The following is a 144,179-nucleotide window of genomic DNA, read 5'->3' on the forward strand; positions in this document are numbered from 1 at the left end:
GTGAACAGGGAGTCTGGCTAAGAAAGATTCAAAAGTCCCGAAGAGGGCTTAGCTCTGTAGTCCTTTTTTTTATTATTTGGTAATAGCAACAACATGAAAAAAATCCTGTGAGAAAATGTTTTTTACGAGGATTCCCCCCCCCCCATGCAAGTAATGTGGTTGTACATCTGACCATGTTGTAACCTTAATAGATATGTAATGTTGTTTTAATCATTTTAATTGCAAGGAATACAGACAGGTTGCCCCATTTTTTTATTTTCTACAATCTTAATCTGGTTGGCTGGATAGTGAAAGAGGTGGGGCTGGGTGTGACCATGATGGTAATTTAAGATTGTTTAAAAAAAAAAAAAAAAAAAAGTAGTCCACTACCAGCTACACACCTCAACATATCAGCCTGTAGATACATTTTTTTTAATCCCAAAATTTACTTGTTCTCTATAATTATTAGGGTTAGGGTTATTTATTTGGAGTAAAGTTACTATACAATATATGTTTTTGCATGCCTAGGTCGATTTACCTGTATTTACTCACTTGTCTTTAGACATCTGAATTAAAGCAATGGACCTGCAGTACTTTAAATCTCATGTAAGTACATGTTTACTGTTCTTCTTACTGTTACTGCAATATGCTTCGAGTTGTTGTTTTGATTTTTCAGGTGTCATTTACAAATGCAGTATCAACCTCCTTGTAGTATGCTATTACTAAATTTTACTAAGTTGTCTTGTCCATAATACCCTCGCTTACAGAATGATGACAACTGAAGGTTTTTTTTTTTTTTTAAAGGGCTTTTTAATGAATGGAAACTTATTTTATATGCATTGCTTTATGCTGTTCCTTCCTTGTTTGGGAGCACTAGATTGTGATGAATAGATAAGGTGGACCATCCTATTGTAACTTTTGGGGAACTAACAAACAGAATTCATGGCCAGATATTTTTTTCTCTCACATAGAAAATGTGTTGGGGTACACTTGGAACAGTGCGGCCTTACTCCAATTTTCACCCAAAAAGAGATGTAATAAAGATCCACGAGGCACTGGAGAAGAAAGGTGATCCTGCAGTAAACTTTAGTATTTTATAAAATCCTTCACGAGGTATACAAGTATATAGTTTTATTTAACTCCTAAATTTCCAACCCTATTGCGTTATCTCCATAGATGCAACTACACTCGTGAGAATTCTAACAAATCGGAGCAATGCTCAGAGACAGGACATTGCCAATATATTTAAAGAGACAACACAACGGGTAAGGAAAAACACACAAGGAGCGATATCCATAGCTGTGTCGTTCTTAAGTACTTCCACGTTACAGTAATACTATAGTATATTCCTAAAGACAAAGCAGAGATGGCACTTGCTCGTTTGTTACTTTGAACTGTTTGCTGATCAAACATTCGGATGTCTCTTGAACACACCTTTGTTTGGAAAGGGAGTTTAATACTTAATTACAAACTAAAATAATTTAACAGTGAACCCTAACATTCTTTTGTTGTAGCTTTTCAGACACCACCAATTTGAATTGTACTGTATTAATGTTAACGTGGGTAGGGGTGCTGAACCCATTTTGAAAACATGCTTTCATACATTGCATTGTGTGTATACTATGTGTTGCGCATGGACAAATCCACACCCCACACCCATAATTTGGCCTCCAGGTTGACAACTTCATTGAGCAATCAAATATATGCCCCCATATGACAAGCTATATGGCTCCTAGCTAATGCTAAAACTGACTGCAGTCTGTTTCTATTTTGACTTTCACATAATCGTAGGGGTGTCGCACCTTTGGGGGATGTGTGTGTGATACCAGGTCAGAGATTTTCAAATTTTCAGATTTTACACCCAACCTCGCGGACCGTGGCCGACAAACACTGTGTGGGTTATTAAGTAAATCGTTTCCCCTGTTATCTAACGAAGGGGAGGAAGTTCAGAACGGCCTGCTCAGGCAGATAAACGATTTACTTGGTTGTTTTATCTACACTTGATGCTTGGGCAGCCATTCCAAAGGCCCACTCGTGTATAACCGTTAAAAAGTGCATATTCTTTAACGTGTCCCATTTAAAGCCTTTTGTATTATCTCTTAGCACGTAATGTGGTTGAAATGTATTTATCTAGTTGTCCAATCAGACAATTTTTTTCTGGTGTTTATGACTTATGCTTAATATTACCTGTGGTGTGCTGCAAGGTTCAAGTTAAGTCCCATTTCCATTTTTTTAATATCTTTCCAGCACAGTCAAAGATTTAAGGTAACAGTCTGACAAACTGACAAGATTATCTGACCATCAATTGAAACCCCATGGGTTTTTATTCAGAATCAGTATCACTTTTAATGTTTGCTTTTTTTATTTTGTTTTTTTTATCAGGACCTGAAAGCTGGGATGAAAAAAGTCCTGTCTGCAGATCTGGAGGCACTCATGCTGGAACTAATGATGCCTCCTCTGCAGCATGAGGCTCATCGCCTTCAACAGGCCATGGCGGTTTGTGTTTTTGTTATGCCTCTCCTGCAAAAATACAGTAAATACCATTGCAGTTCACATCCTGAGAACTAGAGATTGTCCACGTGTTTGTGCAGGGTTTTGGTACAGATGAGGAAACACTACTGGAAATTCTGTGTACAAGATCAAGCAAGGAGCTCCGGAACATTAATTCTACATACAAAGAAAGTAACTACAAAAGCCTTGCATTTTTTTGTGCATTGTAGCAATTAAGTCAGAACCTCCATATTTTAAGATAAAAATTGTATTCCTGCTTTTTTTTTTTTTTCAGTGTATGAAAAGGACCTGGAGAAGGAAGCGAAAGGAGAAACCAGTGGAGACTTCGCTAGGCTTATAGTGGCTCTTATTAATGTAATTTGGTTCTTTCTGTCCTTTGTTTGTATTTAGTGAACAGAAACTCACGAAAGATGCCACCATGCAAGAAATAGAGCGCCAAAAAAATTAATGACTTTTTTTTTTTTTTAATCCTGTTCTATGTCTACAATTAAGTTTTGAGTCAGAATCTGTAGTATTAATCAAAGGAAGACAGTTTGAATATTTTACTCAAATTTTATGGGAGTTCTTACACTGACAAGTAGAAGACCCAAAAGTCTGAAGACCTTTGGGTGAAATTCAGAAGTAAAAACTGCTTCGGAGAGATTCCAGATTGTATCCCAACAGTCATAGCTAAACTCGCGACACTTCTGTAAAACATGGTACATCATTCAATTCATGTTTTTTAATCATGTTTTAAAATGTTTTTCCCCTCCTCTCCAATAGAAAGAAGATGTTGCAGGTGTTGTTGAAAGGGATGTTGAGGTATTTTTTTCAAATGTTACTTTAACATTTGTCAGTTTGTCAGTGCATCTTGCTAAACATGGTAATCATACAAGACTATTTGACTACACTGAAATCAAATTGAACACTTTATATACTTTGGGTGGCAGTTCTTTCATTTTGAAGCAAACAAACTATCCACATTAATCTGTCAATCAGTAATGATTTTGTGATGACACTTTCCCGCAGTGTCTCGCTGCATCACTAAATGGGAAAAAAGCTGACGTGGATCCTTGGATTAATATTCTCACCTCGAGAGATTCCAACCATTTTAACAAAGGTGAAATACAAAATGCGAACAGATAGGTTTTTTTAGTGATGAGTTGCTTCTGTGTTTCCACTCTGATGACTTTGTGAATTACTGACAGTGTTGATGGGATTGGAGCTGGAGTTTGGACAGATGGTGACTCCAATTCTGGAGAAAAGATTCTCTGGGGAGATCCGTTTGGGTTTGGGTGTTTTAGGTAATTGTCATTATCGATGTGTGTTGTCGGTTTATCATGTATGTCTGCATAAATACCACAATTTCTGTTATTTGTCATAACAGTGGAATGCATTCAAAATCCTGCCATGTATCTTGCCAAAAGATTAACTACCATGAAGGTAAGATGTTTTTTTTAACCCTTTAAAATCTTTCAGTCCTTTAACTTTGTATGAGTTTCAGATAAGATTCACCACATCTAACATATCGCTGCATCCCACTTAGTTTTCCAGTGTTTTATTTTGCTCGTTATTGTCAGGTTAATGTGTGACAGACAGTTCTATTGGACTTAAATATGGAAATAAAATGTGGAACAGACACAGGACAGGACATTTCCAAATAAAGGACGGTTCTGTATTTTATGAGACGGGTGGCACGCCTACTCTCAATATATCCCCACTCTTTTATTCTCACCCACATCCTCTCTCTGTCCCAACCTGCTTCTTCCTTGACTCTTTTTTTATCCTCTAATTATCTATTGTATTATTGAGTGTCCCTCACAAATCCTTTCCTTTATTTTTGAAAAGGCATTTTACAAACCCAATCTTTAAAAGGTACTATAAAATACACATACAATTATTGTGAGTTGTTAAGGGATATAAGTGGCAGCTGTTGTCAGCTGCATAATCAGAAATATCAAATATTTCCTTTTTACAGGCCCAGATAGTGCAAGGGATCATGGTGTCCCACAGTGAGGAAGATCTACTTTGTATCAGAGTCGCCTTCCTTAAACTGACGGGCACTTCTCTCTACTCGACCCTGCAGGTATACACAAACACACTTTGGTAAAAATGAACACATTATTGTCGAACTGAAACTATTGTATAAGCTCAGAGCGTAAAGGAGCGTGAAAGGTGATTGGCTGAAACAGATGGAGAAGGGCGGGTCTAATGAGACCAGATAAAATATGTGCAGTGAAGAAAATAAGTATTTGAACACCCTGCTATATTGCAAGTTTCCCCACTTAGAAATTATGGAGGGGTCTGAAATTTTCATCATAGGTGCATGTTTACTGTAAGAGAGGTAATCTAAAAAGAAAAATCCAGAAATCACAATGTATGATTTTTTTTAATGATTTATTTGTGTGATACAGCTACAAATAAGTATTTGAACACCTGCCTATCAGCTAGAATTCTGACCCTCAAAGACCCGTTAGTCCGCCTTTAAAAATCCATCTCCACTCTCCATGTATTATCCTGAAGCAGATGCAACTGTGTGAGGTCGTTAGCTGCATAAAGACACCTGTCCACCCCATATAATCAGTAAGACTCAAACTTATAACATGGCCAAGACCAAAGAGCTGTCCAAAGACACCAGAGACAAAATTGTACAACTCCACAAGGCTGGAAAGTGCTACGGAGAAATTGCCAAGCAGCTTGGTGAAAAAAGGTCCACTGTTGGGCAATCATTAGAAAATGGAAGAAGCTAAACATGACGGTCAATCTCAATTGGAGTGGAGCCCCATGCAAGATATCACCTCGTGGGGTCTCAATGATCCTTAGAAAGATGAGGAATCAGCCCAGGATTACACGACAGGACTTAGTCAATGAACTGAAAAGAGCTGGGACCACTGTTTCTACCGTTTGTTGGCAATACACTAAGACGTCATGGTTTGAAATCATGCATGGCACGGAAGGTTCCCCTACTTAAACCAGCACATTTTCTGCACATGGGACAGGACGATTGCACTGTATTAAGGACAGGATGTCCACGGCCATGTATTGTGAGACTTTGGGGGACAACCTCTTACCTGAGTAAGAGCATTGAAGATGGGTCGTGGCTGGGTCTTTCAACATGACAAAGACCCAAAGCACATAGCTAGAAAAACCAAGGACTGGCTCCGTAAGAAGCATATAAAGGTTCTGGCATGGGCTAGCCAGTCTCCAGACCTAACCCCAATAGAAAATCTGTGGAGGGAGCTGGAACTCCGTGTTTGTCAGCGACAGCCTAGACACCTGTCTGATCTAGAGAAGACCTGTGTGGAGGAGTGGGCCAAAATCCCTCCTGCAGTGTGTACAAACCTGGGGAACAACTACAGGAAACGTTTGACCTCTGTAATTGCAAACAAAGGCTACTGTACCAAATATTAACAGTGGTTATCTAAGGTGTTCAAATACTTATTTGCAGCTGTATCACACAAATAAATTGTTAAAAAAATCATACATTGTGATTTCTGGATTTTCTTTTTAGATTATCTCTCTCAAAATGAGCATGCACCTACGATGAAAATTTCAGAACTGTCATGATTCTGCCGCTCCAGCCTGGGCTGTGCGGGTGCCCGCGCGATTGCGCTGATTGGGAGGCGCACACCTGCGCCTCATGCGGGCTGATTATCCTGTGTATTTATATGACCCCGATGACGACTGGTCCGCGCCAGATCGCTGAGCTTCATGCCCCGTTCGAGTACTTCCGTATCCCTGATCGTCAACCCGTGTGTACCGACCTCCGCCTGTTCTCCGACCGACCCCGTAAGCCTGACTCCTTTGACACTTCTGCCTGGTTTGATCGTTCTCCCGTGTACCGACTCCTGCCTGCCCGCTCACCTGCTCTCTTCGCCTGACGTCCCAACTACCGCCGCTGCACCTGACTACCTGCACGATCCCCGACCACGGAATAATAAACGTTTCTCCCCGAACTACCTTGCATCTTCCGAGCCTTGCATTTGGGTCCTACTCCCTTTCCGACGGGTCGTGACAAGAACCCTCCATGATTTCTAAGAGGGAGAACTTGCAATATAGCAGGGTTTTTAAATACTTATTTTATTCACTGTAAAATGTAAACGGGAAACCATCCTAGTACAAAAGTGAATATGAAAGTGAAGTCCTAACTACTTGTAGAAAATATTAAATGGTTTGTCATAACATGTATTATCATTTGATAGCAGCTGTTTTTATAAGTTAAGATTTCATTTTGGCCTAACAGAAATATTTCAAGCGAGATCATCTCGAAGCTCTGTTGGCCATTTGCCGATCTGAAGATTAAACTGGAGCAATGCAGTACATGTTTTTAATGCTCATATATACAGTATTTGGCACAGGTAACATGACTAACTGGCTTTGAGTTAGATTGTGATTATTTTTCTCGGTTCTAGAAATGTATATCATTTAATTGAGTGTGGATAAATATATCATTGCATCTTAATTGTGTTATTAAGAAAACAATTTCAATATATGTACATGTTGTTTCACCAAATTATTTTTAATAAGTTCACAACGTGGAACTGCATCTGATCTGAATTTCCTTAATGATAGGCGCTGTGCATGTGATCCGTGGAAGTACAAAAAAAATCAATTTGACCTCTCAGAAATAGTTATTTATTCATCAAATTAGTGATGCAGGCTTGACCCTTTGACTAGCTCCATTTTCTATTTCATTGCTCAGCTGTTAATGTTTCATTTATTTGCCAATCAGTGCTTTATTGAAAGTAGACATGTTTCACAGTTTGCAAAATGTGTAATTTAAGTGGTAGTTATACATATGGAGTGTTGAAATTTTGAGATCATATGCAAGCTTGTCACGACAAGAAAACCACAACCATGGAGTAACCAAAAAGATAAAGATACAGTAAATATAGACAAAACCACATCAGTAAATCCATATATTACATTAAAGTTAATCCAAAAGTGAAACTCAGATCCAGTAAGCACATACAATATGAAAATACCTTTCATCAGGTAAATTACTACATAAGTTATATCCACCCATCCATTTTCTTTGCCGCTTATCCTCACGAATACGAAATACTTTGATCTATAGTGCATCAAATATATTGAATTATAAAAGCCATACAGCCATCTTTTTCTTTTTGTTCATTAGCAGACAACATTGAAAATTAACGAGACCCCAAGCAATAGCAACGACTCTGCTACTCCGCTTCCTCTGTTGTATGTGGTTGTCGTTTTGATGGACATTGTGGTTGAAGGCATCGTTGTTGCCGTGGTGATCTTGACTGTTGTAGGTTTGCTCGGCGCCATGGTGGTCTTGACTGCAGTAGGTGTGCTTGATGCCATGGTAGTTGTAGCTGGAGTAGGTGTGCTTGTTGCCATGGTAGTTGTAGCTGGATTCGGTGTGCTTGTTGCTACGGTAGTTGTAACTGTAGTAGGTGTGCTTGTTCCCATTGTAGTTGTAACTGTAGTATGTCTGCTTGTCGCCATGGTGGTTGTAGTTGTGCTAGTAGGAGAAACATTTGGACGGGAGGTAGTGGAGGGTTGGAGTGGTTTTGCGGTGGTTGTTGTTGATGTTACAGCAATGGTGGAGGTGACCATTTTGGTGGTGGTTGCAGACACAGTACTTAAGGTTGTAGGACTTGTGTTTGGCATTGGCGTTGTACTTCCTTGAGCCTGTTCAACAATTGCGATGTGTTAGTTCTACAAACATATAATTTTTTTTTTTAATGCTGTGACGAACCCTTCAAGTGATATTTGTAATTAGTTTTTGAGGCCTTTTGATGAAAATTAGCTCTTGAGACATCATCTTTTTTTCCTTCTGAAATCACATTTTATCCATTAAACATACAGGACAATCGGGCACGAGGATCAGAAAAAAGGAGAAAAAAAAGTCATAATACAGATGAACATGAAGCCACAGCAAGAATGCTCTTTTGTGAAAAGATAAATTATTAACAGGTTATATAGCCCACAAAGAGGGGGAAGAAATTAAGTCCCACGCTTTGTACACTAAATTCTCTGAGTTCGAATTAAGAAATAAAGGCTAACTCTCGTCATAGTAGCTCACTTTCTGTTTCAAGTGTCAACTGTCTTTCAGTCCCCCTGTAGTGCCTGTTTCTGCACAATTTTAAAATTTTAAAATTTCATGTCTAAAGTCAATATCACTGTCGTGAGTTCTAAAACAGCCAAATAGTTTAGATATGGCAAGCAGAGAAAAATTAGTCACTTAACAATAGTTATAGTATCTCTACTTTAATCCTTGATTAATACACCAAATACTGTATATGTAATATGACGCATAAATCATACCTGTGCTGATGCCATGAATGCCACAATGCAAACTCCCACAAGCAAATTCATCTTGATGCAGAGATGATGGCTTCAACGGAGATGCTTCCAAAATGATCACTTCAAAGGAAGGCTGAAGGTTCAACTCTTGTATTCTGTGTTACTGACTGAACGATATCTGCTTGTGCTTTTATACAAGAATGTCGTCCAACTTTTTGGGGTGGGTACGAGTTTTATCTCACGTTCATGCTGTGACCTTGGTTCCAGGAAGTTAGCGTTTATTTGACATTTACTGCATACTGTATGATTAACAGTTCCTGGTTTTTAGAAAATGTTTTTTGTGACAATTATAATTTCTTGCCACAATAACCAATGGGTTCTCTTTTACAAACGCTCATTGTTCTTTGTGGATTTCTTTCAAATAACATTTTGCTTCCCTTTTTTTGTAGTGCTTGCACTTAAGTTAATTTTCAATGTTCAGAACTATTTCCTCTAACTGTATTTCATGTCCCAAGGCAACTGTGTTGTCATCACATCCAACAAATGAAGTTGGGAGATCAATCAAAATTATAGGGAAAAAAAAAACCTCTCCTTCCTTTGTTTATGGTGGATGATTGACAGATTGGTTTTAATATTATTTCCTTGTGCAACCCAAGGTTTTGTAAACTGTTAGTCTTAAAATCAGTTTTCACTTTAGTTGACCACTCAGTTTAATGTTTTTTTTAATAGTCAAAAATTGTAAAGGATACCTAAATAACTTATTCATTTTGGCAACCTGGTGCTTACAGTACCTAAAGTTTAAGCCGAGACAAACTAGTCAGTTATTTTGTTGACAGAATATCACTGTTGTCATCACAAATTAAATCTCAAATGATCTGGGCCACACTGACAAAACAAAATAAAATAAAAATGTAGTTATTTAACATATGTAAAGGTACCTCATCACCATCATTGTGATGATGTGTTTAGTGTGACTATGCAAATATTTGTCTGATTGTCAGAAAGTGCTATGAATTCGGATATCAGACTTTTGTTGGGTGTTTGAAAAATATTTACTCATATTGCCAAATCAATGTATGGCAGATCCTGAGTGAACGAAACGAAGTGCAGTTTTCAGGCTGCTGCTGTTAAGTTTTGACAACCCCTCAATAATAATCTTTTTGACTTCCTTGATGAATGTATTACATCGTCGTGTTTTATGACTTTGGGAATTGTATTTGAAATGGTCATATCAGCTGTCAGGTGACAGATGACGAGAGCTGGAACAAATTGTACAACTGAAACATATTTGCTTTTAGACATCCTTATTATCTGACCCATTTGTAACTGTTGTATATTTATGAAAAATTACAAACACCAGTTGTTAATGTAAAATTTCTTTTTTTTTTTAACTCAAGAGGGGAGGAAAACTGTTACTCCCGAAGTGGGGAACACCATATGGGGCACCACCCCGCGACTCTCGTGAGGTTAAGTGGCTAAGAAAATGGATGGGTGGATGTCTGTATCTCGATAATTCAAAATAAATCATTTGATATACTGAACTGTATTTTGGCTTAATTTTGTATTGTTTGTGTTTATTTCAGACTCATGAAGCAATCAAATCACAAACAAACTATCATTGACCCTTGAACATTCTCAGATTGATTCAGCATAAAACGGTGACACAATTTGTGTGTTGCTTGTGCTTATCAAAAACTCAGAGGGGCAAAATGCCTGTAATGCGCACAATCCACCAATTATTTGGGGTTCATCAGAGCCCAACTTTAAATGGTGGCAGGTGCGTGCTCATTCTTTTTTAATTATTTTTACTCACCCTCTTAAGAGAATTCCATTTTTCTTTCAATTAAATTTGAATTAATTTATGGTGGGAAAATCTTTGAAAATGAGTCACCTCGGTTATGGGATTGCAACAGCTTAATCGCAACTGTACGTGTGTGTAGTATAAAAGTACTTTGCTGATTGTGTATTTTAACACATTAAAGTGTATGACAATAATAACATGATAATGCTCATGGTAATAATGCACTGGTAGGATAAATGAACTATTTCAACTATTTTTAAACGCAAAGCTATTTGTACATTAATACATTGAAATCATTTTGTACTCTTGTTGCTATGAACAAAGACATCAATGCAGACATAGAACACTTCGCAGCATTAATTTTTCATTACGAACATTTTCGGTTGGAATTTGGAGCTGCACATAGTGTACATTTCAAAATTGCGATAATTATTTCACTAAAAGGAATTGAATGAAAACAGAAATTGAACGATAGCTTTAATAAACATAATTAGTAACAATTTTGGGAATCTAAGTTCTTTCTGTTTCGCACATATTCAAATCCTATTCTTAAATAATTCTTATTTGAAGCGGAAAAATACATCAACATTTTTCACAACATGAGCCTGTGCAAGAGTCCGGCAGTTGAGGATTCTATCCACTGCAGATTAGAAGTGAAATCACAGACGCCAGCATTGGACCAGATAATCTGAACAAAGTATTAGTCCCTGCTTTTAATGTTGTGACTGCTGAGGCTGTGGGAGAGTCGGTCCCGCTTGAGGATGGCGCCGGAGTCGAAGGTGTCACTCCAGGGCTCGAGGTGCTTCCGAAGGACGCTGAGGGCTGCCTTGATGCGGTGGTGGGAGCCGATCCTGCTGAGGTGGACGGTGGGAGGTGCGATGCCGTGGTTGGTGGATCAATCATGGGCTTGTGAGTGGAAGAACGACTGGGCGGGTGTGTGGTCACTGGGGATTGGGAAGAAATATCTTGTTGGATGTTATCAGTCAGGCTTGTTCCACTTGTAGTCGCTGACTGTCCCTGCAATAAAATATTGGCATGTTTACAGAGTAAAGCCTTGATTTTTAGCAGCATAAAGATAAATGGACGAATGAACCAAGCCAACCACCATTTAAAATGCTGCAGTTGCAAACTAATTTTTGTTTAAAAAAAAAAAAAAAAAAAAAGACATTATAAAGGTAGGGGATACAGAATTTTCCTCTCATGTTTGAAATATCGTGTCTGTTTGAAGCGGTCAGATAAAGCATGGCTGCGTCATATTGAGGCAAATCATTCACGGGCACATCATGCAAAAGTCAACCACCTGCTGTTCCAACTGACTACATGACGCATGAACACATTAACCACACTTTGCATATTGCATGGTGGGTAAAGGCCCACACACCAACACATGCACAGATGAACACACACACACGTGCACTTCTACATGTTTTGTTATCATTCTGACTTGATGTTTTTATTCAATACACACTTGTCCAGAGAATTATTGTGTGATTATGACTTGCAATATGAAAAAAAAGAGGACTGACTGACAGTTGGTTAGGAGGTAAACTAAACTTCTGCTCGCGTGTACATGGCTTTAGTCAAATCAAATGCAAAACTTCATTGAATCCAAATTTGCATTAGAACTAATCTATACACTGCCCTTCTCATATTGTTGGTGCCCATTTAAACATGAACCTGAGAGGTTTTTATTTTTTTTGGGAGGGAAGGGGGCGGTAAAAAAAAATCTCTCAAATTTAGAGGTACAAGCTGTCATTTGACAAGGAGAACATGAATTAGCTGTTGTTGAATGAAGGCTTCTCACCCACTGTCAAACTGAGACAGGCTCCAGCACATTCACGTGAGGATAAGTGGTGCAAAAATGGATAGAAATGAAGGCTTCAACAAAATCCTCGCATTTATCCCAATCCTCAATAAAGGAATTTTTTTTTCCAGATCCTGCGCATCAGATTTAGCTTGTTAAATTATCCATCCATCCATTTTCTGTGCCACTTATCCTCACGAGGGTCACGGGAGTGCTTGAGCGAATCTCAGCTGTCAATGGGCAGGAGGCAGTGTACACCCTGAACTGGTTGCCAGCCAATCGCAGATTGCACATTTTGGTTACAGAGACTCTCCACGCTTTGCTTTCTTGTCACAGGTCCATATGAAATTATAAATATATTCAGATGTGTGATACAGTATTGCCTTTTCTAACATTCCTTAACGTGTCTTAATACAGTGACTTTATTACTAATAGCTTGTTAAATATTATTGTAAAACAAGAAAAACAATAAAGCTGAGAAAAATTTCTTGTGCGTTTTTACACACTTGGCCAATACAGCTGATTCTGATTCTAAAAAGAGCATCAAATAATTGTAGTTAATTTGTACTGTTTTATGTAGTTACTGTGAGGTTTCTCTCCTCACTACACTATTTTTGATTCTACAGTCATATGTAGATTGTGCCCCTAAAATTCATACAATTTGGTCTCAAAATAATCATCAATATTAACATTAAAAAAATGATGTTGTCCACATGACAAGCAAAACAATGAAACCCTTCCGTTAAACGACAGAATGTACATAATTGAACTGCTTCTAAAATTTTTGTGACGTTTTGATGTTTTTGTACCATGACATTTTACCAATGTAAATCTTGCAAATTCATTACAACTTAAGAAAAAAAAAAAAGGTCAAGGGCAAATTGCACTTCTTTAATTATATGTTAGTATGTATTTTTACTCAAGGTCAGCAAAGTTCTCTTACCTGAGTGGAGCTTGTTGCCATGAAGATCAACCACAAACAGAGGACAAATGTTGCTGTTTTCTCCATCGTAAGCTCAAAATGTTTCTTTCAGTGTAACATCTGCCCCCAGAGTCGTGCTGCTCTTTTTATACCACTCAACTTCTGTGTTGCACTGATGCTGATAAGAGATAGTCACCAGGTGCAGACATGTGATACAGTATTGCCTTTTCTAATATTCCTTAACATGTCTTAATACAGTGACTTTATTGCTAATATATTAATAATTTTTATTCAGTTTTTTCATGATTCTAGAACTTTGTGAATAGTTAAATATCAAAGTGACTCTGGAACATTATTGGTGCAAAGTGTTTTCAACCTTTATAGCTTACACTGACTCATCACTTTTTTTGATGCCCTATGATCGGCAAGTGATCAATCCAGGATTTAGCCAAAGTCAGCTCACCCCCAATCCCCCCACCATGACCCTGAACAAGATAAATTGTAAAACAGTACAGGCTCATGACAAACCATATGTATCAGCTGAGTACGTGTTGTTCTTTCTTTGGAACAGACACAAACATGTGCACTTTGCAGTACAATCACTTCAAACTCCAGATACACTACAGAAAATAATTTGATGTTAATAAGCGAAAAGATGTAACTTCCATTTGTTTTTTTTTTAAACGTAATTCTTCCCCTTGAGAAATTAGTTATTCTGGGATTTGAACCTATGTCCTCAGAACTGTGATGACAATGCGCTAACTTTTAACAACCACCAAATATATGCTGGCAATTGTTCCATACATATAGAGAAAATAATAATGGAATTCCTTTGTATGTATTTATCTTTCACCAAGATAATTCAACAAAGCAGGGTAAGAGGGAAGAGATATGATATAATATGATTAACCAGATCCACTGAAGAAGGAATTCAACAAAAGAAAATCTATTTGCAAATACTTGGATTGAACTTGTGAGTAGATAAGAAGTCCTTTCAATGCTCACACTTTTCAACTGAAACAGGGAGATAATAAATTGTTGGCATAACTGCGGTAATGAAAGAAAAGGTATTTTACTATTTGAGTTTTGGTATGAACTTGGACGAATATTTGAAAACAAGTTTACGAAATCCCAGATTAATCTGAGTGTCACGTACTTTATGTAATAAACAATGGACTACAACTACAATAAAAACATTCATGCAGGCATTTTGTATTCATCCACATTTGTATATATTCTTACCCTTATTGAGGTCACAAATTACTGAAGCCAATCACAAACGATTTAAGGTGAGTGGCAGTTAGTTGTGTAGAAAAAAGTTTTACTACCCACTGGCCAGCATAAATATCAATCTGTAATGACAAGGACAATGCAGGACACAACAAGACACAAGAACAATCACGTATACCAGGGGTGACCAGACTTTTTTACCCCAAGATCTACTTTTTAAGAAGCCAACCTCTTGAGAGCTTTCGACAACAAGGGCTCCCAAACCGTTTTAAGGTTAATGTTATGTTGCATCCTATATTTAAAATACAGAATGAGTTTTTCGTGCACTGTATTGTCAGTGCTTTCATCCTGGATCAGGCTGTGCCAAGTTGGAATTTTAAAATTACACACCATCTCATCCTGCACTTTCTACTTTGGGTTCAGACCAGACCTTTCCCACTCGGAAAAGAGAAAATCTCGTCTAGTTTAACCATTTTTTGTTTGATTATTCACATACTCCGACGGTCATTGCATCTTAAAACAACAGCATTTCTTTTTTAACTTTCTCCATTAATATCGAAAATAAACATAAACACCACTTCTAGCTCCTCTTTGCTTTAGTAAGTAGCAGTGGTGTACGCTGTCATTATAAAACACATGATGATGGGCTGCATAAGTACTGTAAGATTAAGGTAAACTATAAAAAAAGAGTGTGGCAGAGCAGCGGTCATTGTTAGAGAAATTTCGTGTGCTGCCTTAAGGAAACCAGTGGCTTCTTCTTTTCATTTTTTACAGTACGTATGTGAATTGTGCCATTGGATGTAACAACCAGTCCTCCCTCATTCATTAAATCACATTGCAAAATGCCACAAACTGAATAGCTGTATGTTATACTTTCAATTTGCTTTGGATTTTTTTTTTTTTGGGGCGCGCAATGCAGAATATATGCAAAGAGACTGCAACAGCGGTGCACAATTGCACACGCATGCAGTTTAAAGGGAACATTGGCTGACTTTTTTTTTTTTTGTTACGCCATCCGCCAATCGACCAGGACTGCCTGCGATCGACGCCTTGAGCACCCCTGACGTAAACTGTAGACTTTTTTCTCTCTTTCCACTTGTCCCACCAGGGGACGCCACAGTGTGTCACTCTTTTGTATGTGCACCTATTTCCTGTGTCCTCCCCCAAAGCCCTTATGCCTTCATGCCTCATGGTTTCCCTCACTGAATATGAACGTTGTTTGGCAACGTTTTTAGACGGATGCCTTTTCTGACACAACCCTCTGCATTTATCCGAGCTTGGGCCCCACCAACAGTTTGCATTGGCTTATGTCCCCCACTCCACTTCCCCGTAGGGCTGCTTAATCACATGCACATTGATTTGCTATAAAAGAAAAAGTTTCTTCTTACTTTTTGACCGACATAGCGGGAATAAAGGTGATAAGAATTAAGGTAACGTATTTCATTTAAATTCAAAAAGGGCAGGATGGTAAAAGCTCTGCCAATAAAGTTTACTCCTTTGATATGGCTGAAGCATCAAAGTGACTTTAGTCTTTAATATGATGCAAAGTGCAAACTCTGGACAGAGTCATGTAATTTATGAACATAAGCAGTAAAATTACATTCTACCTGCAAGGCATCACAATCAAAATGCTACCAATTTACCACTTTAATTTTTTTTTGTTTGCTTGTACATAGAACTGAAATTAAATTTTATTAAAAACTTAATCGCAACGTTTTACCATTAGTGTTTTTCTTAGGTATCTCTATGTACTTCTACTGAACTACAGATTGTGAGTGATATCAATTTATATATTTCACTTACACACCCACTTGCAGGACATATCTTAAAGAACGTAAAATATGTGACCTAAAAGAAGTGCATGCAGAGCACACCGTTATTACTCCGAAAGAAGAGAAAAATATCACTGAATTCGGGTTTTGGAGCTGTAATTCATATGTCCGTGATGTTCTAAAAGTGACCTGTGGGCGGCGGTAGTCTATGTGAGCGCCATATATACTGTGCTGTAAAAATCGCAGAAGTAGAGTATGAATGGATCCCGTCAAAAGAGACAAACGTTTCTTGTTTGGAAGAATTCATGAGAAGAAAACAGTAGTTGGCCTTTCGCTCAAGAAAATTTGAACGTACTACAGCTAAACGGTGTTTAAAATTACGGTATGTGATGTCTTGTTTTTTCTTCCGTAAGATAGTTTTACATCACGACTGGCTTGTTGACACATGTCGCTTTGTTTGGACAATTTTAGCGTGAACTGGCGTCCATGATGTTCAGTCGTTGCAGTTGTAGTAGTCGGGAGTACTCGTAGTTTTGTGGCGTTGTCATTTAGTTGTTTTAGTCCAGCGTTACTAATGACGAGATATGTTGGCGCTCAAATATCACTACTTCACAATGGACCTTCAGACCACACTGAAATAACAAGGTTTATTTTCTTTATTTATTTAAAAAAAACGATTAAAATGTTCTATTTACGTCATTCTCATCTTGGTGTAGTGATGGCAGCATCATTACCACAGAAGACAGGCATGGCAGGGATGCCCACTCAGCAGCAGCCCCCCCAAATGCCCCCTGGTGGCGCCATGGCAACAGGTCAGCAGCCAATGCCACCCCAGGGTGCGCTCAGAGAGATTTCCCCTGTGTTTCTGTGTCGGATTGGACAGGAAACCGTCCAGGACATTGTCACTCGTACCATGGAAATCTTCCAGATCACACGAGCCACGCAAGTAAGGAAAAAAACCGAATTCCTTTGTTGACATAACCTAAAGCCATCTACACTCATCTCAAAATTCAGCTTTTGGGTGAAATTTCCTCTTCTGATCCTCACTCTTCCAGTCTCTCCGCATCTCTCTATGCAACTTTCCGATAATTACATGGCGTAATTTCAAAATGAATACAAACACTACTCAGGTTCACCTTTTAATGACATTGTTGCTGTCACATAATTACAACGTATCAGATAATTAACTGGCTAACCTTCCGTAATAATCCATCCATCCATTTTCTTCACCGCTTATCCTCACGAGGGTCACGGGTAGTGCTGGAGCCTATCCCAGCTGTCAACGGGCAGGAGACAGGGTACTCCGCGAACTGGTTGCCAGCCAATCTCTATCCACATTGAGACAAAGAGTCACATCGGCCTCAAAGTTCTGAGGTCCCGGGTTCAATCCCGTACCTGCCTGTGTGGAGTTTGCACGTTCTCCCCGTTCCTGAGTGGGTTTCCTCCGGGCACTCCAGTTTCCTCCCACATCCCAAAAAGATGCAACATTAATTCGACACCCTAGATTGCCCCTAGGTGTGATTGTGAGTGCGGCTGTCCGTCTCTATGTGCCCTGGGATTGGCTGGCAATCAGTTCAGGGTGTACCCTGTCTCCAGCCAGTTGACAGCTGAGTTTGGCTACAGCACTCCTTGCGACCCTTGTGAGGATAAGCGGTTAAGAAAATGAATGGATGAATAATACGAGCAGTGCATGTAACGGCTTGGGAGTGATACCGAGCCCCAGTCCGACAACACTCACTGTTTCTAGTGTGATATCAGCAGTGTTTGTATGAAAGATCTCTCACAGTGTCTTTGTGAATATGACTGAGTGAAACTCAAGCCAGACTTCATATCTGTCCATCGTTGTCTTTGTTTCAGCTTCCCAATGGTGTGACTCAGAGTCAGGCAATGTACCAGGATCGCTTTGGGAAACTGCAGGAACACTTGAGGCAGCTCGCCCTGCTCTTCCGCAAGCTTCGTCTGCTGTATGAGCGCTGCGTGGAGATGACCGCTGACCTGCAGGAGGGGCCGGCAGAGGTCAGAAAAAGAAACAAACCTTTTTTTGTTTTATGCATCAAACGTGTTAAATTTTTTGGTCGGAGAGCTTTTAATTGTATAACCCGATCTTCTCACCCTCATCATTTATCTAATGTACCCCATGTTCTCAGCTTGTGCCCTATGTTGGAGAAGAGCTGGTCAATGTCAGGGTGGAGTCTTGCAGTCCTTCAGTCCACCAGGAGAGAAAAGAAGTCCTAGAGGTAAATTCTACTTCATTTCTGTAATAATTACAGGACAGATTGTAACATAAACACATTGTAAATTAAAGTCATTAAGATAATTCTGGGTGAAACACAGTGGAGGCTGGAGGAAATTGAGCTACAATTGGCTTGCATATTTATACTGTTAGACTTCACTAGAATAGCGTCGAATGGTAAACAGCCCTTATACAGAGCTGTTTAATAAGAACTGTATGAAATAATAGATTGTCAAGTATTATCCTTCCATTTTTTGAGCCGCCTATCCTCACAAGGTTTGCGGAAATGCTGGAGCCTATCCCAACTATCTTCGGGTAGGAGATCGGTTCATCCCTGAACAGGTTGCAAGCCAATCGCAGGGCACATGTAAACAACTATTCACACTTACAATCACAATTTAGAGTCTCTAATTATCATACCGGTTAAAAATTCGATGTTGTTAATTTGAATGGAAATGGGAAACGAACACGGGTTTGTGCAATAATATTTCAAACTTCCAAACCTAATTGTGACAATTATATTTCTGTATACATTGTAGTGATTTATAGTGATGAAGTTGTTTTTTTTTTTGAGCAGACGCTTTCAGCAGCTGAAGTAATCGTAATTACTGTGCATTGTTAACTTGACTCTCGTTAACTTTCTGAATAGAGATTTCCTAGTAGAAAATGCATATTAATTTTCTCTCACTGGAAATAATTGTGCAAACTTTTTAAAAGCTCATTACGAACTTTTTAATCTATTATGGAGATGCTTAATTTCCAGCTGTTTTAGCTCCATCCAACACGTCCCAAAATGCCCATCCATGAATATCCACATTTTGGGATTAAAATGAGATCATCTAAAAAAGCCCCATTTCATTCTTAGCACTCATTTTATGGTTTTCATAGCTCAAGTTGGACCCTTTATGTACATTTTCAGTTTCATCTAAATGTGTTCCTACCGTGTAACATTAAATTTGTGTACTTGGATGGCAGTGTATACTTGGATGAGCTTAACTGCTTGGCCTCTTTGTTTTCAGAAAGTACGTCAGAAGAACCAGGAGATGAAGGTTCTCATGGATCAGATGAGGAACTTGCTATGGGACGTCAATGCCATGTTGACACTAAGGAAATGATCAATGTTGAGGGACTGAGTGGACAAGTACAGGGCCACCACAAGACAACATTGAAGAGAGACACTTTTGGATAAATAATCTTTGCTATTCCCCTTCTGCAATAGAAATTTTCTGAAAGTAATTGAGGTGTCCCCCCCCCTGCCCTTCCAAAAAAAAAAAGGTTCATCATCACCTTTACTGTTGATGCCACAAGAGGGCGGCACAGCACTGTTTTTGTTCTAAATGAAGGTCAATTGACACCAAAATGCCACAAGATGCACAATTTTCTCTAAATGAAGCTTCTTAATGTACGTCAACATAGTCCTGTGACACCAAGATAGCAGCAAGATACCTTTTTTCAGGAATGACAACCACAAATATGCAGGGTTTACTGTATAGCTGTCTATAGTTGAACCCATGATTAGAAGCGGGTTGTTGTTCGGTAACAGTTGATGAGATATGACTTACAAGGCAGCTCAACGTTTTCTATTTTTACTGAAATAAGTTATGAACTCATTTTTGGAAAACTTGTATTCCATCGGGTCACAACAAGTTTTTTTTTTTTTTCTTTGCTACCATCTGTTGTCTCGACACCTAATGCATCAAATCATAACAGGCACTTCTTCCAGAAAGCTGTGTAAGTAATATTGTGCTCATTATGGCCCTTCTGAAAAGTTTGAGGTGCACGGTTCCAACTGGCTCCTTGGCAGCTATGTACAGTACATCTCAGGTGTTTTGTACTTTGTGTGTTTGTGTGTTATGTGCATGCGTGTGCTTAATGAGTCTTCCTCAGTGCTCAACGATGTTTGCCCTTGTTGTTCAGGCTTGGTTGCCTATGAATAATTTTGTCAACTGGGTCCTATCTGTTTTGTACAGTATTGTTTTTGTAATTAAATTTAAAAAGGCATCAATTCCTTCAAATGACTGCAGTTTTATTTAATTTTGCGCTGAACTGCAAAGGGGTGGGAAATGGGAGCTTCAAGAAACACCATAACAAGATTGGCATTTACAAATGGTTTTATTTGTTTTCCTTGGCAACTGTCCCCGCTCAGTAATACTGAGACAAGAATAGTCCGAGAACATGGCACTGGTATTACCTTCCTTGGATGGTGTTGGTATTCCCATATATTCACAACAACAGCGCTCGCAGCTTTCCAATGAAGACTGTCCTTCGATCAGAAGCCCGTCTATTCTCACGACTGAAGGGCTACAGTTCACTTTGCACATAACCGGACTTTCTATATTGAGCCACAGTGTGTGTCCACATGACAGTTTTTGAGTCCCTTTGTCAACATGTCAGCCGACCATCCTGCTATCATGATGTTCCGCTTCCAGACTAACTATCGGCTCAGCCACATCATGCCCTCTCCAGGTCTTTATACTTCTTGCGGAGGACGGACACTTGATCTTTAAAGAGCATGGGATCCAGTCGAAACTGAGAGTGAACCAGAGGCATGAAGCCAAACCAGTTGGCGAAGATGTTGACACACTCCTGGCGCTGGTTGAAATGCTCCGGGTTGGCCCAGGGGACATTCTTTGTGGCCTTGGTGGGTAGAACAGGACAGTGTTTAAACCTTACATGCTGGTGCTTTGGGTCAGCAATTAAAATAGCCTGAATATCATTCTTTGACTCTGAAATTGGATGGAAGAAGTGCTGCAGAGTTTGTGTCCATTAAGGCTGTTGGGTGTCAAATTTGACCCTTCTCTACTAGTTTATATTGTTTGATTATTTTTATCCAAGCATAAGTGTGTAAAACAAAGAATATGCTTTCCCTTTTATCCAAATAAAGACTAAACATCCAATTATTATAAGGATTATTTTTGCCCAATTCAAACTCGTGTACAGCACCATAAATAGAAGAGTGGAGAGTGAGTACCTGCGGGCCGGGCAACTCCTTGTACTGCTTCCTTTGAGCCACTTTGATGGGCGGCAAGTGGGTGACAGCAGAAACCAGGAAGTTCATCAGGATGTCCTCACAGTTGGACTTATGATCCACCAGAGTCCTCAAAGACTGCGGCAGGTAGTGTGAAAACAGGTAGTGGTAGTACCTATTGGATGGGGACAGTTCATATATTGGATAGATAGACATAGTGGTTGGACAAGATATAGTACAGTAAAGCACAAGCATCAGATAGTACGCATGTGGAAGTAAATTTGACCACATTTGTGGTACTAAATCTGTCTTCTTTTCCTTTCGTTTTGTTCTGATTAGGGGTTGCCACAGCATGTCATCTTTTTCCATCTAAGTCCATCTCGTGTATCTTCCTCTCGAACACCCACTGTCTTCATGTCCTCCCTCACCACATCCATCAACCTTTTCTTTGGTCTCCCTCTCGCTCTTTTGCCTGGTAACTCCATCCCAGAACCCTTCTACCAATATACTCACTCTGTTGCCTCTGAACATGTCCAAACCATCGAAGTCTGCTCTCTCGAACCTTGTCTCCAAAACATCCAGCTTTGGCTGTCCCTCTAATGACCTTATTTCTAATCCTATCCAACCTGCTCACTCCAAGCGAGAACCTCAACATCTTCATTTCTGCTACCTCAAGTTCTGCTTCCTGTTGTTTCTTCAGTGCCACCGTCTCTAATCCGTACATCATGGCCGGCCTCACCACTGTTTTATAGACTTTGCCCCTTATCCTAGCAAAGACTCTTCTGTCACATATAACACCAGACACCTACCTCCAACTGTTCTACCCTGCTTGGTGGTACTAAATCTGTCTAGTTCCTTTTTCTGTGCAAATGATTCTTAAAAATGAATAACTGGCCACATTTATAGCTTCATATTATTTATTTCAAAAGATATATTCTAGGTAATTTTCTTCCAGTTTATGGATGACGTAGGGCTCTTCATAATATTTGGATTGCAGTATTTTTTTCTTTTTGTTCCTGGGCATGGAGATGGGTAATTTGTTTTGAAGATACTTTGGTAAATACATGTTGACATACATTAAGTGGTAAATATTTGTTGGAATTTCAAGTGAAAACTGCTCAGGCAGAAGATAAATATGCAATGGGAATCATACGCGGAACGTTTCTGCATTATTTTAGGATGTCTGGAATTTGGAAAACCTTCACACAAGAGCAGCACAATCTTGGAAAGTTGGTGCTCCGGCGTTGCCAAGGCAACAACAGAGACATAATAAAAAGGTTTCCAAAGGCACGTACACTTGTAAAATTCATTCCTTTTGTGTTTTCAAGGTTGGACTTGTGCTTGGATTTTGGATAAAGTGCTGTAAAGTGCAAGAAATTGTAGGTGCTTGTGAGTGATTTGTTTAGAATAATTTACGTGACAATCTAAGACTCACTGCGTGAAAGGGTTAGGGTCTGTCTTTAAAGTGTGTGTAATTTAGTTTTATTCAATTATTGTACAGTAGTCCGATACAGTTCCCACTGTATTTTGTTTTCTACGATGGATTAATGTGCTTTACCTGTGGTAGAAGGCAGCCCCTGTCAGGACTATGGAATAGTCATTGGTCCATTTGGAAGTGTAGCCCCAGGCGTGCTTTAAAGGATCCCAAAAGTGGCTCCGAGGTGGGTACCCCACAATCCGGTCAGGAAAGCTCCGCCACACCAGGAAGGCAAAGTTCACCTGCAAGTACAGCTCCAGTTACAACCCAACTTCATTGATTTGAGATTGACTATATAACAGACATGACAAGTACTGCTACATGAGCACTCACCTCACTCGTCAACAGGACCGTATCCTCATCCAGACTCAGCACGGCATCGGTTTCTATAGCAACATGAGGCAGGAACCGGCTGGTGGTCTGCGAGAGCAACACAACAGTAAATCTTACAGCACCGCGGGCTACTTTTTATTCGGCGTAAGCATTGTGAGATCAGGAGAATGAGTAAGAGATGATCTTGTTACAATAAATGAGCCTTTGCCAGGGCCGTTATAAAAACAGAGCTGGACTGACATGAATGGAAATAAACGCCACTTGGGTTGATGGAGATGTCTGATAGAGACATGGACATGAAGATAGAGGACAGACATCAAAACGAAGGATCTTATAAAGAGTGGCAAAAAAAAGGAGATAAACAGTCCAAGTGACTTACAGTTGGTGTAACTGTCACTCAGACATGAGTGCGAGATCCAGTGTGAGCGGAATCGCCACTAACCTTCCTCTTGCCGTCTGTCACAGTGAGGGGGACTGGCATGGGGGGCCATTTGCTGCGGCTGGGTGGCGCTTTCTCACTGTTCCAGAGGATGATGATCTGGCGCAGCAAAGAGATCATTGAAAGTGATCAAAATCAGCCAGTCATGCGAAACAGCGGGGGTGGCTTCCTCAGCAAACAGGAACAGTAAAGATTAGAATTGTACAGTAGGTGTTTTAGAAAAATGATTCAATATATTGTATATGTTGTGTATTTGTACTAAAAGCTACTTACTTGTGAGCAAAATTTTGACTTGGAGACCACCTGAAGCAATTTCATAATCGGCTGAGACTGGGAAACCAACGGAGAGACGGCGTGGATGAGAGCAGTGAACTCCTGATTTGGACTAATGCCTGGAGCAAGAAATTTTTTTATTTGCGCTGTACATCTCGCCCTTTGCGACAAATATTCAATAGCCCGCTCGTCGAACATCACATATATAGTGAAGAAAATAAGTATCTGAACACCCTGCTATATTGCAAGTTCTCCCACTTAGAAATCATGGAGGGGTCTGAAATTTTCATCATAGGTGCATGTCCACTGTGAGAGAGATAATCTAAAAAAAAGTCTAGAAATCACAATATATGATGTTTTTAACGATTTATTTGTGTGATACAGCTGCAAATAAGTATTTTAACACCTGTCTATCAGCTAGAATTCTGACCCTCAAAGACCTGTTAGTCCGCCTTTAAAAGTCCACCTCAACTCAATGTATTATCCTGAATCAGATGCAGCTGTGTGAGGTTGTTAGCTGCATAAAGACACCTGTCCACCCCATACAATCAGGTAGACTCTAACTTGTAACATGGCCAAGACCAAAGAGCTGTCCAAAGACACCAGAGACAAAATTGTACAACTCCTCAAGGCTGAAAAGTGCTACGGAGAAATTGCCAAGCAACTTGGGGAAAAAAGGTCCAGTGTTGGACCAATCATTAGAAAATGGAAATCAGAGTGGAGGCCCATGAAAATATCACCTTGTGGGGTTTCAATGATCCTTAGAAAGGTGATGAATCAGCACAGGACTACACGACAGGACTTGGTCGATGACCTGAAAAGAGCTGGGACCACTGTTTCCAAGGTGACTGTTGGTAATACACTAAGACATCATGGTTTGAAAAAAATGCATGCCAGGAAAGGTTCCCCTGCTTAAACCAGCACATGTCAAGGCCCGTCTTAAGTTTACCAATGACTGTTTGGATGATACAGAGGAGTCATTGGAGAAAGTTTTATGGTCAGATGTAATAATTCCACTAACCGTGTTTGGAGGAAGACGAATGATGATTTCCATCCCAAGAACACCATCCCTACTGTGAAGCATGGGAGTGGTAGCATCATGCTTTGGGGGTGTTTTTCTGCAGATGGGACAGGACGACTGCACTGTATTCAGGAGAGGATGACTGCGGCCAAGTATTGTGAGATTTTGGGGTACAACCTCTTTCCCTCAGTCAGCGCATTGAAGATGGGTCATGGCTGAGTCTTTCAACATGACAATGACCCGAAGCACACAGCCATGTGTACTGTACCAAATATTAACATTGGTTTTCTCAGGTTTTCAAACACTTATTTGCAGCTGTATCACATAAATAAATTGTTAAAAAAATCATACATTGTGATTTCTGAATTTTTCTTTTTAGATTATCGCTCTCATAGTGGACATGTACCTATAATGGAAAATTTCAGGTCCCTCCATGATTTCTAAGAGGGAGAACTTGCAATATAGCAGGGTGTTCAAATACCTATTTTCTTCACTGTAGAAGAACTATTATACCATTAGATGTTCAAATGTTATTAGAATCTTGTCATCAGACTTTTAAATAGTTCTTGAGCTAATAAATTACATCTTAAAAGGCCTTTTGTATAAAATAATTTCCAACTCTCACAGATAAGAACAAGCATATGATTATAATCACCAAAAGGAGGGCAGATTTCAGGTTTTTTTTTTCACCATCACAGTACTCCCATTTGCAAGAGTACAAGTAATATCTACTACAGAAATGAAATGAAGCATTTTTTTTTTTTTTTTTTTTTTACCTAATCCCAAGTAGTAGAAAGGGAAATGTGCAAGGTGAGTGGAATATTCTGGCAGGACAAGTAGACCTCCCGGTAAGGAGTTCCACATGTATTTGTTCCTTGATATGTGAGAAAATACACGATCCTTAATAATCTGGGGAGGAAGAAAGAGGAAACTATAACTCATTGTCATCGTAAGATCAAAATACAATATAATGCATTCATTCGTTTAACAATGGAGGACAAACAGAGTGCACTACTTTGTTGAAAACAGCAGAGGTTTTTGTTAATTCAGTCTCAAGAGTTCAGTTCTGCATCTCTAAACAACAACATTACGTTAACTAGAAGACGTCGTGCCGCATCCCCACAAGCCTACTACTGGACAGCATCATTCAGCAACACTATATAGAAAGCATGCTTGTTTTTCTATTCAAGTTTTGTTTTATTCAGCTATTTATTGTAATTTATGGGAAATGGAAACGCAATTTTATTTCAGTTCAGGACCTTCTGTTTGGAATAAGGCAGTATTATCCCAGCGCCCGACCGACCTTTGATTCCCCAGAGTGCCGCCCTGCATGTACTTCGCAGATGCCGATTTCCACCACTGCCCACCAGTCAAAAAAATATCTATGGATGAACTACAAATATTTTTTCTTGGGGGGGGTGAGCCAGCCTGCATGTAATATTGAATATTCCTCTTTGTGTTTACGCAACAGCAGCACTTGATGATCCATTCTCCGTACTGTACTTCTCATTTGCACCAACAGGAGGGGGACCATGCGGTGGCCCCCCACCCCGTCGCCCTGCGCGTCACTGACCTCAGGCTGACTGCACAGCTGTCTCCCATGGGGAGAGGTTCCCCCTCAGATTGCTGTATGTATATAAGCAGCTTATCACCAACCTCCAGAACCTTTGCTTTATTATCTCGAGCATAAATCCCCAGCAGCAAACACCACTGAAGGCAACCAGACTTTGCTTTTTATAAACATGGAATTGCAAAGGGAGTGAGCACTGCTCACTCTGGGGTCCCACCAAATTCCAGAAAGAAGAAAAATCTATTTGCGCTCTGTGTTAAAACAAAAACAACTAATGTGTCTTGTCCAGGTTACTACGGATTCAGAGAAGGAAACTGTAGCCAACTAGGCACAGATTAAAAGTGTAATTTCGACTGGATGATTAAAGCGAGAGAGAGCGGCCAAAGCAGGCATGTTCTGACTTAAATTTTGTAACATAATGATAAAGCATGTCATGTACATTAAAGGTGTCTTTGAGACTGCAGGCGCGTCAGGTGTGAGCCGCTTTGAAAATGTGCTCCCCACCTAAAAAGCAAGAACAAAGTCAAACAGGAAAAGAAATGTAGGAATTGAGAGCACTGATCGGAATCCAACTCTATAATCATAACAGAGGCTCTTTTGATTTGAATGGAAATCTCTCCCAGGAAAGCTTTCTGAAAAGAAGCAATCACGGCTCCGCACGGGCAGTAAACAGCAGAGCGAATTGCTGCGTGGAACTGCAAACGAAAATCGGTTTTCACAGCAGTGGACTTGTTTCTTTTTGTAGACATTTTCACTGCAAATGAGACGATACGGTGCATTCCTTTACGCAATCGTAAGGTGGCAGGCAGTCTGGCTAGTCACAAGTTAAAATACTTTTATGTTTAAACTTGGTACAATGCAGCCACAAGACAAAAAAAAAAAAAACATACTGTCCCTAAAGTATTTGGGGTCAGCCTGCATCCAATGTTTTTGTTTTCTTTAGCTAATTTTAATTCTTAATTGTAATGGCTATAGATTTGTTGAGTTATTATAAAAAGGAGCAATAACACTTGAGGTAACATAGTGGTATTTTTCATTGTTAAGATTTTATTTCTTCTCTTTGTCCATATTTTACCTCTAGTGTGGTGAGGACTATCTTGTCCACAGAAGAAAAGTAGGCTTCCCACAAGATCTGGGTCCTCTGTCTGAGAGCCAAGACTCGCTCATTGCCGACTGCCCTCACTGTGGACGGCACCTAAAGGGGAAAAAAACTCACGAATGACAAATATTGCAGTTCCCAACAATTAAACCCAGAACCAAAAGTGTAAACTGCTAACATGCATCACAATTAATGGAAGGTCAATATTGAGAGAATTAAAGTATTAACTGTGTTTTGGTTGGTTTTCAGGTGACGACTCAAAATGAACATAAAAGAAAAAAACTCTGGTGACTGATAATTTATTAGCAGTGCTTCAGTTATTTTCATACTTGAGGCGAGCACATTAAGTACATAAAAAAAGAGGTGCATCTGCAATGAGCACTGAGTCATTATCACATCACATCCTCATCGCCTGTTATTAAAGTTAAAACCGTGTTTCCATTCGGCTAATTAGTGAGGTTCAAATTATTTTACACTCATGTAATAACTGTAAATGAACATAGCATGTACTACATTTTATTTCAGTAAAAATGTCATATATACAAACCTTTAACTTGAGCAAGAGTCACGCAGACCTATATGTGGCCTCTGAAACGGTTTGTGTGGAGACAAGAGCAGTTGCACTGTACTTTATAGAATTGATACGAAGTGAACAGAAATCTGGGTCAATGTGAGTATTTGACTGCGTTCAACCGTTTTAGTATCAAGCGACACTTAAATGACGCTCATCTAAATAGAGAGAAGCTATATCTGTGTTCTTTCCTCACATTTTCATTTCTTTGGGCCTCCCCCTTTCCAATTTACTTTGAAAAGTGCACTTTTCACAGATTCATCTCAAGCAGCCTCTTGTGCAAACGTGTCACACTCTTGTTGTCTTAGATCACAGTATCATTGTCAATATTGTTGTGGCACAGAACGATGTGCAATGCCACTGATGAGGTCAGACTCGTCTATGTAGAGTAATTGGAACCCAATTAAACATGTCCCCACTCATCAGAGCACTTTGGGTCTGGTTTGGGTTCCCGTGGACAGCCCCGTTTCATGTCCACAACTTGGGAGCAGTCCAAGCCACGAGAGAAAATAGTATTTGTGCGATAAAGCCAGTGGTTGAGAGGGCACGGGACTTTTTTTTCCTGATTGTTCATTCTGTTTATGCATGTAACGAGGCAAGGGGACGTGCACGCCGATACTTTTGAGTCAGATCTAGATTAAGACCTCTATAGTGGATCATACAAATCCAGAGAGAAAGGTAAGGCAGCTGCAAGCTTTGTGTAACTGCTTAGTTATACAAGGCAGATCCATTCCAAACAATTCCACGTGTAAGCACCGATGCAGCTACTGTACATGTACCTTGGACGTAAAAAGACTGTTTTGCAATGTACTTCCTTGTCACAATGTGTTATTTTCATCACCGATAACATTTGGAGACAAAATAACAGACAATAAACTGTTCTGTTATAAGGTGAGGTATTTTGGAGTAATAATTTGAATGCCATCACCATAATTGGCTTTCACCAGAGGTCATTGTTTTGCAAGTCACAAGTCAGTCTCAAGTCTTTCCCCTCAAGTTCCAACTCAATTTGAAGAGCTATTTATATTGAATGTATATGTACACCTGTATAATAAATGATGTTTCAATATTTAATAACAAAAAATTCAAAATGTTTTTCAATCTCTTTTCTTTTTCTTGTTGCAAACATTTCAAGTGAGGCAATTCTAAACAAATATAAACAGATTTCAGTTTAATCTTGGCATTTCTTATGATTAACAAAAGCATATAGAATCATCAAGAGGAGCACAAGTTTGTCATCTTGTAACAAAGGTAAAATTTTATCCAACTATGGTATTTGAGTCGGAAGACTACGGGGCACTATGTAAGAATATTACATCAAAAAGCGGCAAAGACAACGACACATCGAATACTGTAGTTTCATCTCGAATGGATGCTAGCGGTCTATAAAGTTAATTAAAAATAGAAATACAGTGCAAGACAATATAATGACTACACCAGGCCAGACAGCACACAGTCAGTCAGTCATTTAACTCACAAAACTAGCAGCTAATGCTAATGGAAATAAGCCTGTATGACGATCCCCACAAAACAAAGTGTATTTTTTCCCCCAGTAATCATGATCCTGATTGTGACAATTACAGTTTTCATTTTTGTGTATGTTAACAGCTCTTGGAATGTATTAATTGCCACAATACTTCTCAAGACTTTACATTGATTAAGATGTTGTGTAGACCATATACCCTTCCCTTTGTAGCTAGTTAGCTAACAACACATCAACCTAATAAATAGTCATCAAGCCCTTCAGCATTATGTTGTTATATTTTCGTGTCCTAAAAAAGTAAGTTGCACATATAGCTAAAGAAAGAGAAAGCTCCATAGTGTTGGTTTCACAGTTTTGTCAAAGCAGCAACTTTTTTTCAAGTTCAATGGAAGTCACAAGTCATTGTTGTTCCAGTCCAAGTGGAGTTGCAAGTCTCAACATTTTGTCAAGTTGAGTCTAAAGTCATCAGATACATGACTCAGGTCCGACTTGAGTCCAAGTCATGTGAATCGGGTCCACACCTCTGGCTTATACCCTTCCTACCAATATGTATGTGAAGATGTGTTTGCCATTTGAACCCTGATGACTACAAAGCTGTGTGAATCATTTCATCTTTTTTTGCATTACCTGTAACAGTAGCCTCTCATCCCCTTCGATGACAGCCTGGTTCCATTGTATGACGTCTGAAAATGGCAGCTCCCAACCGTTGCTCAGCAACACTGGTATACACGCCGCCTGAATAAATGATATAATAGCGAGAACTGATGAACCAATGCTGTGCTGATCACATTACACCCGTACCTGTGAACACGTGAAACACGACACTACAATCTTCCTAAAATCTATTTTTAAGGGTTAGCCATGAGTGATGTCATGAAAAAAAAAACAAATAAAAACAAAACAATGAGCTGACTTGACTGTGTAATAGGCAGTTTATCATCTGTAAACAAATTAATCTTTGTGGCTGCAAAACATAACAGATATCGATTTTGTCTTGAAAAAAAAAAGTATAGACTATCATTTGCAAAAAAATCTGAAATTGATTACATTTGGACATATATTTTCTTTTTAAGATAGCAGAATTTAGTGAAAAGAAATAGTTTGATTTGGTTGAACATTTTGGTGTTTAAATAGTTGACTACAATGTTTAATTCTCTTTCGCTTCCTGTGCCAAATCTACAGTAAACTTTAACCCCCCCTGTGAAAAATTCAAAGTCACCAGTGCATCTGAAAAAAATACAAATCTGGTGAAAAACATATTAGTTACTCCGGAGGTAATCAGCTATTTATTGACCCATGACATAAACAAACTCTACATGTTTACTTGCAGCCAACAGTGTGTGACCCCAACAGCGACATCGGTGTGAGTAATAACCACATTTTTTTTCCCCCTTCCCACGACAGCCCGCAGGTTTTGTTTAGGGATTTCCAACTCACGCGAAAGAAAACGTGGCTGAGCACGTTGACAGTGTTGTGCTGACTTAAGTGTGCAAATGAGCAACAACAACTCTGGGGATGTTAACCAGGAGGGAGCTGGTACGGAATAAGAAGGAGTCGGATGATACACGAAGGAGTTCTGCTTTATTGGCTGTGACTTTTGATGTTGCCTCATCCGTCTGACTCACTGACAGTTTTTTGATGTTGCTCCGCTTTTTTCACCTTCCCAGCACTCCTCTGGTCTCTCCATTACCCCCTGGGTTCATGTTTGTCGATCATTTTCAATCTCTTTTCATTTCTGTCCAGTCCTTCTCCTCAGTGTGGTTTGCAGACTTTTTTTTTATTGCTTAGTTAAAGCACCAGAAAACAGCAACAGCAGCCAAAGTCTATCAAAGACTCCCTTTGGCCTTCCCCCAGGGTCTCCCACGTGTGTATTTTGTCCGAGAATAGAGCTGCTGGAGGACAATTTAACAAATGGGAATAGTTGTGTATATGTGTGAGCGTGTGCGAAAGGCAGCCCCAGGTTACAAGGTTGCAGTGATAATCCAACTCCAATCCAGGTCCTCTAAAATGGAATGGCGGCCAGGGGCTTGTGTGAGTCCTATGACCCGAGGGTGAAGTGTCCAAACATCCCACTTCAGCCAAACTTGAGGGTGTGTTGTGTAGCCGTTTTTAGATTGGAACACATGTACTGTACTCCGTGCGGGAGTGGGATTGTTCATGTATATTTTGGAAAGATGGTGTTACATGCCTAACCGCATCGGTGATTGCCAGTTCTTTGTGGGCTCGGCTGGTACCGAAGTGAAGAAAAAAAAAAAAGAAAATCGTGTGAATGGAGAAGAGAAAACGAGAGGACAGAAAGGCGAGACAGAAGGAGCAGAGCATGGTGCCAAGCCTTGTGGGTTGTGTGCAGATTTGTTTATTCAGCCTCAATCTCTCTCATACACACACACACACGCACGCACGCACGCACGCACACACACACACACCACACACACACCACACACACACACCACACACACACGCACGCACGCACGCACGCACGCACACACACGCACACCCACACACACACAGTGGAGCCAAGGGAGTGCAACAGCAGCCAGGGGAGCCTCAGCAATGAGCAAATCAGCCACTACTGTTTCCTGTTCGGGTGCAAGAAGATCGACTTGGGTGGCAGACGGAGAACTGCAGCATACACATTTAAACTCACTCAATCCAGTCTATGCGGTTTCACTCCAGTCAGCGCACGTATTCCTCTATGGACATCGGCATATGACGACAGTGTTAACGTCGGGGATGCGTCAGCGCTTATTTCTGGGCTGATTTCAATTGGAAGGCCTGGTAAATAAAGCCCGATGGCCACATTACCACTCAACACAGAGCATACATTTGGACAGAACATTTGCAGACGTAACCATTAAGGTGTCTACGGACAAAAGACGTTTCAAACTAAAACTGTGGAACGCTAATGATCTGTAACATGCAGTTCCGTGATCAGTCTGCTGTGTATTTGCTGTATATTACTGACACTGGGCATTTTCACTTGATAATTGTATTTTGGTCCCTCTACCAGGGAGTCCTGAACTCCTATGGATTTAGACCTTGTGAGTAAATAAATAACAGTTGGAAAATTTCCTTTTCAGTTTTATTGTTCGAATGAGTCATCATATTTATACAGTACTGTGGAAAAGAGAGCTACTATTAGAGTTGTTTTTTGCTATGAATATCATTTCAAATTCCTTTGCTCTGAAGGCTGCCGTGCTAAGAGAAGTTAAATAACATTTATGACGCATCACATTTGTGTTTGTTTGTCATCGTGCTTGTTAGTATGCAGAACACTTCCTGGATATAGTGTAGTCACTCACCTGCGGAGCCCTGGTACAGTTAGCTTTATTATTTATTGATTTGATTTTACCGTTGTAGGAATGACTCACATAAGGACACATGGGCTTTTGTTCTTTGCAAAAAAAAAAAAACATTACTGACTTATCTCAACTCATACATTTGGTTAGTCACCAATTTGCTAAATGCATACATGAGACTTTTATATCTACATAAAAAACACAGAAACAACAGCAATGGATTCCATCTATTGCGCGGTTTTTCTAGAACGTAATCCTCACGATAAGCGATGGATTCATGTATGCCAAATATCAGACAAATGTATAAGCACATCATTATTATACGTTGTTGTATATTTGTGTTACTGTGAAAGGGGTACACAGAGTGCTGCACCTCTTGAGTTAGGGGCAGTGTGATATGTGCCTTGCTTGAGGGAACCTTAACAGTAGTCAGGAAGCGGACTAGTATACTTCCAACAACCACCGCAGTGGCACTTGAATTGCTCACAATGCTCACTGCTATTAGGGACTTCGACTTCATTTGGTTTGCAAGATGATTTTTTATTATAAACATATTATTTCCAACACAAATTATAATAAAACAAATACAATGGCATTAAATATGTTTGTGTTCCTGGTGAACCCTTGCAACCACATTTATTTGCATAGTTGAGCACTGGTGCCTTGAAGTCCAACTGAGGAAAAAGATTTCTGTGCTCGCAAATATTTAAGAACCACAAGCGAAATTTTCCCAAGGATTAGTTTTGCACATTTACACTTTATTTAGAGGCAGGGTTTATATTTAAACTGGAAATTCTAATAAAGGCAGGCGTAGATGGCACCTAAAATGAGGGCCTGAGGCAAGCAGACAAAAGAAAAGCTGTTGCTCTGATAGTTATGAAAAAGCCGGCAACAGCATAAAATTAGCCGTGTGTTGTTTGATGTAACTCATCCCAAGTGTACGGAAAATCAATGGACCGGGAACAATTCGTCCTCCATAAAATTGTGTTTAAAACTGCTCTGGGAGTGGTGAGGACGAACTGCCACACTGGGTTAAAATGTTCTAGGGAGAAGGAAATGTCGAATTGAAGTTTTAACTTAACAGTTGAAACCTTAGTAAATAATGCCCGAAACATAAAACAGAACGTACACATTACTTATGACTATTGATTCATAATGTGTGAAATATTATTCACATTTACTTACCTGCAAGGACTCAAGGAAGCGGAAGGAGCCCAGGCGTCGACCTCTAGGCACCAAACAGAAGGTGGAATTGTGGAGCAGCTCCTGGTAATCAAACCTAACAGATGAAAACAGACAGCCATTAATGAATAGAAATGTTCTGACAGGTCAGAGTGAACAACAAAAAAATGCTTTCCAACAACATTCAAATGAGCAAACTCAATAAAACACTGCAGGGCTCGTGTTATTTTCGTCTTTTGATACATTATATTTGACAATAGTCACACGTCGAATAAACCAGAGATTTTGCAGCTTAGTCATAATGACTCAGCTCACAGTATGTGCAGCAATAAATCGTCTAAGTTTTCCTTTATCATTCTCAGACAAGTTGGCATCACTGCATTCAATAGGCAAAGTGTTGAATAAAGATTCACATAAGCAATTTTGGCCTATTGATTTGTTGCTGGGTGGGGGGGTGGTTAAGAAATCCCTGCAGTGCCTCAGCAATACATTACCTGGGGGTGTTCCATCAGCCGCTGCTCAAATTTCATAGAGCTACTATGTAAAAGAGTCCAAACGTGTGAATGCTTTGTATCAATCATTCCTTCAATTGCTATCAGTGACAGGTGTTTCCATATCGGAGTTGGGGTCCCACACACACAAAAAAATGTGTATTTCTGCTGCATGAAATTGAATTCATACATGTGCTCACATCTTACAAAAATAAACTGAATTTGAAGATCAAATGTCTAGAAATACCCTGTGTGTAAGCATATGCTTGAGGAAAAGGACAAAAACAACACACACAAATCATACACTTGCCTATGACTTATTATAGGGCATGTATACACTTTTGCACAAGAAAATGAATGAATGCACGTTTCCCGCTGGTGTAGAATGAATGTGGGTAAAGCTGAGCTGGTTAGCCTGACCCATTTATGTCTGCGGTTGCTGTTTTTGTTTTTTTGCGCATGCCACAATGTGTGACTGGGGGTCATAGAGTGAATGCTGTGGTGTTTCTGAGGCTGTTCTTTAATGAGGCTCTGTACTCGTCTCCAGGCAGCATTCTATTGTGCCTTTTATGGTGCTCTGGATCACGGACTTTAGTTTCTACACCCAAGTAGCACCAGGTTTTATCCGTTTGCAAAGATGATCGTATATATAATACAATACCTAGTATGTACTATGATTACTATAAATGAATGATTCCAGCAATGCTCACACCATAGTGAGATCCAATACTACAGTATTACAAAAAGGTATCCATCCATCCATCCATCCATCCATTTTCATAGCTGTTTATCGTCACGAAAGACAATAAATTCTGTTTGTGTAACACGCAAGCCAGCAATTTTCAATTAAATATCTTATGACCTTAATTGAAAATCTTTGTGGATATCGGGAAAACCAAAGAGAAGCTTAATATTGTGCCTAGTAAAATCGAACTTGTTTTAAACTAATCTGTTTGTGTTCTGATAAGAGAATATGTCTTTGCAGTCCCTATTTAAATTTAAAGGTCAAGTGTCGTCAAACGGATCATTTTTGGTATATTATGAATGAAAAACCCACAGCCAATATGGTCCCATGTGTTTTTTCACCACAAAACATGATTTAGACGTATACAGCTTTTTGTAACTCCTGCCATGAAAATCTTCTCAGGGATTTGTTTTCGAGAAGAAGCAGGAAATGGCGTAAAGGAGAGTGGCGGCCCCTCGTGGACTCGTTTGTTTCCATTAGTTTTACTTCCGGGAAGGTAGCTCGTTGTTCCTTTGTTTTAGCCAAAATGCCGGCTCTTGTATTGCTGGACATTGCTTGAAGACTCAGGAGAATGGAATTACCCTTCATAAGTTTGAAAGAGACCTTGTTCGTTGTAAAAAATTCCAAATAACAGGTAGGTGTGTATACAGCTCCAAAAAAATATAATAGTTTGGGGCGGACCACATAATCGGTCTCTCTCATAACCTAGCAAAAGATCCGCGTATGAAATGTGTCGATGTGCGCGTCGCCCAGCCAACAATGTCTCAATAGTGTTCATCGCGTACTGCGGCGACTTTGAACATACCCCTGAAAGCGACATAGCTCGGCTCCACCTCCTCCTTATATGCCCTACATAGGCGCCGAAACTCAGCCACACCGGCTGAGGCGCCGCGTTCGGCGGTCACAGCTTCTGCGAAGGCTGCGCGTCAGGCTTTGCAACGGAGGTGGCTCTGAAGAACCCAGCCGAGAATTCGTTACTCAGTCACGTGCACGCATAAATCGCCCCGGCTCGACTGCGAGCAACCCCTAAAGCAGCACCACTCGGCTCTGTCATAAGCCACACCGGCCGGCTGCGATGAGCCGCGATGGCTCATCTCCGCCGCAAGAGTGGATCGGACGGGATGCGGTTTGGCCATGATCGGATATCATCTGAATATGGCTCGAAACAATAGTGTAATATTGCCCTGAGGGCTCGAAACAAAAGTGTAATATTGCCCCGGTAACTTCACTCGGTTGTGTGGTGTTGTCCTTTTCAAAAACAACTTCGGTGTCAGAAGGGGCGTCGGAAAAATGCAAATATCTCTGTTGTTCGGCTTCCATGGTAACAGGCACTGCGCGTTTTCAACGGCGGACGTGACGTTGATGTCAAGGACAGAGGACGCGACTAATATGGCGACCACTTGGATGGGACACTCAATTGCGCAACTTTGTGCATAGATGACGCGCTCTCCGCTCATTTTTTTTTTTTCGTATAGACATTGAAGTGAATACTGTTATATGTATTTTTCATTCCAATATCTATTTTAGAATGTTTATAGGGATGTCAGTCCCACTTAAAGATCAATGTCTGAATGTCGTTTTTCCATTTTCTATACTGATTTCACTGATTATCCCCCCCACCAAAAAAAAATAAAAAAAAAATCACTCTCACATTGGCTTGGTTGGAGAGAGAATCGAACCAGCCGGGTGGGTCATCTTTATCACCGATTCAATAGAGACCTTTCGCGACGAGTTCTTTCTCCACATTTGTGTCACTTGGCCTCAGTTTCACCTAAGTAGCAACATAGGCCACAGTGGTGCTCTTGCCACAAGACACACACGGCACAGCAGGATTGCTCTATTTATGTCAAAGCGTCGGGCACAGTGTGATACCAGACAGATCAAAGCTAGTGTGTGCGTGTATGTGTGTTTGGCTGTCTGATAAGGATGCCTGGCCTGTTTTTGAGTGTTTTTTTTAACCATCTCACAATCTCTTCCCCTTAGTTTTAACCTCTATGTTTCTTTTCCTTTTGCTTTCTCTGCATTCATCACTGAACTTTTACATTGCACTCTGTCATCTCTGACCCTCCCATCCACGTGTAGTTGAGTGATGACTAAAAAGATATCAACCTGGTGAAAGTCAAGCGTAATGGGAAGCAACAAAGGTGCGGGTGTTAAGGAACTATTGAATGACAGCAGCTTCTGCTCAGTTGATGAAGTTGCTTTTTAATTATTATTATTTTTTTTAAAAGGTCCAGGGTCAATAGGAAGGAAGAATAGGAAGGAAATTGTCCTTGTGTATTCATGTACTGTGTACGTGTATTTTTGAGCGTGAGCTAAAGTGTGCAGTTGACCAAGTTTATGGATTAGCTGCCAAACTGCTAAGAGATCACCCGTCAATACTACGGCTACTCAGGTCCATCTTACTGAGCATCGTCTTCAGAATGGATCAAAATGGGCGTACGTGCCTTGAATTCAAATCTAATTTTTTTAAAAAAATAAAATTATCAGTTTTAACTGACAGAGGATATCGAAGCAAGTTCTAACCACAGCAACAATTCTCTCAATCTGCAATGTGTCTTCTATTTTACAAGCTCTTCATCCATCTTTAATTTCTGTCATCTCTCCTCTTCCTCACCTCTTTCTCTTTGTCTCTCTCTCCAACTTTCAGCAATCTCAGTATTTCTTAAACCGGAGGGGAAAAAAAAAAAACGAGAGAATTTGCATCCTAGCGCTAAATCCCATCCTGCAGCTGTTACGCACACACAGGAAGCATCTTCCAATCACAAACTCGCTGGCTGTTCTTGTAACAGATGGACGGATTAGGCACCTCCTTCAACCACTCCTTCATATCCATCTTTCATTCCTCACTCTCTGCCACCTCATCCTTATTTCAGTCTTGTCCCAAAACTGGAATGCAGACTTATGTGGCCGAGAAAACAAATTTAGTTACATGGCTCTTTTTTTTGTGCACGTTTGCATTTCCACAAGGATGACAAGAGATCTCGTTTTTCGGTCTTCTCAACTACGAGGATGCCAAAACTGTCAATATCACACGGGGCATCACTTGTGGTACAAAAGCAGTCATAATCTGCAATGTAATGTACGAGCAAACTCGGGTCTTATAACAGCATGATTGATCCATTGTTTTTTTGTAAATAACAATTACAAACAAATATCATTATGCGCATGTTATTTTACTGATGAAAAACTAAACTATTAAGCATGTGGCATTTTACTTATTTATTTACATTTATATTTTATTATTTACATTTACATTTATTTACATTTTACTGTAAATATGATTTCCAGTGTATGATACTACTCCCCTTGGTCATTTTGTTACTTAAGCATATCTGTTGGATTCTTTATTTTATTGGGTTGAAATACCTTTGGCATGTGTTTAAAAAGTGTGCCTTAGAGGTTTTAATGTGTTCAAAGCACTTCTTTATCGTGCAGATTTTCACTTTCCGCCGGGTGGGTCAGGAGCGTGTCCCCTGTGATAAATTGGGGGTTCACTGTAATAGCTTTGGCTGCCCTTCTGTAACTTCCACACACAAAAGTCCACTCCCATATCCTCTTAATACACACAATCCCTCCCGTGCCAAATGTGTGTGTGTGCCCATCCCCTGTTCTTTGCCTCTTTGTCTTTATCTGCCTCTCTCCCTCCATCTCCCATTAATTACACAGAGAATGAAGGGACTAAGCTCTCTAATCTGAAAAGATACGACCCCACAACCAGCTCATCCCTTAACACTGTTACTTATACCTCAAGCCGCCACTCACACAGACAAACGCACGCACGCACGGACATGCAGGCTCAACAGTAATATGCATAAAAGATGTAGGATGTTTTTATTCTTTTGAAACACAAAAGGGGCATATGGCACATGGAGAAAAGTCATTTTACTCTCTACTACTCTACTCTAAAAAGTGTCCACATAGAACCAGAATTAAATGTGCAACCCACATCCACTGAATGCCAAATTTGTAGCATTATGCAGATTACAGCAACATTAAATACCGTACTCCTAAGTACTTCCAGCTAGGCTTATGAGAGCACTTTTTACCAAAACTGTTTAATGTTGATTTATTCTCACTTTAAACCATTTGAATGTTTTTCCAAGGTGATTACATACTGTACAAACTCAAAATATTCATATTGTCTGCACACAGGCCCTGAAAACGAGAACAGAAAGCTGGCACACTTATGTGGCATTTTACATTTATAACTAAAATACTATGCATATTAATACAGTGGTCTGCTCTGTGGAAATACTTCTGAGTGGGTGTGACAAGCCTCATCATGTGGTGTCGTTTAGTTATACAAAAAAAAATAATAATTAAAAAAAAAAAAAATATATATATATATATATATATATATATATATATTATATATATATATATATTATATATATATATAGAGAGAGAGAGAGAGGAGAGAGAGAGAGAGAGAGAGAGAGAGAGAGATAGAAATGGGAGCACAGCTGTCTCTCCATTAGGCTAAAAGCACAGCAGCAGACCAACATGGCCGTGGAGTGATCAACCCATTTGCTGCTCTTGACACGGGAAGAGAGTTGGAAGAAGGATTTGGAATATTTAAGACCAGAAAGATAGAGAGGGGAGGCTATAAGGTACCAAAAGGAGCAATGATTGATGAAGGACACACAAAGCCCAAAGTGACAAAAGACAGTGCGTTGATGTGTGCGGCCTTTTGGTGTTGTGATGTTTACCAGGGGAGTTTTGCAAAAATCAGCGTGTGACAATGTTATACATAAAATATTCAAATTGGGTGCATTTGGGATCTCAACAGGCGCAAAACACTTAGCCACACAGTTCCACTCTTTAAAAAAATATGTTGTTATAGTTAAATCAAATGTTTACCAACTTCTGGAAGTAAACAAAACTGCTGCAGCACTCAAAAAGCCACTGCTACTGCTTTGAGTTCCTATCATGGTTTGTTATAAATTCAACTGTGGCATTTATCAAATAGGACAGCAAAAAACATGAGAATTACTGCAGTGTAGAGCAATTTTTGCAGTTTAACTTTGAGTAGAACAATAGCACAATAAGGCCAGATGAGAAAAACAAACATATACATATACATATACATATATATATATATATATATATATATATATATATATATATAAACACACATGGGTAAGAAAATAAGGCAGTACTTGAGCTAGAAAAAGCTCACTGTGTTTGTTCGCCCATCTCTCCCAGCATACACTCCGTGTCTGCTGCAAGTCGAGCGTGAGTGATCTCAAATCAGGTTTTCTGCCTATAAATACAGAGCAAGGCACAGACTCTCAACTTACTTTTCCCCCTTTTTCTCCCCCCACACTCTGCGGGTGCACAAGCCAAAACCTTGCTTTCATTTACCATTTTAACGATGCTTAATCGAATGTCTATCTCAAAGTGCAAACGGCTGAGGCTCCCAATGGGACTTTTGAAGTTGGGAGATCCCCTTTACTTTGCTCCATAATATATGATAGGAGATGATAAAAAAAAAAAGAGGGAGCGAAACAAAGATGGCTGTAAATTGAAAGGAGCAGTGAAAATGCCTTAAGATGGTCTTTTAGGTGATATAAAAGACATTATTTATCGTCAATTTACATATGAATGACGATTTTTTTCCTCCCACTCATTGTTTTTGTGGTGCAGTGTGCTAAAACCTTCGATAGGAAGAAATAAACCATGAAGTGTGCATGTAAACACAAGTGTTGGTTTCCTGGCAACTGCCAGAATAAGGTTGAAATAATGGGATAAGCCAACTGGCAGCACACTGAGAAGCCATTTAACAGCAGAACACAGACACACAAAAAAAGTCTCGTAAGTTCAAGTCCTGCCGTTGACATGTGTCAGAGCAAAACAGAACAACAAACATTACATCAGAGGAATAGCACTGCCATTAGAAGCTCTGAGCAAATACTGCTACATATAGACAAGCAGCTGCACTAATAGCAGCAGCGGTTGGAAGAACCAAACACAGGTGGGGCCTACAAAAAAAGGTATGGCAGCCATGCCACAGCTTCTTTTGAAGGCAAATGTATGGGAACGTTTGCAGACTACTGGATCACTGGAGAATGTGAGTCTGTGGCCATCAGTCAAAAGCATAAAACCTTTTCCAGCTCACACAAAGACCAATACCTGCGACGACAAAGCCGACAAACTGGCGTGGCGCAATGTGTGTTCCAAAGCGTCGAGAGCCACAAACTGTTCTCAGGCTAGTTTGGTTTTAATGAAATCTGTCACAAGAGATTAGCAGTCAGCCAGCTAGAACAGAGACTGCAACCTGTTTTGAGACATCAAACGTCACCGACCTTGTGTTTTATGATTGGGGGATGACTGTGGAGTCACTTTTAAATAGAGCTACTATTCATATAGTCCTCCCATTTATCATAATATTTGACTGTAGAGCCAAGAGGCCCATCCATTTGTTTTCATTGTGTGATATGACTAACACAGGTTTGTCCAACAAAGTTCATTCCAAAAGTTTAGTACTACTGTTTGTTATCAGTTGCAGAATAATAATATTTTTTTATGCTTTGAGCAGGCACGTGTCCACATAAAGATTCCAAGAGGTGCTAAAACCCCTGTCCTTTTGCCTGGGATGCACATCAATATTTTTAACAATATGAAAAAAAATATCCTCTTAATCACCAGTTCTACTCAACCTGTTTTGATATCTGAAGGGCATTTATTTGAATCCTTGGGAGGATTAGAGATATGGCTGCAGGTGTGTGCACTGACTCTCATTTAACATGAATTTGAATGTGATTGCTTTATTCAACACAGCCCCATTCTCATTTAAAAGAGGGTGTGTACACTTGTACAACCACATTATCTGTTTATTTTTACACCTTGAAAACCAATCGTCAAGGAGGAATGTGGCTTAGTTTAGTTTATTTATTATGAGGTGTAGAAATGTAAGAATTTGACAGACACACTGTTTAAAGGGTTTTTTGTTTTTCCATATCTTCATCTGTGTCAAAATACTCACGGCCTGACTTAATAGTGTTTTGTGAAAATTAACAAACCATATCCAAGAACAAAATGAACTTGTTCGTGATGTGTTTTTCTCATCCCAAATGACTATTGATTCTGACATATTGAACTTTTGTGTCACGGTCAGTGATACTTATGGATATAAAGGCAATGACGCAGCAAACTGGTGGTCAAGTTTCTATAAAGTCAATACCATTTTTTTTTTCCTCATCAATAGTCAGATGAGGGGTAGGACAAAATATCAATATTGTGCAATACCTCTCACCAGTATCAGTTCATAGACAGTTGCATAGTTAATGAGAAGTTTGGTCTTTTAACGTCCATCCATCCATTTTCTTAGCCACTTATCCTCACAAGGGTCGCGGGAGTCCTGGAGCCTATCCCAGTTGTCAACGGGCAGGAGGCAGGGTACACCCTGAACTGGTTGCCAGCCAATCGCAGGGCACATAGAGACAAATAGCCGCACTCACAGTCACTCCTAGGGGCAATTAAGAGTCTCCAATTAATATTGCATGTTTTTGTGATGTGGGAGGAAACCGGAGTGCCTGGAGAAAACCCACGCAGGCACGGGAGAACATGCAAACTCCACAAAGGGAGAATTGAACCCGGGTCCTCAGAACTGTGAGGTCAATGCTTTCCAGCTGACCCACCGTGCCACCCACCTTTTAACGTGTGTAATGTAAATCTGTATACTTCTCTTCCATGCACTCTTAACACTACACTACATTAAAAAAAACAACCAAATGGAAATATTTTATTTTGTTGTATTTTTAAGATTTTATCGGGGCCATCTGATATAAAGAACTGCATGGAGTCAATTGTCACGAGGTTCATACTGTATGTTATACAGTAAGTCCCCTCGTTTAAAAATGAAAAAAAAAAAAGTGCTGAACTCTCCCTTGCCATTAAATATCCATACAAAATACAGTGTAAAACCAATGAGCTCGTTACTAAATTAAATTATTTTACAACTTTTTTGTTCTAGAGACTGTCCAATACAAATATGCGTTCTACTTGTTCAGTTACATAAATATTGGTATTGTTGACAACGTGTTGTGATAATAGCATGTGGCTGCTAATTTTAAACACCAGCCCACATTTGGGTAACGTCTAATATTCATTCTTTTGAGTATATATAAATATATTTTTTAATAATGTAGTGAATTGTATTAACTAAAACATTGTGAGTTCATAAGTTAGACAGTATAAGTTTAGGTATGACTATAATTATGTGAAGCGGTTTGTGAGCCCTCTTTAAAAAGTGATGTATCAATAAAATTGACATTACTTTTGCCACATTTAAGTTTCTACCTTGGCAATGAAGTACATTCGTGACTGCGCATAAGACCCGGACAGCCGTTTTTGCAGTGAAGTCTGAGTAGAAATTGAGCTTACAGTAACCTCTTTGACCTGCAAAGAATATTGAGCAGACTGAAGTCAGTCAGAAGTGGAATCGAGTGGAGTGGAGCAGAGAAGAGGGAGTACGAGTCAAAGAGACAGCACAAGGTGGCCAGAGAACAGATTTTTTTTTTTTTTTGCAAGGGTCATAAACAAGGAGTCATTCAACTTTGAAGACGGCCGAAGGGCACGGAGAATTACAGAGTGCGAAGATGAGGGAAATCGAGATAAATTGCAGTGCAGGAACAGGAGTCAATTCAAAATGCTCAGTGATGGAAGAAAAAGGGGGAATATATTGGTGGAGGAAGCATTAAAGTGAGGCGGGAGCAAAGAGTGGTCAGGGAGACTAAATGGGTTGTGAAAATCAATCAATGGAGGTGCAGCCTGTTGGCATCGTGCAAGAGCCCTCTGCAAAGGGCGTGGGGTGGGGCTGGGGGTCGCACAAGAACACTATTTGGTGGTTATGCATATTTATAATTTCACGCTCACACTGGCTTGTCCTAACCTGTTCCAGTGATTGATGTGGTGTGGGCTATCAAGTAACTCAACCCTTGATTAAACAAAAAGGAAACTATGAGATGTGAGGCAAGCATAAATATCTTTGTGTGAAGTACATTTTTTTTTTAATATTTGTTAATCAGCTCCCAACTATTCACTTTTGCCCATTGGGAGCTCATTAGGCTACCAACACTGCTGAGTTTCATTGAGGCGAAAATACCAATAATCCGAGAAAGCAAAAAATGCATGGTCATAAAACACCTTTTATCCCTCCAGGCACTCTCCAGTTGTTTATGATACAGTTGTTTATCCGTTTTTTTCACTTTAATTGTACTCTGCCAACTGCCTCGAAGCGAAGGATAATACCAGCATGTTAAAATTATTTAACATGAACATTCTGAGTGCAATGAAAGGAACATCTCAGCCCTACTTAAACAGCTATTTAAAAAGTTTTAACATGACAGATATACCTGATCTCATCTGCGATCATCCCCACAATAAAACAAACAAACAAACAAAAAAACATCTGTTCCTCTCACACTTGGTCAACTGAGAATTGTGTCAGCCATTGTCACCATATGTTCAAAAAACTAGATTTTGAGCCATTCCTGCCTGAGGTCTAAATTTTGACATTTAGGATCACTATGACTTTAGTCTGGAATAATCAAGCGCCAACCCTTTCTCAACTCAACTAATTGATTCAGATCTGACATGATGACAACGACATGGAATTCAGCATAAATCATAATGAATCCAAGATACCAACACTGTATCCCAAAAGCTTTATGGACCAATTATACCTGCACATTGCTGATTTACTAATAGAACATTAGTGCAAACTTTTTCTTGCATTTGATCTACAAAAACTTTCACCACTTGACAAAAGCCGTTTCATCAGCCAACCATCTTCACTCTGGTGGATGTGCAGCACATAAATAATTGACAGGCTTCCGTGCGTCGGGATGGAGATGTACCGTATACAGTATACGCCGATGTGTGTGCTTTCAGACTGAGTGGTGATTACATGCAGTCTTCAGGGAGATGGAGGAGGCCACGGCCTTTATCAGGTCAGCAGATTGCGGATCTGCAGGCTTCACAGTTGCTCCACACTGTGGTTGTGGACATCTAGTATGTTCAGCACTACTTAAGTCCTGTCTTCGTGTTGTCATGTTATTAGCGACTACATCACACAAACCTGCAAATCAGAATATTGATATGATTTATATAGTGTTGGGTTCAAATATGTTTAAAATATATGCATATCTTTTTTATTTTTGATTTGCTGCTTTAGAGAAAATTGGACAGTTGGTCTGACCTTTATTGAAGAGGTGAGGCATCTTGCGTTTTTATCAGAAATGTTAAATAAGGAGAGTGCACAAAAGCAGACATGACGTCATGTGAGTGAAGTCAAGCCCATTGATTGTGGACACGCACGGGTCTAACGCATGAGGAATATCCTTAAACAAGCAGATAAACAGTATGGAATTTTTTATGAAGTTTTCAACTTATCTAACATCAACATTTACATACATAGATTACATAACATGTGACTCGAACTCAATAATATACTCTGACTGTGACAGCACTTGTTTTGCAATTAACTAGTGACAGGAACAATTGCCCCACACAACCAGTAAGAGCTTTGTCAGGTTTTGCATTTTTGAGGACTCAGTCATCTTTCATGAATCTTGGTCGGCTCACTTTGTTTCAGTGTATTGAAATCTAACAGCATAGCAACAGGAGGAGAATAATATCAGTGTGGACTGTTATGATTATAATATACATGTTCTTATTACTCAATGAAGGAAAACAAATCTGCAAAAAGAACAGAATTAAAGCTGAGAAACTGCAATATGTACTGTATGTACACGCATGACAATGTAAAGGTGTCAAAAATGCAATCTAACAAGTGTATGATTAGCAACACATATGTAAACAAAATTAAACGATTAAATATTTAAAGCTTAGTTGACCTTGACTGACACAGCCGATCTGTCCATTTTGTTACAAATGAAAAAAAAATATAAATCACTGAACTGCGACTGATACATGCACATCAAAAGCTTCCCTGTTCCACTAACTCATACTGTATACCACTGCAATCTAATGAGTTGCAATATTATATATTATGCATTATGACACCAACAGTAAAACAAAAAAAGTCAATGTGGACAACTTGGGAAAAGATAAAAATAAGCCTTTGCATTTGTTCTATTCATTAGCACAGGAACAGGAATGCTGCATTTGCACACAGAACATATCTGAAAATACATTATAAAAAGGCATTAGATTTTTAAAAGACTTTTTTTGCCTTGACACTTAAGTGGGCGCGACCGTCGTGTCTCCTCGAAAACAAGAAAAGGTGAGTTCACGCAACTATTTGAGGCTTCTGCTATGACAAACATATGTTCTCAATTCCAGTTTAGGACCTCTCAAAATAGCACCGCCATGCACTTCGAATCTGCTTATCTTCCCCAAAAAGTGCAGTGAGCTGCAGAAACTCAGACTGAGATATTACTGGCCTACTTTTTCATGAAATTTTGGGTTCAAAAGAACTTCTGATTTAACGCCCGAAACAATAAGATTACATATAAATTGGATTTATTTTTTCCTTTTCTCAATGCAGACACAACCAAGATATTCACAAACATATAAACATTCTTGCACCCTGGCCATCCAAAGCTTGAGTAGCACAGTGGGAGCACTGTAGAGGACTTGGACTCATTCCAGAGCCTCTCGAGAACATTCTATTGAGAGTCTGCTGGCTGGATGGTTTGGGGGCTGGTAAACAAGCACAATAACAAACAACTACACCGCGAATACAAAATTCCATCAAGGAGGATCAATTCCTAAAGGACAATTTCCCATGTCCTAATAATCTTGTCATTCCATCTCTATCTGTAATGATGAGGCTATCACTGATTTAAAATATTAGGGACAGTTTAAGTTGAAGGACACAAACTTCCAATTCTACAACAAAATGCCCTAATATATGCTTATCGTGTTAAAAAAATTGTTGTAGAGCTTTCAAAATGAATGAGGGACTTGTCCTACAGCTGTCATCCTTTCAGAAAAAAAATCTGTATAGGCGTGAGCAACTAACGGAATAAATTAGCTTGTTTTTCCACACAGGCCAGCTGTCACCCACAGACAACATTTGCCTTGAGTACATGCTCTACTTGCATTGCAAAGTTTCCGTCTTCAATTCTATTTCCTTGAGGCAAGTTAACAAGACTGCGGTTGGGACTTAATGATCAGGTCACAGAGGTAAACCTCTCACTGCAGACTCAAAACCACAAGTTATGTTGCAATCTGAAGTGCAACTGGTTATTACACCTACAGCAACTGACAATGGAAGAAAGTTTGTTTTTGCCACATTTTCCAGCTGTACACAGTGGAACAGCGGAACCTTGACAAAACGGACCCTGAGAAAACCAACCGTTGGGATTGAAAGATGTATCAAAAAAATTGAAAAAAGTTTGTCTGCCACTTAAAACGCCATTGATAACGACTTTCAGTTCCAGAATTGGTCGCTGTTGTTTACTGTTGCAGTGATGCAATAAGGGAAGAGAGTGGGACGGAGATATTTTCAGGTCACAGATATAGAACATGACGACATACAATCCCGACAAATTTGCCTTCCATGCCCATGAGGTGGCCATGTTGAATGTGGGACATTGACATGGCGGCCATGTGATGGTGATTCTTTTTATTGTCTATTGTGAAATAGAGCTATAGAGAGAGTGGCGTTGCTCAGAGAAATATAAAACAGAGGTTTTTGCTGTTTGTAACATGCTATTTTTGGTCAAACCATTTACCTTTGACATCTTTGATTTGGAACTAGGAAGCACACTAATTCCTCGTGGCTCATGGAAGTGACTCGTCTTTGATGAGTACTGTACCTCAACATTATCACCATGACTAAGGACACTAACATGGTAAGTTTGTGCAAAATGTGAAGCTTGCAAACATACTTAATCTTATTTTTTACATTTATTTAGAACACCTTTGGACTGTCCTGGGTGTTATAATGCCATGGAAAATGTACAAAACAATTTCGTACGATACAGTTATATAGGTGTAAATGTTTCATGGTAACAGACAATTGGCTACATCAAACGACCCCCCCCCCGACCCCTTTTACTCCTTTCTTTTAAAGTTCCACTGTACTTCTACTTCACTGTACAGTACAAGGGGCTGGTGAGTAGGTTTCACCTGCTGCCGTGGAGGATTAAAGGAAAATTAGAACCGGGCATTTGTCCGTTTTCTATGTATATTCAGTTCAACATTTTGTTTACACCCACATTGTACTCTGCAGCCAAACCAAATACACAGATGCACGTGTATACCAATTTCATTGCAAACCAGTTACTATCTCAGATAATATTTTATTTTTAGTTCAGTGGTTGTTACAACATTTGTATCATTTTAATTGTGCCATCACAAAACACATGCACACACATTTTTGATGAAAAGTAGAACAAAGGGGTTAGCATTCCAAGAGCTCTGTTATTGTAAAAAAAAAAAAAAAATAGTATGATATATGAGACCATTAAATCAAGTAATTAAGTGAAAAATCTACTTTAATTACTGTCTCAGATTAAAATTTAAAGTGGTTAATTCTTGTTAAAGATGCATATTGATGTTTTCCTCCTAGAAATAAAAAAAAATGCATCAAAAGCAGAGGAACCTAAGAGGCAAAGATGGCAAAATGGCATCTGACTGACTGGCGCTCCTTGCAAACGGCTACAACTCCAGCTGTAGCAATCATGACATTATGTGCTGAGACAGCCCTAAAAGGTTGGACATTACAACCATTTCAGCCTGGGAAATAAAAGAAAAATGCTGAGGTTAGATTTTAGAGCACCAGATTTTCTGGTGCTGGGCTTGATTCAGGGAGACAATCTTGTGGATACATTTAGACAGTGATGCAGTATATCTACTAACTGCTCTGCATCTGTTTTTACGTGTTTAGATTTGAATCCATCTACTGTTGTTGGTGCTAATACAGATGTGGGTTTTTTTAAGACATCCCAAAGATAAGTACGTCTCCTGAGGCTAAAAGAACAAGGGTGTGCAGAGAACTTGGGATGAAGTACTACAATATTATCTATCCACTTTTCCTATGGGTGCTGTTGTGGTTAAAAACAAAAAGGCCAAAAAAAAAAAAAATCTATAAATATTCATTGAAAGGCTTAATATAACACTTGTTGTTAAGTGCCTTTTACTGCATATTTATTGTAACTTGTTTACAACAGCAGCTTTGTGGGAGTACTTTTATCCTACATCTGGAACAATGCACTGTATTTGTATTTCTCTTGCAAGAAAGCTCTTCTCATTAAAAAAAACATAAACCAAGTAATATTATTATTACAGATTCAGTAGTCCTCGGGCAAGATATTTGTGCCTCATCAACAGTCATTGTGTTATTATTAATGAGGATGCACTAAATTTGCAACAAGAAGCCATAAAGAATCAGTGACCCCTGCTGAGTTTCATGATGGTAATACAAATTCTGCTTGTGCTGCCTCAGTAAGTAACAGAATATAATCCCTATTAGTATGATCTCTCTATCGGCACAGATCACAAATTTACACAGAATGGGCACACAACACAACACTCTCAAATTGTGTTGTTGATGCTGTTAACATATCTGGTTCCATGTAATACCTTTCTACAAAATTGTTCATGTTTAAGAACTGTGATTAAGCGACCACCAGTCCTTGCAAAAGTCATTTAAGGTAAAACCCAGCTCACCCGTTTCCTCGGGTTAGGGATTGAGAATCCAAAACAGACTGTAACTGGGATTAACGTTTTGGTTCTCTGGGGATCATTAAAATGTTTTAAAATTCCGTTCCCAGTCTCAATGCCTATTCCCCTGACGCCGAAAAAGATGAAGCAAAAACCAACAAAGGACAACTCGCACAAAGATGTCCTTGTGCCCAATGGCGGCGGAGAACAAACGTGTCTTAATTGTGAGATAATTGATGACAAGTCGCCTCAGTGCAACATTTGGAATAAGATTATATTGTGCATATGAGTATTCCCGATGTGTAGCATCTGCCACACTATGAGCCTCAGCTGACACCACGCGGAGCTTCAGTGAAGTCAATTGGGTGAGTGAAGCAATAAAATCAATCTAAACCCACATTCAGCCAGCTAACGAGATAAACGGTTCCTTGCACTTTTGCACTGTTTTATTTTTACCATTTTTTTAGTCTTCAAATAATCGTAAGCACCTTTGACAAAAAAAAAACAAAACGAAAAAAAAACATTGGGCTAAAACATCACTGTAGTAACTCAGATGTCTGCATAAAATCCCTCACTGAACGAGGGTGGCATAAAGCAGAGTAGGGCAAAGGTGAGTGGAAAATCACTCTATAGTCTGCAATAGAAGCTTGGAAGCTAACTTTAACATTACAGATTTGCACTATGAATATTTGGCAGAAGGTAAAAAGAAGCACTGTATATAATTTGATGGAAAACTAATGAAGCCTCTTGTGTCGAGGGAGTTGAATAAAGTCTGATAATTGATCACTTTGGGCTGCGTTGGTGCAATTTAGACTACAACTCAGGAGGAAAAAGAAATACATATGGTAGTTTTAAGCGGCTGTGTTGCTGCTCTTCACGTTGTACTAAAGGCTGTGACGTGAGCATTATAGACACAATACAACCAAATTAAACAAATTAAATTGATAGTTCAACAAAGGATTGATATCATATACAGTTTTGATTAAAAAAAATCTTAGTATGTGCAATCCCTGCGCCATTACTTTGAGATTGACATGCATAGCTTAACCACAGTAACAACACAATAACTCTCCACCCCAGACCCAAGAATCACAAGCACTTCATAGAAGCATCTCACTCCTCTACCTGAAGCCTACGCTTGACACCCCCCGCGCTTTGATACTAGGACAACAGTTTTACTGCATTTGAATAGTTCATATCCATTTTAAATAATCTAATGAAAGCCACACAATAAATCTGCCCCCACGCCCCCAATCACACACTCACATACATGTAACTTAAATATATGACTAATGAGGCGGAAAGTTAATTAGATGTGGAGCAGATAGAGCATCCTCCTGCTGCGACGCAATCATCGAAAGTACTGTGCATCTCGAGGGGATTGAGGGTACGAATGTGTTTTTCTGTATTAGCATGTACTCAATTAGGCCCCCATACACACTTGGATAGACCCAACACATGCAGATGTAGGAAGGAGAAAAATCCGGAAGATAACATACAGAAGAAATATAGTGATTCAGTTCAGTACTGCAAACCAACCCAAATTCTGGTAACACAAGTTATTATTGTACTAGTAACCCACTCTCTGATAATACATAATGTTTAGTTGTGCCAAAGAGAACATTGAGTAGGTGGTGGCCTTAGGTGTAAAATGTCAGAGGTGGTGCCACGTGAGGATTTTTTTTTTTTTTTTTTTAAAGGCAAATATGGCTGTTTAGCTGGGCCTTGTTTATGGGAAGATTATCGAATAAATCTGTCCTCGAGGTTCAATCATAACAAATCACTTTCTGGGAATAGGCAACAAGATACAACCCAGTCTCAAAATAACATCAACAGTATATGCAATTGCCTGCCAGACCGGGACACAACCGCCAAGAATAATAACACTGAGACTGAAATAATGTTACGATATCACCATTGTGATATACACCACATTTAATTTAATAAATGAAGAAAAATCAGATTTTTAGAAGTCAACACTTGTGAAGCAAGTGCAGAACACACATACTGGCCTACAAAATGTTCTCCTCAGACAACAATAGGTTATATTTATAGGGCAAAATAGTACAGAATATCTTACTGTAGTTGAGCTTTGGAGTCTTGTAAGGGATTTCATTAGAACGTGAGGGGGGCAGAGCAAAAAAAAATTGGAAAATTGGAAAACTGAATTGAGTCATACCACACAATATAGGGCCTACTCATCCACACACACACACACACACACACCACACACACACACACACACACACACACACACACACACACACACCTATACATACATATAATGTTAGATCTGAAAAATCATGCTTTTCATTTTACTGTAGACCTGTTTCATGTTTGTGAAAAGTTTTAACGTTAAGTGAGGCATTGTTTTGACTGGGAAATGCATTATTATTTTAAATGTGGAATTCTGTTCGACATTGTGAGAATTAAAGTGCATTTATAAGAGCCGTATGAGCGTTCATTTATTATTGTGAGCGTGTAGTACCGAGTACACTATATCAGTCTCGTGTTAGTGGCATTCCAATATCCCTGTTTATATTAACTGTTGAAACATATTTGTGAAATTTTATAGACTGGTGATTCCCAACCAGTGTGTTGTGGTCAATTACAGTGTTGGGATTTTTGAGCAGTGACATAGTGACCGGGGAAAACAATTAAATGATCTTCCACTCAATGGCACATGGTACATAATCTGTGTTTCCATATAACCTGAAGATGACCCTGGAAAAAAAACATAGTAAAATAAACGAGAAACCACATCAGGATCCTTCCTCCCATATTCCATTTCAAGAAATCCATTAAATTCCTTCCCAGCTGTCTACAAACCACTCCCCTCCTTCGAGGGCTGACATGTCTTGGATTCCCCCTCCCCTCCCCCCAAACATTGCCAATGAAATTACAGTGCTTTGTCAGTCAATTAAGACCAGCTTTCAATTTCCTGTGGGCGGCAGATGTCTGCTGGCTGTCAAAGACGGATAAGGCCAGGTATTTGATGTCAGGGCTGCGCAGCGGGGTCTGGTTTGAGCCGTGTGGGCTCGTTTGCTGCTTGTCTAAAGGGACCCTAAAGCTCTTTGGGAGAAAGGAAAGACAAGAGCGAGACATTGAAGTCTGTCCAAATTCCGGCTCACAAAGTGACAGCTGACAGATTAGTGGTTAATTAGCTCTGACCAGTTTACTGGCAAGCGGGGAACTGCCCGATCACTTTGCTTTACACAAAAAAGGCGAAGAGAATCAGTGGTGCCTCTGGGGGAGAGCCAGTTGAAAAGAAGAGACTGGAGCCAAAAGTAGAACAAAATACTTCCTCACTCAAGTTTGCACATCTGGGAAGTCCAGATAAGGAAGATGGAATGAAAACGAAATGGTGATTGACACCTTGCTCATTATGCGCATATCAAAAGTCATGCAAATTGTTATTTTTACGCATGTGTGATGCAATATAAAACAAAATAATCGTGCGAGCCGAGCCGTGATGGAGCAAAGCGAAGAGGGAAGAATGCGCCACTTGCAAAATGAAAGGGCAGAGGGGAAAAAAGATTTGTATGCAGCATTACATAAATGGCATGCCCTCTCAAGACCCATGAATATTTTTTAACATTGCCCAACACACACGACGCAAATATGTCACCACGTCGAAAGACAATACTACTGCACGCATTTTGACTCAGTTACTTATGCCAACTTTTTTCGATATCCATTGTGCATACAACAGCGATATAACCTCCCACATGACCTCAACAAGATAACAAAATGTTTTTTTTATATTGAAGAAAGTTAAAACACTGAGACAAATCTAACAAACTTACATATGTCCATGAAAGTTACATGAGAAAATATTTGTTTGGAAAGCTATTTACTATTTACAGGCTATAACTATAACCAAATTGTCCTTCATTTTATGATTTTGTCATAATTTCTGACATACTGTCAGCTTTGTGGGTTAGTACTTGGCTCGGTTTTACGAAAAAGCTGCACAACCCTATGGCACGTTACAGTTGTAACAGTCCAGGTAATGTAGTTCACTTACTGTATGTCTCCTACTAGCAAATGGCGATAACACCTTCCACCCATCCATTTTCTGAGCCACTTATCCTCACGAGGGTCGCATTCGTGCTGGAGCCTATCCCAGCTGTCGTCGGCCAGGAGGCAGGGTACACCCTGAACTTGTTGTCAGCCAATCGCAGGGCACAGCAAGACAAATAGCTGCACTCACAATCACACCCAGGGGAAATTTAGAGTCTCCAATTAACGGAAATAACACCTATACATCTGAAAGTCCATTTTGAGAGGTTTGGGAAGGAAAGCCAGACTGCCGTGTCCATATCGGACGTGGATGGATAATGTCAGTCTCTCAAAGCTCCATTTCACCTCATTCTTTCAACTTGCAAGGACTTCAATTTGTTTTTGTTTACAATGGCGGCCACTGGATGTAAATTAAACATGTATATACTGTCAAAATGGAAAAAAAAAAAAAAATCACATATGCATCTCATGAATTGGTTTACCGCATGTTGTGATGCTCATATGTGTCCTGGATTTTGTCATTTTGACCAGGCACACGTCCAAACTTAAACCATGATACAGTACCTCAATTTTTTATGGAGTGTTGGTCATCTATTAATTGTTAGCAGGTTAGCAAGTTTTAAAATGATATATTTTGTTGAGGTTTCTTACATAATACTAATACTAATACAAACTTGCAAACCAACTCAAAAGACTTTGGAAAAACAACTCAAAATAACTTACTAACCTCAAATGAAAACTGCAAAACTATCAAAACCTTGCTAATGAGGGTCAGCGGCATTTTCCCGTTCCTCTCATTGTTAGCTTGTGCAGGTTTGGGGATGACCTCTAAATCCTCAATATTAATCATTTGCTGCATTAGTCACTGCGCTGGTTGCATCTGAAACATTCCAATCAAAAGCTACCTGAGATTTAATGAGCGATGTTGTGGTTGAACTAAGACTTTCCTTTCTTATCTCACTCATAAATACAGGTGCATTTTTAGACCCAATGGAGGGTCTCAGGCCAGAAGAACCATGGAGCTCCCCACACCTACAAATAACAAAAACCTGAGGGATTAAGATAATGTATGGGTTAAGACTGTAAACAATTGACCTGTAAAACAGCAAACATCCAAATTTACAGAAAATTAAAAATCATGACTGGGTGATTTTATTTTAATATGTTCATGCAGCCAAACATTTATGTGCTAAAAACACATTTCCACTGTATCCATTGATCCATTGTTTATAAAATTATTAATAAAGAATCATTTACATTCAGAGCTTGAATGCTTGATGTTGACATTTTGTTTCATGTAACATTACAGTGTACACCAGAAAATTAAAGGAGATATATATTTGCATTCTAAACAGAAATTAGTGCCAGTTCTAGATTAACCGAGCTGCCAGCAGAATACAGGTTGCCCTCATTTGACAACAAATGAAATTTTCTGCTCATAGAGAATTTACAACATGGCCAATGAGATACACTATATTTTTTCTGTCTAAACAAAACTAAACATGTCTGTATCATTATGGCTCAACTAAATTGGTCTCGTGTTCAACTAATTAGAGGTAACAATTTGCAGTAAACCTTTATGATGCTGGGTGGGACGAACAAACTGGCATCACCACTTTTAAATATTTTGACAGACCACTATCACATTTTTTTTGTTCTTCTCATATTATTTTGTTTCCTCCTTTGTGAATGCCCTTAGTGACACACTTTCCATTTTGTTACACAGTTGGACAATCCTGCTAAGTAGGAGGCCCCTCAAAGAGATCTCTGTCTCTCTCTCATCGTAGTTTCTGGGTTCAGTTGTGTTGTTAATATGGACTGATAACAGCTGTCATTTGGACCACCTACTAGCCACCAGCAACGATCAGCTAATAAGCGGCCCAATGGGGTGGAGGGGGGCAACACATTGCTATTGCAGTGCCTCAGGAGCCTTTATTCATTGATATGGGTCAATGTCGACTGTCTCTCGGGGTCTCTGAGGGCCCTCGGCGAATGTCTGGGTTGCCTACTGTGTTTCTCTGCCGCTGTGATTGGGTGGGTGAAAGTTTTCTCTCGGGGGGTGCTGCTCATCAGATCACTTTTAACAAATCATTTCTCTCCATGACCGTAATATTGCTGCTGCCATTATTAGCAACATTGAACTAAAGTAGGGAAGCTAGTTAGAGCTTTGGGGAAGTCAGTAAGTGAAGGAGGGAGGAGATGAATAAAGTCACCAGCTCAGGATGGCGGGAGGCGGAGAAAGCTTAAGTGAATTAGTAATATCTTTTCCGAGCATTGATCAATGATGCATTACTGCAAGTAAGACGGAGGAGGTGGAAAGAGAGAAGAGGGGAGGAGCTAATCATTAGTATCTGCCTGGAGCATGCTTCCCCCTCCTTTTTTCTCTCAGTTGGCAACGGTGAGATCTCTAAACAAACATGATGTTGACAAAAGGAAAGCAGGATTCCAACTCATAATCACCCTTCAAAACCACCTCAATATTCAAAGCGAGCAGCCTCACAGGATGACAAACGTCTTTGTCAGATCTGACTTGTTTATCTTTTGCCAGTGGGGACAGCTGATTTTGCCAAAGGTGCATTCACCTTACATTTTCACTTCCAAAGAATACTTATACTGTATGTACAGTACATAAATATCCAATGTAAATGTTTTATGTTCTGACAATGTTATATAAAGAGAAGATGAGGCTTCAAGCTAAGCTGCTTCTGTTGTGGCTTTCTATTTACGAGCTGGACAGCAAACGCCAGCTGTCTGCAGAGAATAGCCACGAATCTGCTAGAAATTAATGCCCAGGAAAAAAAAAGTAGTCAACAGTAGTTATAGATGTTGCATAATAGGGGGGAATCCAGTATTTTCCTTCTTGACAAGGCTACTGTCTGACTAAACGAAGCTCCTCCCCTCACTTCACAGGTCTCTCTCTCCACAATGTCAAAACATGAAAGCAAAACAATATTTTCATATGAGAAATGGCTTTGGCATGAGCAGAAAAACAGCAGGTAGCTAAGTTTTTCCCCAAAATAATCTGAAAATAGGCGAATCTGTGAATGCAGAACCATGGCAGCGTGGGGATTCATTCTTCATTTACTGGGCAATACTGGGAATACCTGCAGGATGTCTAGATTAAGTTGTAGGTTGCTGCGGTTTAGAATTACATAGATAAGAGGGCTGTGCTTTCAGGAAGATATTACAAAAACCGAGTACAACTACCTTGCATCGTGCATGTAGTTCAACAAGGTAACCAAAGTATGCCTTCAAGATTGCTGCTCTTAATTTATGAATGAAGGGGGCGTTATTCGAGAGTGGTGTAGCGCTCACTCCTACCATATTAGATATTAGACCCCACAACCTAAAGCAATTGTTCTGCAATAACTTCTTAGTTACCAGAATGCTTCCACTGGGATCGATCAAGTACCGCAAGTTTAATCATCATTACATTAACCTTGGAAGCAATGCGTCAGTGAGAACACTTACAGAACCATACGTTTTATGAGAAAATAACATTGCTACTCCCTCAGGCACATCTGCTGCAGTTGTTTTGTAAACAGACACCACAAAAAAAAAAAAGAAAAAAAATACAGGCGGATGCCCTTGCAGTGTTTTTTTTAATGTCTCTTTCACGTAAATGTTTTCTAACAAACACTGTTTACTGCATGGAACTATAATCCATGTGCAAGATGAAACATAAACCTCATTTCAAATCATTTGAACCTGCATTTCAAAAATGACCACACGGGCAGTACAGTTTGAGTCAGGCTCTGCTCCAGTATGGATTGCCTTCTGTGGAGGCTTTCTAATGGATCACAAGACATTTATTGGTTCTATGGATTCCCTGGAGTTCATCGGGCTCCAGTGTGGGAGGTAGAATTGCAGAGACGGAATATAGATTGACCCTACTGCTTTCTACGGAGCACCTCCGATTAGCCTCCACCCTTTTAGAGAGCATGATGGAGTGTGACAGTGTGTATCAGTGCTTGCATGGGAATTGTGAGGGAGGAGATGGTAAACAGCCTGAAGGAGCTTAATGTACTAAAGATGGAATGCGATACAATAAATGCTGCTGGAGCTTTTATGCATGTAATTGGTATTGTTTTTAGCGCATGGATTTGTAAATAGCATGCCTTGTGCAAATGCCAGAAAAGCAATATAACAAGCACAACATATTTTGGATGTCACGTAACTCAGAATTTCTCAATGGTGTTGACTTTAATTCATATATTCTTCCACAAAATGTATTGGAGCACCACACTATGTTTGTTTAGAGTTAATGTTTCTTAGCAATCTCAGATTTTGGAGAAAGGCTATAAAAGTTACTGACCTCCACTGTGAAATTTCAATTACGTTTGACTCTGTCATCGGCGCACAGCATGGAACATGAAGAGGGTCAACATATGTTAAAGTCGATCCTTTTGAAGAAAGCGCAAAAACGGCAGTGATAAAACGCGGAGCATAAGGGCGTGAGCGAGTGACTAATGTGGCGCTATGCATTGGTTGAAAGCTTGGCACATGTACGGCATTCCACGAGCAGACAGTTAGAGGTCATTGTAGTAGATTGCATACCGACACCAAGCCAATAGTAGACGTGGATAAAAATAAAACACTGTAATGAAGGCTTAACTTGAATGAGTGAAACAAGTGGTTGACTGGACAGCATTGTACTAAATGGAAAAATACATTTTAAGTGAGTTGTTGCTTTTCCCAATCGTATGTTGCCTGCACAGAAATAATGTAAGTGAACCTAATTTTTTTAGTGTTGCCATCACATTCATGTTTATAATGACAATCAGAAGAGTGGAGACCTCCTGCGTTTGTATTCTTTGGGAGGACCTGAATGGTGAGTAGTGTTTAATATTGCTGCCTCACTCCAAAAAGGTCATTAGTTCACATCAAACTCCCAACACTTAACTTTGAGGTCAAACATTTCAAATTGTAGTTATTATTAGTACCATATTTATAGAGGTGGCACATAAGTGGTGCGCAGGTGTGAAAGAGCACTACATTTAAGTGTGTTACTGCGTACGAAGAATTTTGCACGTATTACACTTTGCCTTCCACCTGAATGATGTGTCCTAAAGTGGGAAACTTTCAAACCTGGTAACATAGTTCACATTGTTAAGATTTACAACACCATCACACTTGACCCTAGTGCACATTTGCTGTCGCGAGCTTACGTGAGCGCCACTAGCTGGCTAGCGTGGGATGCAGCCACCAAACAGATCAATTTTAGATTTGGAAAAAAAGGCAAAAAAAAAAAAAAAACACAAGACAGAGGGATAGAAGATAGTGAGGGAAAAAAAGGTTGAAAAAGAGACAAATGAAAGTCAGCATGAAGATGCAGGAGAGGGGACGAGCAGGTACATATCAAGTGTGCCCATTGAGAAATAAAAGGTATGAGGCACAATGAACAGTGAATGGTGAGTTTAAAAAAAGTGGACTGACAAAATCCCCATTTTCCCTTAATAGTATGAATCCTCTGTGCTTTATTTGTCTCAAATGAGGCAACTTGGAGCACCATTTCACAACGGCGCTATCATAATTCAATGAAAGTCATCCGCCTGGTAGTGAACCCACAAAATGGAAAATAGCACGACTCTGCTTTAATCTGGGAACAACAAATCTTATCCACGAAAAGCTTCACCGTTGACCTTTAAACTATTTGCAGACTGACAAGGATGCAATCCATAATGTAAAATGAAAGAATAAAAGTTATGATTTCACACTTAATATCAAGAAAGAGACAGATTCAGCCATTCTTATCTTGAATGCCTCACAGTGACTGCAACATCAATCTACAACAACAAGATGAATATAGCTTAGAACATGCATATTATTATTTAATCTTGCACTTATTCTAGCATGAAGGTAAACATGCCCTGAATTTAGAATGTATTGGCTGTGTGTTTCTCTTCTTGCAGAATGAGTAGTTGATCTTTGCAAATGTGACTTGTTAGGTACAGTATATCATCGTAAAGTCTCTGTGATCTTGATTTTGTCTGCTAATGTTTTTGTCAGCTTCTTTCATCCAGTAGGCACTGCAACAGCAAAAAAGACAAAGAAGACCACGTGATTCAAGCCCAGGTGACATTTGTTCACCTCAAAAGAGGACTACGGCACACTTGTGGCCATATTTCCATTCTTAGAAGACTGGTGATGGAAAATAAGTCCAAGGCAATTTACCCTGTATGCAGAGAATTCTGGATAAACAGTCCAGACATCAAATTATTTCACTCATCTCTGTGATCTCCACCGCACATTATACATTATTGCAAGGCAAGTTATTTGAATATAACAACATCCTCTTTCTAATTTTAAGTACATTTTTGGCTGCTTAGAGTTCTTGATTTGAAAGTATCCATCCATTTTCTTTGCCACTTATCCTCACGAGGGTCGCGGGGAGTGCTGGAGCCTATCCCAGCTGTCAACGGGCAGGAGGCAGGGTACACCCTGAACTGGTTCCCACCCAATCGCAGGGCACATCGAGACAAACAGCCACACTCACAATCACACCTAGGGGCAATTTAGAGTGTCCAATTAATGTTGCATGTTTTTGGGATGTGGGAGGAAACCGGAGCGCCTGGAGAAAACCCACGCTGGCACGGGGAGAACATGCAAAATCCACACAGACAAGGCCGGGATTGAACCCGGGTCCTCAGAACTGTGAGGCCAACACTTTACCAGCTGGACCACTGTGCCAATTTGAAAAAAAAAGAAATAAAAAAAATACAAGTTGCTGCAACACATTTGGTGCCTGAAATCCGTTATTTTTGTTGTTTGTATTACTTTGATATTATAATAATAATTAATATATATAATATTGTGCTAATACTGATGAAAAAAATTCTCCTATAATCAAATATTAAATTGACTATGTTGGTAGTCACACAAGATCTCTATATCGTCCCGGGGCACAACACAACAGGCTACTTTCTGGAACTGACTTGAGTGTGTAGGATCTGTCTTTCAATTTTTTTATATCTTTATTTAAATGAAATTATAAGATTTCCACACTTGAGCATCATCATTTGTTCTCTCATTTGTGCGCTCAGCGCAGTGGGCCACCTGTCAAGAAAGTGAACCAGGCCATGCATCACTCACTATGAGGAATTCATGGCGGATTGTGGCTGGTGTCTGTGACTAAAAGCTGCTCTGAGAGCAACTACAGTGAAGTTTTTGCTCTGCTCACAACTTGCTTCTCATTCAAAAAAGGTGATGAAGAAGGGGACAGGAGAGAAGTGCCGAACCGTCCCGGTTCGGCTATCATTAAATGAAAGTTCAACAGCAGACCTCATGAGTAATTCATGATGTTCGGTGCGTTCTTCAGTTGTGAGGAGAATATGAACGCGCTTATCCCTGGCACGCATCGGCAACTGTCTTTGCTGATGTTGGGCTCACAGCAACAAACATGCGTTTAATCAGAAGTCATTCCATTGGGAATGGGAAAAAAAGGGTAAAATATCTACGCAAAGATTTGGTTAGGTAAAGTTTTTTTTTTCTTTTGTTTTGTTTTTTTAAATGGTGGTGCAACTGCACAGTACAGCTGTATCAGGTTTGGCACACGATACACTATACACTATACACCAACCATCCTGTTATTTAGTTAGGTATATTGGTGTTAGGTTAGGTATATTGCAATGTAATGTAATGTAATGTAATATTATTATTATTATTAAATGCAGCCCTATGGGGGCACAAACCAGTGCAATCTGTAGGCCGGTCCCAAGCCCGGATAAATGCAGAGGGTTGCGTCAGGAAGGGCATCCGGCGTAAAAACTGTGCCAAACAAATATGAGCGTTCATCTAAAGAACCCCATACCGGATCGGTCGTGGCCCGGGTTAACAACGCCCGCCCCCGGCACTGCTAACCTGCAGGGCGTCGGTGGAAATTCAGCTACTGTGGGTCGAAGAAAAAGAAGAGGAGGAAACTGCATCCATCGTCAGAAGAAAAAGAGGAATGCACAGAGCCTACAACTGAGCGTAGGGACTTTGAATGTTGGGACTACGACAGGAAAAGCTCAAGAGTTGGTTGACATAATGATTAGGAGAAAGGTTGATATTCTGTGCATCCAAGAGAGCAGGTGAAAAGGTAGTAAGGCTAGAAATTTAGGAGCAGGGTTTAAATTATTCTACCACGGAGTAGATGGGAAGAGAAATGGAGTAGGGGTTATTTTAAAGGAAGAGCTGGCTAAGAATGTCTTGGAGGTGAAAAGAGTATCAGATCGAGTGATGAGACTAAAATTTGAAATTGAGGGAGTTATGTATAATGTGGTTAGCGGCTATGCCCCACAGGTAGGATGTGACCTAAAGTTGAAAGAGAAATTCTGGAAGGAACTAGATGAAGTAGTTCTGAGCATCCCAGACAGCGAGAGAGTTGTGATTGGTGCAGATTGTAATGGACATATTGGTAAAGGAAACAGGGACGATGAAGAAGTGATGGGTAAGTACGGCATCCAGGAAAGGAACTTTGAGGGACAGATGGCGGTGGACTTTGCAAAAAGGATGGAGATGGCTGTAGGGAACACTTACTTCCAGAAGAGGGAGGAACATATAGTGACCTACAAGAGCGGCGGTAGAACCACGCAGGTAGATTATATTTTGTGCAGACGATGTAATCTGAAGGAGGTTACGGACTGTAAAGTAGTGGTAGGGGAGAGTTTAGCTCGACAGCATAGGATGGTAGTGTGTAGGATGACTCTGGTGGTGGGTAGGAAGATTAAGAAGACAAAGGTAGAGCAGAGAACCATGTGGTGGAAGCTGATAAAGGAAGAATGCTGTGCGGCCTTCGGAAAGAGGTGAGACAGGCTCTCGATGGACAGCAGAAGCTCCCAGAAGACTGGACTACGACAGCCAAAGTAATCAGAGAGACAGGCAGGAGAGTACTTGATGTGTCTTCTGGTAGGAAAGGGGAGAAGGAGACTTGGTGGTGGAACCCCAAAATACAGGGAGTCATACAAGGAAAGAGATTAGCGAAGAAGAAGTGGGATACTGAGAGGACTGAGGAGAGGCGAAAGGAGTACATCGAGATGCGACGTAGGGCAAAGGTAGAGGTGGCAAAGGCTAAACAAGAGGCATATGAAGACATGTACACCAGGTTGGACATGAAAGAAGGAGAAAAGGATCTCTACAGGTTGGCCAGACAGAGGGATAGAGATGGAAAGGATGTGTAGCAGGTAAGGGTGATTAAGGATAGAGATGGAAATGTGTTGATTGGTGCCAGTAGTGTGCTAAATTGATGGAAAGAATACTTTGAGCAGTTGATGAATGAAGAAAATGACAGAAGGAAGAGTTGAAGAGGCAAGTGTGAAGGACCAGGAAGTGGCAATGATTAGTAAGGGGGAAGTCAGAAAGGCACTACAAAGGATGAAAAATGGAAAGACAGTTGGTCCTGATGACATACCGGTGGAGGTATGGAAGCAATTTGGAGAGATGGCTGTGGAGTTTTTGACCAACTTATTCAACAGAATACTAGCGGGCGAAAAGATGCCTGAAGAATGGAGTAAAAGTGTTCTAGTTCCCATTTTTAAGAACAAAGGGGATGTTCAGAGCTGTGGGAACTATAGAGGAATAAAGTTGATGAGCCACACAATGAAGTTATGGGAAAGAGTAGTGGAGGCTAGACTCAGGTCAGAAGTAAGTATCTGCGAGCAACAGTATGGTTTCATGCCTAGAAAGAGTACCACAGATGCATTATTTCCCTTGAGGATGCTCGTGGAAAAGTACAGAGAAGGTCAGAAGGAGCTACATTGTGTCTTTGTGGATCTAGAGAAAGCCTATGACAGAGTACCAAGAGAGGAACTGTGGTACTGCATGCGTAAGTCTGGTGTGGCAGAGAAGTATGTTAAAATAGTACAGGACATGTATGATGGCAGCAGAACAATGGTGAGGTGTGCCTTAGGTGTGAGAGAGGAATTTAAGGTGGAGGTGGGACTGCATCAGGGATCAGCTCTGAGCCCCTTCCTGTTTGCAGTGGTAATGGATAGGCTGACAGATGAGATTAGACTGGAATCCCCTTGGACCATGATGTTCGCAGATGATATTGTGATATGCAGTGAAAGCAGGGAGCATGCAGAGGAACAATTAGAAAGATGGAGACATGCACTGGAAAGGAGAGGAATGAAGATTAGCCGAAGTAAAACAGAATATATGTGCGGGAATGAGAAAAGTGGAGGGGGAAGAGTGAGGCTACAGGGGGATGAGATAGCGAGGGTGGAGGACTTTAAATATTTAGGGTCAACAATCCAGAGCAACGGTGAGTGTGGTAAGGAAGTGAAGAAACAGGTCTAAGCAGGTTGGAACAGCTGGCGAAAGGTGTCTGGTGTGTTGTGTGACAGAAGAGTCTCTGCTAGGATGAAGGGCAAAGTTTACAAAACAGTGGTGAGGCCGGCCATGATGTACGGATTAGAGACGGTGGCACTGAAGAAACAACAGGAAGCAGAACTGGAGGTACCAGAAATGAAGATGTTGAGGTTCTCGCTCGGAGTGAGCAGGTTGGATAGGATTAGAAATGAGCTCATTAGAGGGACAGCCAAAGTTGGATGTTTTGGAGACAAGATTCGAGAGAGCAGACTTCGATGGTTTGGACATGTTCAGAGGCGAGAGAGTGAGTATATTGGTAGAAGGATGCTGAGGATGGAGCTCCCAGGCAAAAGAGCGAGAGGAAGACCAAATAGAAGGTTTATGGATGTGGCGAGGGAAGACATGAGGGCAGTTGGGGTTAGAGAGGAAGATGCAGGAGATAGGCTAAGATGGCAAAAGATGACACGCTGTGGCGACCCCTAACGGGACAAACCGAAAGGAAAAGAAGAAAGAAGAAGAAGATTGCAATGTAATATTAACAATAGAGTAAACAGTTATATAGATATTATACAGGTAATTATATATACAGTATATATATTGGGGTCTCAACAAATTTCACACACAAGATAGAGAAATATAATTAATATTTTTTAATCAATCAACTCAAGCCATCATAATGTAATACGTACAGCAATGTTATAAATACTGTTGGGTTGGGACTTGATTTATAAAATAAAATTTGTAATGAATTAATCACTTTAAATGGATTTTGGTCAAGAAGCAGAGAAGATATTGAGAAGCAACTTTTGTTATTTTTCAGTAGCCAAAGTCACTTGTGCATCAGTGTTTTGGGTGTCACGTGTTATGTGACCTTTGTGAAGATGAGCTCCTTCAGCTCCTTCATGACTAAAATCAAGGATAACTGGACTTCAGGGTTACTTGGTCCCAGCGAGTCAAATCTCTGGCCAAAACCAGACTTAGTCTCTAATAACCATTTTTTTCCCCCCATAGTTTTATTTCTGTTACCCTTCACATTTTAAAGATCGCCTACCTTATTGATTGAAGTACTTGATGTACGGTACTCTTTTAATAGAATTGCTGCTGGGATACTACAAATGTCAGGTTTCAACAAAGTGTCATTAATGGACTCTTCATGTATTCCTTAGGAAGCAAAAGGGGAGCATGTCAGTCTGTCCAACCTAAAAGAGTACATGATGACCCGACAAAAATGTCAATGTGGAGGGGGGGGTTCAAGCAAACAAGGCCAAATATTACTGTCAGTGCCTCAGATAAGTGACCATAACTGCAGTACTTTGCGCTAATAATAGCTTCTCACGGGATTTTTCTCCTCACATACAACCAATTTTCTCTTGTCCTCTCATTGGTGGCCAGAGTGTCTCGCTCACATTATTTCCTGCACAGTTTCTATTGTGTTGTTAACACTGGCTCCTGTTGATATTGCAACAGCATTTGGGAGCAGCATGAGAACGCTCCGATGGCAAGGTGTTGAGGCACTAGCCAGGAATCGAACACACAGCATAATCAAGAAATGTAACAAACTAGAGGGTTACAAAATACAGTTCTTGTTAGTTGATGATTTATAGGATGCCCCACTCATTTAGGGTTATCAAAACCATTGTATATACAGTAAATCAGATTAGTCCAATATGTATTTTAATGAGTCTATTAAACCCTTCAGTGATTGGCGTTATCATACCAATACAATACCATATATATCATTGTGCTCCAATTAGCATTCAATAAATTAGAAATACAATTAAAACTAAAATCTTACTGGAAAACAATGTTATTCCAAAAATTTAGAACCCTATCTGGCAATAGAATTAGATATTAATGAACCAAGCACAGAGGTAGAGTTACCAACTGATTTAAGGGCGATAATAAACAAACAAAAATGTTAATAGTTACATGGTTATATCAACGATATTTAATTTCTACCATAACTAAAATGAATATTAAAGTCACCAATCTAAAACTCTTACTATAATCCAATCAAGAATATGTTAAACCTTGAACCAAGACTACGAATATTTGACTTTTCTTAATTCATTTGCTCGCATCAAACAATATAGCAATACCAGACAGCAAAAGTATGAAAGCTATTATTTGATTTCGCATCACTAAGCCATGATTCCAAAAGTGCGTATGGCGATGGGGTGCAAAGATCAAGCAGACGGTATCCGATTATACAAGTGAAAACAGGACACTGGGTTCATGTTCCTTCACTGGATAAGGAATTAGGAATCTCTTGCGCCATTACCCCCACCGCACCCCCCCTTCCTCCCCACCCATGAACCGCATTGTCATTGTCAAAACCTTTCCGCTCCAGTTGGCCCGCACAACAGCAAACAAGGTTGCTAGAGGCCTTTCCTGCTATGATCTCGCCAGTGTTAGCCAAGGTTGATGGAGGGCCCGATTACGATCCTGAATGGACAACCATTATGTAGTTATCCACACAAGTGTGAGAGCCCTGGAGCAATAACCACTCTCTTAGTCATGATACATGATAAGCACCTGACATACTCAAGCAAACAATTCGGTCCTGTCGAGGAGATGTCAAGAGAAGAAGCTGCTGAAGAAGAGCTTCAATGTCGTCACCATGGTAATGTTATGATTGGAACATTGACTTTTAAAGCGCAACAAGGCTCAATTATAATTAGAAGATTTGAAAACGTGATAACAGTGACTTGCACTGGCATTGAAGTATTTTTTTCAACAGGATTTAATGTCTAATTCATTAAAAAAATAAGTGGTAAGCATTTTGTTCATCCTTACTGTATACTGTAGTTGGTAAGCAGTTTTAAACAAACTTACATTAGAGGTTATTTAGCGGAATGTACTAATGTAAACATCTAAAATAACCATGAAAAATCTAATTTTTACATCGTTGGTGCAATCTCACAGAAATTGTCAAAGGCCGCATCATGTAGTTTGTTTCCAACCTACCACTCTTCATGCAGAATGAAAATCAGAATACGGATTCATTTACACATTATAATCCATCCATCCATCCATCCATCTATTTTCAACACCGCTTATCTTGGATTATGAGTCGCAGGGCGCTGGAGCCTATCCCACCGGACTACACCCTGAACTGGTTGCCAGTCAGTTATGTAATACATCAAGGAGAAATTCAACACACATTGCTGTATTTGTGCTGGAACCCTTGCAGAACCACATCATACACTTATGCAGGTATCCAAGATGTTAGTGAAAGTGGCTAGACTGCAAATGGGGTCGTGCCTTTCTCAAGGGCACCTAAACAGTCAACCAAAACCAGACTACCATCTCTCCTACAATTAACTGCTGTTTAACATTATTTCTTTATGGCATCGCAATAGGACCTGATCCAATGAATTAATTAATATCATTGTTAAAGGGGCTATATTTTAACCAAACTAACTTTTTCACGTAAAAAAGATGTAAATATTGGCACTGGGAGGCAAAATGTGAAGTATGACTTGAAACCGTTCACGCATTCCTGAGCTCCAGATATTTTTATTGAGTGGATTGAAATCAGGTCATCAGAATTTCGCTTTACGTCACTAGACGCCTACCTGTGTGTTCCCGACCCAGCACTGTCGACGTAAATACGTGTGCAATCACAAGTGGATCGTCCACACAGAGGCAACCAATCAAAGGAAAGGGGACTTATCGTACCGGATAAAACAGCACAGGAGCAACTGTGCGAGATGCTGTATTGCAGACGACTAGGATTTGTACTGACAATCAGCACTGAGCATACAGCAAACAGAAACGTCAAAGTGAATAGGAAGCCAGCTTGCTAGAACTTGGCTTTAAGTGCAGATGCGCAGGTTTATGTGCACATGTCAGAAGAGGCCAGGATTGGTCAAACTGGATGTCAATCAATCTAACCACGCGATAGACAAAATTGGCCACACCTGAATCAAGCGACAGAATGGATGATGTCTTTTTTTGGGGAGGAGGAGGCAGGGGGCACGTGTTTGCGATAGACCATAATTGCCTCGGAGATCAACAGGTAGATTGCGATCGACGTAATGGGCACCCCCTGTCAAGACCTTCAGATCATAAGAAATAAACAGAATTAATGAGTTATTCACAAATATTGCTGGAAAATAAAAATCAAGGATGACACAAAATATTTGATAAACTTTTCATTTTTTATAATAATAAAAAAAATCATATTGCCTAGGTACCTCATGAGGTAACATTACATTTGAGAGCGAGCAAAAAAGTAAAAAAAAAGCCTTCACAAAAGTCATTATTTGCATTAACTCACTCAGCAAACTATTTTGTCACCTAGTTCCTTTATCTTCATTGTCACCTCTTGAACAGTTGATATTTTTTAAAAGCCAGAATCTATTTAGTCACACTATTTAGTCACAAGTAAAGGTCTACCTATTGTTGCGAACATTGAGTGGAATATAATATTCTTGAAGACGTCACTTTCCACCTTTGCCGTCTGGATGGCCTCTATTTCACAAACACGTTCTCTATGGGGTTTTTTTTTGGGAAGGAAAACCAATGCTAAATTGATAAATCAAATAAAGCGGATGAGTGACCCACCAGGCCTAAAAATAGCTACAGAATTAAAAAATAAAACAACTACAAAAAAGTAATTTTAAATCCATGCAGGAATGATGACCCTAGTGTGAGGACAACAACAGTAGTACCACTCCCCGGTGATGAAATTCAGTGACCTATTGCAATAAACTCGATATGAAAACCAATCTACTACAAATCAGATCTTGTGCCTTACTTCACGCTGAATATATTGGGTCGGGTTGCAAGTTTATCTTGAAGATATATTCTCCTGCAATACATCAAATTTGAATGATGACAAAAGCTGAACAAGTCACCAATCCATCAAACCAAGCACTCCTGGGAGATTATGCAGAACATGCAATCTACTCTATATATACACTTATTAAGCTGTTTAAAACCTTACAAAGCCTGCAAGTTTAACAATAATGAATCCATTAATGATGAGGCAATGTGGTGTTTCTTAATAAATGTCGGCAAATAGAATGACGAATACAGCGGGAAAGCAGTTTGTGAAAGTCAAACACCCGAGATCACTTTCCATCCATATTTCATTTCAAGCATTCAGTAGTGTTTGGCTATGCATGTTGTACTGGGAAGAGCAGGATCTATAAATGATCCAAGTCATCTATTGACTTTGAAAGAGTCACTCACTTCAAAACTGCCCCAGGGCAAAGGAGGAAAATCCTCATAAAAGAGCTGTAACGAGAATAATTCAGATGGCAGACCACCTTCAAAATTTGACAAAAGGATAAATAAAACAATGTCAAGATAAATGACTTGCTTTAGCCAGCCTGAGCTAGGTGTCCCTTAGAATAAAGGAGTTAAAAAACGTCTTCACCACATCTGTTGACTCAGGGTGCTTATACCCTATTTCCTATCATAGCAATGAATTACTTAACGGCATAGTGAGTAGACATTTATTCATGTTTCGGATGTTATTCAACAAATAAATGTTACTTAAAAGAATAAAATGCAATACAATATGTCCATCCATTTTCAGAGCTGCTTATCCTCACAAAGGTCACAGGAGTGCTGAAGCCTATCCCAATTATTTTTGGGCAGAAGGCAGGGTACACCCTGACTGGGCACATAGAAACAAACAACTATTCACGCTCATGTTCACACCTAAGGTCCATTGAAAGTCTTCAGTCAGCCTACCATGCATGTTTTTGGGATGTGGGAGGAAAACGAAGTACCAACAGAACACTGACGCAGGCACAGGTAAAACATACAAACTCCACAAGGGGCATGGGCAGGGGATTTGAACCCCAGTCCTCAGAGCTGTGAGGCTGATGTGCTAAACAGTCGACCACAGTTCCACCACTATTTGTATAAAGCATGAATAAAATCATATTCCAATTATAATCTCATGTTTAATATTCAACATAATAAAGTATTACGACCTCTGTCAGTCATGCCAGGTGCAGACCTCTGTCACGATCTTCACTATCATTTGGAAATGACACACTACAGCCACAAATCCAGCCAAATCTACTCCAGCACTTCCTTACAAAATGTGACAAGCTGCGGTAACAGCATGTTACCATTAACCTTCCCCGCCCTGACCTTTGAATGGATGGGGGCTGAGCACGAGCACAGAGCGAGAGTAGGAATGCATAGATTTGACAAGACAAGACTTTGTGTCAGTCTTTCGTGGCATGGAATGCAGAATGTGCATCTCGCTAATGCGTGCAAGGCAAGTGTGTGGAAAGTCTTTCAGAGCAGAAAGTTTGCCGTCGCGGGGGGAGCAAGAAGATGCTGTTTCATTATTCATAGTGGAACGAGGAGAGATGATAGGAGACTTGCATTCAACTGTTAAGGGGGAGCAAGACACATGGGATGTTGTGGAGCAAACTTACAAAGTGACAAGGGTTGGAAGTCGTACAGATCTACATAGTGCTGGCTCGAGCACAACAAATATTTGCACTGTGGTAGGCCTAGTACTTTGAAATATGATTCTCCCAGTTTGATTGTTGATGTTAATCTAAAATTGGTGGCTTTTTTTATCTTGACATATACAACAATAACCTGACAACTGATATTTTGTAAATAAGAACATCTGCAATATTCCATTCAGAATCCTGTTTACATGTCGCAGAACCAAGTACAGCGTTTTCTAAATATTACATCCCGCCCGACGAGATGTATTTCCATATGTTTCTAAATCCATTACTCACACAGACATTCGCCTCCTACTCCTTGAATGATTTTCAACAAAGCTTATGCAAGAATGTGGCATTAACTAAGTTAAAAGGAAATAAATTTGGATGCAGACCCACTGTTTTTTTTCCATCATGATGAAATTATCAAACTATTTGACTGGTGGGTAATTAATGGTCATTTGTGTATCCCATGGTATAACGGGTATCGAGACTTTAACCTGCGCAAGCCGGAGCATTAATCTGGCCCAGTGTGTTGTTGTGTGGCTCCGCTGTTATTGGTTTTACCAGTTTTAAATGTAAACACCAGGCAAGCATCACCTTTAATGCTCCCAAAGTGGAACAACGAATACAAGCTATTTACAGCCGTGGAAGATCCAGACTGGGGGGAACTGACGATGCAACGTGTAATACAATATTTTTAACAACAAGAAGGAAGGACGAGCAGTTTCTAACCAACATTTCATGTTCTTCCAGGATTGAGGCATCAAATGCTTTTTTTTTTTTTAGACTTTGGGGAGCCGCAGTCTGAGCAAAGGGAGTACAAACCTAAATCAACACTCAGGCATTTTGCATTTTGATTTATTATTTCTTCTCAGTCTATTTTGTTTTGCTGACCATGTAAGCATGTCTTCTGGATGTCAGATTAAACATCCCCTACTGTTTGCTTTCGGGCGTCGGCCAGTACAAGATCTCAATTTAAAAGCTGGAATGCTGACTCATCAAATCTCTTAAATGAAAATTTAACATCGGATTTTGAATGTTTCCTGCATTCATGTGAAAAAGCTATCCCGACGTAGAAAAATTAGTATTACAATGATGAGCTACAACAGTAACACCTCCTGCATGGTTCTCAATTGTGTCATTAAATTTCATGCATTAATTTATCTTAATCAGCTGCACCAATATTTAGATGGTAATTGGTTCTCCCTTGACCTACGGCCCACGCCTCAACAACACGGTTATGAAACTTTTTTAGATTCATGCTAGAAAAATTAGAGTTGAGGCAATTTAAATTTCAGTTTGTCAGCAGGAGCGCTTAAATTAAAATAAATGCTCAGCAGCTGTCACGAAAAAAACAATATCAGCAAGCCAAAAAGGCAATACCAATTAACATTGAGACTAAGTAAGTACTTTTTTTTGCCACATTGTGAAGTTTTTTTTGGTGACTCATTAGCTACATCCGACCACTGTTTAAAAGGAAAAGACTGATGTGTGGAATCCAGAAGTTTGAGCTGGCTGGTAATGTAGGGGGGGCAACAACAGAGAACAGTGTGTTCAAGGTCCGTAGAAACACAATGAGTCCTCTCTTTTCTAAGTATTCTAAACAGGGGCTGCAGAGACATACACGCAAGCATACAGAAAGACCACAACGTCTTCTGAGAAACAATTTCACTTACCCAAATTACAGTGGGCTGCCGCGTTGCTCATTCGGGTTGCCAAAAACTCTTAACGTTGCTTACACTGTCATGGTTTAGGACACACGTTTACAACTTGCTACAGGGGAAAATACTGTATGCTTGTGTGAGCATTGTAGCATTCTAAATGTAAAGTTTTTATTTAATATTATTTAGAGGTTGTCAACTTGTATTTTTTTGGGGTGCATCATGGTAGTATTCCTCCAGTGGATTTTGATAAGAATCCACAAATTTAATTTAATTTTCAATTGCTTAATCAGTTGTATGTAGGTCCAAACTGACCTCACACACTCTCCTTTGGCATCTTCTGAGTAGCTCAGTCAACAACCCCAACCCCCACTTGTTATCGCTCATTTTCACTCATTTGCATTCACTGTACAACGTACGCTTTTCTCCACTTTCTTAGTGAATCCTCCAAAGTGAAGAAAACTAGGCCGTTAGGCTGCAGCACAGCTTCTTTTCAGCCCTTCAAGTCCTCCCCTCTCCTCCAATTGCTTTTATTCACCACAGTTCTCCATCTTTGTCACCCTTCTGCCCCAACTCGTTCCCTGCATTTCCTTGAAGTTGCTGGAAGAAGAAACCATCAGTTATTTTTGACTTTTTTTTTGTTGATATCTTCATCACACAACGTGCTACCTTTCTGCCCTCGATACCTCCGTTACCACACTGTCCTCCCTCTAATTTGTCTCTTTCCAACCACTTGAACTGTTTTATCTACTTTCATCCATAACCCATGAAAACACACACATTCACACACACATTCCTTACTCTTGATGTCCAACTACATATACTCCTTTGGCAACAATTAATGGCAGTTTAGGTCAACATTAACATTCTTTTATATCCAAATAATTACATAAACTGATATCTATTCATTTAATTTAACTGTACATGTTTTTTGTTTCTTTGAGGATTAGCACACTCTAATAACCTTCTAGGGTAAGTTAATACACATAATATTCACCTTTAACATGGTAAATGCCATTACCCCTCAGACATTATAATTGTATTGCCATTTGTTAGAACTGTTTGTAACCTACAGAGATTGCAACAAAAATGGCTATATTAATGAGCACAAAACCTATTGGTTAAAAAAAAAATCTAATTTGGTTTTATGAAATTGATTTGTCAGTTTCAATCTACATCACCTCCCCCCTTAATCCCCCCCCCACCCCCCCCGCCTTGTTTGCTTGCTTGTCCCTTGGCAACCTCTCCCACTTCTCCATTCCTTGTCCCGGTCCCTCCAGGTTAATCTTCCGGCGGAGCAGATGCATGCGCTCATTAACCTGGTACCACCTTCTAAGAGCCTCATTAACTGTGACACATGCAAAGCGCTTGGCAAGAATAGCAATGATTATATGGACAGTATGCGTTTTGTTTTGTTCTTCTTTTTGTTTTTGATAGGTAGCTGATGGGTAGAAGAAAGGAGAACTGGCCAATACACTCTTACAGCAAGAAAAACATTCTGGCATTCTTAGGGGTACAATGGATTGTCAACGGCATGGTCCCCTCAATGGTAATCCGGTCATTATGACTTCGGAACAAACAAGCATTTAGGCCCTTAAGTAAACCACTTATAAAATGAATGTAAAAGAAGGTTCACCTGAGAACGTCACACTTTCTCTCCCCTTGCACACATCCCTCCTTCACATGCTTCCTCGGTTTCAGAAGGATTCAGACAAATGAGTGACAAAAAGAAATCCTCCAGATATTTCTGCACTGCCACACACTTCATTCACACATCTACTAAAGCGAGACACGAGACAGCCACAACTAACTCTGGTGTTCTTCTGTCTGCTCCATCCCAATCCCACTGCAGTGTCTCTATAACGGCCTAAATAAATAATAATAAATAAATGAGCTCATTCATTGCACTTCAAGCAATTCCATCAGTTTGCTGCCCATCCCCAAAGTAAACAAGCTTAAAGAAGGAGTGTATTTGGAGACACCTACTAACTGCCATTGCAGGGTAGATTGTATTAGTACACTCAGCTATACTGTATACTGTATACATAGTTTCAAATCGGTGTTATGAATAAATATGTGACATCATCTGACTCTTTATATCGAAATAAATAATGGACCACCAGTAAACCCATCTCAAGTGTTTAATAGAATTCAGGAAATTTATTTTTATCTTTCTTAGTTTTATGTATGCACTGACAGGAGAAACTCTCCAAATTCATTATATAGAGGACAATGACAATAAATGCCATTCATTCATTCTACAAAATGTCCTATATGATGTATACAATTTTCGAGGTTCATGGAAGGTCACCATAAATTTGCTGGATGATGAGGTGACCTTTAAAAGGCACTTCTTTTAAGTCGTGTTCAGGAAGCTTATTCAATTGTAACAGATCCTTTTCAATGAATACGACATTTGCTGGTTTTCAGGAAACCGAGAAATCAGACATTTTCAAGACCAGACTTTGACAGGGGTATTGTAACACCATGCAAAGTCAAGGTTCCCACTTATTTCCTATTCAAAGCAAACAAAACTATTCAGAAGAATTCATCTGATTTCACAGAGCATGGCGGACCCAAAAATATGCATCAAAAGACATTAAAAAAGCATATCTGTGATATTTGGTAATATGAAAATTAAGTTTAGTTTGACACTGCCAGTTAGTAATTGAAATTAAGATTTGGTAGATTGTAAAGGTATTTTATTTTAAAAGATAAATACAATAATATTTTAAAATAACTAAGATTAATGGATGAATAATTGTTTCAAATTGGGAGGTTTACTACTAAGCGCCATCAATGACATATTTGCAAAAGGCAGCAATATGAAATGTGGTGAATCATTGAGCAGCATAGTGAGGGCCATTTGAATAAATCAGTTATGGCCACTTATAGTCACTGTTGCTAATGCGAAACAAGCTAGTCCAAAGGAATGGGATGATGTCTCAGTTTGTTTTGTCAATTTATTACCCACAGTTGTTAAAATGTTAAGCTCTCAGAGACAATGCTATCAGTTAAACTCCTAACAGAGTCATCTCTGACCATCTCCGGGACTCTCGTCATCTGTCTCTGAACTGTAATACGCAATGAGCAGCGCTGTCAGCACTTGAATTTTATTGTCTAGTTTAAGTTAAAAAAGTAGGCCAGAACAGATGGGATGTTTTAAGTGTAGGATTTTATTAGTTTTCACCTATATAATTAGCACTCTGTTCAATTATTGTATGCGCCAAACATGAGGCTATGATCGAAAAAGAGATTAAACTAAGAAGGCTGTGGAACATTTTAAATTACAGTAGACATAAAATAAGGACGCTAGAAATTTGTGTAATGAGCTATAAAAGTGTGTATTTGGTCTTTTTGGATCTTAGTGCGGCTTTTGTTACCGTAGATCACAATACAATGGAAAACGGGTTGGAAATGTCGGTATGACTAAATGGAACGGTCCTTAAATGGTTCAGGTCCTACCTGGAGGAAAGGAGCTACTTTATAACGATTGGAAGTGCTCAATCTCAACAAATTGCAATGACATATAGGTCCCTCAAGGGTCATTTCTTGGACCCTTCTGGTTCAGCCTGTATATGCTACCCTTGGACCAAATTTTCCAGAACTTTAGTTTGGAGTATCATAGCTATGCAGATGACATACAGTTATTTGTAACAATGTCTCCAGATGACTGTGGTTCAATTGAGGTGTTATGCAGCAAATAAAAAAGGGGCTATGAGATGGACTGTCTCAGGTCTAATAATTGAGTGCAGAGTCCAAAGCAAACATGGCAAAGCAGCATTTAGCTATTATGCTACAAAAAAAAATAGAATTCCCAACAGGTGACGTCAGCACCAAGTCTGAGTGTTCTCAAATCCAGAGTAAAAACGTATTTTTTCTCATGCATTTTAGAGTATTTCCACTTTTCAGTGATATTTCTTGCACAAAAAGCTGTTTTAAGTGCACTTTTTTAAAAAAAAATTTATATACTTGAATGCTTTTAATCATGTAAAGCACACAGTGTATGAAACAAGTAAATTTGCTTGGTATGCTTTTTAATTAATATAATGCTACATGAAATATTTGACAAATCTGAATATAAGCTGCCTCTTATGTTTGTGAAATTCTTGATCTGAAAAACAACTATCAATCATCAGAAACAGAAAATAAGAAGTGCAGTCTATAGAATCAAAATTGTAGGTTTGTTGGGATGCAAAATCAAGCATTTAACAAGCATTCTTCTTCTTTCTTGAAAATAACTGCTGATCAAGGCTACCCTGAACCCTGGTCTTACCTCTCATATTCCATGTTGTCATGGTCACAACGGGCATCTTTATGCTTTTCCCAGTCCTTCCCGTGACGGCATGTTGTCAGTGAGACAATGTCTTTCCCATTATGGATGTGATGGAGCGCATTTCGTGTATCTGACCCGATGCCCGTCAGATAACGCTTCCCTTTGAACATCAGCAGGTACTTCCTCCGTGGCGGGGTTGTGTTCCTGACCAACCAGCCTCGTTCACCACCCTTCTGCGGGTGGTCCTTCGAAAAGAGTGGGATGGAGATGTCAAAACCCGGCCTGAAATGTTCGGTATTGAGGCTGGCCCTGGCCAAGATGGCCTGACCTATGTTGAAACCTAGGTCCTCTGTGTAGTTGGGCCATGTGCCCGAGTAAAGGTTGAAGATCAGGTGATTGCGCCCATCATTCCAAAGAGGGTAACCCCGAATCCGTTCATCCACATTGGGCACGAACTGTCCTGACAGCTGGTCTCTGTCCAGGGTGTCTATCCCAAGCACATACAAACATGCTTCACGCGGATCTGACGTGTAGTATCGTGACTCAGCTATAGATGTCAAGATCTTCTTGTAACTTTCGGAGACATGATCGTTTTTCTCCGAGGGATATACATACACCCTGAACCCTTCTCTTCCTCTATACCGACACCGCGAAAAGTCAAAACAAGTTTCCATGCGGCAGTGGCTGTCCTTATAAATAACAGACCAGGCATGTCGCCGCTGGCGGGGCGACTCAGATGTCCCGGGGTCTGTCTGGAGCTCATTCAGGTGCGCATAGCAGGGCAGGAAGGCCCGGTCAGTCCAGTTGGGCCAGAGTCGCACTACTTCACCCTGCTGGCCTGTCAGTATGCGGAGCAAACGTACAGGTAGTTGGACTCCCCTACCGAAGTAAAAGAGAACCAGCCAGCAGAACGTACACAAGCCCAGCAGAACATATTTCTTACGCGCCTGCATGGGGGCCTGCCGTGGTCTTTTTTTTCCCCTCTGGTCTGTTGCTCACTTGTCCTTGTTTTTCTTCTCCTTTACCCCTCAGCTTTGAAGCCTCACAGGGGCCCGAGCTGGCCTACTGACTTCTAACAAGAAGCTTCTGAAGGGGGAGCAATGTGATAACAGGGACATCACTGCCTCCTTCAAGTGTGGCCGAGTCCCCTTTGCCATTTAGGATGACACACTCCAAGTTACTGTCTCCCGTCAGTCTCTGAATGTCTTTCCCATTTGTTGTCAACCCACGGATGGCGGTATTCACCCGTCTTGGTTGTGGAATGCGTTGCTTCTGCTGCGTGCATATCTTCCCCGGGCAGCCTGCTCAACAGGAATGAATGGAGACTTCTTCCCTCTCGGCGGCCAAGCTTGCTGATGCCTCATGATGCCTGGCGCAACTGCTGTCGGCAGGCCCCTCCTATGGAGAAGCAAACAAACAAGAATACAGATCACTACACAGCGAGTCGCCACCCCTCAGCCATACAGAGACCTTTTCATTTGTGTAACAGAAATTTGTGTGAAGTTTAATGAAACCAAATGACAGTCACTCTGTCAGACATTTAGAATTTATCTATTTATTTAGAATTTGCCCACATGAGCACTTTTTTGTTTTGATTTTGTTTTTCCCCAGCAGCATGGTGAACTTGTGGTCAACAACTGCCTCACAGTTCTGAGGTTCTGGTTTCAAACATTAGCTACAGCCTACCTGTGGTGGATTATAGACGTTCTCTCTGTGTGAGTGTGGCTTTTGTTTGGGTACTCTGACTTTTTCCTACGTTCTTGAAGCATGCATGTTACATGAATTGAAGTATAAATTGTCCATAGGTGTGAATGTGAGATTAACTCATTTTTGTCTATGTGCCCTGCTATTGACTGGCAACCAATCCATGGTGTACCCAATCTCTCGTCCAGATCATCTGTGACCCTAATGATAACAAGCAGTATAAAAGATGGATGAATTAATACACTTCCATCATTTTCAACAAGTATCAATGCACAAAAATCAGGCCACAACAAAAATTAGGCTACAACCATTATAGGTGGCATAAACCCAGCGTCCAGTAATCAACACTCTACAGAAAACGGCAATGGTGAGAAAAAAATTGAAAAACATCATTCTAAAATAATCATTTAACTGATCAATGAATTGGTTTACATGGCAGAATTGTATTTTTTTTAAAGGAAGGAATGCACACCATAAACAGCATTATCTATAAATAGTGACCCCTATATAGTTATATGGACAGAGAAAAACCAAGAGGATGCTGGAAGCATTTTAAAATTAAACCCATAGTTGGTTTCATACCCCCCAACCACGCTGAAGTGAAATGTAGTATTGATGTTTTTTGTTTTTTGACATGCAAAAAAAAAAAAAACTCCTTAATGGCATCTGCCCTACTTAGTGTATGTACTACATACAACAGACAAATATGACTGTGAATGAAATCTTCAATAAATCACTGAGGTAAACACCATTATAATACGGTTCAGAAATTACTAAAGAAGCATTCAGAATGCCTTCCATTTGAGTTTTACCTGCTAAAAAAGTTCACATTTGTGCAGAGAAATGTCGTGTTAACTACTAGTAATCTCCATGATACAGACTGGGGTTGTGGTGGTGACGTGAAAAAAAAGGTGTTTAGCATCTTAAACGAAAGTATGGGAAGAAGGAAAACTCTATTACGTCCCACTTTCTGTTAAATTCTTAACGGTTAACATGCCCTTTATTCTAAATGTACGGTATACAGTTTGTACATTTTGTGTGTGTGTGTGTGTATGTGCGCCGGGAGGGGTGACGTGCATGTGTCTGTGTGTTTTGGGGGGCTCACAGTAGTGGGTAGTGTTCCTCCTGCCAGCTTCCACACAAAGGCAGCTTTCAGGATTTACCTGCCCACGTCCTCTACCACTTATTCACATTCCTTATTACTCCTGCCAAAAAGCGATGGCGGCCACACCGTGCGAGCTACTTGGATAAATAATACCTTGTCTGATATGAATGAAACCGCTATTGCCAGCGACAACTGTGAATACTGTCTATAATAATATGATCCATTATACTTTGTGTCAAAAAGGACAACGTTAAAATGTGATATTACTACACAGTTGCCTCTGCGTGTGACTTATGATAATTAAAGAGCTACATGGATCAACATGACAGTTTTGATACCTTGATATTTTTGGTCTTTTAAATCAATATCAATACATTGCTGAAGTCCTGAAAGTAGGTGGCTGTATTTGTATAGCTGAATTAGAATTGATGATTGCTGCCGTCTCAAAACTTTCGCATTTGGCAAAAAAAGTCGAAGCACTTCCATTCGGCTTGGTAAATGGCAAAGCTGCGTAGCAGGAAATAAGTATAAAGTACACAGAGAAAGTTTAAATGTCTACAGCTTCTTTTTCTTTACAAAATGTCTACCAAAGATGTCAATATTTAGTGGTTAGGCTTCATTCATGTTCACATATACATTTATCAATAAAAGCTAAACATGTATTTAACATTTGTCTGAATAGTGGATCCTGTAACGTGACAAGAGAGAAAGTAAAGCTTCACTCGTTTTTTTGTTTTTTTTTATGCATACATAAATACATGTAATGGTGTCACGATCACAGAAAATCATCAGTACTGATTTTGATGTTTAGCATTCCCTATTTAAATGTGTCCTTTGAATGCTGTACAGTATACTGTATATACGTATATTTATTCTTTCATTCATTGAATGAATAAGAATGGTAGGTGCATTATATCCTACATACTGTATGCAAACTGTGCCACCTTATTCTCTGATCTTTCAAACGCAGGACTTTAGCATAACTGCCATTTCTGATACATTTTCAGCTGCTGCTGTTCCATATTTGTTTGAGCATATAAGCAAGTCAAACAAAACACTGTTTAGCGCCTTTGAAGCTGAAGTGGATGTGGCGCTCAATTCGGCACACGTTAGTATGGAAATACATTGCTATTACCTATTGGATTTTCCTGACGTGTACATGCACGCACCACACAGTTCCATGATGATTAAAACAATATACAAATTCTCAAGCGAGCGACTGAAGGAGCGATGACGAAGTGAAAATGCCTAAGCGTGAGTACCTTGGGTTTTCAAATTAGCAAGGAGCGATGAACTTATGGATGCCCGCAAGAATCTGGCTCTAAGTAGCGGCAGAGGTCTGCAGGTCACGCATCAATCACGGACCATTACGGTGGTGACAAGTTCTGGAGGATGAGCCACAAGGCTCAATAAATTGTGTTGGGACGTGAAGGTGGCAAGAAGGAGTTCAAGGTGAGGTGAGCGATGGCCAGAAATTGTACAGTTTCTCAGACAGTGAATTCCAATAAGTCATTTAAATTATTCATATGTAATACGTATTCCTATATTACATTGTAATGCATTGCTCTTTGTCTTCATGTGATACGGATGGAGAATAGTGACAATGCAGTTCATGATGAATATTTCAGACGTGGATGGTGAATGCAATATTTCCCCTTTAGCTCACCCCACAGGTCTCCATTTTTCCAACTACGATCTGCCTGACCTTTCTGACTCTCTTTTCATGCTTGTTTGGTGTTCACGTGCTTTCTGTAGGTCTAGTATATAGATTAACAAAGACCTTTGACAAACCCAACCCTAAATGGGATCGCCACCAAATTACACCACTTCATATTGTATATACCGTCCATTATTAACTGAGCTAAGAAAAAGGTGATCCAATGCTGTAACCACTGTACATACAGGATGGATGGATAGATAGATAGATAGATCGATAGATCGATAGATAGATAGATAGATAGATAGATAGATAGATAGATCGATAGATCGATAGATAGATAGATAGATCGATAGATCGATAGATAGATTAGATTTGTGAGGTCACACAGTGATCCTGGATGAGAATTTCTGGCTATCAGTCTGCACTCAAATTCATCCAAAACGTGTTTTATTCCCATGCGGAAGATATTAGAGGGCAAGAGAAGAGACAAGAATGGGAATGGTCTACATGCCTAGTTGTCAAACAAATATAGAACTGCCTAGCTTCTCATGGCTACTCAAATGTTTAACGTTTAACTTCAAACGAAGGCAATTGTGATATTTGAGGCCCTTGAGTGCTACCATAACAACGATGAGGCCTGTGTCGAAAACGCGTTTGAAACCCCTGCCTTAGAGACTCCATCTGAGTGATGGAAACCTACCATAGCAGTCCTAAATCTCGGGTCGTTACACCTAAAAACAGCGTGACTCATACCATTGTTAAATAGCAGCAGGGGTTTAGGTGACTCTGTGTTTGCTGAATTTGTGCCCAAACTCAATTTAAACACACATCTGGCACTGTGTTTTTACTGGCGACGTATTACTGCCGACATATTACTTCAGCGAAATGAGGTGTACTTAAGAAAAACAAAAATTTTGCGGCGAGGCCGGGCTAAAATTAAACGCTATGATTAAAGGCCTCAGATGTGACAGTACTGCAGGGAACTAAAGAGTAACTGGACTCAGTCGAATAACTGCAGAGGTGCCCAATTTGGTGTCAGCGCTGCATAGAATCAGTCACAAGTAAGATCAAAAGTATTCACGGAGATTGCTGAGTTGCACGATGTTGCAGAGAAAGTTTTCTTTGTATGGGGCTGGGTTCAGGAGCAAAGACCACCTGCTATGGTCAAAGACAAGTAATAAAAGTCGATAATGGGAGTATTGCATACTGTGTTCCAGTTTGGGTTTGACCTTTACTCTCAGAGATTCCATTTTTCCCCCCAGGTTTCAAATAATGATAATAAACACAGCCGATTGGCTCTAAAAGTAATTAATTGCTGATTCAAGAAATATTTTTGGCAGTAGAAAGAAAACAGCACACCTCTCAAGAGCTTAACATCGTGTACAGTACACTGTATCGAATAAGTAACAGACATATCATTATCAATTTGACTTTTGTGCTTTATGGAATCAAATTTGGTCTTGTACAAAGACAAGATGAGGCAAAGCCGTTTTATCTGTAAAAGGTTCAAAATCTACTATTCCGTTTTGACTTACTGTAAGTACTAATTTATATTTCTATACCTGCTCCCTGCTGTACGCTTGGGCCTCAGGGGCTTGGAAACTTTGATATGACGTTTACAGGATGTCAACCTTAAGTGTAACTGCTCTCCCAATTGTGCTTATTCTAATTATGAGATGAGGTTGATGAATTAAGACTCAACAATATGCTACACTTCAACACCACGAGGGCTAATTTACACACCGTATAAGACGAGCAGAAACAACTCTGTCACCTCAATGAAATTGTCAATGCTGTTAACACACCAGATAAAACAGCACTTCAGCAACCGTGCGGGGGGAGGAGCCGTATCACAGAGGACCAGGATTTGTCCTGACAATCAGCTCTAAGCATACAGTAAACATGAAAGCCTAAACAAGACATAGTGCCCAGTTGTCAACAAACAACAGCTCGAAGGAGAGCTCATCAAACATGCAGCTCATCTTATCTTTGCACCAGTGGTGCAGAACCTTAATTGCATCGACCAACAATCACACCTGCAAATAGAGTCAAGATCCTCTGATCATAAGAAAATGAACAGGGATTCGATGAGTTGCTCAAAGATAGCATTAAGTAGGAATTTAAAAAAAAATTCAACGACGACACAAGAAAAATAATATTAGATACAATTGAAAGAGAATATTTTAAAGGGGAAATCCACTTGTTTGCATTAACAATGTATCCAATAGGTCATGTAATATGTACTCTATTTTAACAATGTGATGTTAAATCCTCTCTCATTTAATAGTGTTTTGAGAAGATTATTCTCGACAATTACAAATTTTCAGGGGCGCTGCCATTTTCACGAGTTACATGACCTATGTGCGCGGATGTAATGTGTACCGTGCCGCAACAAAGGCTCGATTACATGGGACGCCATTTATGCCCAGCGCTGATTTCTCGGATTTATCCTCGTCTGATGAAGAAATAGCAGCATTGGTTGATCGGGAAGACAGAGGAATACTTCCATACACAGCCGTGAGCGGCTCTGCCGCTCGGTTCATCGGGAAGACGGAGGAATACTTCCATACACAGCCGTTAGCGGCACAGCTGTGAGCGACTCAGCCACTCGGTTGATTGGGAAGACGGAGGAATACTTCCATACATAGCCGTGAGCGGCCCCCCTCAAACCGGCTTGGGGTGTCTGTCCCTTGCATAACATGTGTCACTCATGCCTTTTTCCTCCGCATTGTGGCGGAAGAGCCGACATCGAAGGATCAAAAAGCAACATCGGTATAAACATTTGGCCACCACAAGCCAGTTCTCCCTGTGGTAACTTTTCTGACACCTCCCGCTTGAAACCCACATGTGCACGTCCTCCATCCCGCGCGCGCACAGGCTCGGGACCGAGCTGCCGGGTCCTGGTTAATTCCGACAACAAACGAGACTCTGATATGCTAACTAGTTATGCAGCCCGCGGCGGCCCAGAGTGGCAGCGCTCACAGCTGTGTATGGAAGTATTCCTCCATCTTCCCGATGAATCGAGCGGTCAAGCCGCTCACGGCTATGCCACTCACGGCTGTGTATGGAAGTATTCCTCGGTCTTCCTGATCAACCGATACTGCTATTTCTTCATCAGGTGAGGATAAATCCAAGAAATCAGCGCTGGGCATAAATGGCGTCCCATGTAATCGAGCCTTTGTTGCGGCACAGTACACATCACATCCACGCATGTAGATCATGTGACTTGCGAAAATGGCAGCACCCCTGAAAATTCGTAATTGTCGATAATCTTCTCCAAACACTATTAAATGAGAGGGGATTTAACATCACATTGTCAAAATAGAGTACATATTACATGACCTATTGGATACATTGTTAATGCAAACCAGTGGATTTCCCCTTTAATTTTCTATGGTAGTAAGACGTATCACATTACCTGGATGCCTCATAAGGTAATATTACATTGGAGATCCTGCATAAAGAGTGTAAACCAAAAAAATGCCTTCATAAAAATGGTTCACATGTCATTGATTCAGTGAGAAAGGTATTTTGTCACCTAATTTATTTGTCATCATCACCTCCGAAACAATGAAATCAAAGTTAGAGCAGACTTCGATGGTTTGGACACATCCAGAGGAGAGCAAGTATATTGATAGAAGGATAATGAGGATGGAGCTGCCAGGCAAGAGAGGGAGAAGAAGAGCAAAGATAGGCTTGATGGATGTGGTGAGGGAAGAGATGAGGGCAGTTGGCGTTAGAGGTGAGGTTGAAGGCATGCATGGAAACCAATGATTCACTGTGGCAACCCCTAATGAGACAAGCCGAAAGAAAGACGACAATTGCGTGATTGATTGAAGACTGATTGATATAACATGACACACTCATGTCAACACAACAGCACTCCCAAATTATGTTCAATCACTAATCTGCTAAAAAGAAAAACACTAATGTATTCCGCTGTCATGGATTAATATTGTACGAACATGGCGACAGCACCAGCCAGCACATTAAAAGTCCACGCCGTGGCTGACTAGACAAAGCATCATTAATTTAGCAAAAACAAATGTCTATATAAAGTCATCTTCCCAAACTCTTTTTTCCAAAGGTCTTAGAGCCATGAGAAATGGAATCAATCGGAGTTGACGAAACGTGCGTTTGAGGGAAATTAATGTTTTACATGAATGGCTCATGCAGCTTCTTACTGCAATGAAGATTAGAACGATTGATTTTTTACAAATCAAGCCTGTTAAAATGTATTTAATCTAATTATTTTAACTAATTATTCTAAAAAAAAACATCTAGACCTTCAACATAGATAATTACGCTGCACGGCTTTCGCAGAACGAGGAAATTTTGAGTATTCACAAGCATTTATAAATTTGTCAACCTTTTTTCACCACTTTAGAAAAACAACTTTTTCTAGCATTGTTATGTAGCGGCAGCACGGTGGATCAGCTGGTAAAGTGTTGGCCTCACAGTTCTGAGGACCCGGGTTCAATCCCGGCTCCGCCTGCAACATTAATTGGACACTCTAAATTGCCCCTAGGTGTGATTGTGAGTGTAGCTGTTTGCTTCATGTACCCCGCCTCCTGACTGTCGACAGCTGGGATAGGCTCCAAGCGCTCTCCGCGAACCTCGTGAGGATAAGCGGCAAAGAAAATGGATGGATGGATGGATACATGGTATGTAATGTTGGTTCAATGGAGTGTCAGAAAAGTAAAATATAAATTAAAATTATCTATGCATTCCTGAGTGCCAGACGCTTTTTCGTTGCGGTCAACTGGTCATCTGAATTTCTCGAGCTTATCTACGTCACTAAAGAAGATTCCCGCCTACCACTCCGCTGCCGACCCTGCACTGTCAACATAAACACGTGTGTTCACACAAGTGGGTCTTATACAGACAGGTAGGGAATCAGAGGACTGGGGGACGTCTAAATCAAAATTGGATAAAATGGATACAAAACTGGGTCAAACAGAAGTAAATATCAGAGGGGCCTTTTCTGGACACTGGTATGACAAAACCATGGTTCATTCATTCGCATACTCAGTGGGGGCATATGTCATGTCATTATCCAAGCCGCTTATCCTCACACGGGTTGGGGGAAAGCTGGAGCCTATCCCAGCTAGCTTCAGGCGAAAGGTGCACTTCACCCTGAACTGGTTGCCAGTTGGGGCATATCAATAGTATCAATTTACGAAGCAACCAAGGACACAAACTGGTATAAGGAAATGTGTTCGTCATTCTTGTCGGTGATGTCAGCAGGAGGATTTTTATGCCCAAAATCTGTCAGAAAATCAAATATATCATCAGAAAATAAGCCTAAAATGACTACTGAGTCTATGTCAGGAGAATAGTTTCTGCAGACATCACCCAGAACTATGGAAAAACTGTCAATATTCACAGTACTAAACAGGTCCTTTAAGAAGCATTAAAATCGCACATATGAGTTACTAATGTTTAAGATAGAGAAGGATTAATTTTCGCAGTGTAAATAGCAAGTGTCGTCTATATTACCGAACACTTAGACAAGATAAAGAGCCTCTTCTTTGCACAAGGGAAGGGGTGTGCCCAAACAATGTATGAATGTAAAATTCCCATGTAGATGAGGCGCTGTCGAAGCCAAAGAGACATCTCATCAATCAGAGGGAATCTGTGCGCGGCTGCCTGTCAGGATCCGCCCTCCCATGAGAGCACTTCCGCTGCATCCCAGATAATGACAACACTTTACTCCAGGAAAGTCTTTTCTCATCAAAAACACACCAGTGAGTTTTAAAGCGTTGCCAAATATAATTACGACATATTGTATGTTACTTTGAGATTCACCGTGAACGAAAAGTGGGGATTCATGCTTATCCTTTTAATGTACTGACTTTACTTTGAGAAGTAGAACTCAGGATGAGGAGAATCTTTAAACACCAAAATTGTCATAAAACTGTATTTTGAGTGTAGATAGTCACTGGACTCAACATTAGGTACACCAACGCAATCTAATGACATTCGATATAAAAATTCTGCTTTGACAAAGACAACAACACATACCAGAGAGTATAAGAGGTGTATCTAATTATAACGCCACAAGAAGGACAGAACATTAGGGACCCCACAAGAATACCTTACAGTAATTCTATTTTTTACGACTGGTTAGAGGTTAAGAGTCCCAGTTCTGAGGACCGGGGTTCAAATCCCAGTCATGTTTGTATGGAGTTTCCATGTTCTCTCGATCCCTGTGTGTTTTTTCTCCAGGGACAATAGTTTCCTCCCACATCCCAAAAACATGCAACATTAATTGGACACAATAAATTGCCCCTAGGTTGATTGTGAGTGCGGCTGTTTGTCTCGATGTGCCCTGCGAGTGGCTGACAACCAGTTTAGGGTGTACCCTGCCTCCTGCCCAATGACAGCTGGGATAGGCTCCAGCACTCCCGTGACCCTTGTGAGGATAAGTGGCACAGATAATGGGAAATGGATATAATTATATTAACATCCACTTTCTGTACCGCGTATCCTAAATTTAATCAAAGTCCTGTTAATATCAATCAATCCATTTTCGACACGGCATATCCTCATTAGGGTTGGGGGTGTGCTGGAACCACTCCCAAATGACTTTGGACAGAGAACATGCAAACTCTACATTGGAAGACAGGAGCCTGGATTCGAACCCATGACCTCTAAACTGTGAGGCAAGAATCAGTCTATCCATCATTTTGTTTATACATGTTCCAGGTCATAGAGACTGATTGCCAGTCACTCGGAGCAAGGATATCCTATTATATATATATATATATATATATATATATATATATATATATATATATGTATGTATGTATGTATTTTATGCATTGAGTGTGCAGTAAGTGTCGTTAGGGTAGCTAGTCCCAAGTGTAAATAGTCAATAGGGGCAAGGTAATTAATGCAAACAGCACTGTTTAGAACCTGTAACATCCTTCTTGAGATCAGGTGGCATGAGCAGGTCCATGTAGGACTAGCGCGCGCTACCCTGCACAGAACCAGTCTGTAGCTGCATCTCTACATGCTCCAAACATCAACCCACCGCCTTCCCTGCCTTCACCTAGCAACTCCAGTAATATGATTGCAGCCAAAATGCTTGCGCTGTGCAAACACAAGATATATGCTGCCATAGATCCCCAAATTCAGCCCTTCCGTTTCGAGCATCCTGGACCAGCTGCTCCACTTTCATGCATGAATAAAAGAAAGGTGTTGTCCTAGAGTTTAAATTGGAGTCTATATCATATTTGACGAGGGCATACTAACATTCCGAGATGCATATACAAACAGTACATTGTTTTGATAGCTGATGAGGCTGGAGAATACACTTTGCAAATAAATGCCCATTGCAGTGCGTTGACTGTGAATATACGCGTGGCAGAGGAATGGAAATAAGCTTAAACCAGGAAAGGCAACCAATGAGACTCATACTGTAAAAACTTATTGTAATGTACAATAATTTAAAGAGCGTACAATCACATTGAGGGGCATATGAACAACATCCAAACATCAACAGTACAGAGATCACACACGAGTCAGCACTTCCTCCAAAACACGGTTCTTACCGGGAAGCGAACCGAGCTCTCGTGGGTCCTTATTCCTGTTGACGTCACCTCATAACATTGGACACTAGATTCAGCATACGAACGCGGAGTCCCTTCGTCAGGACATGAATGGTGAAGATGAGCTTTCAAATGATCCATTTTCCCCGTCCACTACGGTAGCCGTTCGCGACCCGCCTCCGGGCGCCTGTGATTGGTCGAGACGCCCCCTCCGACGTCTTGACTCGTCCACAAATTTGGAGGAGGGGGGTCCAAACACCTCTGGATGCGATCCGGAGATGTGGGCTTTGACCCAATTAAGTAGGAACCAGTTTGACCCGTTTTGACATCTGAATTTCTGGTTCAAATTACTATTAAAATGGAACAGACAATGACCCAAGTATGTTTCCCTTAAATTATTGATTGAAGGATAAATCATGCATTTATTATTATTATTACTATTATTATTATTGTTATCAGACAGGATCTGAATGCTCCCCCCAAAATAGATCAGTACAATAATGCCCCCTCTATTGCTAGGGTTACTTTCCAGATCAATGTTTTTATCGCATTTATGAGATTTTTTTTTTTTTTGGAAGGTCCTTAAACACACTTTTAAAATAATAACACGTTTAATCATAATGTAAGACATTGGAAAAGGATAATGGAGAGCACAAATAGTTCCCAAACAGAATGAACAAACAGTAATAACTTGAGTAACAATAAGAATAAGAACTGCGATCAAGTGTTTTATTTAATTTGTTTTATTTCGACAGTTTTTCATTATTTTTGGCCATGTTCAAAATTGATAAAACTACTAGATGTACTTGAAAATTTAACAGTATCCAAAGGTTGTCATGTACTACTGTACTTCAATTATTATGGAAAAGTGTTTGATCGTTTAGGTCTATTTGGTACTTTTTTTTTAACCAAAACATTTTTAATTATCTACCGCCCTCGTGCGTTTTAAACGTGTAATCAGCATTTGAAAATGTTCCCTTCCAGTTTTATTTTGGGTTACGGGAGAAATTGAAGAACAAAACTAATCTGTGAGGATTTGTGACAATTGAAAGGCTCGTTGTGATTTTAAAACGAGCCAATTTCTCCCATCTTTTTCTGCTTTCTTTTTTTCTCTACATGATAAATAGTGGTGTACACAGCCGTGTCTGCTCTACTAAAATATTTTGTAAAACTTTATTTCCGACTCATTTGCTTTGCAGTCCTCCCTTTTTTTGTGCTTGATGAGTAAGTAGCTCTCTTGTTTGGTGAGTGTTCCAACATTATGTTCAAAGGTGATTATGTTTTTTTAAATTACGATGTCATTTTCATTTTTGTAAGAGAAAGATGCAATATTGAGTTGCTACATGTGAAAGATTCCATGACAGATGTACACCGCGACTTGGGCTTTGACTACCTGACTGCGCATGTTCTCCAATCACTTTGAAGTGCATAAATCGTGCTTGTTATCAAACATGAATGAACGTGATTTCATGAGTAATTGCGAGTCATTCTTTTTGGCAAAATATTTGCGCAGGCAGTTTTCCAACCACACGTCACAGTACTAAAGTGATACTGTTCATTGCATATAGTGGGCAGTTGTTAAATGTACATATATGTGCAGGCTCCTCCAAAACAGGAAGAAGATTATGTTTTTATTTTCCTGAGTTTTGCCTCACAGGCACAGCCTTGCCTCCCTTTACATCCGTTACTCCCTTCTGTATGCCCTCCCACTCCACTGACATGTTTTGCCTAACAGACAAAATTCAGCTACGGTTAATTATGATAATATCTCACATGAGATGACGGTCAACATAAAACCTCTGTTGAACAAATTTTACAGCTCTATACTTCGGTAACAGGTAGGAATATCCTTACAAAACTCCAGCTATAATACTATGTTTCCGACAGGAAATCACGTCATTCGTGTTCCAGATTGTTCCCGACTCATTTTAAATGTTTCAGACTGGGGGGAGAATACAAATAATAGTCGTGGATTATTGACACTACATCTCAGATTACGAAATTTCGAACTCTGAATCTGATCAGACGTCAGAAAATATTGGGATTGTTCTTTTTCCACAACCTGATTTATAGCAGCCTCATCGGTAAAAGTTGTTTTATCGACTGTTTGCAGATGGAGGTTGTTGCTATATAAGCGTTTTATAAACATGACCTATTGGCGTGGCTATTTATCCATGTTAGTGTTAATATTAAATGATATAATTTCTTTCAAATGACAGAAAATATCAAGCATGATTTTGTTAAAACGTTTTCCATGTCCGAAATCATACATTGTAGGGCTCTGTTTGAGCAGTGACCTTAAGTACCACAGGAAACTGGTGTGCTAGTTTTTTTTTTTTTCCTCTTTTAAACATAAACCGTGTAGCTGTACTTGGACAGTGTTAAAGTTTCATATTACCTGCTAAAGTCTCCAAGTAGAACTGGCTGCACTTAAACTCTCCATGAAACTATAGTACACCCACACAATGCAAGATCAAGATTTGCAATGAAATTCTGGCTTTACAAAGGTCATTCTGAGTTGGATGATGTTTTTATACAATTCTTATACTCGACCAGAAGCCCATTGATGTGGCTGGAACTGTATGGACGGTTTGACACGTGTTCTCATCTGCTCTCTTTCACATAGATGTACGGCAATCAAATATGAGCAGCATGCTGAAAACTCAGGAAGATCGGGTTGTTGAGCTCAAAGAATGGGAGCAACGCTGGGATGAAAACAGAATCGGCTTTCATAAGCCGCAAGTACACCAGTAAAGACTACATACTGTATTGACTTTATTTTGAATCACTTTTTACAAGAGGGAATAACTATGTATAAACATTACAGCTTGTTGAGTTGCATGATGTGATTGATTGGGATTGTAAGATTTTCCAAAATAAGTATTGCAATTTTTTTTTTTTTTTACAGGATGCTGGAGAGTAAAATTGACAATGTTTTGGCTGGGCGGAAAGCAGTTCGCTTCTTCTTTCCTCTATGTGGGAAAGCTGTGGATATGAAGTGGTAAATAAAATGGGACTCCTGTGCCGTATTCCAAAACCATTTGTTGAGTGTAATAGTTTGCAAACCTGTTCTTTATATTTCTTAAATACATGTTTTTATGAAACATTGCACAACAACGTAAAATTGTTCCTTCAAGCACAGTTTTTGCAGATTGTAACATTTTGTCACGGTGATCTTTAGAATTTTTCTGTGTATTGCAGGCTAGCAGACATGGGACATTCAGTGGTTGGAGTGGAAATATCTGAAAAAGCCATTCAACAGTTTTTTGAGGAGAACAACTTGACCTACATCGAGGAGCACGTTCCTGCTTTACCTGGAGCAAAGATCTTCAAGGTAGATCAATTTTAGGTCTCTGAATTTAATGTAGTCACAAGACATTGCATGTATATCATTGTACAGTATGACATTTTACCTGCTCCCTCAATTTTGACTTGGATAAAATTTTAAAATGGTCACCATACATACAGACAGTACTAGCACAGTACAATGTATTAACTGTATAGCACTTGTATTTTACTCACTCACACTTGATTCCACAGAACTCAGAGAAAAACATCTCTTTGTTCAACTGTGATCTGTACAGCTTATCCAGGTAAGTAAATTGTGCATATTTGTAAATGTCATATTCACATTTTGAACCCCCACCCCTGTTTGTCACAGTTCAATTGTGGGTCAGTTTGGGGCTATCTGGGACAGAGGATCTCTCGTGGCCATCAACCCAAGAGACAGAGAAAAGTAAGAGCCTAAAAGTTCTGAAATTTCACAACCAACATATTTTACAATATAATATGGACAGTGGAGAATAAAAACTTTTTGGTAATGTAGTCTCAGTGTTCAAGTCATTCTAGAATATTGGTATGCCACAGATATGCTTCACTCATCATTTCTTTGATGGCCAATGACTGCAGATACCTCGTGTCCACGTTGATGTACAATCCTGAACATTATAAAGGTAACTTTTCATTCAGTCTAAAAAAAAAAAATAATTATTTCCATACTTACTTTTATTTCTGCATCAGAGAAAACCAAAAAAAAAAAATAATAATAATTCTATTCTAATTAGTAAAACATAAAACTGATGTTGGGCGGCATGGGAGAGCAGCTAGAAAGCATTGGCCTCACAGTTCTGAGGTCCCGGGTTCGATCCCAGCCCCGCCTGTGTGGAGTTTGCATTTTCTCACCGTGCCTGCGTGGGTTTCCTCCGGGCACTCTGGTTTCCTCCCACATCCCCAAAACATGCAACATTAATTGGACACTTAAAATTGCCCCTGGGTGTGATTGTGAGTGCAGCTGTTTGTCTCGATGTGCCCTGCGATTGGCTGGCAACCAGTTCAGGGTGTACCCTGCTTCCTGCCCGTTGATAGCTGGGATAGGCTCCAGCACTCCCTGCGACCCTCGTGAGGATAAGTGGCAAAGAAAATGGATAGATGGATAAAACTGATGTTTGTTAGAGTTGGTATTGATGCAACTGAATAAATATTCCCAACATATTTCAGGGCCCCCTTTTGTTGTGCCTGGTGAGCAAGTCTCTTCCCTGTTTGGTGAGTAATCAATGAACTCATTGATATTTGTGGATATTTAGGTATGGGTATTTTTTTTCTTTTTTTTTGTATTAACGCTGTTAAATCAAATGATTTAAAAAAGGTTGTTTGTGCCCTTTTTACAGGAAAAAGGTGCAATGTAGCGCAGCTCCTATCCGAGAATGTCACAGAAGACAGACACCGGGCTTGGGGAATAGACTACCTGATTGAGCAACTGTTCCTCATCACTCCAAAGATTAACTGAAAGTAGATAATCCTTGATAAGTACACATTTTTTGTGGGAAACTATTATTACTGAATTTATGAATAAAATACTTGCTTGGTAATACATTATTTTTCATGGCAAACAAAAAGTTGTTTTCACAGACAATATAGCATGTGTGTATCATCACAACCATTGCACATCCATCCATCCTTTCATCCATTTTCTTAACCGCTTATCCCCACGAGGGTTGCGGAAGTGCTCGAGCCTATCCCAGCTAAACCAGAAACCAGTGCAAACCAGTGCAATCTGTAGGCCGGTCCCAAGCCCGGATAAATGCAGAGGGTTGCGTCAGGAAGGGCATCCGGCGTAAAAACTGTGCCAAACAAATATGAGCGTTCATCTAAAGAACCCCATACCGATCGGTCGTGGCCCGGGTTAACAACGCCCGCCCCCGGCACTGCTAACCTGCAGGGCGTCGGTGGAAATTCAGCTACTGTGGGTCGAAGACAAAGAAGAGGAGGAAACCGGATCCAGCGTCAGAAGAAAAAAAGGAATGCACAGAGCCTACAACTGAGTGTAGGGACTTTGAATGTTGGGACTATGACAGGAAAAGCTCAGGAGTTGGTTGACATGATGATTAGGAGAAAGGTTGATATTCTGTGCATCCAAGAGAGCAGGTGGAAAGGTAGTAAGGCTAGAAGTTTGGGAGCAGGGTTTAAATTATTCTACCACGGAGTAGATGGGAAGAGAAATGGAGTAGGGGTTTTTTTAAAGGAAGAGCTGGCTAAGAATGTCTTGGAGGTGAAAAGAGTATCAGATCGAGTGATGAGACTAAAATTTGAAATTGAGGGTGTTATGTATAATGTGGTTAGCGGCTATGCACCACAGGTAGGATGTGACCTAGAGTTGAAAGAGAAATTCTGGAAGGAACTAGATGAAGTAGTTCTGAGCATCCCAGACAGCGAGAGAGTTGTGATTGGTGGAGATTGTAATGGACATATTGGTAAAGGAAACAGGGGCGATGAAGAAGTGATGGGTAAGTACGGCATCCAGGAAAGGAACTTTGAAGGGCAGATGGTGGTGGACTTTGCAAAAAGGATGGAGATGGCTGTAGTGAACACTTATTTCCAAAAGAGGGAGGAACATATAGTGACCTACAAGAGCGGCGGTAGAACCACGCAGGTAGATTATATTTTGTGCAGACGATGTAATCTGAAGGAGGTTACTGACTGTAAAGTAGTGGTAGGGGAGAGTGTAGCTCGACAGCATAGGATGGTAGTATGTAGGATGATTCTGGTGGTGGGTAGGAAGATTAAGAAGACAAAGGTAGAGCAGAGAACCATGTGGTGGAAGCTGAGAAAGGAAGAATGTTGTGCGGCCTTCCGGAAAGAGGTGAGACAGGCTCTCGATGGACAACCGAAGCTCGTGGAAGACTGGACGACGACAGCCAAGATGATCAGAGAGACAGGCAGGAGAGTACTTGGTGTGTCATCTGGTAGGAAAGGGGAGAAGGAGACTTGGTGGTGGAACCCCATAATACAGGGAGTCATACAAGGAAAGAGATTAGCGAAGAAGAAGTGGGATACTGAGAGGACTGAGGAGAGGCGAAAGGAGTACATCGAGATGCGACGTAGGGCAAAGGTAGAGGTGGCAAAGGCTAAACAAGAGGCATATGAAGACATGTACACCAGGTTGGACACGAAAGAAGGAGAAAAGGATCTCTACAGGTTGGCCAGACAGAGGGATAGAGATGGGAAGGATGTGCAGCAGGTTAGGCTGATTAAGGATAGAGATGGAAATGTGTTGACTGGTGCCGGTAGTGTGCTAAATAGATGGAAAGAATACTTTGAGAAGTTGATGAATGAAGAAAATGAGAGAGAAGGAAGAGTTGAAGAGGCAAGAGTGAAGGACCAGGAAGTGGAAATGATTACTAAGGGGGAAGTCAGAAAGGCATTACAAAGGATGAAAAATGGGAAGGCAGTTGGTCCTGATGACATACCGGTAGAGGTATGGAAGCAATTTGGAGAGATGGCTGCGTAGTTTTTGACCAACTTATTCAACAGAATACTAGCGGGCGAAAAGATGCCTGAAGAATGGAGGAAAAGTGTTCTAGTTCCCATTTTTAAGAACAAAGGGGATGTTCAGAGCTGTGGGAACTATAGAGGAATAAAGTTGATGAGCCACACAATGAAGTTATGGGAAAGAGTAGTGGAGGCTAGACTCAGGTCAGAAGTAAGTATCTGCGAGCAACAGTATGGTTTCATGCCTAGAAAGAGTACCACAGATGCATTATTTCCCTTGAGGATGCTCGTGGAAAAGTACAGAGAAGGTCAGAAGGAGCTACATTGTGTCTTTGTGGATCTAGAGAAAGCCTATGACAGAGTACCAAGAGAGGAACTGTGGTACTGCATGCGTAAGTCTGGTGTGGCAGAGAAGTATGTTAAAATAGTACAGGACATGTATGATGGCAGCAGAACAATGGTGAGGTGTGCCTTAGGTGTGACAGAGGAATTTAAGGTGGAGGTGGGACCGCATCAGGGATCAGCTCTGAGCCCCTTCCTGTTTGCAGTGGTAATGGATAGGCTGACAGATGAGGTTAGACTGGAATCCCCTTGGACCATGATGTTCGCAGATGATATTGTCATATGCAGTGAAAGCAGGGAGCATGCAGAGGAACAATTGGAAAGATGGAGACATGCACTGGAAAGGAGAGGAATGAAGATTAGGTGAAGTAAAACAGAGTATATGGGCATGAATGAGAGGGGCGGTGGGGGAAGAGTGAAGCTCCAGGGAGAAGAGATAGCAAGGGTGGATGACTTCAAATACTTGGGGTCAACAATACAGAGCAATGGAGAGTGTGGTCAGGAAGTGAAGAAACGGGTCCAAGCAGGTTGGAACAGCTGGCGAAAGGTGTCTGGTGTGTTATGTGACAGAAGAGTGTCTGCTAGGATGAAGGGCAAAGTTTACAAAACAGTGGTGAGGCCGGCCATGATGTACGGATTAGAGACAGTGGCACTGAAGAAACAACAGGAATCTGAACTGGAGGTGGCAGAAATGAAGATGTTGAGGTTCTCGCTCGGAGTGACCAGGTTGGATAGGATTAGAAATGAGCTCATTAGAGGGACAGCCAAAGCTGGATGTTTTGGAGAGCAAGATTCGAGAGAGCAGACTTCGATGGTTTGGACATGTTCAGAGGCGAGAGAGTGAGTATATTGGTAGAAGGATGCTGAGGATGGAGCTCCCAGGCAAAAGAGCGAGAGGAAGACCAAAGAGAAGGTTTATGGATGTGGTGAGGGAAGACATGAGGGCAGTTGGGGTTAGAGAGGAAGATGCAGGAGATAGGCTAAGATGGCAAAAGATGACACGCTGTGGCGACCCCTAACGGGACAAGCCGAAAGGAAAAGAAGAAGATCCATACAGTATGTTGTGCACATGTGAAGACATTGAAATAATGAGAACAAAACCTTAATGGGGAAGTAAAGAAGCCCAAAACCATTTTAAGTATTATGATAATGATGTTGCATTATTGCTAAACTAAGATAACTTTGAATAGCTTTGGCCCTGCAATTGGCTGGAAACCAGTTCAGGGTGCCCGTTGACAGCTGGGGTAGGGTCCAGCACTCGCCGCGAGCCTCGTGAGGATAAGCGGCTAAGAAAATGGATGGCTGGATGAATAGCTTTGCTGTAGAAGAAAAGAAAGAAAATGAGAAAGGAGGCCAAGTGGATGGATTTTTTTTTAAAAAGAATTTTCACCAAAAATCGGAATGGTAACCACAAAAGCGGTTATTACATATACACTGGATATGCAGTAATCAAATCATGTTGAATAGGTAATAGTGGAATGTTACAGGATTTTCCTCAGATTGAACAACAGAGGACGCCAGAGCTCAGGATACCGCCTGAGTGGCTCCCATTTAGTATTTAGTATTACAGAAACAAGGTTTGGACACCACTTTTGTTAGTGTTAAACATGTTTCTGTTTTATAAATTAAGAATATAAAAAAATAAGTTGGAAAGGATTTTACTCCCATCTATGTTAAACCATCTTACATGGCACAAGTTGAAATCAGTGATGGGCATGCATTTGGTATTCAGACGACTTAATCCACCTGTTGATACCAACACTATCAAAATCACAAATTAGAAACCATAAATATCATACAAAAATGCAATAAAGTAGCAATTGTACCATATACGTCATCATGACGTCTATTAGTTCAGAATCAATATATACAATATTTAAAATTTTACAATATCAAAGTAGATGAAGACCTGGAGTAAAAAATAAAAATCAGTTCCCTATTTATATTTTAGTAGTGCGCACAGATATTGTAGCAGGCACACACTGTCAGCATTGTAAGACAGACGCAAAGAGTTTGTTCAAATTCACAAGTTGGGGGCTTGCTGGGTGCAGAAAACATTATTTGGATTCACTTAAATACCACTTATGGCTGTGAAGCAGATTGTGAGAAGATTGTGAAAGAAACATTTACATGCTTTGATTTTCAGGCCTTGAGCTGGAATTTGAGTCCTACAGCAGCAGATTATCAATCAATTAGAGATACAAATGTCTCATAGAGTTGATAAGCAAATTGAGTATATTTAATTAAAAAAAAGTTTCAATGGTGAGACCATCTTATTTTATATAGAGGATTGACATTTAGAATTACATTTGATTGCTTTGTGATGGGAGTTTTTCCTTGCTGAGTAATTGCTCCATAAAGGGGGAAAAAAATAAACAACTAATACGAAGGCGTTTGAATCAATTCAAGGTTCAAAGAAGAAAACAAAGATTTGGATGTTTAACCTGAGAATCACACTAATGTCACGTGCTAACAAAAGATTCATTCCGCCATTCTTGTTTAATGGTGCATGTCCTTGTTGACGCTGACAGATTTATAGGAGATGTGTTAAAATTTGAGCCCTACTCATGTTGCCAGTGGATTGATAAATAATATTTAGCATTTGGCAGTGTTTATATTGTTCTGTTTCTGTGCGCTCCAAAACTAAATTTGGATTTGACTCAAAAATAAAGTCAGTATGTGATTTGCCAGTCCCACAACTCCCACACTTTACATCTGCGCTACAATTACACAACTCTTAAACCCAAATTGTAATTGTCACGCTGCATTTGTGAGTCATTCCGGTTGATATTTAGTGGTCACAGGAAAACCAAACTGGTGCCGCACGCACATACGCCAGTGTATGACCGGGCTCAGTAGCAAAAGGAGCTTTTGCCTTCGTCCTAATTGGCTGCATAATCTGGGACACCCGGAGTATGTTAAGCCCTGTGAAAAAGACAAGGATGCAAATCCTGGGCAGCTTTAACATTAAGGATGGGGGTTGGGTTGCTAGATTTGAAATTAGCTTCCGGAATTATACAAGCGGCTCATGATTAAAAGAAAGCTTTTAACTAACTTTCTGTTCAGTTGACTGTCACCCTGTATGGCTAACATCACATTGGCATTTATTATTTTTGCTGGTGAATAACTCAATGAGGTCAAGCAAAACAGGTCAAATGGTACCGAGTCTTCGTTCCTCTTTGTCCGTCATCCTCTCCTTGTCCTCTGATGACCACTCACTCTTTCTGTCACTTGCAAATAATAAGTAGGCCCTTTGGATTCATCGACTGACTACACTTATTCAGGACATATGAATACCACGGAAAGCCACTTGCACTGTCTTATACTATAAACATCTGTCATATTCTGGGTTGGCAGTCTTCTGTTTGGTAGTTTTTGACTGGTTCTTATCTTACATTAACAATAATTCCAATTAATGAAGTTTGCTAATTCATCCAACTTGAAGTGCTTTTTCACATTTTTAACACTGGAAAGCTTAAACATTGGAGGGCAAGAGGTAAAGTTATTTTTTTGGTTTTGCACTCTGGGCATGTGACATTTATTTTTTTAATTAAAAATCCGAGGGAGGTGTTTGGAACTGTCGGGCTTAGACAGGTTTGGACTCTATTTTCTAAACCAGGAACATTTTGTTTTTGACAACTTTGCAACATAAATAAACCATGCTATCATTGTATTGTTTCGTAGGGTGAACATTGGGCAGAATTGACCAATTCACAAGTGAATGCCGAACAAGCCTGTTTGATGCTGTGCATTCATTATTTTGCACTTCAGCACATACTTTAGACCCAAAAAAAAAAAAAAAGATGGATCAATAGTTGAAGCAGAGCAGGTTGCTAAAGAGAGGGGTTGTTGGTGAGAATAATGTATGGCAATAGAAAAATATGGATAGACTCACTGACTCCATCTATTTGAACGTATCTAGCGTGTACGTGCGTTCGCATACATTCTGGACATAAGCTTTGCTTTTTCATCCACAGGTACATTATGAATATACGAGTAGTCAAGTATTGATGTAAACTCCAACATTTGATACTTTATATAGTATTTATATGGCTCCTTGCGGTGCCCGCCAATGTGTTTTAGACGTGAGAGAAAGGATATCTGCGGCAATAAGATAAAATTTTTTAATCACGGCAAAACTACTTACAGACTCACAAAAACAGGATCTACCAAAATGATTAATTTATTATATTATTATTATTATTATTTAAACCACCAGCAGGGGGAAGCATTGCACAGAAATGTTTCCACTCAATGTGACTGATTGTTGTGCAGATACAACAATTGGGTGCTGCCAACCCACTGGAAAAATGTACTGTATGCAGTAAAACACCAACAATAAAGAACCTGAAATGTTAGATTAGTGAATTGCTCTGCAAAAAGCCAGTACTTATTTTTATCAGTCAATCAAGTCTGCCCTCGTACTTTTACTGCCAAGGAAAAAAAAAACGTTTTTTTTTCGCAAACTGATGTGTGATAATTAATCTGACTGTAATACACGCGCGAGTGTTTCACTTGTACGCTCTGTGAGGGAGGAGGAGAGAGAGAGAGAGAGAGAGAGAGAGGAGAGAGAGAGAGAGAGAGAGAGAGAGAGAGAGAGAGAGCGAGAGAGAGAGAGAGCGAGCATGTGCAGTGTCTCGTGCGGATTTTACCGGCCAGACGCAGCGCAAAGGACTTTGCCATTAACCCCCGCTTTATTTCTGCGTTTGCTTGTCAATTTTACGAATAATTGGTTTAAAAAAAGTTAGCGACTGCTTTTGAGGAGTCGAGGGGGATACAAGAAAAAAAAAAAAAAAAAACGCAAGACTTAGTGGGGGTTCCACGAGAGAAGCGACAGGAGTTTGGGGCCAGACGTGGAAAGCAAGGCGAAGTAGGGATTGGGAGAAGACACCCCCCCCCCCCCAAAAAAAAAAAAAAAAAAAAAACAACATCAAAAACAAAGAAAACAACCACAACAACTACTACTACTGCAAAAAACGGAATAATGAGGAACGTTTGCTTCATTTTGACCCTGGGCTTAGCAGTCTACCTCTCGATGGACAGGGTAAGTTTGTTCAGTGTAACTTCAAAACCTTTTTTTTTTTTTTTTTTTTTTTAAGTAAGCGTTGTGGGGAGAGAAGGCGTGTGTATATTTTCTATACATTGCTCTTATGTGAAACATTGCTCCGGGGTGCAGTAGGTTGACCCATCAGATATCTGAATACAGTATTAGCAAATAAAATGGAGTGTTGAGCTAAAAGAACAATTTATAGTCTGCAGGATTTGTTTCTCTTACATGGACCTCATTCATTCGCCTATTTAAGAAATACCATAACTTGGAAGAAAAAACGGTAGTGTTAAAAGCTCTTGGATGCTAACTTGTAATTCGCAATGTGTTTTTTGCAATTTGGGAATGTGTCGTGTGAAAGGTAATAAATCCGATTAAAAGCGTGGTGCTTCTATTTTACAATTTGACAATGACTTTTAGTGGAATAAGATGAAGCCAATTCAATCACTCTTTGGCGATCAGCGTTACAAACAGAGGCTCCAATTTGATCAACGCAAGAATTAGGCCCAGGATCACACACTTTTTCAGTTTTGATTGACAGTGTCAGTGTTCCTATTCATTTTCCACATCTCTGTGCAGAATATTCTCGGCAGCTTTTTTGACTCAGTGCAGTTGCCCACCACGACAAACTACAAGTGCAAAATTAAACATGTTATCCAATACCTGTTTGATTAAATTGAAACAGAGTAATTCATATTTGATAAGGAGATTTGTCATTAACTTCGACCATACTTTATAGTGATTTCCAGACCTCCCACAGTCACTGTAGCGCTATGTAATTGTTCCCCCCCACCCCCCACGCTGCCTCCCCCCTTCTTCCTCGTGAGTTGATCTCGCCTCCCTTCTGTGTGTGTTCATCCCGTTTGCAAATTAGCCCAGTGGTTGCAGTGACAGATTCTGGCACCATCATGTGCTGCCCCTGTCATGATTACTGCTTCCAATCCCCCCTCCCCTCACCCCTTTCCCCGTGGGTTGCGACTCGCCGCCTGGCCCACTGCCAGGTCCTGTGTCAGAACTGGTGGTTCAATTAGGCACATCAGACACTCACTAACCCTTTGCTGTGTGTTTTTAAATGGTTCCATACGTTCATCTTCATGCACTGTTATCGTTTTTGACCTGCTGTTGCCATCATACAACTTGTTAGCATATGCAGTCGTGGTCTCTGTTCAACAACACCATTTTGTGACACTTGCACGCATAAAATATTTTTTCCAGTGTCGGATTTCATGCAAGAGTAAAAGCACTCTGTCTCGTTTTGCCTCAACCTTCCATACAATCGGCTGTCTTGCAAATAAATCCCACACTTTAACCTGATCAATATATGAGACTCCTTTTTATCAGTGACCCCGATGCTAGTTGACGCATGACATTGATTCTCATTTGGCATGACTGGCAACGCGTGGGAGATAATCTTCTACATCTGTTTATGTTTTGATTAGCAATTCTCATGGAGATTATTGGCTGGCATTTAGAATACATGCAGGTAAAATTTCATCTGCATTGATGGCTAGTTTTTGAATAACTGACGCAGCATGTTGCATTTGTCGACTACCTTTTTTGGTCCTTATTATTCCAAAGTACAGGATGTTGTCTCATGTGATGACATGAACCCTGGAGTTAGTTAGTCAACACTGTGCTGATCGATTGGGTCGATGGGACCAAAGTTGCATTGGAGAGTTGCTTCACCACTATCGAGCTATGCTAGAATTGATTTGACGTCTCTCCAATTTTTGAAAAAAAAACATGTATAACAGCGTTGTTTTCAAACAACATGACAATAATGATTACTGCTAGCTGGTGACATTTTATATGTTGTCACTCATTAAATTGTCTGGTCTCTAATTTCAGTCATGTTTCAAAAGGAAACTCTGGACAGGTTTGAAGGTTTTCTTTAAGTTGTTATGTTTTTGTAGACCACTAGAGAAACATCTGAAGCAGTTTCCAATGAGTTGATCCAGAAATTCTAAGATACCAATGACTAATGACTTCCTCGGTAGCAGCCATGACATAAATCATCATTTGCTGCAAAATAATTGCAACTGCTTGCATCCTGTATATTCTCAAAATGATATGGGAATATAAAGTCGATCTGAATGCAAAAATAGTGCCAGTGATCAACCTAATTGTATTTTCAGGTAGAAGGGATTTAAAACCAAGGCTGTAATAAGATGAACACAGTCTGAAGGTGAAAGTTCTCAGCAATTTTCACAAAAGTGCAGATAAGGTGAAATTGTTGAACTAGTAAACTTCTTTCAAAAAAATAAATGAAAAAAACTTTTGGTTTCATGTAATTTGGGTGGATGGACCTTATACAGAACCGGGGCATTTGAAAGTATAGTGACGCATGCATTATTGCTATCTTAATGACTATCAAGTTTCAATAATTTTTTTTCTGGCATAAACGATAGGGTTGTTCTGCTGATTTGGTGGTAATGAAATGAGGCATGCATGTGCTACCCTTCCGCTCAACAAGCAATTTGTGCAAAATACATCTTCACATCATTGATTTTTCACATGCACCAGGAGAAAATAACACGCAAGATTTATCAGAAGGCTGTATTGAGTTAAGCACTTGTTATCCCCTACTGCTCTTAATAATTTTCTGTTGAATCAATTTATGTGTATGCGTTGATAATACACTGATGAATACATAAAGTGTCTCTTTGATGTGAATACAATCTGCCCTCTCCTGATTGTAATGACAGATTCTAAAAGAGCAGTATACATGGGCACAAAATGAGCAGCTACAGAAAGAAAAAAAATGTTATATAAAGCTTGTGATGGAGGGTTGAAATGAAAGCCCATGTTGTCACAGAAAAAAGAAGCCAGATGCTGTGCTCTGACTGCAGCCTCTGCTGTTGTATATTTAATGATGTTCTTTTATTTTACATTAACTCCGAACTTACCAAACTGAGGATGCAGACGCCCCACTCCCACCCTGTTCCACGCTCGCGATTGTGTTTCGTTGCGCTGGCTTCGTTTCTTTCGAATAAATACGCCACGACACATGGGATGCCTTGTCCGTCATCGGCATAGTGAGCAAACCAACTTGCTTGCGTCCAACCCTTCAGGGGGTGCATTCACTCTTTAATGGACATTAGACAAGAAGCAGAAGGAAGGGACTGCTACACCACTGCTTCAGTCACCCTTGTTCAAGCATGAATTCCTGATTTGTCACTCAAACAGAATCCCAGTGATGCATAAACATCATGTTGACTACCGTGTCTCATTCCTGTCTACTCCTTTACGTTGCCCACCCCTTCTCATCACTTCATCAGCAGGAAAGTAATTATCTCATCTGGGTTTTTTTTTATTTTGATTCAATGACCAGCTAAAGCGAAACCAACACATTAGGTAAATCAAATTTATTTGCAACCTTCTCTCTCCTCTGTTTTCGCATGTTAATTCCTCTCACCAGAGATTTCGTCGAGGAGGATAATAGAGGAGTGAGGCGAGACAAATCTTGGGAGAAATGAAATATCTGCCCCCTCATTTCATGCAGACATCTATTAAAAATGATCTCGCTCGCAATGTTGACGTGTCTCACAAATCAGTTTTCTCCATCACAACACATCCACTTTGTTTCAAGTGGAATTCAATTAAACTCAAATATGATAATCACTACTACTCTTTACAACTCTGCATACTGTCAACAGAGATCATGTGTGGGCTTCCCCAACACCACACCAACCACCCCCCACCCCCTGGCTCACAGCATATATTTGTAGTGACTTGTAAATGCCTATACAGTGTTGATATGTTGCTTCTAGATTACATGGAATTAAAAAAAAGTGTAGACTCACTGTTTCCATTTGCTCACTCATTCCCAAAACAAGGATGCGACAGGGCTTGGGACAGCAATCTATTTTTCTTCCTGTCCGATTAAAATTTCATCTTGTCCCATTTGCGCAAGAGAATGTTTTGGTTGAAAGTCACTTTTTTTTCCCCACTGCAATCTCCTCCTCCACCATGAGAGAGAGAGGTGGGAGGGGTGTGGGGGGGGGTTGATGCCTGCTCAATCAATGTTATGAATTCCTTTTGAGATAAAAGCGACCTACCGCAATATGATTGGCTGCCTCTTCCAGATAAGGCGCGCTATTATCGCAGCACCTTTGCGTATTGTGCGCCACAAATGCATGTCACACACAGGACACGATAGCATTGTCTCTGGCCAATGGCCACCACGTACCTACTGTACATTGCTGCTGGCCAAATACTTCATTTTTTAACAACCGTCACCCTTCAACTTGTCTGTACTAATGAAGACTAAGCTAGCTATCCTGTACCTGTACCCGGTAAAATCTGGTTCGGGTTAGTTTAGGGTTAATCCTAAACTGGTAAAACTATTCCCGCCACAAGTCACTTACAGCTTTTCTTTTTTTACATACATCTTCAATGTTGTCTCAGGAATGAGAGAGAATTCGGGTATGCTCAAAATGAAATCTTCCCCAAACAAATAATCAAATAAAAGTAGTAGTAAAACCTTTTCATTTGCTACTGTTCATACTTCTGGTTCACAATAATATATATTTTTGCCAAATACAGTATCATATCTTGAGTCACTGTCAAGTGAAAAAAAAAAAAATAGTATGTCATGGACCTGCTATAAAAAAAACTAGTGTGAACAAACCATGTGCTGGTGCGAACATTTTTTTTCAGTTGGTTGCACCAGGGCTGCAAATGCAAAAAAAAAAAATGGTGTGGAGTCCTGATGTTAGTTTCAATGACGTGTCTCAACTCTTCATAGTTGTGAATGCTTGTTTTCATTCATTAGTTTCCTTTCATTTGCGGGGTGTCTTGGATTTGCAAACATCTGTTGAACGCATGCATGTTTGAGGAGGTTGCTTTCCTCTCGAGACCCCCTTTTCCCTCTCATTCCCCGTCTTGCTGACATGTTCAGAAGATGGTTTGAGTTTAGCGTGGACTTGTGTATACATGGCTCACAATCAATACTGTGTTGACAATGTGTGTTTTTGTTTGAAGGCTTTTGTATTTTCGCAGCTTTATGCATTGTGGCTTTTTAATGGCCAAATGGATAACTACACAACAAATCAGTTTCCAAGCCTTGAAGGGGAAACACATTACGAATGTAAGGTGCATAAAAAAATTCCACACACCCATGTTCAAATATGACAATGGTTGCACAAGTCTGAAAACTGCTCATAATTTCCTCCACCTTGAGTTCCAGGTGAAAAATAATAAAAAAAAAATAATCCTTGAATGTAAGATTGGTGTTTGTGCTAAACATTCCTGTTGGAATTATGGCCAAGTAATTAGAGCTCAGTTTCATAACATATTTTCTCACAGCCATTAGCATGGGAGATTTTTAGTGAGACCGCTCTACTGACTCTACCCCAAAGTCCAGACATATGAAGAAGATGGGAAATGCACTAAACAGCCTGTACTTGCCCCCCAAAATTCACTCAGCTCCTTCAACGTTGCCATTGGCCTCTTGGAAGCCTCCTTAACAGTTTTAATGTCACTTTTGTGCAATATTTCCCCCACTTTGTTTGTTTTGTTCTGATTAACATCATTGAAGAAAGAAATAATTCTGATAAGTAAAAGCTCTCTGCGGAACATGACTTTTGCTTTAAGATTTAACTGGAAAAATAAACACTTAGCTGATAGGGAGGAAAAAGCAAGTTCACCCTTAGATTTAATAACTAGTTGACCCTTCTTTGAGAGCAAAAACCTCAAACAAATGTTTCCAATCGTTGCACATCAGCCATGAACAACAATCAGAAAGAATTTTGGTCCGTTTCTCTTGACAAAAGGGCTTCAGCTCCTCAAGTTTCCTCGGATGTCTGCTGTGAATAGCCCTGTTGAGGTCATTGTACAGCATATCAATTGGGTTGAGGTCAGTACTTTGACTCAAGAGCGCATATTTTGTTCTTTACACAAACCTGGCATTCGAACAGGGGTGTTTAGACTTTTATATCCACTGTGGGAGTATTGGGCCACACAAGCTTGCCAGTTATCCACTGAAAACACAATGCATGTGCACTATCAAGCTGGCTCATTTGAAAAGCAACTCTTTCATCTTCCTCCTACTCTTACCCTTTTTTTTCCCATGTCCCTCCATTTATTTTGCTTAGCAAATGAAGTCTTCCACATGGTATTATTATTGTGTTGTGACAAAAAAGTAAATGTAGGGAAAAACCTCTGTGTCAGAATGTCTGCTTTTTGTCCCCCTCTCATTCTGATTTTACAGTCTGCCTCCAGTTTGGGAAGGGGACTCTCTGATTGAGGTGGAGAAGAAGAGGGTGAAAGAGTGTGGCGTGAGTTGGCTGATAAGCGTGAAGCCTGTCTGACTTTTGGTGTTCAGGACTTCCCAAGCCAGGACTTGATTGCCTGCTTGTTGTGTGAGGTGTGAAACGTGCCTAACTTGACAGAGGGTGTTGTGAAAGTAACACAGCTGCATGCACAATAAATTATGGTTATCTTTTACTATGGGAATGTATGTCACCCCGCGCCCCCATCCTGCTCCTCTTTATAACCTTAATTTCTAATTCTTAGTCCAAACAATGGCTTCACAAGTTCTTTTCTATGGGCCTCTTAATTGTCTGCAAAATGTAATGTTGGTTTATCGAAATTTGAATAAGAAATGGAAAGTAGGGCAATATGCGACCAAAATAAGAAACACATGTCCACCCTTAGCTCATTGTCCTGAGATGTCAAGGCGTGTAAAAGCTGGATCACTACAGCCCTGTCATGAGATATATTGTTCCCCGGGAGTGTTGTCACCATATAAATTAACCAAAGTTAAATGCTGTACTAATGGGACAAAGGAATTGACTTTGTTGTGTTTAATGGCCAATGATCTCAGAGAATGTTCCATCTCACTGTCCAAAAACTACTGTCTTTTTGAAGCTATGACATCATGTTAATTTTTCCATTCCAAGATTGCTGTGGAACTTTGCAAATTACATATGAAAGTCGTCTGTGTGATCGCTGCATCTTGCTCACCAGTTAAAGTTTGTTTTGTCATTTCTAAAACTGATTTTCCCGTGTCTGCATAGTGCTCAAATGTGTGGTATTTCCATTCCATCAGCCAAATTCCATTGGAACAGCGCAGAGGAAAATGAAATTGTAAATGTAAATTAAAATCTTTTATGTGGGTTTTATAACCAACTATAAAGGAGACTGAGTGCAAGTCACTTCATTTGGGACCATTTTCACGAGAAAATTTATTTTAGGAAATGATGAGCCCTGCAATTGGCTGGCAACCAGTTCAGGGTGTAGCCTGCATCCTGCCCGATGAGAGCTCGGATAGGTTTCAGCACTTCCGCTCCACTTGTGAAGATAGGTGGCTCAGATCGTGGATGGATGATCTTACATAGGAGTTCATCACAAAATACCTCGCAAAGCACAGAACATTTTTCCACTAAATGTTAAGGAAACCACGCTACCCAAAGAAAAACCACCCATCCACAGGGAGAACATGCAAAGTCCACACAGGGAGGCCAGATTTTAATGCAAGTCCTCAGAACTGTGAGGCGGGTGTGCTAACCAGTCTTCAACTGTGCCGTCTCAGGCATGATTATTATACTTAAATTATGAATCCCTGGTCTGCACAATGAAAAGTTGAGCATGTTTAATTTTTTTGGATATCTTGCATGTCATGTGACATCTCAACAACACCGTACCTTGAAATCGATCAATGGGATTAATTGTGACAAGGGCATCGCCTTCCATTATTGCCATTGTCAACATACTGTACTTGCACGCCGTTGACAACATTTATTCACACGCACAAACCAATGTTTACCAATGCTTTGGAGCATGAGTCGACAGAATGGCAGCATGTTTACATACATCCGTTAGTCCAGCAGTAGCTTGCTAGACTACATACTTAACACGGTGGATGCCTGGTTAGTACGTCGGTCTCACAGTTTTGAGGACCAGGGTCATGTGTGTAATTTGCATGTTCTATCCATGCCTGCGTGGGTTTTCTCCAGGTACTCCCGGTTTCCTCGCACATCCCCAAAACATGCATGGTAGGTTAATTGAAGACTCTAAATTGACCGCAGGTGCATTGTTGTTGTTGTCGCTATGGTAACAAGTGTACCTGGTCTCGTTGACCGGTGACACGATTTCTGGTTCCGCTTCTCCAACAGTGTGTGATTTGATAAGATAAAACCCTTTGACCATAAAAGACGGGATACGATCCTATTGGAATAAATCGTTTGGAGTGAAGCCACTGCCTGCTCGAGATACGGGAGGATTTTTTCCAGTATTCTGACATAGTGCAACCGTAAAAGACCAAAGTTGTCTTGATAGTCCGATCCAGGCATCAGCAACTGGTTGTGGTAGATATTATAATATAATAGCTTTAGTAGTTGAGCTCAGAACTATAAAGGTCATGCATTCTCTGTATGCTAGTAACTAAAACCTTTGTGCATTAGCTATTTTGAAAAACTGCAGTGCTGACCTGCAATCAGTGCAGTTTTTGTATTTATATTACATTACTTTGCAAATTTGTACCCTCTTTCCAAAATGCAGTGGACTTAGATACAATGTAATCTACAGTTATACGTCAAAAGATCACTCCATATTCAAATATCTTTTCTGAGGAACGTAATGTTTTTTTTTTTGTTTTTTTTTTTGCAACGAGTACTAAGTGCAGTAGTGGTAGAAGTAGATGTAAAAGTTTAGCAGTAAAGGTCAAATAGCTAGCCCCTATTATACACTCAAAAAGGACTCTTGAGCAAGGTTATTAAAATGATCAGAGTCACTATGCAACGTCTGACCGGGCAAGTTAATCTTTACTAATGCTCTCTCTTAACGGCCATCTGTGTATTCGGTCATTGCAAAGTCTGTAAAGTGTAAACCCTTTCAGCAGGAAAAACCCGGCACATCAGTGCTCCATTATTCTCAGAGATTGGGTGTATTATTCAGCACACCATTTTACAAACAAGAGAAACCCCGTCACATGGAACGTTTATTTAAATGTTGAATGCGATTAACGTGTGCCACGCTCTTTGAAGGTGCAATTTCGGATATGACAACGTAGACTCATTTCATCAGCAGTAATCTTTATCAAATAGATAAAGTAAACAGATCGACCCTGCAAGTAAGTTAGTTGGACCACTTTACTTCACGTAGTTTAAAATTTTAATTGGACGATTTCAATTCTGTCAGGTTTATGGCTATTAGAGGTGTCACAAATTATAGATTGACAATTCATCAATCATCAAATTAATCAACTATTTTGATGTCTTTTAGCACTATTGTTAAACTCAAACTTGTCCAAATCCTGATATCAACCCTCAAATGTGATTAGGCTCTGACTCCTATAGCCATATGAACAAACTAATCATGTTTTCCCTTTAATCAAAAAAGGACATTTGTAAACTTGTGTTTTTATTTAGGTAAAAAAATGACATTTTTTCCCCCAATTTTCTGACATGTTACAGACCAAACCAGTAACCAAATCCTCATCACGTCATATAAAAAAATAATAATGTAATGGGAAAAACCAGTTCAATCTATTACAAAAAAAAACAAAACATTATTTGCAACCGTAGTATAAATAATGATGTAACTGATGTGGGGTTGAACCTGAAGCACAGACATAAGAAAAATAATTTTACAAAAAACTATAATGCAAAATAATATATCTCCCTATTGGATTAATTGATGGAATGATGGATAAAATAATAATGTCTAAAAATCTTCAACCCTGACAGCCCTAATTGGTCTAAAAAAAATCTTTTGATCGTGATCAACGTGTTCACACTTTCAATTCCTTGGTAGGATGGATCCAGATTGGAAGGGTGCGCCACTTTGCTACTTTGATAATCTTTTCTTTTGCCAAATGATTGTTCAGTTGATGAGAATCTAAATGACTGAGTAGGAGACTAAACCTCATCACTTAAGTTCCATCACTTCATAACTGACAAAAGTTGCAAGTTATTGGCTGAGGAAGATGATTGTGTTTTTTCTACCATGCATTTTACTAATTTTATGACAACTATCCTGCAAATTCATAAAGATAAGCCACATTAGCGCTTGAAAAGATCTAGTGACGACTGATGTCGCATTATCTGTTTATGGCATGCAGTGCCGCCTACAAACTCACCTGATTTCGTCTGGTTCTGCCTCCATTTGGTGTGCTTGCACTTAGCTACGTGTCATTTGGTAACCGCACGAGGCTTTTATTAGAACTTGAAAGTTAAGCCCAAATGCTGCTGTAAACATCTGTTGCCTTGGTGGCTCTTTCCCCGGCTTTCCCATTAGTTGTGTGAATGATGTGACTTGAATTCTCGAGAGATTTTTTATTTTCCACTGACTCGACACCACATCATCTAGGCTATAAACCGTCAGTAAAAAAAAAAAAAAAAAGTGGTATGGTCAACCTGGAGCCTTGGGTGGAGCAGTCTATGAGAACATAGTGCTGTTTCAGGACCTTTAAGGAAAACCAGCGTAGCGTCTTTTTAAACCACACATTCCTGCAGAATTACAGCACAGGGAAAAGACTGGAAATGACCATGTAACTAACTAGAAATAGAGGACTGGCATTAAAAAAACATGTTGTGCTGCTGGAATTTTGTTATCAATAGTACTGCAGAACATCTGGCTATTCTAAAGCATTTTTTTTTGTTTTCATTTGGACTCAAATTTCTTATTGTATCCAAAACAAAACATATAGCATGTACAGTCCTCTATTCCAATTAAAACAGTGGAGATCACATGCAGATATTTTGCTCCTTTATTTGATCAGAATGGAATAATGGAGTAAACTTGGGTGTCTGTGTTGTATATTTGCCATAGAGTTGAAGTATTTAGCATTCTTACTCAATTTCCATTGTGTTACTCAATTGTGTAAGTATTAAAAAGTGCTACGTACCCGTGATGTATCTTTAGGAACTTGGTGGCTAATCTCCATAAGCAGAAACCAATTGGCACCTAAGCATGAAAAGAATATTCATTCTTTTTCTTTGTTTTTTCGTCTCCCTAAATAAACAGACAATTAACAGATTATTAGCACCGTACACTGAAACAAATAACTTGGAAAAAAAAAGGGACAAAATTTAGTCAACAATTAACACACCGTACATGTTTTTTTAGCTATGGGAGGAAACCAGAGTACCTGGAGAAAACCCACTAAGGCAGGGGGAGAACATGCGGACTTCAGACAGGAAGACAAAAGCACGGATTTCAATCACTAGCCTCAGAACTGTGATGGGAATGTGCTATCGAACTTTTTTTTTTTTAATTTAAACATTAGGCCGAGTTAAGTAAATGTAACCATCCATCCACTTTCCGACCTGTTTATCCTCACAAGTGTTGCGGGAGTGGCACCTATCCCAGCTATCTCCCATTTAAAAAAAAATGTTTAGTGTTAGGATTGAAATACAACAGAAAGCAGGAGATATTGAATTTGAATTGTATTGCAATCCACAATATTTAGACTCTCAGTTACTATTATTGCAAATATATCAAACTTGTTTTTGATTTTGTCATCAAATTTTCCACATGACATGAAACAGCCACTAACCTTTTTATTTTTAGCGCGAGTGCATGCTGAATAAGAGACTGGCAAAACCTACAACGGGATTGCCCTATTGCCACTGTCGGTAAACGTCCAGCCAGTGGCATCAGGTGATCATGTGACCCCACATAAGTTAATGTGGATGTTCGCACGTTTGTCTTTACACCACACTTGGTGTACTCACAGTATTTCCCACACAAATTTGGAGTTTAAGGATGCATGGCTTTGTTGGGTGTTGGATTAGATTGTGGATTTTTTTCAAAGCCTATTGGTTGTGGACGCCACACAGCGACTGGGATGGAGCTTTGCGATAATCACACAATGTCATTTATGTGCAAATGCTGCACATGAATAATGCTTAGCCCACGCCAAATTTGGTCACTGTTCACACTTGAACCAAAGCAGATCAATGATGTTTTGCAGATTACGCCAGTGTGTTGATAAGAGCTGTCTATAACTGTGGTTGTTTCATCTCTGATTTAAAATCTTTCCACCCCCCACAAGGTATTTGGCTAGTCTACAGAATGATGAGTTCACCGTCGGATCTCATCAACACATTATGTACGGGATACCGTTACTCTCAGATGCTGATGGAAACATCTTTGTATTGTCACCAGGATGCAGATGTGATTAGGAAATAGCATTTTCTCATATGTGGTCATCCAAATGAATACAAATACATCGACTCTGATATTAAAGTGGTGATTACAGTCTAAATTAATCCCTTTGCTCATTGACATCTCCCCCGCTAGCAAAAAAAAAAAGTTTCCAGCCATCCATGCATCCATCAATCAATTTTCCATCCTGCTTATCCTCACTAAGGTCTCAGCTGACTCTGGGTGAGAGCCGGGGTAGAACCCTGAACTGGTCACAAGCCAATCACAGTGTTTTCAAATTTTTGGATGGAAAAGTTTCAGTTGGCCAGTGGGCTACATCGCTGAGGTGGGGAAACCAGATTGAAGCAAAAATATAACTTCTTTGAACTGACAAGGTAGTGAAAGAAAAATGTCATCACTATTCCAGAGTTAGACAAATGAATGTTTTATTTCAACCTTTCCAAAGAATTTACAATTTACTGTTTACAAGCAGGTGTGGAGCAACTGGTCAGAACATTGCCCTCACAGTTCTGATGACAGGGTTCAAATTCCAGACCTGCCTGCGTGAAGTTTGCATGTTCTCCCCTTGCCTGCATGGGTTTTCTCCAACATCCCAAAAACATACATTAATTGGAGACTCTAAATTGCCCCTAGGTGTGATTGTGAGTGTGCCTGTTTGTCTCTTTGTGCCCTGCGATTGGCTGGCAACCAGTTCAAGGTGTACCCCGCCTCCTGTCCGATGATAGCAAAGATAGGCTCCAGCACTCCCACTATCCTTGTGAGGATAAGGGGGTCAGAAAATGGATGGATGTTTACAAGCACTACAAAAACTGTATAAACATCTCCTCCATGAAAAAGGTTCCAAACAAAATCATATAAAAGATGGAGTGTTTTTTTTTTTAATTCTGGGATTGATTTCTTTAATGCCATTTCTTGGAAAATGTGGCAGTTTGTCTTGGACTTGATTGCAGTGTCTTCAAACAGATATTTGTCATCCCCAGAGTCTTAATATATATACATATATTTTTTATCATCATGCATTTGTGGCCCAGACTGGATTAGAGAAACATGATGACACATCCTCACAGCATTGCCTCTACAGTATGACTGTGATATTTTAAGATTCTAAATTACATGTCCTTTGTTCTTCATATGGTGCATGTGAATATGCTCATGACCGCAGAGACCATATGAACAAAGGCCATATTAACTATGACAGCACAACATTAGTCATCTACCGTTCTGCTTGTTTTTATCTGATCTGAGGCTGTCAGACTTCTGTCACGTTGTGATTGATTGTGAGACTGAAAGCGTTTAAAGTACTGTACAAAGATTCAAGAGCCCGAGTTATTTTAAGCCTAGGAAATCGTTTCCACTTTCTTTTATTGTAGACCTCACAAAAAAATATAAAGAAATAAAAAAATCCAGAAAATACTGTGCTACGAATAACCTTTTCAAAACATAAGGCTCTGGAAGGTTTTTAAAATCAGTTTTGATTTCAAACTGTCTTGTGTAAATGACCTCTGATGATCCAATTTGTGAATCAAAGATTTGCACAATCAATTAAGAAATCTTTTCTCCCAGCCAGATCCACCTCATAGGTCAGTTTCATAGAAGTTGACTGACTGAGCTAAAGCTTCATTCAGTGTGTAAACACACACATGCGAGCACGTTTGCCAACAAACTTATAAATGTGCTCAGTGCTGGTCAGGATTAGCCCCGGATAATGAGATCGGGGAGCAGCACCTGTCAGGCCTCTTCTGTCATGTTACACTTCCTATGGTTCATGTTTTCTAAGTTTTTTTTGGGGGGGACAGACTGTGCAACTATTATCTTGGTCCCTTTTCACATCCTTCCTCTTAAAATAGCAAAAAAAAAAAAAAAAAAAAAAAAAAAAAAAAAAAAAACCAAGCAGAGTGATGACAACAGCTTTTATCTTTGAACTTTCATACTTTCTCATTTTTATTTGCCAAGCACTTCTCTTCCTTCTTTTCCCATCAATTCTATCACGGGTTTGTTCGCTCACTCACTGTAGTCCCATGGCCTTCCTACTCCCCCCACCCCAGGAGTCCAAATCCTCTTAAGCAAAGGCTTGGCTGAAAATTCAATTGCTGCAGTGGGATTGTATCAGATCAGTCAACAAAGCAGCAAAATCATTTTCCTCCCCCACCCTGCATGACATTGCTCCATCTGCTTCTATTTCATTTGAACATAACACCTTTGCATTTCTACTTGGGTCATAAAGGGTTATTTGTCAAAGTTAGTGTGAGGTGTCCCGGACAGAGGAATGTGGATCATCATCACTCGTGAGGAAATTGCAATGAATGCATTAGGCAGGCAAATGTGATGTTATGCTTGCCGTTGTTAGTGCTAAATAGAAGGTGAAGGCAGGGGCATCTTCCATCAACAGGGTAGGGAGGCTTGGATCTTTGAGTATTTGTCTCTTAACTCAGAATTTGTGGTTTTGATTCCCAGCTCTCTCGGGATCATCTCAAAGTATCTTTGAACCCTTGAGATCCTCCTGGTGTTGACTCATTCGAGAGGTTTTAATCCCGTCATAACCGTATGGGTCATTTTCAAATAGCTTGGATCAATAACGAAAAATAAGTGGCCTTCTAAATGTCTTTTTATTTTATGTCAATTTATTTTTGTGAAAGGAGTATTTGAATTTACACCAGTTGTTATCCATCAAATGGTCATATTTGTTGGTAAGTATTATTGTTCAAAGTTTGAATGCCAAAATTTATAAATTTCACAGCTATAATGTGAAAAAACCACTATGAGTACCTTGACGGTAGAAAAGCACTTTGCAAATGAAGAACATTCAACATTTATCCATCTTTGTACAGGAACACATCTGATGAACTTTGACCCATTCAAACATCAAACACATTTACAGCAAGGAGTTAATGATGTAGCCGTAAAAGGTTCATGTTTACTTTTTTTTCCATTTTATAATTTAAAAGAAGCATGTATAGTTTGCAAAATAGCGAAAGAAACAAATAAAGTGAAGAAAATTCTCTGTTATATTGCAAGTTCTCCCACTTAGAAATCACAGAGGGATCTGAAATTTTCATGGTAGGTGAATGTGCATTGTTAGAGAGATAATCTAAAAAGAAAAATTCAGAAATCACAATGAATGATTTTTTTAACAAGTTATTTGTATGATACAGCTGCAAATAAGTATTTGTGATTTCTGGACTCTTCTTTTTAGATTATCTCTCTCTCAGAGTGGACATGCACCTATGATGAAAATTTCAGACCCCTCCAAGATTTCTAAGTAGGAGAACTTTTAATATAGCAGGGTGTTCAAATACTTATTTTCTTTACAGTATAAGATAATGCACATATACTTTAATATATGTGCTCAAAGAAAGTACACCATTATATACACACACCTTGATATTACTTTTCTTGCAACAGTAGTGACATCCCGATTTCTAAAAAGCTAGTTGATGAGAAACATGCCCTTGCGGTGATAAACTCACAGAGAAAAGCAGACAGTGTGTAGTGTGAGGGAAATAAAGTGTTTTCTGACACCGAGCACTTGAATGGTTTACCCTCACAGCAGCGACTCACAGTGACTATCCAGTGTATTCCAACAGCCACCTTCTTTACAGTTTATGCAGTAACTACTGTTAATTACAATGAATTAATCACTTGCTTTTTAATTGCCGTTGATGTGAATGGGCTTCAAATTCAAATGTGGTTGCATCTTCCTAGTGAACGATGCATTGATAAGATTGCCTCTGGAACACATGATTAGTCCTTAATGACACTTGCACTTATAAACTATGTGCATAAAACGCTTTCAAAGATTAAGGACAGCGAGCACTCACGTCCCTCTTTAACTTCAATACGATGTGCATGTGCAACTACAAAATGCGTGGAAAATATCGCAACAAGTATTTTTTTTGTCCTGTTATTTAAATGGAGAGAGGTCATATGCTGGGCATGTAATGTGAGTCACATGAGCAGTATTTTGCAAAACTTGAACAAGAAAAAAGTGCTAGCACAAAGAAACACTCTCATTCATAAAATATAATTACAGTGAGGTACTTCAAACAAAAGAAATTCTGGTGTAAGATTTAAAAATGTAGTTACATGTGAAGTGAACAGCATCCAGCCTCAATGAGCCGTAACAGTTGATCATATGCTTGTTTCATTTGAATCCGTGGATATTAGGTCACTGGGCAGGTTAAACCAACATGGTTTGGAGCATATGTGCTCATGATCATTTGGGAGCTTGTGTTACATTTTCTGTGTGTGTGTGTGTTTGTGTGTCAGTCTGCAGTAAAGGTGAGTGTTTGCATAGCAGAGGTTTATATAACCGAAGGATAGATCTCAGCTGGGAGCCATCGTCACCCCTTTAAAGTCCTAACACTGAGTGAATATTAGTAATTTTATTTATCAAGATATGCAATGAAGTGTGTTAGTTCAATTCGGAACCAACATTTTGCTAAATGGAATATTTTTTTTATTTTCATACATCTCATGAAACTTTAGTTAAAAACTGGTTACTGCCCTCTGATGGTGGGAAAAACTATGAAATCTCTGAAGTGGCATTAATGAGTCAGGACAAGGGGTCATATTTATTTTCGTAAACACACTACATATTTTGTACGGATGTGTATCACTTCAAAAACACGTTGTGTTCACATTGGACGCCCCTTTTGTTTTTATAATGTAAACAGCTACATGAAAAGATCGGATTTCAGATAAAAATCGGAATTGGGCATCATGCCCTGCAGTCTGAATGCAACCTTGTTCTTGTTTTTAGAAAACATAGAAATTCATTCGCAAGGCTATAAAATATATGTTAAAGTAACACGTGAAATTATAACCTTACAAACAAGAAACATTTGTATGAAACAGCAAGGATAATATAATGTGGACTGAATCGTAGATGGGCCCACTACCTTTAGTTGTTTACAAATTTGTGTGATAATTAAATCCAGGCATATATGATGAATTTTTGAAAAGTACAGTTACAATAAAAAAACATATATTCTCCCAATCCAGTATTTGCTTTGTTTTATATAGTCAACATTTTTTCTAAATCAAACTGCAGTTGCATTTAAATAGATTTTAGGTTACACAAAAACAAATACAAACAAATGCGTTTTTGAGAAGCTGGATTCAACAAATGTGTAGTCTTGGCAAGTGTCTCAACCTGATACTTAATTAAAATTTGAAAAATGTTTGAACACAGGCCAACTCTTTCCACCGAAAAACTGGAGCTTTTCCATGAATCCACCCCTCAACAGTTGGATCTAATGCCACGAGATGAAGAAAGACCTGTTTCTCCTTTCCACACTGTTAAGACAGCTCCTGTGCCTCTAAAGTTGACATCTTTCTCAGGTTTTAAACCTGTTTTTTTCTGAAGCTGAAAACAGCAGACCTACAAATCTGGACACTTGCATCTCATCGAAACCCCATTTGGTTCCATCAATAGAGTCCAGAAGTGTGTTGGTGCCGAAAAGTATATAATATAGTGTTTTGCACCTATGGATGCATACATTCTGGTCGGCTGAACCAAATGTCACATCACATGGAGTAACTAGCCTGAAACGAGTTGTTGCGGTGATGCATTTCAAAGCCTCCTCATGCAGGTTTTGCATCTTTTGTCATATTCAAAGCAAAAACCCACTTTGCATGCAATAGTGCATTGGTGCACAAGACAACACAAGCATCTTCTTGTCGGTGACGAAAATAAAATTGAATTTAATGTCAAAACTTTTCAGCCCAGATTTAAATGACATTGTGCATGACACACAACTGCAACTTTTCTACAAGAGGACATCTTTTTAACCCAATGTAAAGTATATGTAAATGTATACAAACTCTCACACTATACTGACCAAAGTGTAACGAAGGTGACAAACATACAATATTGCATAACATAAATTCTCATGAATAATGCACACCATTGGATAATACACACAACCAAAGATGACCTGAAAATTCTAGAAAACAATTCTACCCACAGTATGTATAATGCATTTTTAAAATGCATTTTAAATTAAAATTTTGCTTCTACCATATGATAAAAAAATGAAGTATTTTCTGTATTTTCTTAGTTTTTTTTTCAAATAATTATTCTGAATCAACACATTTTATTAGAACACTTAATATTTATTTTCTCGCTCTTATTTTGACATTCACAGCCACACTTTTATTTAGTAAATGAGAAAATATACAGTTATGCTCATATGTTTGGTTATCGAGGGAGAATTTGTAAGATGTGTCCAATTCTTTAAAGAAAACATGACGGGCCAGGCAAAACCTTTAATTTTATAGTAATGATATTCAAATTTATCTGTCAAATATTTCAGAAAAGCATTATCATTGAACAAAACATAACCACAAAACAAAAATGAATGATGGTTGTTGTTCAGTATTCCATCATATTTAAAAAAAGAAAATCACAAATTCTGCCAGTTTCTTTATGAAAACCTATGAGCAGAACTGAACATATATGAACATATATATAAACTTTGAGAATATGTCGTGATTAAATCATTTATCAAAAAAACACCATATATACAAAAGCTGTCATCTCGATGTCATTAATTTAATAAATTCCCCAACATCCCCATTATATATAAAACATCAAAATCTCCATGCAGGTCAAATTTTCCCCTTAAAGCTTGTTATTTCCTCACTATCTGGAGGAAATAAAGACCGCCTGATGCGTAAAATCTTTCTCTCCTCAGTGTTACATATGAGTGGAAGGTGAAGCCATTTCCCAGTGTCTAGTGTTTCACGTATGACAAAGAATGAAGTCTTTTTTTTTTTCCACGTGTATCAGGAGTCGTTTAAGCGGGTTGAGGATTTTCCCCCATTCCCAATCTGGAGGGCAAAAAAACAGGTAGATTAACAGGAGGGACGAGAACAGGGTGCGCATTTTGTAAAGGGAGCAGTGGAGCTTGCGGGCTCTGGGAATTTCCTCCTTCTTGTGCAGAATGCAGAAAGCCAGTCATGCTCCATGAGGCTGGATACCTCCACACTGAGGTATTCTCTAAATAAGGCCACATAAGCTCCACATTGTTTTCTTATTCATGAGATCTGGCAGCACGGAGTGAGAAATGCTATCAGGTGGCTGTCATTTCTTCTACCAAATCCCATCGTTGCCTCGAGACAGGCGGTTGACAGCCTTTAATCAGTTTGTTGAAAATGCTTTGTGATTAAAGCAAAATGAAATCATCCATAATGCACCGCAGAAGGTCGGCTTTTAAAACACACACTCACAGATACACACATTACACGGCTAAGAAATTAAAGCATTGTGGAATTATTCCAGATTATTCCTCTCTTTAAATATTCGCAGTGATAAAGATAACAGTCCTTGTTCTTTGATTCAGCATGTGTCTGTTTTTCTAGGAAACCACTGAAATGAACGTGCTTCCTATGAGGAAGCAATAGTGCAAGGCAGGAAATATTAGCTGCTTTATGACGTGTCTTTATGTCTAAGGGGGAGGAAAGAACAATGAGCCATGTGGTACTGCTGCAAAAGCGCCAAGTTATGGTTGACTAATTATGTTGTTAAAATGGAATAGAAAGAAAAATGGTGCTGGAGTTAGCAAATTGTAATTGTCCACTTACTGTAAAACAATAAAGTGACAACCGCTTATTCAGTCTTCAATTACCTTACATGCTTAGAACGTGAAATTGACTCGGATCTCGCTAAAACTGAATATTCCTGTACAATGCAAACTCGGCTCGCAAATTCAATCTGCTCTGTTACTGTCTTTGGAATCTGGAACGTCTGTGAACAAATGTAATGTTTACCATTGAAATCAATGAAAATGCAATTAATCCATTTCCACCACGGATCAAAGTTACTGCATATCTACCTTATTGTTATTTGTGTGCAGATACTACAATACAGAAAACACAATTTATGAAGAAGTATCATGTGACCAGAAATCTCTTTGTCAGCTGAAGATTGAACCATGGCAAACGTTCACCTTTCTTGGTGCTGTTAACGCTCAGAGGGATAAATTAACTGATACAAGATACAACCCAGCTACTAAATTTACAGTGCATGTCGCACACATTTGTGAATCAAAGTTTTTAAGTCACTCTGGATCAAATCCAGGAGAATATGTTTATGTTGCGTTTACTGTTTGCTGATGCAGTATATAAGAGAAAATATAATTGGAGCAGCCTTGTGTTAATTGCTGAGTCTCACCTGTTACTTCTGAAGTAGTACAATCTACAGCATGTTGGTGTGTGTCCTCAGGATAAGGCTTTTTTGTGATTTGCTCGCAGTACTTTTCAATTTTCTGAACTTTGTCAGCTCATGACCCTCATGAGTCACACAGGTGGCCTGGCTCATCTTGAAACTCTTCTTCTCTGGCAAACCAAGCTGCACGTTTTGGTGGGGGTTATGCATATTGCCACCTAGTGACCAGCCTGTTAAGAGATGCTACATTCACAGTGAGTACGAGCCGGTAGTGGCAAAATGCATCAGTGGCGGTCAGTATCATAAATAAATATATATGAGAGAAATCCTCCTAAATGATGAAAATTAACTACAATGACTCACCTACGCAAATTGAAATTAAAGAATACTGATATATGCATGAGTGGCACGGTAGATCAGCTGGAAAGCATTGGTTTGATCCCGGACCTGTCAGTGTGGAGTTTGCATGTTCTCCCCGTGCCTGCGTTGGTTTTCTCCGGGCACTCCGGTTTCCTCCCACAACCCAAAAACATGCAACATTAATTGGAGACTCTAAATTGCCCCTTGGTGTGATTGTGTGTATGGCTGTTTGTCTCCATGTGCCCTGTGATTGGCTGGCAACCAGTTCAGGGTGTACCCCGCCTCCTGCTGATGACAGCTGTGTTAGGCTACAGCACTCCCGCACCCCTTGTGAGGATAAGTAGCAAAGAAAATGGATGGATGGATGATATATGCATTATAAAAAAAATATATTTTGAATACACCAGTTACACAAAAAAAAGAAATCCATGGTTTTTTGGCCCATTATTACTTTTTTTTTATTTTTTTTACAAGAAATTTACTTAAAATCATAGCAGCGATAGTCATTGAAAGGGTTTTCTCTAATGACTGTTTGAAAATTTGATATCCAAGCAAACTGCAAACCATTCCATTCCTACTTTGAGTATGCATGACAGAGGCGTAGCGTTTGAAGATATGCCTCCATATGCTGTATACATAGTATATGTATAGTGTGAGATCATGCATGCATATTTCTTAATTGTAAGGCCTTTGGGATATTCAAAGGTTTCATTTAGATTCAAATATTTAAGCCGTCAAGGAACATATCTCCTTTAAATTTTGTATGTTGCTCGCTGGCATCACATCGCTCCAGTTTGAAGACCTGGTGAGCACTCAAGAGAAAGGGCTTGAAGTCTTACATTTTAACGTCATTTTTATAGGAACATAAAAGTACACCTAATGCACCTTTAAAAGCCCTAACTCATCCTCTGAGTAATGGTGGGTCGCTTAATGCCGGATGAACAAAAAAGTTGTTTGCTCATCCTGGTGGCAATTGTCTTTGAAACTGAAAGCAAAATTTATTTTTCCTGGACTACACAATTGCACTTAACAAGATTTCATATTTAGGTCTCTGAATAATGCATCATGATCCCCCACAGAAAAATGTTTCTTTTTTTTTTTTTTGCGATGTCTCAGTGTTATAAAATCACAGTTCCCAGTTAAGATCACACCATGTGACAAAATAATAATAATAATAATAAATACCCCAAATCACCAAAAAAAGTAATATTTTAACAACTAAATCAAATCTATTCTGTGATTCAGATTACTAGCAGCTCACCATGATTGTCATGTACTGCAATTCTATTTTAGGACTTGTTAGGCTGCTGTTTTTTAAAAAGACGCTCAGAGGTTGTTAAGGTTGTTAAGGTTACATTGGTTGACATTTCACGTCGTTGTGGTTATCCTGAGGGCTTTCGGGTACACTTTTTGGAGTAGACACCATTCCACTACCAGTCATCTTGTGTGTCAGAAAGAATGAAAGTAAATTGCTATTGGGTATTGGTAAGAACAAGAATTAATACTCATACTGGTATTAATCTGGAAAAAAAAGTGGTGTCTAACATCCATAGTTAAGGGGAAATACAGTGCTTTGCGTTAACAGTGTACTCTACTTTGACAATGTGATGTTAAATTCTCATTTAATAGTGTTTTGAGAAGATTTTACCAACAATTACGAATTTTAAGGAGCGCTGCCATTTTCGCGAGTCACAAGACCTACGTGCGCGGTCGTGACGTGTACCATGACGCAACAAAGGTTCGATTACATGGGACACCATTTATGCCCAGCACAGATTTCTCGGATTTTCAGTATCCTCACCTGATGAAGAAATAGCAGTATTGGTTGATCGGGAAGACGGAGGAATACTTCCATACAGATTTGAACCTGTGACTGTAAATGTTGAATATTCGGATGGTTCTTTGGGCGGAATGACACAGTGACTGACTACTCAGAGGCCTACGCACGGGACATAAGTGCATAAACAAAGGCCCCTAGAGCTCCGTGCTGGCAGCCGCGGATGATTCTTCGGACGGGAATGATGTGGAGTCTGACGAGTGAGCTCCAGCGGTGGGCCGCGAGCCGAGCTTCCAGGTGGCGGAGGCCGTTAGCCCCGGACGCCGAAGCTAGGCTTAAAGGCCTCCGCTGCCACCGAAGTTCGGCTAACGGGCTCCCGGGACATCGAAGCTCGGCTCGCGGCCCGCCTTCCGCGGTGGCGGAGGCCCTTAGCCGAGCGCCGATGGCGACGGAGGCCTTTAGCCTAGCTTCGGCATCCAGGGCTAACAGGGACTATCATCAGATGAGAATAAATACGAGAAAACGGCGCTGGGCATATATGGTGTCTCATGTAATCGAACCTTTGTTGCGGCACGGTACACGTCACATTCGCACACGTTGGTCATGTGACTCGCGAAAATGGCAGCGCCCCTGAAAATTCGGAATTGTCGATAAAAATCTTCTCCAAACACTATTAAATGAGAAAGGATTTAACATCACATTGTCAAAATAGGATACAGATTACATGACCTATTGGATACACTGTTCATGCAAAGCAACCCTATTTCCCCTTTAGTAATGTGTAATTTAATAGTGAATATTGGCATTTGGTTCTCTCATAGTCTTAATTCACACATTACTCACATTAATAACAAATAAAGTCTACAGTTTGTATAAGTGGGACCTGCAATGTACAGTATATACTTTGCTCCTCTTTTCGGTACAAATAAATAAATCATCAGTTAACACTAACATACTGCCGCTCTGATCTCAAACGTGTTGTGGCTAGTGTGTTTGTTTTTTACGCATGAGAATGCATGTACATATCGCTTCCTCGCCCTCCAGTGCGCCAAATATGCTGCTTGGCAGGCGGTGGTGGTGCTGGGGACATTCAACTACAAAAGCAATGTGATCTAATCCACCAGGAGTAGGGAGATTTGTGTGTAAGAGTGTGTGTGTGTGTCTGTGTTAGTGTAACACTTCTCTAAATGCTGAACTTGTTACGGAGATAAAAGTGAAAGGTTGTCCGAGAAAAGAGGTCACAGCTCAAGCCATATAAACCAAAAATGTCATCCTGAGACAGTTGTTTATTTCTGTCGCAATCCCGAGGTCTCCCTCACGCACGAAAACAAGTGTGTACGCGTACACACACATGCAGTCAAACAGTGTTGGAGCGGCGCCATACCTCGGGGCTCAGCGAGAGTTTGATTTATGTCGACTTCCTTCAGGAACTCCCACTCTCCTGGGCCTGCAGCTCAAAGACTATCTATTAGTTCCTTATTATGATCCCCAGGAGGGCTATAAAACTTTGAGTGGGTTCAAAGAACACAATGCCAGACACACTTACACCCATATGTGCACACAAACTGTTTTGGGAAGTAGTAAAATTTCAGAGTCCCTTAAAAAAAAAAAAAATTGAAATCATTAAAAATTAAAAAGGAATCAAATGTACATAGTGTACAGTAGAACTATACACTATGTACATACATTGCCGTATGTTTAAGGGTTTAAAAGATTGTTTTAAGAGTACAGAAAGTGTACGTAAGAGTATGGTAGGGTTTATTGGTGTGGCGGAATATTAAGAAGAATATGGGGAGGTTCATTCAGCTTTAGAATGTGTATAAATACCAACAAGGGTTTAGTGTATATTCATCAGAACATTACTTACTACTCACATCTTCCACTCTTGTCTGCAGTCTTCACCACATACTAAATAATTATGTACAACTTCCAGAGATGTCTTTTCCCCCCAAAAGATAGCTGTAATAATCCATCCATCCATCCCTTTTCTGAGCTGCTTATCCTCACGAGGGTGGTGGGAGTGCTGGAGCCTATCCCAGCTGTTATCAGGCAAAAGGCAGGGTACACCCTGAACCGGTTTCCAGCCAATCGCAGGGCATGATCTAAAATCTCGACATCCAAACAATGAATTTCATGATAAATACTTTATTGCCTAGTTAATCACTTGTGGTGATATTCCATCAATCCAATTGTCTTGCAGAATGATTACTTCCTGTAATAACCATTGCACATTGCTTTAGAGTGCGTCCTACAGGTGAATAAGACGTCTCTTGAGTCTCGTTTTCTTCAATAATTGAGTGTTTGGTCTGTTCCACAGCGATAAAGTACAAGTTGTGAGGAGAGTTGTCAGAGGAACTAGACTTGAGAGCTAAGTTTTGTTGGCAGCATCGTGATGCATGGAGCGGAGTTGCCGCCTGCCAGTCTGTATGGCCATTATTGTCCATCTGCTGGCCGGGAAGAATATGTTGAAAACTAAGAGGTCAATCTGCCACCTTCACTTTGATAGTCAGGATGATTGCATTCTTTGTCAGTTTCCCAGCCACAAGGAGGCTAGTTTACAATACCTGTATTACTTGGAATTTTCATTAGTCTTTCACGAAGATTCTGAAAGTGACTGATGAGGTTACTTTTTCCTTTGCTTTCACTGTTCATTTAGAAGAAAAGCTTGCAATCGGTTGCATTTAAAAAGGCTAATGATGAACGGAGGTGGTCATCACCTACCAGTGTGTGACTGTGAATGTGTGTCTACCTTCAAAAGGCAGGTCTACTCTTAAATGGCGTGGAAGAAAACCAATGAGGACATAATATTGGCCGGCTATTTCCTGGCAATAGTATAGTGACCCATAGGTGTATTAGGAATGCACTTTTGAAGACTATATTTTATTACCTTTTGTTTAATAAACCGATTGAAAGTTCAACTACAGCTTTACACTCTCACAATTCCCTAAAGCTAGTCCAACTGCAATTCATTCTATCGGTGGTAGGTCATATTTAATTAGCTAGAAACATTTACTGGACTGTACTTTACTGCACAATGAAAAATAAGAGATGGACTGAAATTACAAAAAGTAAACAATGATATAGCGATGGATTACACTTTCTTCTCGTAATTATGATTGCCGAGGAAGTGCAGGATTCATCCGAGGTTGCATTCCTTAAATATGGTTCGGTTCTTTGTTTTTAAAACAGTCACACAACCCTCGGTGGTCCTGTCTTCGACTCTAGCAGTTACGAGGCAGACTCAAAGAAAGAATTGATAAGTCATTGAGAGCTACAGATGGCTGGAGGAGGATCAGAATTCCGTTGTCTTGTTTTCCACTTTTTTTCTTCCCTCTGAAGTCGATGTTTTTGATGAGTCTGTGAATTCATCTCAGGCCTTTGAGATGTGAGAGCCGGATGAGGGCGTGTGTGAATGAGTGACTGTATTGGCATATAAATGCATCCCATGGGTGCCTTCACGGAGATGCAGATGTTGGTGTGGATGTGTGCCTTCTTTTGTGGATCGCTATTTCCTTTGACCTTCCTGGGAGTTGAGTTAATATTTGTGCTGTCGGTAAAAGCAGTTCGTCAACATTCGAGAGTCCACAGCCCTGCAGGCACAGTTGAAGACTCCTCTTTTCTTCAGTGTTTCCCCTCTATATCGCTTCTATAGAATGTAGAGAGATGTATAAATATTACCCTGACACATTTGAATTGTAATGACATATATTTGGCATGAACATGGGGATTTTGTATTGCTTTTCACAAATCTACCTCTAGGCCATAGTACTGTCAGCAGCAATGGGTTACCCCCCCACACACACTTCTTTCACCGCTTTCTCATCCCTCATTTGTCCACCCCCTCACTCTATTCACCTCCCTTGATGCCTCCGAGTATGCCTCTTATCTGTCATCTTTCTTTTTTTCAATTTTGGTCTACAGCTCTTCCCTGGTTTACAGGTCAAACAAGCACAGTGATATGGAGCAGTTGTTTTTTTCACCAATGAGAAACCTATAATTCATGAAGGATCTAAGTCCGGACATCACATACCAGAGCTTTCTAAGTGCTTTGTACATACTGTTGTTTTAGTAGTTTTTACTTGTTAAATGAGTAGACCAAAGAGAAGGTTTATGGATGTGGTGAGGGAAGACATGAGGGCAGTTGGGGTTAGAGAGGAAGATGCAGGAGATAGGCTAAGATGGCAAAAGATGACACGCTGTGGCGACCCCTAACGGGACAAGCCGAAAGGAAAAGAAGACTTGTTAAATGAGTATTCTTTCAGATTAGGTTGCATAACGTTATCAGAGTCCAGTTTGAGTTAAAGGTACAGGTTTTTCCAAAAAAAAGCACTGCACACATCGATAGAGGAAAGAAGTAAAATGTTAAAGTAAGAAGGTATTACAGTATGTTTTTGTGTGAAGGAGCTTTTTTTTCCCTGTGGACATTTATTACAAAAGAGCCTTGACTTAAAGCTTTTGAAAATGTGCTCCTTTGTGTATTCGCTTCACTGCACAATGAGCTTTACTCAAGAGCATCTTTGCCTCCTCGTTCCTTTGCTTTGAGCCCTCTTCTCTCTAAATGATAGACATTTATAGCTTAATGTGTCCACCTAGAGCTCTACGAGTGACTATTCAATGCCGACGGAAAGAGCTCACTTCAGTCTCCAGTGTGTGTTGTGGGTGATATTTGTTTAGACTCAACTTCATGGTACAGTATATGATATAATTCAAATTAATGGTATACTTTATTGAATGGATATTAGATGGATATAGATATTTATTGGGTATACACACTTAATGAAGGTAATGTGATTAAAGAGTCATGATTTGTTTATCTTCATTATCATCATCATCATCATCATGTACTGATGTGTGAAAAAAGTAATGGCCCTCCTCTGTGGGTGCTGCCCTTCTCACATTGTTAGATTTTCAAACATGTAAATATCATACAAAGACAACCCAAGTGAAGAAAAAATGTTTCTTTAATGGTGATTTTATTATAAAAAAGTATCTGGCCCTGTGTGAAAAAATAATGTATACCCTTGTTAAATAATGAAAAAACATTGTTTTTTTGATTTCATTTTTCACTGACCAAACTCAAGTCTGAATCCCTCCAAACCTGTTCAATCAATATATTACCCAAATGGAACATGTTTGACATAATTGAGTCAGCCAAAATATTCCAAAAAGCAGCAACAGCTTGTCATGATCAAAACATATTTTAAGAACAGATGAAAAAGGAAGTAACTGATATCTAATATCCAATGCTGACTTAAAATCTCACAGATTTTAAAAAGTGTGAAAACGCTTCTCCAATTGGCAAAATGTGTGGGATTATCATCAAGAATAGCAAATAATTTGAGGTTAAAAGAAGGAATTGACTGAAACCTCCTTATACTCCTATTAGAATAGTGTTCTTCTTATAGCCATTGTAACAAGGACTGCATGTATTAGTCACACCCTTGGAGACTCGAATGCCAATGTGGTGTCATGTTAACATGCTCAATTGCACTCCCTCTCAGTCTATGTAAAATCAACGAATTAATGAAATACTTGCATAAATTTGTAAAAAGACTTTTACTCGGGCATGTGGGTGTGTGGCCTCTATCTCATTAGCATCCTTTGTCGCCATGTGAACTGCTACTGCCTTGTTTTGTGCCATTGTGTTCATATTATTACCAATGCATTTTGACCTGTGGAGTGCACTGAGCAGTGAATGGTTTTGCCAGGCGGCCACAGTGGCGGGAGTAATGGGATGGGGGTTGTATTAGAAGGAATCCAAGGCAAGAAAGTTTAAGATAAAGTTGCTTTGAACAAATTCTCTCTTTGATCAGGCGACTGACCAATGAAAGGTCTTTGCTTCACAAGTCACTTGACTGAGGAGGAATGTCATTGTTCCGTTTCAATCTTCGTGTGTCTTCCACCATTAGCCCTGAGCGACGCAGACTCCCACCTTCTTTGTCATGGAGAATGCCACAGCTTCTCTTTCATGACTCTTCACAAATACACGTATGCACAATTACTTAAAAGCACCACTGTGTATACACACGTGAATGCTTATCAATTAGAAAGCAAAAATACACAGGAGGTGCCCGAGAGAAAAGACCCTTTTTTGTGTCTTTTGGATAAACACAAACACATTGTAGTCTTGGATTTTCATTTTGGTAATCAGTTTAGGGAATTTGGTTGTCTAACAGTCTTGTCAAACAGTCTGATAAATTTACAAGTTTTTTTTTTTTTTTTACACATTGTCAAATTACGTTTGTCCACACACTGCAGGGTCTCAAACAGGCATTAGTGTGGCCTGATTTCCTATTACCCATTTCGTTGGTTTTCTTTCTATTATTCGCACCAAACAAAAGAATACCCCTCATTGGTCTTTCTGTCAGACCAATTGATTGTTTCCTCTTATCCAACATCTTTCAGCCTGAGGTTTATGAGCACAACATCCTTAGAACTCACCTGCAACTGTACCAAACAGATCCCCCACAGAAAGACACGGGGATGATGCATTGTTGTGTGTGGTCTTTCTTTAGTTCTTGCTGTTTTTTGTTGTTGTTCTCACTCTGAACAATCAGTATAGAGAAAGGCCGATACAGCTAAATACAGATTAGCCAATCAGACTTTAATAGATGTTGCAATGGATATTATAACCATTCCAGTCATATCCACCCAAAGCAACACACACATTGAAAAAGTATTTTAAAGAATCCAATATTATTTGCAACATAGAGCATATAAGGAATACATTATGTATATTTCTTTCCTCTGCAGTGCAATTATGCATCCATGCATCCATTGTCTGAGCCTCTCATCCTCACAAGGGTCACAGGAGCGCTCGAGGCTATCCTCGCTATCTCCACGCAGGAGGCGGGGTACGCCCTGAACTGGTTGCCAGCCAATCTGTAGTTATTCATTTTCTTGTTAAATTTGTTGAATTGATTGGCTAGCAACTAGTTCAGAGTGTACCTTGCCTCTTACTCAGAATTAGGTGGGTATAGGTTCCAGCTCCCCATACGAGCTGAGTGAGGCTAGGCGGTAAGGAAAATGGAAGAATCTCGTTGAACCTTGATTCAAACATATGGCAGGGAGGACCTTTTAAAACAAATGAGCTGTGCTGAGTTTCAGCCTTTTCACTCCCCTTTGCCCATTAAGCCATAATGCAAACATTCCAACCCAACAGGGCTGTTGTCAAGATAGTGGATTAGGGAGATTACTTGGGTTTGCAATCAGGCAGTTACCAGTGTGTATTCCATACTAGTCACAAAACAGTTCCGATTTCAAGATTATAACAGTACCCGGTGTGCTGTAGTTTTTTTTCCCGTTTGTTTTTTAACCCAGTGTATGAATTTGAGTAAGAAATGAAGGTCTTCACTTTTTACAATTTATGGAATCATCAATTGCAACATTAAAAATGATTTATAACATTCATAATAGTGTTTTGGTTTTTTTTGCAGATAGCAGAGGCAGCAAAGACTTCCTCCCAGTCTGATGACTTATACCTGGATGACACAGGTTCAGGAGGTTATTACCCAGAAGATGACGATGACTTTAACTCGGGGTCTGGCTCTGGTAAGAACGTACCAGTAAGACAAATGTAATGTTTGTGTTTTACATAATTGTTTTTGTAACCCTCCCCACAGGTGCTAGCGAAGAGGTGGCTGAAGAAACAGTGACAGTTAGTATGGTGTATATTGCACCCAAAGCTGTACAACCCACCAAGGACTCCACCAAAGTTTTCACCCCCAAGGTGGAGACAGCAACGGTCAGGGAAAAGGCCAGTGACAGCACACCGAAGAAACCATTCAGAACAGAGGTCAGTATAACACAAGTGAATGGCATTCTCTTTCAATTTTACAGGTTTATAAGCAAGGAAAACATCTTATTACATAAAAAACCGTGATGTGATGATACCTAAGTCAGTGGTCATTTTGTTTAGTCATTTAAATCAATTTGAGAATCAGAGGGCATATACGATAAAATATCATCACAGCACAACACAATTGCACCAATCCCCCTTAGCAAGCAGTTGTCATGGTAATATTAAAACATTCACCCACCCACACATAGATGCTTTTCAGAATTAATCTTTGCTGTCAATCAGTGCATTGTAAAGTAGAATATAATTCAATTGCCTATGTATGAAATTGTGAGAGAAATTCAAATTATATATGCACGAGCTTTTGGAAACTGTATTTCTATTTTGTAACACTCACATATTTTACTTATTAAAAAGCTCTGATCTCTTACTGCTCATTAAAATGATGTACCAGGATCACAAAAACACATTAACCTGTTTTTATTTCCAACCTTCCTGAGCTAGGTATTATATATTTTGTATTTAGTACTCCCATCATGTTAACAAATCTCTATTAAAAAAATAATAGTAATAAAAAGACAATTATCAGGATAGGCCCAGGAGAAAGATTTGCATCAGTGCTAATGACGTAGGATTTAGGATCGCAGTTCTCTTGGACGTCATGTCCCCTGGAACCATCCTGCATCTCACTTACGTATGTCCCTTAATACACCACGTAGGAGGATCCTACATCTGTTTAGGATTAGTTGCCAAGGCTTCACAAAAGACCTACCTGCTGTCTCACTGACACAAAATCACAGGATAACCCTACTTCCACCCTGGAATCCTTCCAGATGCAACGGTTCCTTTCGACAACTTCAGTAGATTGTGCTAATCTACGCAGGCATCTTGGATCAAGCCCAGATAAATTCTTAGCTACCCTGCAGTATGTAGGTTATTCCAGGCCTGCTTCCCTTGAAGTAAACTCTTGTCTACTAGCAAGCATATCGATCAGCCACGATTGTATCCAGGAATTTATGTGTTCTAATCATTGTCATGCCATTTAGGATGAGATATTGACTAAAGGGAAAAGGTCATAGTAATTCTCAGATTGGAAGGACAAATAGATATAATTTAAACGAAGGGAAGCAAAGTGACATGGGTAGCACATTTGCGTCACAGTTCTGACATTTGGGATTTAAACCTTCGGTCACGCCTTCTTGTGTGGAGTGTGCTTGTTCTCCATAGAAACAATTTATCATTTTGTATCTTTTTTATGTAATTTACAAATGACCCGGCCCCTCTGTCCATTTTAAAACTCAAATATGGCACTTGATAACAGACTCCCGTCCTTTTATAGCTTCTGGGATTTTGCCAACAAACCACAAGACTGTATATTGACCCCGATATGTCTTGTCTTTCTCCCATCTATCCTTTTCCATTGCATATCTTTTCCAAATCTAGGCACCAGTACCTGTTACAGAGGACATGCAGAGGAACCAGATGACTAGCACAACCAGTGCCCCGGGCTCTGCTCAAGAGCCCATCGAGGTCCGCACCGAGAACCTTTTCCAAAGGACAGAGGTGTTGGCAGGTATGTCGCTTTTAATAGCAACAAATGTCAAACATTGTGTGAAAAGGTAGTACTCTGCATACTGTGTATTGATAATACTGATGTAGTTTACACTGGGGAAATTTTTGGAGGTAGTATTTTACATTGCAAAACATACTGAAGAAAATTAGTCGATTTTAGAAGTGCTGTTTGACCAATTTTGTTAGGTATTTTCAGTTTCCACTTGTAGAGTTCAGTTCTTGTGTGTGCCTGGTGTCAGGTCTTCTATTGTCAAGAAAATGAATGGAATTGATTTACATAAAAAATAGAATGTAAAGATATAAATGTAAGATAACATGTACTGTGTATTTTAAGCCTCTCAATGATGATATTTCCCTTTTTAAGTAATTCATCGTCCTTGGAGTTGCGATTTTCTCCATTTCTTGTGAGTTGTCGGCGTATTTCTGGTAGCCCGCTAAATCCCAGGAATCTCCGTAATGTTCTCCTTTAAGTCTCGCACCTGATCTGCTTCTCAAAATAAAGACTTTTAATAAACTCTATCTGTCTTCCTCTTTGGGACCTTGTAGAGTTCACTTTGGAGTGGTTGTTTAAAGCGTCTTCAGCCTTGTTTGAGAACATGCCTACCATACTCCACCTGATCCCATCTGTCTCCCTCTATGCATGTCTGAGTCAAATATTTGATTGGCACCTCACTTTCACTTTGTTATCTCTGCCAAGTGTTGATCCGCTCAGCTGCCCGCTGACAGCTCTCCTTGCATCATGTTTCCGTTGATAGGCATATTTTATTTAGATTTTATCACCTGTGCTGTTTAGGAATGGTAATTATACAGTATATTAAACATTATCCATCTATCTATCTATCTATATATATATATATATATATATATATATATATATAATATATATATATATATATATATATATATATATATATATAATACATGGGACATTACGGTGGACTCAGCTGGACACTGTCCACCTAACAGTTCTGAGGTCCCGGGTTCAATCCCAGTCCCACCTGTGTGGAGTTTGCATGTTCTCCCCATGCCTGTGTGGGTTTTCTCTGGGCATTCTGGTTTCCTCCCACATCCCCAAAACATCCAACATTAATTGGACACTAAGTGCCCCTAGGTGTGATTGTGAGTGTGACTGTTTGTCTCGATGTGCCCTGCGGTTGGCTGGCAACCAGTTCAGGGTGTATCTCACCTCCTGCCCATTGACAGCTGGGATAGGTTCCAGCACTCCCTGCGACCCTTGTGAGGATAAGCAGCTAAGAAAATGGATGGATGGATAATATACATGGTCATCTCCACTCATCTTCCCCTTGACTTTATGCTTCTGTTATTTCAAATTACTATTACTATTGGCTATATTATTACTCCAGCATGATTTTTGTAAAAACACACAGCCAAAAATATAAATGCAACACTTTTGTTTTTGCTGCCATGGTTCGTGAACTGGACTCCATGTAAAACTTTTTACAGGCAATTTCAGACAATTTACCAGTCCATCCAGCCGGCCTCATAACCCCAAACCATATTTAATCACACCAGCCCAAGACTCCATCTTCCAGCATGTTCACCTCCAAGATCATTTGAGACCAGCCACCCAAACAGTTGCTGCAACAATCAGTTTGCATAACTGAATAATTTCTGCACAAACTGAAACTATATCGTGGAAGCTCAATTTCATGTTCTTCATCCTCATCAGGGTCTCAATCTGACGGCAGTTCTTCATCTTAACCGACTTTATTGGGGGAACTGTCACATTTATGGCGTCTAGAATGTTGGAAAAGTGTTGTCTTCATGAATGAATCCCCGGTTTTCACTGTTCAGGGCAGATGGCAGACTGTGTGTGGCATCGTGTGGGTGAGCGGTTTGCTGATGTCAACGTTTTGTATCCAGTGGCCCATGGTGGCGGTGTTGTTATGGTATTGGCAGGTGGATGTTATGGGCAACGATCACAGCTGCATTTTATTGATGGCATTTTGAATGCCATCCATCTATTTTTTTCTTTTTAACTTCCTCTCCAAGTTTAGCAACTGACCACTTGCCAAGTTCTTTACCCAGTGGGCTGGGTGCCCAGTCAACATGTGGAAACCAAGGTAGCAGGGGGGCAGATCGACACCCTATGAGAGAGCCACAGCTGATGATGCAGAGGACATTAACCAGCATAATTGGAAGGAGTGAAATCAGCAAATTGCCGTCAGCAAGGATCATTAGTGGGCATTCATGGTCAAAGTGGAAAAGTGGAATTTCTAAATAGAGGCTGGGAGAATGTTTGCGGTGACACCAAAGTTGTTATCACAATGTGTCCTTTGACTGACTCTTAACAACATTCCCAACCTCACAATTTCTGTGAAAACTATTTTTCCCCATAACCACATTAAATGCATATAAACCCCATCAAACTTAGGAGAGATGAAGAAAAACAAAGATTATGTTCGAAGGGAAGGTTAGAGAAAACTCAATTTAACAGTTACACTGAGCATCATCCAGTGTTGGGATATGCTGTTGTCATGCTAAAAAGACGACAATGGTACCTTGATTTAAAAGTGGCCAATCTACAAGATTTTTGAGTTGCAAGCTATCATCTGGTTGATTTTTTTTCTTTTTTCTGCTTGTTGTTATTAGTCTCAGGTATTTTTTTTTTGAGTGAAGTTGGGGGTGAAACAGTCAGTGACATTCAGCCATGCACTTTCAGCCATTTATTGAAAAGCGCAACACTCAGACACACTGAGGCAGATTAATTTACAATAAGCATGGAGAAGATACTCATGCTGAACCTATTGATTGGTAAATGGTGGAATAGAGCCAGAGTTGGAGTTCCTGATGTCACTCACAAGACCACAAACTAAAAAAAGCACACGTCAATACATGAATACGACCGTGTGTGACTTTCATCTTAATCAGACTTTATATGTTTTCATATTCATATTTAAGAATAACGTTATAGTTTTCATTATTGAAACTGACAGAGACAAAATGTGTGGTGTCTTGGGGGCTGTAACGAAATAACGGGATTTCAATGCATTTCAATCGGGGAAATGTATTTGATATACTGTATGTGTTACCTGCAAGTCAAAGTACTCCATTTGAGCTGGATGAACTCAGTGGATTTAGAGAGGTAATAACGGGTTTATAAATTAATCCAATTGAGGCTAGTCTGTAGAAAAGGATGTTTACGAAATGGAGCCAAACACTGCACTTAAATCTCAGTAAAAGAGGATCTTCTTCCTCACTGTCCTCCTCTTTCTGTGTTTCTCAGCTGTTATTGCTGGCGGGGTGATTGGATTCCTATTCGCCATCTTCCTCATCCTACTCCTGGTCTACCGCATGAGGAAGAAGGACGAGGGCAGCTATGACCTGGGTGAGAGGAAACCTTCCGGGGCAGCCTATCAGAAGGCCCCAACCAAGGAGTTTTATGCATAAAAGTCACTCCCACCTGTCACGGGATCAACAAATCACAAGAGGCTGCCTGAGCTGCCGCCCATGGCAACCGCCAACACGAGAAACAACAATAAGTTACAATATTGATTTAAAGAAAAATAGCATAATGGAAAGCTTTTGCATAACATATTGTTAAGATCTTTTTCCCTTCTTTTGTTTGAAAAAAATACAAGCTTTCATCGTTTTATGGCAACTGTCAGTGTGTTTGATGAAAAGGTTAAAAAAATAACACAAACAGGATCTGTAAAGGTGAGAAAATAAACTGCATTTGTCTTCTGTCTAAGGAGCTTGTGTTTAGTCACTGACTACTTTTAACTGTAGCAGTATGTTATTTGTAAAGAAAAAAAATTCAAAGTGGAAATAATTGAATATAATTATAATGTATCAATTCTACTTTATTTCTTTTTTATTTTGTCTTAGCATGTCTGATGTTGATCTCTAAAGTTGTATTACATTAATTTATCTTTTCTCTGATGTTGAAAAATGCCTTTGTAGTTTTGATGAAGCGCTTTTGTCTTCACATTAACGTTGTTAATAGTCAATGTAAATTTTCTCCCTTCAGGTTGCAATGTTTATTTTATTTTTATTTTTTTGCTCTAAACCTATTTTTGAACAAAGGTGAGCATTACATCACGTCTTGTTATTTTGTTATTCTCCGCATTTTCTTTTTTTTTGGACATTTTATTACCATAACCAGGAATTAGTATAACATGGAGGAACGGTGTGTCAGGGTTCTAAAAAAGAAAAAGGCTTTGTCTTTCAAATTGCACACCATTTTTTTAGTCTATTATTATTATTATTTCGGCCTACAACCACCTTCCTCAATGTATAACTGACTGCACCCTCACCAAACTAGCATCCTTCTCCCCTTCCCTGGCCTCTTTTCCTCTCTGTTTACCATCCCGCCCACCTTCTTTCTAGTCAGTCTGGAGCACGGCCAGTTTAGCCATCAATGACCTGCCCCACTTCCTGCTTTGTACCCATCTTGACGCTTTTGGGCCCAAAGACCTGCTCAGTGAAAAGCCTCACTGGACAGAAACACCAGGCCACATGCATCGCACATAACACTGAAACAAACAGACACACCTAGCATGTAATTCCTGAACTTTAAATATATTTTTTGTGGAAGAGACACAAGTGGAATGTTTTTCACAAATTTTACAGTACTCAACTTAATCAGAAGCTAAATATGTTCAACTGGGTATATTCAGGTTTGATGTTTCTGTTTTTCCGTGCACAATGATATAAAGTACACCGTTTCATTTATTCAAATTTTTAACATCCCTCCCATGACTGCTCATTCTGTGAGCATACATATTTGCTGTCCCTTCGGTGTCCTTCTTTGTCATACAGGAAGTAAGGTATTGAACTAAGTTGACAAACCCAAAGACTCACTTTTATTCCTGTTCCCAAACTGACTCTCCTTTGTGGCTATTTCTGATTTTTGTTTTCCACGTCCCTTTTTTTGTTTGTTTTTTTCTTTCTCTTAATTAGAGAGGCCTGACCTCCCGATAGCTTATTAGTATATTGAAAGATATATAAATACAGTATATATAATGTATATTCACAAATGTTTTAAACCTTCAAAGTGCCTACCATTGGGATAAGGTCATGCTCACAGTGAGCATGAGGAAGGAGTCGAAATAGCTCGACTGGGATTCAGTGTGCATGGATGACTGTAATGGTAACATTTTTTTTTCATTTTTAAGTCTTACAAAAAGCTGACAGTATTGTACCTATAAGTTGAAACAACACTACTGAATAAACATTGTGGCCTAATAGCCGGTGGCTCTAGTAACTTTGTTTTAGTTCTCACCCTGCGGTTCTACAACATATTTACTGGTTATGGACTCAGCATAGCACCCAACTACTCTTTGTAGTCACAACATCTTTGATTCTTTTAGACGCTAATTTTTGCATGTTAGGCATATGAGAGCACATTTAATAGCCATAATTTTTTCTAAACCAGGGGTGCCCAGACTTTTTTTACCCCAAGATGTTCTTTTCAAGCAACCAGCCTCTCGCAAGCTACCGACAGCGACAGGGGTGGGTCGGGGGATGTGGGGTGATGACGATGATGCTCCCAAACCGTTTTAAGGTTCATGTTATGTTGCCTCCTATATTTAAATACATAATTAGGTTTTTGTGTTTCGCTTTTTGTGTGTGCTTTCATCCTGGATCAGGCTGTGTGAAGGTGGAATTTTAAAGTTACACACCATCTCATCCTACACGTTCTACTTTGGCTTCAGACCAGACCTTTCCCACTCAGAAAAGCAAAAATATCATCCAATTTAACCACTTTTTTTTGATGATTCACAAACTCCGACAGTCATTGCATCTTAAAACAACAGCATTTCTTTTTTAACTTTCTCCATTAATATCGAAAGTAAACATAAGCACCACGTTTAGCTCATCTTTGCTCTGTTACCCAGACTGTGTTGCTAACTAAAGCAGCGGCGGTGGACACTGTCATTATAAAACACATTGATGGGCTGCGTAAGTACTGTAACATTTGTAATTATGAGTGCACGTCTTTAAGAAGGGGGGTGGGCGAGTGTAAGGTAAACTAGGAAAAAGAGAGTGCGGCGGAGTAGCGATTGTTGTTCGAGAAAGTTCCGTGTGCTGCCTAAGAAAAACTCGTGGCTTCTTTTCATTTTTTTTTAAAGTACATATGTGAATTGTGCCATTGGATGTAACAACCAGTCATCCCTCACTCATTGAATCACATTGCAAAATGCTACAATCTGAATAGCTGGATGTTAAACTTTCAATTTACATTGGATTTTTTTTTTTTTTGCGCGCAACGCAGGATATCTACGAAGAGAGTGAGAGTGCAGTTTAGACGAAACATTGGATGACGTTTTTTTTATATTTTATTTTTGGCAGGCCCTTCCGCAATCGACCAAGACTACCTCGCGCTCGATGCATTGAGCACCCCTGCTCTAAACTATAGAGCCAAAGCCCACTTTTCAAACTACTTTCATTAAATCCCAGCAAGAGTCAATTAACTATACCAGAATGGAAAAACACCACTGAACAGTCACAGTTCACACAAAGATGCTGAAACACTGTGTTTTATATTCCAGGCCTGAAGTGGTGCTATAATGCTTTTAACAGTAACGGGAATGTTAAGAGTTTCTTACATCCATCCACTTCGGGACCTAGTTTAAAAAATGATCGTTTTTGGGCCCACAAAATGTGAGTTCCGTGTGAGCAAAATGTCAAAATGCTAAAATTATTTTGCAGGTACACAATGTTTCTGTGTTGATTGGGCGTTATTGCCCATATTAGTCTCACTAATGAAAGGCTTTCAATGGGTTTGAGTAGAGTGCATTTCATCTAATTTCTAAGCGAAGAATTTTTTTGAGTAAAAAAATTGTTAGGAGAGTGGTAGGTAAGTGCTAGGTAAATCGGCAGTGGTGGTTAGGATCACATTTAGATTATTTGCATAATTTAAAATAAGATTAGATTCAGAGACAAGGGGGACGCCACCACCTTTTTTTTTTTTTAAGAAGAACATGCAACATGTGAGTTCAAAGTTTGGGGGAAAAACTTAATTTCAACTAAAATATGCATTTGGTTTAAACCAAATCTCCCAAAAGATCTATCATATCAAGATTGGGTTTTATGATCAGCTCATTTAAGAGCAAGACGGGAGTCATCTGATATTCAAAAGACCAATTTATATTAGAGTGGGCTGGTCAGTGCTTTTCACCTCTGATGTTTTCCTATCATTAATATTAATACGAGTGCATCGCACATCACTTGATATGTGTTTCAAGTAGCTGTAAGCAAGGTTCACTGATGCTGTAGTCGTACACAAGCCTCACTTTGCTGTGGGCAGCCTGGGATTGATTCCTGCTCTGTGATGGTGTCGATAATGCCCTGTGACTGACTGGTGACCAGTTAAAGAGCCCTGTCATGAAATGCATAATTTTTAGTATGTTATTAATGAAAAAACGGCAGCTGACATGGACCCATGCGTTTTTTCACCACAAAACATGACGTATACAGCTTTTTGTAACTCCCACTATGAAAATCCTCTCGAGGGATTTGTTTTCGAGAAGAAGCAGGAAGTGATGTACACAGCGGAACCACCCTCAAGTGGACTCTGTCACGTCCCATCGGAAACGAGAGTAGGACCCAAATGCAGGAACTCGGAAGACGCAAGGTAGTTCAAGAAGAGACTCGTTTATTGTATTCAGAGGTCGGGGATCGAGCAGGCAGTCCGGTGCAGCAGCGGTAGTTGGGACGTCGAGCGATGAGAACAGATGAGCGGACAGGCAGGAGTCGGTACACGGGGAAACAATCAACGCAGGCAGAAGTCTCAAAGGAGTCAGGCTTACGGGGTTGGTCGGAGAACGGACGAAGGTCAGTACACACAGGTTCAATCAGGAATACGAGAGTGCTCAATGAACTGGCGGAGGACCAGTCGACACCGGGTCCTATATATACAGGGGATGATCAGCCTGCATGAGGCGCAGGTGTGTGCCTCCCAATTAGCGCAGCCGCGTGGGCACCTGCACAGCTGGTGCTGAAGCGGCAGGATCATGACAGACTCGTTTGTTTCGATTAGTTTTACCTCCGGGAAGGTAGCTCGTTGTTCCTTTGTGTAAGCCAAAATACCAACTCGTTGCATTGCTCGACATGGCTTGAACACTCGGGAGGATGGATTTACCCTTCATAAGTTTGCAAGAGACCCAGTTCGTTGTGAAAAATGGATTGCACGGATGCAGAGGACGACAGCTTCATGGGTTCCAAATGACAGGTAGGTGTGTATACAGCTACTAAAACAAAATAATAGTTTGGGGCAGACCACGTAATCGGTCTCTCATAACGTAACAAAGGATCCGCGTACGTATAACAGGCATGCTAAATATGTCGATGTGCAGGTTGGATGGCGTCGGGCTCGCCGGCGAAGGCTGCTGAGTCGCTTCGCTAGAGAAGGCAGCTGCGTCGCGTCGCCAGCGAAGGCTGCGCATCGTGCTAGAACGCTACCGACAATGCCTCACTCAGCTGCGTGCAACGACAACGCAGTTAAGCGCCCCGGCTCGATGGTGTTGTTCATCGCGTACTGCGGTGGCTATGAACAACGCCCTAAAGCAGCCCGGCTTGGCTCAGTGATAAGCCACCTTGGCGCAGAAAATGAGCCACACCGGCCGGCTGCGATGAGCCGCGATGGCTAATCTCCACCGCGGAAGTAGATCGGACGGGGAGGTGGTTTGGCTGTGATCGTATATAATCTGAATATGGCGCAAAACAAGAGGGTAATATTGCCCCGGTAACTTTACTCGGTTGTGTGGCATTCTCCTTTTCAAAAAGAGCTTCCGTGTCAGAAGGGGCGTGTTTGTTTCCCATAGTAGGGTCCACCGCGTGTTTTCAATGGCGAATGCCTGGGTGACGTCACAGACGGGGAATGCAGCCAATATGATGACCACTTTGATGTCATTGAATGTTATTCCACAACATTGCGCATGGATGACGCGCTCTCCGCTCATATTTATTTTTTGTATAGAAATTGTAATGAATAATGTTATATGTATTTTTCATTACAATATCTATTTTAGAATGTTTATAGGGATGACATTTGACCTTTAATGGTGTAATCCACCCATCGCCTGTTGCTAGTTGGGATAGGCTCCAGCAATCCCATGACTCTTGTGAGGATAAGTGGCTGGGAAATTGGACATAGATAGCTAAAAGCACGGACAAGAACTAACACAATAAAGGTTGACTGTCTATTGTGTAAAAGCCCATGTACAGGTACACCGTTAATACCTATTTTATTACCATGAGTATATGCAGATGAATGAATGATGTGGTTATGGTCTCCACCCTATCATTTAGTGACCTAATCTTACACTGTTATGAAGGATATTAGAGAAATGTTAGGGATTAATCTTGCATTGAGTTGCACACTGTCAAGCAGTACAAGATATAATGGCAGAAAACAGACTAATTGCTCACAGTGGGACAACAGATTTATTTCCTGTGAGCGATGTACAAAAACACAGATAATCACGTAAATCACTACCTTCCCTAAAATTGGTGAGCAAAAATGTAATTATTGTTTTCATTTATTTACTTAATTACATAAATGATGCATTGTTCATCATCAAATTTTATCAATGAGCCATCTTACATATGAATTGAAAAGGCTCGAAGAAACATTTGTTTTACTAAATTACTGAACAATAAAAATAAAGACTTCTCATATTTTCTTAAAAAATACATTATTTTAAATATTGGGCTGTTGAGTTCGCCCACTCCTGATCTATTTTAAATAGTTTATAGTGGCAGTGCCAGTGTTGAGCCAATCCAAGCTGGTGTAAGGCAGAACTTTCCATTCACACTCTACAAAGTCCTTGTGTCAATTTTGACCTTCTTCTTCTTTTCGTTTGTCCCGTTAGGGGTCGCCACAGCGTGTCATCTTTTTCCATCTAAGCCTATCTCGTGCATCTTCTTCTTTAACACCCACTGTCCTCATGTCCTCCCTCACAGCATCCATCAACCTTTTTGTTGGTCTTCCTCTCGCTAATTTGCCTGGCAGCTCCATCCTCAGCACCTTCCAACCAATATACTCACTCTCTCGTCTCTGAACATGTCCAGACCATCTAAGTCTGCTCTCTCTAACCTTGTTTCCAAAACATCCAACATTGGCTGTCCCTCGAATGAGTTCATTTCTAATCCTATCCAACCTGTTCACTCCAAGCGAGAACCAGAGCATCTTCATTTCTGCTACCTCATGTTTTGCTTCCTGTTGTTTCTTCAGTGCCACCGTCTCTAATCTGTACATCATGGTCGGCCTCACCACTATTTTCTAATCTTTGCCCTTCATCCTAGCGGAGACTCTTCTGTCGCATAGATCACCAGACACCTTCCGCCTGTTCCACCCTGGAGCTTTACTCATCCTCAGCTCCTCACATTCATGCACATATATTCTGTTTTTCTTCGGCTAATCTTCATTCCGCTCCTTTCCAGTCCGTGGCTCCATCTTTCTAATTGTTCCTCCGCCTTCTCCCTGCTTTCACTGCAGATCACAATATCATCTGCGAACATCATAGTCCAAGGGGATTCCAATCTAACCTCATCTGTCAACCTAGCCATTACTACCGCAAACAGGAAGGGGCTCAGTGCGGATCTCTGATGCAGTTCCACCTCCACCTTAAATTCTTCTGACACACCAATGGCACATCTCACTGCTATTCTCTTGCCTGTGCTGAACTATTCTAACATATTTCTCTGCTACACCAAACTTGCACATGCAGTACCACAGTTCCTCTGTCTACTCTTCTGTCGCATAGAACACCAGACACCTTCCGCCAAATGTTCCACTCCGCTTGAACCCGTTTCTTCACTTCCTTACCACACTCATCATTGCTCTGTATTCTTGACCCCAAGTATTTGAAGTCATCCATCCTCATTATCTCTTTTCCCTGGAGCTTCACTCTTCCCCCTCCGCCCCTCTCATTCAAGCACATACATTCTGTTTTACTTCAGATAATCTTCATTCCTCTCCTTTCCAGTGCGTGTCTCCATCTTTCTAAATTTTCCTCCACCTGCTCCCTGCTTCATTGCAGATCACAATATCATCTGCTAATACCAACGTCCAAGGAGATTCCAATCTAACTTCATCTGTCAGCCTATCCATTACTAACACAGACAGGAAGGTGCTCAGAGCAGATCCCTGATGCAGTCCCACCTCCACCTTAAATTCTTCTGACACACCTCACCGCCCGTTCTGCTGCCCTCATACATGTCCTGTACTATTCTAATGTATTTCTCCGGACTTGCGCATGCAATACAACAGTTCCTCTCTTGGTACTCTGTCATAGGCTTTCTGTAGGTCTACAAAGATACAATGGAGCTCCTTCTGACCTTCTCTGTACTTTTCCACAAGCATCCTCAAGGCAAATAATGCATCTGTGGTACTCTCTCGGTATGAAACCGTACTGTTGCGCGCAGATACTAACTTCTGTCCCGGGTCTGGCCTCCACTACTCTTTCC

The 144,179-nt window shown here is 39.9% G+C and overlaps 6 protein-coding genes and 1 long non-coding RNA gene across 17 annotated transcripts; 4 read left to right on the forward strand and 3 right to left on the reverse strand.

The window, feature by feature from the left end:
• Positions 1-341: 341 nt before the first annotated feature.
• anxa14 (annexin A14) lies at positions 342-7,000 on the forward strand. The gene is made up of 12 exons (XM_061815224.1): positions 342-585; positions 951-1,047; positions 1,156-1,244; positions 2,362-2,475; positions 2,571-2,661; positions 2,765-2,844; positions 3,253-3,291; positions 3,499-3,589; positions 3,678-3,773; positions 3,857-3,912; positions 4,448-4,555; positions 6,713-7,000. Exons 1-12 carry the CDS (start codon positions 559-561, stop codon positions 6,770-6,772), a joined length of 948 nt encoding a protein of 315 aa, XP_061671208.1. The 5' UTR covers positions 342-558; the 3' UTR covers positions 6,773-7,000.
• Positions 7,001-7,081: 81 nt separating this feature from the next.
• LOC133498463 (uncharacterized) lies at positions 7,082-10,250 on the reverse strand. Its single transcript, XM_061815359.1, has 2 exons — positions 8,767-10,250; positions 7,082-8,130 (listed from the first exon to the last, which is right to left on the reverse strand). Exons 1-2 carry the CDS (start codon positions 8,815-8,817, stop codon positions 7,603-7,605), a joined length of 579 nt encoding a protein of 192 aa, XP_061671343.1. The 5' UTR covers positions 8,818-10,250; the 3' UTR covers positions 7,082-7,602.
• A 6,256-nt stretch (positions 10,251-16,506) lies between these two features.
• Positions 16,507-20,501, forward strand: zgc:114119 (Mediator of RNA polymerase II transcription subunit 30-like). The gene is made up of 5 exons (XM_061825039.1): positions 16,507-16,656; positions 16,991-17,220; positions 18,132-18,290; positions 18,422-18,511; positions 19,527-20,501. The coding sequence occupies exons 2-5, from the start codon at positions 16,993-16,995 to the stop codon at positions 19,620-19,622; spliced, it is 573 nt and encodes a 190-aa protein (XP_061681023.1). The 5' UTR covers positions 16,507-16,656; positions 16,991-16,992; the 3' UTR covers positions 19,623-20,501.
• A 106-nt stretch (positions 20,502-20,607) lies between these two features.
• LOC133498505 (exostosin-1c-like) lies at positions 20,608-78,177 on the reverse strand. Its single transcript, XM_061815495.1, has 11 exons — positions 76,780-78,177; positions 34,226-34,319; positions 30,369-30,476; positions 27,664-27,783; positions 25,795-25,927; positions 23,998-24,116; positions 23,728-23,823; positions 23,286-23,372; positions 23,034-23,194; positions 21,479-21,650; positions 20,608-21,144 (listed from the first exon to the last, which is right to left on the reverse strand). Exons 1-11 carry the CDS (start codon positions 77,730-77,732, stop codon positions 20,959-20,961), a joined length of 2,229 nt encoding a protein of 742 aa, XP_061671479.1. The 5' UTR covers positions 77,733-78,177; the 3' UTR covers positions 20,608-20,958.
• Positions 78,178-89,809: 11,632 nt separating this feature from the next.
• On the forward strand, positions 89,810-93,823 carry LOC133503423 (probable thiopurine S-methyltransferase). Of its 11 annotated transcripts, none has more exons than XM_061825099.1 (9): positions 89,810-90,072; positions 91,428-91,551; positions 91,710-91,802; positions 92,003-92,135; positions 92,342-92,394; positions 92,463-92,537; positions 92,711-92,754; positions 93,299-93,343; positions 93,469-93,823. In XM_061825099.1, exons 1-9 carry the CDS (start codon positions 90,063-90,065, stop codon positions 93,585-93,587), a joined length of 696 nt encoding a protein of 231 aa, XP_061681083.1. In that variant the 5' UTR covers positions 89,810-90,062; the 3' UTR covers positions 93,588-93,823. The 11 variants fall into 11 exon arrangements, with proteins under 11 accessions (XP_061681083.1, XP_061681113.1, XP_061681107.1 ...); XM_061825129.1 differs by having other exon boundaries at positions 91,428-91,567; positions 92,669-92,754; positions 93,469-93,819; XM_061825123.1 differs by having other exon boundaries at positions 89,810-90,045; positions 91,428-91,567; positions 92,669-92,754; positions 93,469-93,819.
• Positions 93,824-100,527: 6,704 nt separating this feature from the next.
• sdc2 (syndecan 2) lies at positions 100,528-137,947 on the forward strand. Its single transcript, XM_061815613.1, has 5 exons — positions 100,528-100,955; positions 130,810-130,924; positions 130,996-131,168; positions 132,615-132,744; positions 135,991-137,947. The coding sequence occupies exons 1-5, from the start codon at positions 100,896-100,898 to the stop codon at positions 136,152-136,154; spliced, it is 642 nt and encodes a 213-aa protein (XP_061671597.1). The 5' UTR covers positions 100,528-100,895; the 3' UTR covers positions 136,155-137,947.
• On the reverse strand, positions 111,221-121,515 carry LOC133498612 (uncharacterized). Its single transcript, XR_009794380.1, has 3 exons — positions 121,243-121,515; positions 111,808-111,914; positions 111,221-111,409 (listed from the first exon to the last, which is right to left on the reverse strand). It is a non-coding gene; the product is annotated as an uncharacterized LOC133498612 (long non-coding RNA).
• Positions 137,948-144,179: the final 6,232 nt, after the last annotated feature.

Source organism: Syngnathoides biaculeatus, chromosome 1 (assembly GCF_019802595.1).
Source record: "Syngnathoides biaculeatus isolate LvHL_M chromosome 1, ASM1980259v1, whole genome shotgun sequence".
Lineage (NCBI taxonomy): Eukaryota > Metazoa > Chordata > Actinopteri > Syngnathiformes > Syngnathidae > Syngnathoides > Syngnathoides biaculeatus.

Coding starts and splice junctions, on each gene's coding strand:
- anxa14 (XM_061815224.1), top strand. CDS start 559: ATGGACCTGCAGTACTTTAAATCTCAT. Junction 3,774..3,856: donor TTTGGGTTTGGGTGTTTTAG/GTAATTGTCATT, acceptor TTGTCATAACAG/TGGAATGCATTCAAAATCCT. Junction 3,913..4,447: donor AAAGATTAACTACCATGAAG/GTAAGATGTTTT, acceptor TCCTTTTTACAG/GCCCAGATAGTGCAAGGGAT.
- LOC133498463 (XM_061815359.1), bottom strand. CDS start 8,817: ATGAATTTGCTTGTGGGAGTTTGCATTGTGGCATTCATGGCATCAGCA. Junction 8,131..8,766: donor CATTCATGGCATCAGCACAG/GTATGATTTATG, acceptor ATTGTTGAACAG/GCTCAAGGAAGTACAACGCC.
- zgc:114119 (XM_061825039.1), top strand. CDS start 16,993: ATGGCAGCATCATTACCACAGAAGACAGGCATGGCAGGGATGCCCACT. Junction 18,291..18,421: donor TGCAGGAGGGGCCGGCAGAG/GTCAGAAAAAGA, acceptor CCATGTTCTCAG/CTTGTGCCCTATGTTGGAGA. Junction 18,512..19,526: donor AGAGAAAAGAAGTCCTAGAG/GTAAATTCTACT, acceptor CTTTGTTTTCAG/AAAGTACGTCAGAAGAACCA.
- LOC133498505 (XM_061815495.1), bottom strand. CDS start 77,732: ATGCAGGCGCGTAAGAAATATGTTCTGCTGGGCTTGTGTACGTTCTGC. Junction 23,373..23,727: donor TGACAGACGGCAAGAGGAAG/GTTAGTGGCGAT, acceptor TTGCTCTCGCAG/ACCACCAGCCGGTTCCTGCC. Junction 23,195..23,285: donor CGGTCCTGTTGACGAGTGAG/GTGAGTGCTCAT, acceptor CTGTACTTGCAG/GTGAACTTTGCCTTCCTGGT.
- LOC133503423 (XM_061825053.1), top strand. Junction 91,552..91,709: donor CATAAGCCGCAAGTACACCA/GTAAAGACTACA, acceptor TTTTTTTTACAG/GATGCTGGAGAGTAAAATTG. Junction 92,755..93,298: donor CAATCCTGAACATTATAAAG/GTAACTTTTCAT, acceptor AACATATTTCAG/GGCCCCCTTTTGTTGTGCCT.
- sdc2 (XM_061815613.1), top strand. CDS start 100,896: ATGAGGAACGTTTGCTTCATTTTGACCCTGGGCTTAGCAGTCTACCTC. Junction 130,925..130,995: donor TAACTCGGGGTCTGGCTCTG/GTAAGAACGTAC, acceptor CCCTCCCCACAG/GTGCTAGCGAAGAGGTGGCT. Junction 131,169..132,614: donor AGAAACCATTCAGAACAGAG/GTCAGTATAACA, acceptor TTCCAAATCTAG/GCACCAGTACCTGTTACAGA.